We start from the raw sequence: 120,964 nt of genomic DNA, 5'->3' as shown, positions 1-120,964 counted from the left end.
CTTTGGATGTCAGTGTGGCAATTACTCAGAAAATTAGGAAACAACCTTCCTCAAGACCCAGTAATATACATCCAAAGGATGCTCAATTGTGCCACAAGAACATGTTTTCAACTATGTTCATAGCAGCTTTGTTTGTCATAGCCAGAACCTGGAAACAACCTAAATGCCCCTAGATCGAAGAATGGATAAATAAAATGTGGTAAATTTACACAGTGGAGTACTACACAGCAGAAAAAAATAATGACATCTTGAAATTTGCAGGCAAATATATGGAGCTGAAAAACATCATTTTGAGTGAGGTAACTCAGACACAGAAAGACAATTATCACATGTACTCACTCATAAGTGGTTTTTGAACACAAAGCAAAGAAAACCAGCCTACAAATCACAATCCCAGAGAACCTCGACAACAATGAGGACCCTAAGAGAGACATACATAGATATAATTTACATGGGAAGTTGAAAAAGCCAAGATCTCCTGAGTAAAATGGAGCATGGGGACCTTTGGAGAGGGTTGAAGCAGAGGGGAGAGACATGGAGGGGAGCAGAGAAAACTATAGAGCACAATAAAAATCAATAAAAAAGAACATGGTCTATAAAAGGATATCTCGGTAAGGACATAAAAAGGAATATAATGGGAGAAAGGATTTGCAAAATGTATCCGACAGTTTATAGGTGAAAGATATAAAGATCTCTTGAAATTCAACATTTATTTAAAAACTAGAAAATTGGTGAGACAAATGAACCGATACTTAAGAGGATACATAGATGGCAAATAACCTTGAAAATATGCACAGCATTATTGGCCATTAGGGAAATGGAAAGAAACTAAACTTCAATCTTTTTGTTTTTTGTTATTTTATTATTTTTTTTTTTTTTTTGTTTTTCGAGACAGGGTTTCTCAGCATACCCATGACAGCTTTGGACTGATAACCAACAAATAGTGGCGAGATTGTGGAAAAATGGGTTCATACAGACAGCAGTGCTGGGACTGTAAACGGCTCAGCTCTGAGAAAGGTACGGCAGTTTTCCATTGGTTTGTTTAGTTTTTAACTTTGAGCACATGCGTCATGACACAGCAGCTGCATCGTGGGCATCTATCTTCCTTCAAAAGTGAGGACTGTTCACACAAAACCTGCACATACGTTTTCATAGCATTTTTTAAATATCAAAAGTTTGGAAGCAAGCTTAAAGTCCTACTGGTGCATGTTTAAACTTGTAGATTATTGAATTCTAAACAATAACGAGGAACAACATATTTACACATATTAATGGATCGCAAAGGAATTATGTAAAGTGAAAGAGTATGTCGAAAGGACATGCACTATAGGGTTCAATTATATGAATCCGTAGGACAAATCTGCACTGAGGGACCACACTTCAGTGGTTGCAGGTGGTGGAAGGTGTGATTGTTAAAACGAAGGAGTGAAATTGTTCTTATTGTTGTACAAGTTAAAATTCTCAGAATGGAACAAAAAGTGTTTTTGTGTATGTAAACAAGGAATTAAACCTATGCAGTAATGAGCTGTTCAGCTACACACTTAAAAATCACTCCAGAGCCGGCGGTGGTGGCGCACGCCTTTAATCCCAGCACTCGGGAGGCAGAGGCAGGCGGATCTCTGTGAGTTCGAGACCAGCCTGGTCTACAAGAGCTAGTTCCAGGACAGGCTCCAAAACCACAGAGAAACGGTGTCTCGAAAAATAAAAAAAAGAAAAATTCAGTTTGCTTTCTGAAACTTTTCACCCAAACAGTACCTTCGCGCCAGTCTCTCCGTGCGTGAATCCCTGCCTCTTACAGTGGGTTTTTAGCTCTGTCTGCCCATACTGAATCTGTGCACTTGTCTCTTATCTCGAGTCTCCAATTTGTGCTGGGTCCCCATTTTTGTCTTTGGTCTCCTTATCTCAGTTTCTCTGTGTCTCATCTCTGGATTAGAATTCTAGACTCGTCTCCACTGTCTTTGGGTCACGTAGTGTTTCTGTTTCTTAAACCGATATTTTCCGGTCTTTGTCTCCCGCTCAAGAGAACGGGGAGGGGGAGCGAGGAGGAGGGAAGAGAGAGATAGAGAGAGGAGAGCATAGATAAGTATAGAGAAGACTAGACCATATATATCTTCTCATCTAGAGATCTCTCTCTCTCTCTCTCTCTCTCTCTCTCTCTCTCTCTCTCTCTCTCTCTCTCTCTCTCTCTCTCTCTCTCTCTCTCGTTTTTTAGGTTTCGGTTTGTTTACTCCGTTGTCATGGCAATGGCATCAGAAGTGACGCAGGCGCACGTGGCAGCGAAGCAGAGCCAGCCTCCCCTCGGATTGACTGGCAAGGCTGTCAGAGCAGCTTCTCCCCGCCCAGGTCTGGCGAACGGCCCCGCAGCACGCTGCGGGGGTCTCGGTTTCCGGCGCTGCAGGTCGCGCACGCGTACTGCAGTGGGTCGCCATCGCTGCTTGGTGTTCGAGACTGCGGGAGCCCGCGGGGCAACGCTGCGCAGCAGGTGGGTCGGTCCGCCCGACGCTCTCCTACGAGGGGCCGTAGGCATTCGGCTGGTGTGGAGGGTCGGGAGCAGAGATGGTTCTGCCTTGCGTGGGCTGGGCCAGGAGCAGAGACCTGTGGCCCCAAGGTGTTGTGCCCTGGAGAGGTTTGAAGCGCCTAGGCCCTTGCGTGGGGATGCGACCTGGGGCTGTTGTGCCTGAATTTGTGGCCAGGAGGGTAGGATTGCTGGTTCACATGTGTGGAGCTGTGAAGGCCTAAAGCTTTGGGGCGGGGGTGTGGCACCGGAGCGCAGTAGGCTCCACAGCGCACAGCGAGTGGGGCCGGCATTTTGTGAGTGTGGCGTGGGATGAGGCAGGATCGGGGGTGTGGTTCTGATGTGGCATTGGGAGTACCACTTGTGGGTTTGTGGCTCGGAAATGCGGTATGCTTGTGTTGTGTCGGGAATTGCTATCTTGGGGACACGTGGGATGGGCTAGGATCTTGGGGTGTGTTTTTTACGTGTGCGGCCGACAGAGGGCGCAGTGCCACTGCTCCTAGATATAGATTAGGGGATTGCAGCAGAGGAAGAGGAGGGCATTAGGAGAGAGTGGGTGGAGGTAGGTTCCGACGGGGTTGGGAAGTCCACAAAGGGGGAAGATGAGTATGTATAAAGGTTAGGTGAGGGCTTGGGGACCCCTATTTTGTGCATCGGGCGCGAGGAGCACGGGAAAGTCGGGGAGGGTTCTGTGAGAGAGTCCACTAGATTGAGGCATGACAAGGGGCTTAGAGTGCGGGCATCTTCTCTGTTATGGGGGCAGAGGACATTTTTGGGCCTTTGTCCAGGGACACCATTCATGGCAGAGGGCTGTCTCTTAGGTGCTCTCCTGACCTGGAGGCTTTGGGAGGGAATAGAAAACATTAGTTTTTCTAGTGCTACCTAAGAAGGGGCAGGACAAGGGTGCTTGAGGGTTGGCTTTTACACAGAACAATTCCAGGGTCACAGAAGTCCTTCCTACCCTGTGTCCAGAGTCTACTTGTTAGTGTTTTGTCCCCGTTTCCTTGCCTCTTCCTTCTTACTCCACCACTGCTTCCATGCCCAGTCCTCTACCCTCAGACCTGTATGTCAGCCAGCTTTTTGGAGGCCACAGTGGATGTTACCAGATCATCCTTCCACATTCTAGTAATGTTCTATGGAAGTTCTCTTTCCTGTTCTGGAGCCAGAACGGGGCCCCATATTTCAGTGAGGCCTTGTTTCTCCTGATGTTTGGGTCTGTGAGCTTTTTGTTTGTTGAGGACATTTGTTTGACTCTGTGTGACCTTATATGAAAATATAGAATATATTTTTTGGCAGGGGCCACAGAAAGCAACTATTTTAATAATGATTCTTTGTGTGTACCTTGGCATTCGTTTAAAGGTACGTTTGCACCTTTTGTATTTATATTACTATGTGTATGACTACAGGGGAGACCTTGTGACTAGTTCCTGCTGTCCCCATGAGATTAGTGTTCATGATTATTATAAGATCTTAGTTGTTAGAAAAGATGGTATTTTGTTGACAGGGTCTGAGAAGGATTTGTTTCCAGCTAAGGCAAAAGCCTGAAATGCAAAATCCAAGGCTGGGATTCCCCTAGCTCAGCCATCCACCCATCCACTAGATTTCTTTTCTCAGCTTCAACATTTCATGCCCAGAATACAACCCTTGACACCTGCTTGACCCATACTTCTGTCTCCTGAAGCCTGTGGGCTGGACTCCAGGAAAACCCCAAGGAAGCCAGGTCATTCTGCATCATGGTATGCCACAATCTCTGCCTTATTTGTACCAGGAATGTGACCTCATTCAGGCTATTTGGTCCCACTGGGTCTTCTGCCTAGTTAGTTCTTGTAGCAGTGTAACCAAGTCTAGGGTCAGGCAAGGCATGCTTAGGATTAAGTCTATTGAGATTCCCCAAGATGGCCTCATCCTCCTTGTCCTGACTAGTAGTGCTACATTATGAAAGGGGCTGGCTGTCCATGTTAGGCTGTTGCTTCTTGTTGTCATAAGAGTCTTCTTTTCAGGCAAAGGAAATGGGGACAGATGATTCTTGCTTATTTCCAGGTGAACAAGGTCCTCCACTGATTAGGCTATAGGCTTACTGTGTTTTTACTTGATCCTTTCTGTTGCAGGTCCCCATACCTCTTCCGTGGTCACAGCGCGACAGGTGGAGGAGGAGACAGGTCTCACACAGTTGACTGAGGGCTGCTGGGCCACCCTAAAAGAAGCAGAGGTAATGGTTATGTGGTGAAGCAGATGTGGGGAGGACCAATCAGAGGCTCCAGGCAGGGAGGACTTCATGAGGAATCTGGAACAAGAAGGATAGATCAGCTATGTTAATTTTCAGGTAGAGTCCTGAGCCCATTTCTCACCCAGTCTGTGAATGGTTTTCTTACCTACTCTTTGGGTTTGCTCTTTGTCTCTACCCTTAGAAGCTTAGAAGCTTCTGACAATCTGAAGATGATGAGTTCCCAGCAGGGCCTGGTAGGGTGAACCTTTGTGTGCGCACATCTTAGTAAGTTCACAGTAACTCTGTGGACACTTTCTGTGTAGGATAAATGTTCCTGATGTGGTAGAAAGAAAGCAAATTTATATGACCACATAACTCTTCATTTGCCACATAGAGTTCTGTGTTCAGAGCCTGGTGAAACAAAATGTGGATACGTTGTCTCACTGGAGTTGACATTACACCCCATATCAAAAGATGCTCCAGGAGAATCAAAGGAAGAAGGTGGGTAAAGAAGAGTCTAGAGTGGAAGATGGCAGATCAACTTGGAGGCCAGCTGAAAGGAAGCTGTGTAGAAACATGTCAGGGTGTGTGTAGGGCTCTGGCTGCCTTGCTATACAGGACAGAGGTGAGCAGTCACCACTGAGAAGACCTCAAGGGCTTAGACTATTATCCAAGGCCTTACATTTGTGACCCTTGTTGTAAGAGAGTGAGGGAGAGAATGTTTGTAAGTTTGAGGTGGGGAAGGAAACCCAAAGATAAGCAGGTTTTGGAAACTGGAATTTTTTAAAAAGTAGTTGAATTTGATAAGAATCATTAGACAGTAAGTGGTTAAAACACAGGTTTAAAAAAATGGCAGGATGAAATGACAAGAAAATGCAGATGGGGATGAATGATGGCAAGATGGAGCCAGGCAGAGCTCGTACCTGACTCCTGTAAAGAAAGCAGGCAGTTTACTCACCCTCAGAGATAAAGAAGTCATAAGAAAATGCTAAGTTGTATTGGGTGGGAGTTGTGGTCTGAGTATCCTCAGTGTAGATGCTGGGGCAAAAAGGAATGGGTGTTGCTATTGTAGATGGTAGGGGTGAGGATGTCCCTGTAGCTGAGGTATTCTTTTTCTCCACTTATTCTTCAAATAGGTCCTAACTTGATCCCGGATAGATGGGTATAATATTCCATATTGGCTATTAGGCATATATAACATGCCCTTCAACAAAGACATTCATTTTATAAAAGGTAGAGTGAGCAAAAACAGAAGTCAAGATACCTTTAGAGTATATATACTGGTTTAGTTTAACAGTCTGTACAATGAAATGTCTCTTTGTACTTAGTTCATTCACAGTCAAAAAATTCAAAGAAAACACAATAGTATATATAATCCAGACTCTGTATTTTCCATCTTTACATGGCTATTTTTCTTACTCTATTACTTTTCTACAAGTTTATTCTGTCTGTTTAAATACTTTGTTTTATCTTTTTAAAAAACAATTTACTTCTTTCATAACTCTCTATTCTTTTCTTCTTTCTCCCAAGCCTACATTTATTCAACACGTTGACCCATTTAGAGGTCTTTTCCATGTGGATTTGTCTTTATTGCATATCTGTAATTATTTTCTGACCAGACACGCTGTTTTTTGTATTTTATTGATATTTATTGAGCTCTACGTTTTTCTCTGATCCCTTCCCTGCCTCTCCCCTCCCCCCTTCACTCTCCCCCAAGGTCCCCATGTTCCCAGTTTACTCAGGAGATCTTGGCTTTTTCTACTTTCTACTTCCCATGTAGATTATATCTATGTAAGTCTCTCTGAGTGTCTTCATTGTTGTCTAATCTCTGGGATTGTGGTTTGTAGGTTGGCTTTTTTTGCTTTATGTTTAAAAACCACTTATGAGTGAGTACATGTGATAATTGTCTTTCTGTGTCTGGGTTACCTCACTCAAAATGATGTTTTTCAGCTCCATCCATTTTCCTGCAAAATTTAAGCTGTCATTATTTTTTTCTGTTGTGTAGTACTCCATTGTGTAAATGTACATTTTACTTATCCATTCTTCGATCTAGGGGCATTTAGGTTGTTTCCAGGTTCTGGCTATGACAAACAAAAGCTGCTATGAACATAGTTGAGAACATGTTCTTGTGGCACAATTGAGCATCCTTTGGATATATACCCAAAAGTGGTATTACTGGGTCTTGAGGAAGGTTGTTTCCTAATTTTCTGAGTAATCGCCACACTGACATCCAAAGGGGTTGTACCAGCTTGCATTCCCACCAGCAATGCAGAAGTGTTCCCTTTACCCCACAACCTCTCCAGCATAAGTTGTCATCAGTGTTTTTGATCTTGGCCATTCTTACAGGTGTAAGATGGAATCTCAGAGTTATTTTGATTTGCATTTCTCTGATGACTAAGGATGTTGAACATTTCCTTAAGTGTCTTTCAGCCATTTTAGATTCCTCTGTTGAGAGTTCTCTGTTTAGGTCTGTACTCCATTTTTTTTTTTCTATTGGATTATGTGATCTTTTGGTGTCCAATTTCTTGAGTTCTTTGTATATTTTGGAGATCAGACCTCTGTCTGATGTGGGGTTAGTAAAGATCTTCTCCCATTTTGTAGGCTGTTGTTTTGTCTTGTTGACTGTGACCTTTGCTTTACAGAAGCTTTTCAGTTTTAGGAGGCCCCATTTATTAATTGTTTCTCTTAGTGTCTGTGTTGCTGGGGTTCTATTTAGGAAGTGGTTCCCTGTGCCAATGTGTTCAAGTGTACTTCCCACTTTCTCTTCTATAAGGTTTAGTGTGGTTGGCTTTATGTTGAGGTCTTTGATCCATTTGGACTTGAGTTTTGTGCATGGTGATAGATATGGGTCTATTTTCATTTTTCTATATGTTGATATCCAGTTATGCCAGTACCACTTGTTAAATATGCTTTCTTTTTCCCATTTGATATTTTTTGCTTCTTTATCAAAGAACAGGTGTTCAAAGATGTGTGGATTGATATCCAGGTCTTCTATTCGTTTCCATTGGTCCTCCTGTCTGTTCTTAGGCCAATACCAGGCTGTTTTTAGTACTGTAGCTCTGTAGTAGAGTTTGAAATCAGGGATTGTGATGCCTCCAGAAGTTCTTTTATTGCACAGGATTGTTTTAGCTATCCTGGATTTTTTGCTTTTCCAAATGAAGTTGAGTACGGTTCTTTTGAGATCTTTGACGAATTTTGCTGGGATTTTGATGGGCCTTGCATTGAATCTGCCAGAAGCAGTTATTAAAATGCTGAGCATCCTTACTAAGACTAAGGCTGCTTTGCCTTTTGGCTCCACCCAGTCCAACATAGTGGGGAGGAGGTCTGTTTAGCACAAGCCATGCTCATAGCCCCAGTTTTTAGGCACACAGGAGGTCTTAATGGCACACAGTATGCCATTAAGCAGTTTGTAACATGCTGTTCAGAAACCCCATTTACATGCTTGGCTTCCTGAAAGAGCTAGAGTTCATGTTGGCAGCACGGCCCAGGAAGCTGCCTTCTCGAAACTGGGTAGGCTGCTGCTGAATCATAAAGACCTCTGTTAAAGGAATTATGTCTCTGCTTGCTTCTAAGCAGAGCCCACCCAAGAAAATGCTGTTTTAGCCATGCTTAACTTTTGTGTCTAGAATTACTTCCCAAGCTCTCTCAGGTTTTATATGGATGCAGTTGACCATGTTGGCGCCATTTTGTTGACAGAGGTTTCTGTCACGCCCGGCCCACAACTGTTCTGTCCCAACAAAACACTCAGAGGTCTACATTAACCTTAAACTGGTTGGCCTATTTGCTTAGGCTTCTTATTAACTCTCAGAACTTATATTAGCCCATAATTCATGTCTGTGTTAGCCATGTGGCTTGGTACCTTTTGTCAGCGAGGCATTCTCATCTTGCTTCCTCTGTGTCTGGATGACAAGTGCAATCTGACTCTTTCCTCTTCCCAGAATTCTCCTGTTCTCATCACCCCTCCTATACTTTCTGCCTTGCTACTGGCCAATCAGTGTTTTATTAAAAATACAAGTGACAGGGTACAAGACCATTGTCCCACAGCACATATTGGTGATTAGGCATATATAACATGCCCTTCAACAAAGAAATTCATTTTATAAAAGGTATAGTGAGCAAAAACAGAAGCCAAAACTGCTGGGCCCATAGTGACCTGCTTATAAAGAACCCCGTTCTTCTAGGGCTCAGATTTCAATGTGGGAAACAAGCAGTATATAGATATAAAGTAGTAGGAAATAGTATGCTCAGGATGTGTGTGAGAGGACATGCAGGGAGTATGGACCTTGAGGAACCACTTCAGAGTTCAGTCCTGTAAGAAGTGAAAATGGTACTTCTACGGTAAACTGGATTAGGTAGGGAGATAGTGGTCATGTTGTTGACCGTGTTAGCTAGGGTCATGAACAGATTTTATTTTGAATTCCTCAGAATTGTTTTTAGAAGAGAAAATGCTTTCATTGTGTGGTTTTGCCAAGGATATTGCTAGTACTGGGTTTGGGTTTTACTCTTTTTTTTAGGTTTATTTATGAATGGCAATGTTTTGCCTTCTTGTATGTGGCACATGCATGCCTGGTGCCCTCAGAGGTCATAAGATGGCATCAGATGCCCTGGAACTATGATTACAGATGGTTGTGAGCTACCATGTAGGTGGTGGGAATCCAGTCTGGGAACTTTGTGAGAGCACAAATGCTCTTAACTACTGAGCCATTTTCCCAGCCCTGAGTTTTGGTTGTTTCAGTGGGAACAACAATGCTGCACCTAGATCCTTCTTGTTTTGGAGATCTAAAGTCCCAATAATACATACTTAGATGTTAAACTAACATAGTATTTTGGGGATAAATCCAGTCTGTTGTGATGTGGCCTACATATACACAGTATACATAGTAAGAATGAATTTACTGATATTGTATGGCATATTCATCTAGGTTTATAAATGATTTTCCTGAAAAATTTCATATTCATCTTATTCAAGATTTTTAAAAAAATCCTTGGGCTGGAGAGATGGCTTAGGGGTTAAGAGCACTGGCTGTTCTTCCAGAGGTCCTGAGTTCAATTCCCAGCAACCACATGGTGGCTCACAACCATCTGTAATGAGATCTGGTGCCCTCTTCTGGCCTGCAGGTGTACATGCAGATAGAATACTGTGTGCATAATAAATAAATCTTTTAAAAAATCCTATTATTTCCATCTTAAACAAAGTTGGCCTTCCTGATTCTTTATTTTTATCTATATAAGTAAAAAGCTGGAATTCTACTTACAGTAGTGAGCAGACTGCTTAGAATAATTCTGCATGAGACTTAGGTATTGTGGGTACATGGTTTTACTCAGACACTGTCCCTCATTCTCCTTTGCCTGAGTGTGCCATGGCTGAGGTCTCACTATGTGGACATCTGTTTTGTTGATGTCCTCTGCTTTTCCTCAGGTCCTGGTATTGCTGACCTCTCTTGGGTACCTTGTTATCCTAACCATCTCTGCTGAGTTCTTGGCCAGACACAGTTGCATTTTTGTGGAGGCCTGGGAAGATGTTGCCTTTGGAGAGGGCACTGGCCTCCCCAAAAAGCTCCCCAACCCACCCAGAACCACCTACTGTGCGGCCAGAAGATAGATCCCAACAGGAAGTGCCCAGTCAGCAGGAGGAACCCAACCAGGGGGAAGTAGTCATTAAGCAACAAGAACCTAGCCAGCAGGAGGAACCCAGGAGGCAGGATGAACCCATCCAGGAAGAAGAACCCATCCAGTTGCTGGAACCTAGTCAGAGGGATGAGCCCAACCAGGGAGAAGAATCCAGTCAGCAGGATAATCCTCTCAACCAGAGGGAAGAACTCAGTGAGCAACAAGAACCCAGTCAGCGGGATGATCCTAGTCAGGAGGAAGAACCCAGCCAGTGGGAAGAACCTGGCCAGAAGGATGTACCTATGCAGCAAGAAGAACCTATGCAGCAGGATGAGCCTCACCAGTGGGAAGAACCCATGCAGCAAGATGAACCCATGCAACAGGAGGAGCCCATGCAGCAGGAGGAGCCCATGCAGCAGGAGGAGCCCATGCAGCAGGACAAAACCATCCAACAAGAGCCAGTTGAGCAGGATAAGTCCACCCCACAGGAAGAACTCATCCAGCAGGAGGAACTCATCCAACAGGAAGAACTCATCGAGCAAAAGCCAATTCAGCAGGATAAACCTATCCAGCAGGAGGAATTTATTCAGCAGGAAGAACTCATCCAACAGGAAGAACTCATCCAGCAGGAGGAATTCATTCAGCAGGATAAGTCTGTCCAACAGGAAGAACTCATCCAGCAGGAGGAGCCTATCCAACAGGAAGCATTCATTCAGTACGAAGAGCCCATTCAAGATGCTTCCATCCAACAGGAACTGATCCAGCAGGAGGAGTCCATTCAGCAAGAACTGATCGAGCAGGAGGAGTCCATTCAGCAGGATAAGTCCATCCAAAAGGAAGAATTCTTTCAGCAAGAGGAGCCCATTCAACAGGATGCTTCCATCCAACAGGAACTCATCCAGCAGGAGGAGTCCACCCAGCAGGATAAGCCCATCCAAAAGGAAAAATTCATTCAGATAGAGAAGCCTATCCAGCAGGTAGGGTTCAGCAAACAGGAGGAACCCAGCCAACAGAAAGAGCCTGGCCAGAAGGATCAATCCAACCAACAGGAAGAACTCAGCCAACAGAAAGAACCCAGCCAACAGAAAGAACCTAGCCAACAGGAAGAACTTAGCCAACAGGAAGAACTCAGCCAACAGGAAGAACCCAGCCAACAGAAAGAACTCAGCCAACAGGAAGAACCTAGCCAACAGGAAGAACCCAGGCAACAGGAAGAACCCAGCCAACAGGAAGAACCCAGCCAACAGAAAGAACCCAGCCAACAGGAAGAACCTAGCCAACAGAAAGAACCCAGGCAACAGAAAGAACCCAGGCAACAGAAAGAACTCAGCCAACAGAAAGAACCCAGGCAACAGAAAGAACTCAGCCAACAGGAAGAATCCATCCAAAAGAAAGAACCTAGCCAACAGGAAGAACCTCACCAGCTGGAAGAACCCAGGCAACAGGAAGAACCCAGGCAACAGGAAGAACCCAGCCAACAGGAAGAACCCAGCCAACAGAAAGAACCCAGGCAACAGGAAGAACCCAGCCAACAGAAAGAACCCAGGCAACAGGAAGAACCCAGCCAACAGGAAGAACCTAACCAGCTGGAAGAACCCATGCAACAGGAAGAGCCTAACCAGCTGGAAGAACCCATGCAACAGGAAGAGCCTAGCCAAAAGGATCAACCTAACCAATGGGAGGAATCCAGTCAACAGGAAAAGCCTACCCAGCAAAAGGAAACAGAAACCAGCACTGAAAGATCTGCTGCTGACCTTGAGTCTTCCCGCCTGCGCTTTCGGGAGTTTGTCTACCAGGAGGAAGCTGGACCTCACCAGACTCTGGCCCAGCTTCATGAGCTATGCCGCCAGTGGCTGCGGCCTGAGGCCTGCTCCAAAGAGCAGATCCTGGAGCTGCTGGTTCTGGAGCAGTTTCTGGGCATCTTGCCAGACAGGGTTCGTCCCTGGGTGGTAGCCCAGTATCCTGAGAACTGCGAGAAGGCTGCCTCCCTGGTGGAGGGTCTCTCTGACATCCTGGAGGAGCCAGGTGAGGCTGCCACCCCAGAAGAAAGCATGCCTTAGAGGAGACGGGCAGGAAGTCCTGGAAGGACTGGAATCTACAACATAGAGTTCAGACCCCAGCCGTGGCATTCCTGAGAGTGTAGTCACCCCATGTGTTAAGGGACACAGAAACAACCATCCCTGAGCTGGTAAGGGAGCTCCTCAGTCTCCAGGGATCCAAGCCCCCACATCTCTGCCCAGTGGCATCTCCATCAGGCTTACCTCATGGACTAGGACAGCTGCCTTGGGTTCCTGCCCTCACATTTGCTTTCCAGATGTTAGGAAGGAGGCGAAATGGAGGGCAATCAAAGGCAGGTACCAGGCTCTTAAAAACTAGGTAAATATTCTGGGTGCATTGGTAGCTGGAGGTTTCCTCCATGTCTAAGGGTGGGGCCTGAGAGATGGGTGGTGATGGTGTCTGGGAGCCTAGGAGCTTGGGTCATACCTTGGGTCCATACCTGGCCCATTGTGGATTTGCTGTGTGGTTGTTAGCATGTGTCTCAACCTATTGGAGTCACTATTGCCTTGATTGTACACAGGAATGATGTTGTGTTCCCCGGGTGGGTCATCATCTTCATTCAGCGAGGGAGATTATGAGAGGTGTCCTGAGCCCCTGCTGCAACCACGTGGGTTGTTAGGTCCCAGCAGAGACCTAAGACCTAGGGACATCCTTGTACGCCGTGATACGTGTAAGTAGCAGCAGTTCTCTTGCCTCACCTGGTCTTTATTAAGGAGATAGATGGGAAAGGGAGGATGTGGTGGAAGTGCCATGAAAACCAGGGAGAGGTCAGGTAGCAAGGCATGGATGTCTACTGTAGTTGGGACTTGTTTCTATAGGTCATTGTGTATGTTAGATGTGTTATTTTTTATTTTTTGCTCAATTTGTCATATAAATTTTGTCAGCCTTACATGGTTATTAACCAAGAAATAATTTCATTGTAGATATATTTCATTGCCAGCATAGGAGTGTGCCCATTAGCAGCACAAGGCTCTGGGTTAAAACCTCAGTACTGCCAAAAAAGTTTTCTTTGTCCTTACCCCATCCTGAAGGATTGATGTCCTTTCATGTCTTTCTCCACATACACATGTGTACAGAAGGTCTGTAGGACCATTGTGTACTTGCGCACTCACATTTTTTGTTTTTATTGAGCTATATATTTTTCTCCACTTCTCTCTCTTCCTGCCCCCTCTACTTCTGCCCTCTCCCATGATCTCCACGCTCCCAGTTTACTCAGGAGATCTTGTCTTTTTCTACTTCCTATGTTGATTGGTTGTGCCCTCACATTTGTTACTCAAATAGGGCAGCTGTGGTCAAAGTTTTGGCTCCTCACCTCTCGGCATTCCATATACTCAGCCTCTCCATTTTGCTTTTCAGAAATGGGCCGCAGCATCATGGCCTTACTGTGGGCACGCTAGTGTGCGTGGTATGGTTTTCTAACAATCTCTGGATGGAGGGCATGTACACTTTAACCATGCGATTATCCATAACCTTTGTGATAGATTTAAAGCCAGCATACTTAGGTGCCCATTTGCCCTGGATGTCTAACATTTTCTACCATTCTAGCTGGCACAAAAAAGTTCTTCCTTCATGACCTGAATTGCTTTAGTGGTGGCCTCAAACTCAAGAGATCTTCCTGCCTCTGCCTCCCGAGTGCTAGAATTAAAGGCGTGCACTGCCACCCGACTGTCTTCATGTTTCTTTATTTTTGTGTCTATGTTGCTCTGTCAGTTGCAGACAAATGTAGTGTTCACTGAGCTTTGGGACCTGTGATATGTACATTTGTCCCGGGGCCTGTGGGGGGGGGGGGCAGTGGGATATGCTTATTTTGGAGACACAGCTACTGAGAACTTGTCTCCTTAGCTCCCCTTCTTCCAGCCTGGCCTACTCTGGAATCTGTGCATCTGGACGAAAAACATTTAGAGGGAGAAAAGAATGAAGAGGCCAACTCTGTCACAGCTGAGCCAAAGGTGAGGAAAGGAGCCACTGCTGGCTCTGGGAGGCTGATCTTGTTCAGCCACACACATGGTCTTTCCCTTCTGACTATTGCTTCTTCTCTCAATATTAATGCTCTGTCACAGCAAAGGATTATGGACCCAAACATCTATAATGCTATTGCTAAGAAAGCTGACCTTGTGGAAACTCAAGGGCAGAACCTAAGAAAGGGCATTGCTTCAGTATAACTTGGTTTGGGTCAGAGCTGCTGTTTTAGAAACCGTTACCATTTCCACAGGAGCCTCTACAGTCAGAATGGGACAACCTGAACCCCACAGAAGATAATCTGACCAGTTACAGCAAGCTGCTCCTGTTGGGTGAGACCCACCTCTCACTGGCTCATGTTCTGTCCTGTATCCTCTTCTAGAAGTGTTGGCATGGAAGATTCTGACTGTCCCAGGAACTGTAGTTGAATCACCAAGGGTGATTTAAATGTTTGGAGCTGAACATGTTTTAAGGGTCTTTGAACTAGGATTTGTTTGGCAAGTTCTCCACTTGTCCTGGTCTATACTTTTAAATTCTCTCTGGGATCTGGGGCTTTGTTTGTAGCCTTGGCCTGTGAGAACTGAAGTGTCTGAATTCGGAAAGGCCTCCTGGCTCCAGCCCTCTAGCACTCCCACTTTGTTGATGCAGAGCAGGGCCTGGGGAATGATCTTTCACTGAAGTTCTTTGCAGGGAAGCTCGTATCTAGACTCTGGAGGTCTTTATTTTAGTTCTAATTCTGTATTTTAGTTTTTTTTGTACTGGGGATTGACCCAAGATCTCACAAATGCTTGGCATGTACTCTGCTACCAAGTCCATTTTATGCTGTCTTCAGCTGTGCTCCCCTCTGGACATTCTACATTTCCTACCTGCTCACAGGCAGCCTCCAGCCTCCCATAAGATCTTCCTCTTTGCCTCTGCTGCCTTCGTTAGAAACCTCAGCTTTCCAGGAGCTCTGACTAGAGGGCAGCTTTGATGGTGGTGGAGGGGGACGGGACGGGACGGGGCAGGGGAATGGACAGGACTTGTCCTAATGCAGAGAAAAAGCTAGTTGCAATCTGGGTCCCAGAGACCCAATAGAACATGAAGCCTCTTAGCTTTCTCATGGTTCCTTTACTTTTTTCTCTCTAAACCTCAGGGTGTCAGGTTTTCCAGGCTGGTCCATCCTCCACGCCAGAGACAGAACCAGAGGAACCTTGTGTGGCAGAAGAACTACCAGGAGGCAGCCTCCCAGGTGAGGTTGAGTTAGGTGATGGTAGATGGGGGCTGGTGGGGGTATAAAGGGTACAAGTCTCTTTTACGGCTGATGGGGCTCATCTCAGATACACTAGCTTTGACTTTCTTCATTTTCCTGTCCATTGTGTGGGGACAGAATGCCACTGTATTATTTCTTGCTGCATAGCTCCCCTAAAACATGTTACCCAAAAGAATACACATTTGTGATCTGTCAGCTGACTGAGCTTAACTTTGTGGCCCCTCTACTTTGTTTTGGTGGTTCTGAAGGCGCACACAAAGCCACCATCATTTAGAGGCTCAAGTCTAGGAATGGTTTCTCACACACTGCCTGGATGACAAAGACTCTCAGTGGAGCTGAGTTGATGCTGTGGACCTGTTTGTTTTTTTTTTTTTTTTTTTTTTTTTTCCTGTTACCTCTCCAAAGGCCTGGCTTTGGTTTTCTCATAGATACTGCTGGGTTTCATTGGGAGAACCCCAGAGGGTAAGCACGTACCACACCTCTGCATGTTTCGTGTGCATACTACTGTTCCATTGGCCACGGGACTCCAGGGCCAAGCCAGAGACTGTGGTTCATTGAAGGCCATGGATATAACTGGATGGCTTACCAAGACTCATTTGGTCCTTACTAGTGACAGACATTTCCCCTGGACCCTTTCATAGTTCTTTGCACCCTCCATTGCCAAGTCACTTCAGCCAGAAAGGCTGCTTCAGATCTTAATCCACCACAGCAGGAAGCAGGCTCCTTCTTACCTTTAAACTTCTGACTAGAATAGACTAGAGTTACATGACCACCTTAACCTCCAGACACACTGGGTGTGATGGTCAGCAGTGAGCTCTGCAGACATTTAGACTGTTAAAGAAGGGCATGCGGATTCAGAGGGGTCCTGTGAGGCTTGTGATACTGCACTCAGCTGTTGTATGATGTCTGAGTTGTAAAGGGGTTAGGCTGTGCCTGCCATTGTTCTTATCTGATGACCTTTGAACTTCACACTTCGTTGTCTTGATTTCTGCTCAAGTCAGTTTCTGTCTCAGAGGCTGGGAAGTAGGACTGCTCACATTTTGACTTTATTTCAGACAGTACGGGGCAGCAGGAAAGCAAAGGAAATATGTGTGAGGAAGTCTCCATGGGGGAGACACTGATGGAGAGGCTTTCAGGGGATGTTCCTGTTAGTCCTTCGATAGACACTGCCCAGGAGGAACAGCAACCTCAGAAAGCTCTGGATGCTGAGGATGAGGATTCAAGTCCTGCCAGTCCCCAGAGGCAATCAGTCATCCGGCAGTCAGCCCAGGTCAAGGCTATGCCACATAAAGGCACTGGGACAAAGAGGCCTCATCCAGATGACGAGGACGAAGATGACCCTGAGTGTCCTTCCAGCACCAGCAGCTACAAGCCACCATTTGATGCAGGGAAGGGGCTCCATGTGGGTGGCTGTGATTCTGGGCAGGACCCAGGAACTTCTGCAGCTGATGAGTTTCATGCATCCCAAGGGAAGCCCTATATATGTAGTGAATGTGGCGAGGCCTTTGCATGGATCTTGAACCTTATGGAGCATCACAGGAGCCACAACACGGAGACATGCTGTGTGAGCCAGGACTGCTAGGACCCCTTCCAGTTCAGCTTGGCTGTGGTCAAGCACCGTAAGAGTCACATACAAAAAAAGAAAAGCCACGCCCGGAGCCCATCTCTGCCACAAGCAAAGCCAGTGGTGAGAGGATTGACAACTCCTAGTGTGTGGGTAGTTTTCCCTGTACAACCTGAGGTTTAAGATGAGCAACTCTGCTGTGATTATCCCACGACATGACAGTTGTAGCATGAGTGTTCTTAAGGCGCATGTGTGGTGGTGGCTTCCTGTGGTATCTATGGGCACATCTGTGTTACTTTCTGGATGCTAATGTGCTGAAAGCAACTGGAAATGGGTGTGGCCCACAGGAAGCCCTCATCTTAGAAACATACTTTGGGCTAATGTCCTGTCCTGTAAGCCATCAGATGTGAGGGAAAACTCCATTTCTGCAGTATTTTAATACCACACATACTCTGGTCATTTGACAATGTACAAAGTGTTACGTTGCCTTAAAGTATGTGGTGTTTTCTTGAGCCTTTCTTGCCTCAGTTGCTTCTCCTTGAGCTCCCTGTCTGTTCACACATCTATTTGGCCTTTTTGTAAATAATGTAATGTCAGGTTTACTTCTGAATCCTCAAGAGTAAAAATTGTTTCTGAGTTCAAGTTACATGTATTTTAATATATGGAGTTGCTTGCAAAGATCACACAAAAAAATGCTGATTTCGGACTGTGCGTTTCAGCCCATAGTGAAATTGTGAAATCCAGTTAGTGGATGGCCACTGGCATTACAAAGCAATGAAGTAGAATAAAGTAGGTCAGAATGCATCATGCAGTAAAGACAAATATTGTTTAGTGAAACTTCTCAGCTGTGTATCTAAAATGAGAGCTGGCTACCATGTTAATATTTATTAGGGGGTATGATCAAAAGAGGTTTAAAAATTCTAACAAAGGTTGAAGAAATGATCTGTATCTGAACCAAGAACCAAATGTGGCCTACATTTGTGATCTTGAGGTTTTGCTTTAACTTCAGATTACAGCATTGTTTCTGTTGCCTTACCATAAATTTAATTGCCATGCAGACACAGAAAGGTGTCTCTGTCAGTGTTTGAGGAGGCAATTTGTGTAACCCCCAGATCAGAGGCTTACCATAATAAAGTATTTATTTCATTCATATTATTCATATTCATATTACTGTTCCTTGGTTTTTATTGGGCAGCTGCTTCCTTGTGTGTTAGCCAGGTGAGTCTGAGATCCAGACACCATCCCTGCTACAGCTTTCTTTCTACTGGGACTCTAGGAACATACGGAAAAGTCTGTGCCCTTTACCTGGGAGAAGACTCTAATCACTTTCACTCACAAATCTTAGAGCAGTGGTTCTCGATCTATGAGTTATATTCCTGTAGGGGTCATGTATCAGATATCCTACATATCATATTTACATTACGATTCATAAAAGTAGCAAAATTAGTTAAAGTAGTAGCAAAATAATTTTATGGTTGGGATCACCACAACATGAACTGTATTAAAGGGTTGCAGTGTTAGGAAGTATTGAGAATTGCTGCCTTAGAGAAAACTGATCAGATGGTCTCATCACCCATAAGGATCCTGGCACTGCCTATTAGGTGATTCCCTCTGCTAAGCTGAGCTAAATTTTCATCTGGTAAAAAAGTCTAAATGTGTTTCCTTAATTCCATTCCAAGTACATACCGGTCAGCCTGCTTTCTCCTACTGTCACTGAGAGATTTTCCTGGGCTACATCCTAGTACTCCATCTCTTCAGTTTCTTTTGTGTAAGTGAACCAATGGGAGGTCTGTGTCTTCCTATTCTAAAGTTGAACTTCCAGGAAAGGCACAAAAATAAAAGAGCATATAAGAGGATCTCCGTGCACTCCTTACCCAGACCTGCTGTAGCTACTGCTCTACCAATGCACCCATGCTTTGCAAGTGTACATACTCCCTCCGTCTTGAGGGTGTGCTATGCCCACGTGCTCCTGTTGTGATACCTGATTTGCTCACCTGTTTGGACTGTTTAAGCAATATGTGAGGAGATACTCTGCAATAAGGTAAGTATTCTACTCTTAATCAAAATTCTAGCCCTGTATTTATCATTGGCAATTGGCTAAATCAAGTCCTTACCATGAAATCTACAAAGTGATTCTCCCTCCATGTTTATCAGTTGTTCTCAGCATTCTACAAGCTCACTCTCTTCTCTCTCTCTCTCTCTCTCTCTCTTTCTTTCCTTCCTTCCTTCCTTCCTCCTTCCTCCCTCTCTCTCTCTCTCTTTCTTTCTTTCTTCTTCCTTTGTTACTGGAATGGACCATGGATTTTTGAAGCAGTATATATTTTTCAACTAGATTTAGGTCCAAGAGCCCATTAAGACACTTAAACTGATCTTTCCTGTGTGTTCTATCTGTAGTCACCCAAGGAAGAAGCAGAGAAAGGATGAGTCATGTAACAAAGGAGACCAGAAAAGCTGAACAAAGGACAGCTATTGAATTGCTGTGTCTGGTAAGGTGGGTACGTGTGTCCAGTTAGCACCTGAATGTCGTTCAATGAACTGACTGCTGTAAGTGATTAGCACATTAGATTTCAAAGAGAGCCTATACCTAAATTTTGTATGTCAGAATGGTAACATGGTGCAAACAGTGGTAAATATTAACTGCACCTGCTTTTTGTAGTTATGTAAGTTTGGATTTTTTGCTTTTTTTTGTGTGTGGTGGTTTTTTTGAGATGGGGTCTCACAGCTCAGACTCTCCAAAGTAATTGAGAATGACCTTGAATTTCTGATCCTCCTGTCTTGATTTCCCAAGTACTGGGATTATAGGCTACCAACTAGCTTAGTTTTGAAAATTAAATTTTATATTTTTGAGGCAGTGTCTCTTGCTATAGCCAATGCTGGCCCTGAGTCTGTGATTCTCCTATCTCTGCTTTCACAGTGCTGGGATTATAGATTATCAAATGCCAGCCCTTGAGACAATGTGTGTGTGTATGGTAGTTACAATGTACGTGTGTGTGTGTGTATGGTAGTTACATTAGAGCAACTTTTAGGTTAGCATACAGAATAAAGGGCATTATCACAACATTTTCACTCACATGTATGGTTCAGTTTTGTTTTTTCCTGTTTCGGGGGTGAAATCCTGGGCCTTGTGGTACTTGCTAGGCAAGTACCCATGCACACCATTGAGCTCCATTTCCAACCCTTACAGTTTTTGAGACAGGGTCTCACTATATAACCCAAGATGGCCTTGAGCTTGGCAGTACTCTAGTCTCAGCTTCCCTAATGCTGGGATAATGGGTATGTGCCACCACATTCCACATTTAAAACTTCAGTTCTAAAAAAGCATCCCACAGGCATACCAAAGAACAGAGTTGGAAGACTAAAACATGTTGTACCCCAAGAGAAACTGCAGAATAGTTAGGAATTTATATTTTAGCACGGTGATTACAAAATAAAATCATCTGATATAAACATTGTTGATGGTTGAGGACGAAAACCAGCCAATATCCTTTCTAACAAATATGACAAGTCACCATTTACAGGCTGTGGCTTTTAGAAGACTATTTGTGGATTTGGGGTTCAATGAAATATTGTGGACTTTCAAGTTAAATATAAAAACAAAGTGTTGAAGCTAAATATTAAAATGAGTTTTCAACTGGGCAGTGGTGATACATCTTTAAATCCAGCACGCAAGAGGCAGAGGCAGGCAGATTCCTTTTTGTTCGAGGTCAGGACAAACTAAAGTTGCACAGAAAGAAAAATAAAAACAACAACAACACCCCAACATCCAAGAGCTTCCAAGTTGAATATAAAAGCAAAAGTTTACCACATATAGTGATGTACTCCCAGCAATTAAGAGATAGCAGCAGGGGCACCAAGAAGAGTTCAAGGCCAGCCTAGGCCACATATACAAGTTCAAGGCTTGTCTGAGCTATCTTGAGACTGTCTAAAAAACAAAATGCCAAAATAGTAGCAACAACAACAAAAGATTATTGGACATTGAGATAAACAATCAATGAAAAGCTCAGGAAAGAATTAGTTTGTACATTGTAAAATTTCCAAAAAAGAAATTTTAGAGAACATAGGGTTTCAATGTGAGGGACTATTGTTCACAAGATGGTAGCTTAACTGAATAAATCTTCCTCTTTTTTCATAAAACAGCATTATTTGCATTCTAATACCCATGTGTTGTATAGTAAAGTTTGAGAACAGAGTGAAGTCATCTAAAAATCTGTGAGGCTCTTAAATCCGATTGCACATTAGTTAATTGATTGTAAAATTAAGAGCATGCTGCTAGGGGTATACACTTATCAATTTATTTAAAAATCCAGCTGTGTGCTTAGATAGTCAAGTATTCACAGAAATTTCATGAAGATGTCATTTATTTTAAAAACATTTTTCCATTTGTATTTTCTAGGGTTATCAGAGTCAACTTGAACTATTATTCTTAAGTACCATTTCCAAAGTATGATGTACAGTATATATGTATGTATATATGTATATATAGTGGATTAGGTATGAGTTCTTTGGTGTTTGGTAAAAGAGCTATAGGTGAAGGCTTTGCCACAATCCCTGCGCTTGTATAGTTTCTCTCCTGTGGATCCTTTGGTGCTGAGTAAGACTAGGTGCTCTGACTGAAGGGCTTGGAACAATCATGACACTCATAGGGTTTTTCCCCAGTGTGTGTTTTCATACTGGCTGAGTGATGAGCTGTGGCTGAAGGATTTCCCACATTCATTGTGCTCAATTGTGTGAATCCTCTGGTGTTCTATGAGAAGGGAACTCCGGCTGAAGGCACTACATTCACTACATTCATAGAGCTTCTCTCCTGTGTGGCTCCTTCGATGCTGGATGAGGGGAGCAAGCTGCCTTTTCATAGGGCTTTTCCCCACTATGAATTTGCTGATGTTCTGTTAGAGTTGAGCTGTGGCTTGAAGGCCTTTCCACAGTCACTGCGTTCATAGGACTTTTCTCCTGTGTGGGTTCTCTGATGCTGAATCAATGGTGTGACGTGGGTGAAGGCTTTCCCCACTCATTGCAGCCATAGGGCTTCTCGTCAGTGTGGATTGTAGGTGCCGGGTGAGGTGATAATTTGCTGAAAGGCCTTCCCACACTCACTGCACTCAGAAGGTTTCTCAGCTATGTGAATCTGCTCACGCTGGTTGAAGGAGGATCTGAAGCTAAAGGATTTCCCACATTTACTACACTCATATGGATTCTCACCTTTGTGAGTTCTCTGGGGCTGGATCAGTAGGGCAATCTGGTTGAATGTCCTTCCACATAGAACATGTACATGGTTTTCCACCGGTGTGGCTTGTTATGTGTTTGGTTAGTGCCGAACCGTTTTGCAGCATCTTCCCATTCATGACATGAGTAAGGTCTTCTATCTCCTGTGTGTATTTGGTGATGCTTAATGAGTGCTGAACTGTCACTAAGGCCTTTAGACATTTCTGGCATTTGTAGAGTTTCTTTTTTGTATTAGTTTTTGATTGATCATTTGAGTCCAGCTTCCCCCTTTCTGTGTTCCCACATGTGGCGGGTCTTTCTTTTTATAATTATTGGTTGAGCTGAGAGATCAGTGCCTAGAATCAAGTTTTCCTCAGCCCCATTCTCCTTTCTTCTAAGTGGGTATTTTCACAGGAATGAAAATCACCTGCCCCATTTACCTCATACCTATATTTTAGGGACCTACACTGTTCTTATTCTTGAAGTGCCATATCCTCCCCCCGCCCCGAGTTTTCCTATCAGAAAAAATACTGTTGGATAATTTTTCAGGGATACTTTGTTTTGGATCTGAAAATCTGTTTTCTTGTCTGATTTCTTAATCTGAAAGAAACATGAAACAGAAATGTGCCTTAAAACCCTTTCTAAAAGAAAAGAGTTTTTTTTTTTTGTTTTTTTGTTTTTTTTTGCCATTTAGCTTGTGTGAGTTTTGTATGTGAGTTTAAAAATAATTTTTATGGGGACTGGAGGGATGCTGTGGTAGCTAAAAATACTTGTTCTTGTGAGGACCTAGGTTTAACTTCCAGAACCCCATGTCAGCCCACAACCATCTATAACTACAGTTCCAGGGAATCCAATGCCCTCTTCTGAACTCTGTAGGCACCAAGAATGCATATGGGACATAGACATGCATGCATGCAAGCAAAATATTCATATACATAAAATAAAATTTAAAATTTATATAGATTTTATCCAGAATGGAGGCACAAGCTTGTCTTCCTAGTATGCAAGAAGTTGAAGCAGTAGGATCAAAAGTATTGAAAGTCTTTGGGTGGTGGCACATCCCTTTAATCCCAGTGTTCAGGTGACAGAGGCAGGCAAATCTCTGAATTTGAGGTTAGCCTGGTCTACAGAGTGAGTTTCAGGATGACTAGGGCTACTCTGTCTCATAAACAAACAAACAAACACACACAAAATAATGAAAGTCTGAGGCCAGCTTGGACTATATAGGAAAACATCTCAAAATAACAGAAAATTTAACTGTTCTGCAAACCAAGGAAGAAATAGGATCCCTACAGGGCAGAGATTCTGTTCATCTGGGCAACAATTGTACCCCATCATAGTAAGTGCTTGGCAGACATACTATATGAACAGGGTAGTATTTCTTATCCTTGAAAACTGATAAAGGACCACTGTTCAAATGATGAAACTACTAATTTTCTTAGCACTTACCGCAATCTATTTATTAGCAGTCATTAAAAATCAGTAATTTTACATTATCCTTACTTTATGTATTGTGTGACCTCCTTCCTGACCAAGCATCAATTCTGCAAAGTTTCACTCACATCGAAATGGGTCTAGGAGGTCTAGGACATAGCTCAGTGGTAAAGGACTTGTTTAGGATGTGTGTGGCCTAGCATCCATGTTATGTGTTCACAACATAACATGTAGCTTCAGAGAATCTGACCCCCGTTCCCCACTCAGCCAGCATCTGCACACCATGACATACATTCCAACAGATACACATACCAAATAAAACTGAAACACAACCTAGGTGTTCTTCAAGAACAGCAAGTGCTCTTAACTTCCGAGCCATCTCTTGAATCCCTCCTTTGTTCTTTCTGCCATATGATGATGCACCAAGGTGCCATCAATGATGAATGAACCCTCACAAGACACAGGATCTGCTGGTACTTTGCTCTTGGAATTCCCAGCATCCAGAACTGAGAGCAATACATTTCTATTGTTTATAATTGACTCCTCTATTTTGTTACAACAGCCCAAATAAACTTAAGATAGTGGTGGCAAACAGTACGAGGACTCCCGAGAATACAAAAGGATGACCCAAGTCTACCCTGAGGTTTTACAATCACAGGGCCAATGTATCTCACTCACCTTGTGTTTCTCTGCTTCTGGTATTTTCAGGTCAGGTCTGTGACTTAATAAAATTTATTCTATTTGATATTCCCTACAATTAAATAATCAAGTTCCTGAAGCCCAAGATACAGTCCAGGTATTTGCTTTGAAATGTGTAAGCACCACACCCATTTTTAATTCAGGAGAACTAGAGTTTACAATGTGAGCATACCATCAGGGTTAGGGAGGCAGTCTTATTAAAAGACCAATAGCCCAAAGGCTGTAGCATCATAGTGTGGTACAGGATCCACTGGAAAGATTCCACTTGCCCCAGCTCCTTCTGTGTGAAATAAACAACCAAGTCCTGAAAGGTCCTTGTTCCTGATTGAGTGTCCTTGGCTGAGCCAGTCTAGACTCATTTCTGGTAGGGCAACTGGTTAATAGGAACATTAAACAGGCCAGAAGGGTTCTCTCCAGTTGAAGTGAAAGTCAAATTTTCCTATAGAGTCTAGGTGGCCTCCTGGAATATGTAAATAGGGAACAGTATCTTAGGCTATAAGGTAATTTCAAACATCTTAGATGAAGAAAAATCTTGTAAAAGTTTATTTTTATTTCTATATGTGGATGAATGTGTGTGCGTGTGTATGGGGAGACACCAGATTTTCCTGGAGCTAGAGTTAAACAGGTGGTTATGTGTCCCTGATGGGCATACTTAGAATTCAACTTTGGTCCTCTATATGTGCTGTTAACCACTGGGCCACAAAATAAAATGGTGTTTGGGAATTAACAGTAAAGTGGCAAAGAATTATGGGCAAATCAGGGTACATCAGAAACTGCTCTCCTGGAGATACCCTTACAGCAGTTGTGTCTGGGCAGTGAGGAAGGGGATATCTGCAAAAACTGTCAAGCTGGACACCTGTGGGGCCAAAATTATTCATGGATATTCTTATCTCAAATGCTTGGAACCAGATGTGTTTCAGATTTTAAGGATTTTTGAAGTTTGAAATTTTTACATAGTTTTTTGGGGGCTTAAAATGTGTAAAAATTTTAGACTCTCAGATTAAGGATGCTTCAACCTGTATGCTTAATTTAACGAAACAAAATGCTTGGCATAGGAGGGAGAGACAGCTTGAGAAAACATAATCCAGGTGCTGGAGTGGTGGCTCAGTGGTAAAGGGTTTACTACTTTTTTTTTAAAAGAAAAAAAAACTTTAAAAAAATATTATATACAATATTCTGTCTGTGTGTCTGCCTGCAGGCCAGAAGAGGGCACCAGACCCCATTACAGATGGTTGTGAGCCACCATGTGGTTGCTGGGAATTGAACTCAGGACTTTTGGAAGAGCAGGCAGTGCTCTTAACCTCTGAGCCATCTCTCCAGCCCTGGTTTACTACTTTTGTAAAGAACCCAGGTTCAGTTTCAGCACCTATGTGGCAGCTCACAGCCATCTGTAAGGCAAGTTCTATTGGGTTGTATGCCCTCTTCTGACTTCTCTGGGCACCCGGCATAAACATGGTGCATACACATACATGGGGGGGAAAAGCTATAATCTCAGCAACAAATGCTGGTGTAGATGTGGGGAAAAGGGATCACTTATTCATTGCCACAGGGAGTACAAACTGGCACAGCCACTATGGAAATCTGTGGCGGTTCCTCCAAGAGCTAGAAATACATCTATGATAAGATCCTCTATATCACTCTCAGATTTATACCCAAAGGACGCTGTATCCTACTGTAAAGATACTTGTTCATTCATGTTCATTGCTGTGCTATTCACAATAGCCAGGAATTTGAAACAGCCTAAACGTCCATCAAACAATGAATGGATAATGAAAATGTGCTATATTCACACAATGGAATACTATTAAGCTACTAAGAAAAATGAAATTATTAAACTCGCATATAAATGGATGGTGCTGGAAGCAATCATTCTTAGGCAACCCGGACCTAAAAAGACAAACTTCATGTTTTATCTGTGGGTGTTAGCTTTGAATCGTCGGAAATGTGTTTCATTTTAAACACACATAGAAGCCAATACATTTGTAAGGGGCCACAAAGTGTGTGTGTGTGTGTGTGTGTGTGTGTTGCGCGCAATTTCATGAGAGGGGTGACAGAATAAAGTGGTATAAATGCTTAAAGGGGAATAATAGTACAGGAAGTCTTAAACTGGGATGGGGGATAGGGCATGGTAGATGAAGAAATACCGGGAGGGTTAACTAACACTAAAGACATTTTGAAAAAAATCGTGGAAACCTACTACTGTAGAAGCTTGTTGGTGTTATTCATTGCTGGATATTAGGGATTTCTCGTCAAACCCTGCGAAAACTGGGTTACGGACACAAGCTAGCACACTATCCGGCTGGTTTTACATAGGGTTGGGAGTTCGAACTCAGTTTTTCATGCTTGCACTTTCCCTACTCAGCATCTTCCCAACTCATTCGTGGTATTAATGTAAGCATCAGAATGACGACTGACACCCAGGGTGGCACTCGATTTGTTTTCAGAGTCCTATGCAGCTGGGAAGTTGGGACAGAAGCCCTTCTTCCCTCTCTGGTAGGACAGGCTATTTTCAAACACTGCAATATTGGCTACAAGCTCGGGGTTTCCAAGTCTGGGGCAAAGCTTAGACCCCGGAGCCGAGCTCCTCCTCAAAGACCCCCGGGATCCCTAGAGGCCCCAGATCCCACCCCTCTCCCTCCCAGCCCGCTCCCTCCCCACCCAGCGCCCCCATCTTACCGCTGAACCGCAAAACAAAGGCCGCCGCTACCAGTCGAGAATGCGCCTGCGCGCCGACTACACCTCCCAGAGGCCCGTGCGTGCATTTTCAGTCTCGCCCTTTGGTTGTCCGGTCAGTGCACGGAATCCTCATGCTGTGTCAGCGAGGGAATCTGAGCATAATTTCCAGAATTTGACCAGGATCAAATCCGGTTCGTCACTAGTCGCGAACCGCAGGAGGAAAGTTGAGAGCAACACCAGAGTTTAATACTGTAGCTCCCAGAAGGTTGCGCGTGGCTTTACGTCTCTGCTCGTCCCGCCTCCGCAAACTCTTGGGCACCTGAGAAGTCTGTTTTCGGCCTGATTGTGCCTCCCGAGACTACAATTCCCAGAGGGCCGCGCGCCCCCTTTCGCTTATGCAGTTAGGGTATCGGTGCTGGCGCTTGGGTACTTTCCCTGTTTATCTCCAAGCCGAACAGTTTTTGACTGACTGAATGGCTAATACAGGTCCTGAGGAAGTTGAGAGAAGTAGTGAGAAGGGTCCTGGTATCCTGGTAACGGTTTTCCAGATACGAAAAACCTTGATGTAGTTGGTGAAGAGAATGCCAGGACGTCCTAGAGAGGAGGCTTGGAGTATTGACTTTGCTTTCATACTGGAAACGCAACCGTTAGCTGCTGTTAACACAAAGCCGTGAATAAAACACGCGATCAAGTTTTTAATTTAGAACACCAAAGACATCCCCGGAAGATCAGCCATAGGTAGTTACCAGGTCATATTTATTACCCCAGTATAAAAATCAACATTTGCATGTACTTTCTTATGTAATTTTTGAAACTGTGCTGTTGAATAGGTGTCCAATATTCAAAGATGATATACGTTCGTTCACTGAATTGCCGTTTTCTGAAAACTCACCGCTGACACCAGGCACTGGGCCCACAGTGTAGCAGCAAACAGTAAAATAGGTGTGGCATTCACTGTCACCAAACCGAGTTCACATCTTAATGAGTGCAAAGTCTGTTGGCTTTTGCCAAAACAAAGACAGTCAAGGAAAAATGTGGACAAAGATTTATTACGTGTAGCGGGTAAGCAGAGCGGGAGTGATGACGCTTAGGGGTCCGGGAGGCAGAGGCAGAGGCAGAGAGATCTCTGAGTTCGAGGTCAGCCTGGTCTACAAAGAGAGTTCCTGGACAACTAGGGCTATGTAGAGAGACTGTCTCACCGCCAGTGCCATCACCACCTCCCTCCCCCCAAAGAAAAGGTCAAAGAAGTGTTACCAGGTATCTTGGGGAGGGGGGGGGCATTCCAGCAGAGCCATCATGATACCTTGGAAATCAGGGTCCCCTCTTGAGGTTCTTAGGTTGATTAGTAAGAGAATTTAAGAATGCTCACTAATGGAAGCCTGAGGACAAAGAACAGACTCAAACAGAAGCTTGCCGACAAGTTATTAGAGTTTAAAATGAAAACCTCAGGACAGGCAAGCTATAAATCTCCCAGCTTCCTGGAAAGGAGAATGGAGAACAGAAACCATGCTGTTTGAAATAAGGCTGAAGGAGGTCAGATGCTTGGCAGGGGGCAGGGGCTTTAGAAAGAGAGCAAGGAATTTCAGTGTTACATTGGGAATTTTGGTCTTTGGTAAAAATTTATTTTCGTTTTATGTGTATGAGTGGTTTATCCACATGTGCGTATACATTGTGTGTTCAGTAGTGTGGAGGGCATTGAATCCCTTAGGATCTGGAGTTACAATTGTGAGCCATCAGGTGGGTGCTGGAAACAGAAGCCCGTGCTTTTTTTCCCCCCATGAACAGGGGTTCTTTGTGTAATCTTTGCTGTCCTGGAATCCTGGAGCTCATGCTGTAGACCAGGCTGGCCTCAAATGTACAGAGATCCACCTGCTTCTTCTTTCCAATGCTGGGATCAAAGGTGTGGGACACTAACCCTGTGCTCTTAACTGCTGAGCCACCCCTGCAGCCCCAGTTAGGAAGTTTACAAGCATACTTAGGTTTTGGCCAGCATGTAAAAGAAAAAGTTGAACTTTCTAAAGGTGTGTAGACTAAGTTGAACCTTATGGTGGCTCAACTCCTAGGGACTGCATTGGAGGTGGGGATTCTAGAAAGAAAACAGTAAATTATCGTAAAGTGAACTCACCTGCCTTGGGGCAGTCTAAGCCAGGTCCCTGACTTGCTCCATTGGATTAGCTCTTAAAGGAGCATACTATGTAAAGTTTTTGTTCTTTACAAAAGGAAATATTTCCAAAACAATACCTCCCCAAAACAAAGGAACCATGGGAATTTTATTCTGGGCATCTATTTCTATTTGTCAGCAGGGATGGGACAAAGACACAACTCTTCACTGCCACTCTCAGTAGCCTGAGCAGTTTACCTGAATTTTTAGGGATCCCCACATAGGCCAAACTAGGATTCATGGCTTCAATAAAAGATTTCAGGAGTAGCAGATTAATGAAACAGAGTTAGAGAATCTTTAAAAATAATTTGCATTGGTGTTTTACCAAGGGTGTCAGGTGTCCTGGAACTGGAGCCCTAGACAGTTGTAATCTGCCATATGGGTGCTGGGAACCCGGGTCCTGTGCGTGTGAGTGTTTTGCCTCATATATGCATGTATACCCCTGTGTGTGTGTGTGTGTGTGTGTGTGTGTGTGTGTGTGTCTGTGTCTGTTGCCTGTAGAGACCAGAAGATGGTGTCAGTTCCCTGGAACTGGAATTACAGATGGATTAGAAGTGTTTTTTAGTTTTTGGGAACTGAACCTGGGTTCTCTGCAAGATCAACAATTGCTCTTTATCAGTGAACCATGTCTCCAGCCCTGAAAGGTAGTTTAATATAGGCTAAAGTATGAGAGCTAAGAGGAAAAAAACAGTCAGAATAAAGACACATTCAAGTAAGGGTACGTGCTTCCCAAGGAAGAGTAGGGAAAAGACACACCAAGGAGAGCAAGCAATCGTCTTAGTATTAGCCATGTATGTCATTTTGGTGGTTCTCATGTTACATCTCAGAAGGCTGCTAAGAAATCCCCCATCCCTATTCTTTCTGTTTTTTAGATGAGAAATAAGAGAGATGGCTCCAGAAATGCTGTTCATAATCTGATAAGGTAAAACTAGAAGCTACTAAGGTCTTTCCTACAAGAGTTTGTTCTTTCCCCATAAATGGAATTTCTAGTGAAATTCTGAGAAAACTGCAGGAGGACCTTAAGCAGTTGCTAATTGTTCTAGAACTCTTGCTTCTCTGCTGGCAAGAGGCTCCAAGCAGAATCTGGAGTGAGGTTCCCTTCTCATGTCCCCAAGATTTTCTTTGATTTTTGGACCTGCTTCAATATAGAAAAACACTTTAAGTTCATACCTCCTCAGGAATAGTGTCACAAAACAAAGGGTGTGAATTGAGGAAGGCAATGAGGACTTTTCTCCTGGGGTTGACATTGTCTCTATATAGCCATTGGCTAGATGGTTAACAAATGCCTGTTGCAGGCACAAAGGCTGGGCTTCAAACTATTGGCAGCTGACAACTAAAGAATTCTGTTCCCCCAGACAATGGCTGTATTGCTGCCACTAAAGGCAGCTTTATCTAAATCTTTATCACTCTAATAAAACTCAAAGGCTAGGGTGAAAACCTACAAGCTCAGAGAGAGTAGCAACTGGCTAACTTTCTCTCTTAGCTGGCATCTTGGAAGCTACTCACCTTCCACATCCATTAGTTCTAGCCTCTTATTGGCCGATTCTCACATCTTGATTAATCCATTTCTAATAATCTGTGTAGCACCACGAGGTGGTGGTTTACCGGGAAAGATCCTAACCTACGTCTTTCTCGGGTCTGAGAATTATGGCATCTGCCTGACTCTGCTTTCTTCCTCCCAGAATTCTGTTCTGTCTATTCCACCTACATGAGGGTTAGCCTATCAAAAGGCCAAGGCAGTTTCTTTATTAACCAATGAAAGTAACACATAGACAAATGACCCTCCTACACCACTAGGGTTTTGTGGTGGTTATGTGATGCTTGAATGCCACTGACCACCCTAGCCGGGTATGGGGTTTTTTGGGGCGTGGTTTCTCGAAGACTAGGTGGTTAAGGATTCAGTGGTGTCATACAGAAACAAACACAGGGTCAGTTTGAGTCTGAGTGTATTTTGCAGCTCTCAAACAAGGATTTTTTTTTTTTTTTTTGGTTTTTCGAGACAGGGTTTCCCTGTAGTTTCTAGAGCCTGTCCTGGAGCTAGCTCTTGTAGACCAGGCTGGCCTCGAACTCAGAGATCCGCCTGCCTCTGCCTCCCGAGTGCTGGGATTAAAGGCGTGCGCCACCACCGCCCGGCCTCAAACAAGGATTTTTATATAAGAAGTACAGGTATTACAATTCTTAAAAGATGTGTTCAGTGAAGCAGTTACAAAGAACAATTATAATCACCTGGCACAAGAAGGCACAAAATCAATCAGGTATTACATTTCCTAGACAGTGAGTTCAAAGAATCAATATCAAATGAAACAAATAACATCATAATCACTAAACAGAACAAAATACAAAAAAATCACTAGGTCCAGATCAAGTTAATAATTTTTCATATGTAATCCTTATCTAACATGTAGCTTTTGTCTTATTAAAAATCTTCAAAGTTCAATTTAAAACTATACTTAAACAATGCTTTCTCTACCACAATGCCAAAGCCAGCCTCATCTACACATGCACAGCCATACAAATTCATATATTGTTGGGAGGATATTTTATTGAAGTATTATTTTGTAATTGTGTAAATGATTATGAAGCAAAGTGTTGAATCTCTTAGAGAAGTCATGGCCAGTAACCCCATTTCAAGGGAGTGGCTTCTTCTTGGCCCAGGCTAACAGGAACATCTCGTAAATATTAAAAGGAAATTGAAGACAAACTGCCATGAGAACTACGGCTCAATAATTTCTCTCCAGCTAGAGAGCTCCACAGCTGGTTCCAGGAGTCCTCCTCTCTTTGGAGTCTAACGCCTCAGTCTGTAAAACTTGTCACACAGAATCTTCTGGGGTTGGTGTGGTACTTGAAGTTTTCTAAAATCTATAGACCTTCTAAGGGACAGCTGACATTCAATCTCTGGTTCAAGGATGTCTGATGGGGTCCCACCCCCAGGGTACAGGTTCTTCTAAATTGTAGAGAAATCAGTGGTTCAGAGTCTCCACTGGACTGATTCTAGTTTGGGATTTGGGTTCTTTCCTTCTTCCCTACAAGATAGTTAGCAGTGTCTGGGGGTGCTTTCAGTTGGAATAAGGGGTGTTCCTTATCATCTATCTAGTGGAATGGTGTTTACCTCATGGAATATAGAAAGAGAGAGCAGAAGGTTCCATGGACAAGATACATTTTTGAAAAGCACTTTACTAGTAGTGGTCTGCTGCCTTCATTGAGACCCTAGCTCCTAACTGACCATTGAATTATGACATCACCATGGATTTTGTATGGTTTCATTAAGTCTTGATAATACGAGTAACTGAGGAACAAGCCTTCAACACTGAGATAACAATATTATAACCTTCTACTCTTGGTCTCCAGATGCTCATGCTTATCTTTAGAAAGCAAGGTGTATTTAACTCATCCCCAAGAGTCTTTTTTTGTCTTTTTCTTCTTTTTTCCTCATTTTTTTATTAAAAATTTCCATCTCCTCTCCCCCTCTTCTCCCTTCCCTCTCCTCCCCTCCACCCATACCCCCACTCCCTCCCTCTCCAGGCCAAAGAGCCATCAGGGTTCCCTACACTATGTTAAGTCCAAGGTCCTCCCAACTCCCCCCATGTCCAGGAAGGTGAGCAACCAAACTGACAAGGCTCACACAGAGCCCATCCATGCCGTAGAGTCCAAGCCCATCGCCATTGTCCTTGGCTTCTCAGTCAGCCTCCACCGTCAGCCACATTCAGAGAGTCTGGTTTGGTCGCATGTTCCCTCAGTCCCATTCCAACTGGACTTAGTGATCTCCTGTTAGTTCTGTCCCACCGTCTCAGTGGGTGAACGCACCCCTCACGGTCCTGACTTTCTTTCTCATGTTCTCCCTCCTTCTGCTCCTCATCAGGACCTTGGGAGCTCAGTCCGGTGCTCCAATGTGGGGCTCTGTCATTTTCTTCATCTATCGTCAGGTGGAGGTTCTATGGTGATATGCAAGATATTCATCAGTATGGCTATAGGATCTGGCCTTTTCCGGCTCCCTCACCACAGCTTCCCAAGGACCTAGCTGGGGGCATCTCCCTGGATATGTGGGAACCCCTCTAGAGTCAAGTCTCTTGACAACCCTAAGATGGCTCCCTTAATTAAGATATATGCTTCCCTGCTCCCATATCCACCCTTCCTATATCCCAAGCATCCCATTCCCCCAAGCTCTCCCCATCCTCCCCTTCACGCTTTTCTCTCCCCATCTCCCCTTGCCCCCATCCCACCCTACCCCCAAGTTCCCAATTTTTGCTTGGCAATCTTGTCTACTTCCAATATCCAGGAGGATAACTATATGTTTTTCTTTGGGTTCACCTTCTTATTATCTTCTCAAGGATCACGAATTATAGGCTCGATGTCCTTTATTTATGGCTAGAAACCGATTATGAGTGAGTACATCCCATGTTCATCTTTTTGGGTCTGGGTTACCTCACTCAGAATAGTGTTTTCTATTTCCATCCATTTGCATGCAAAATTCAAGATGTCATTGTTTTTTTATCGCTGAGTGGTATTCTAATATGTATATATTCCACAGTTTCTTCATCCATTCTTCCACTGAAGAGCATCTAGGTTGTTTCCAGGTTCTGCTGCTATGAACATAGTTGAACAAATGCTTTTGTAGTATGATTGGGCATCTCTTGGGTAAATTCCCAAGAGTGGTATTGCTGGGTCCTGGGGTAGGTTGATCCCGAATTTCCTGAGAAACCGCCACACTGCTTTCCAAAGTGGTTGCAAAAGTGTGCATTCCCGCCGGGCGGCGGTGGCGCATGCCTTTAATCCCAGCACTCAGGAGGCAGAGGCAGGCGGATCTCTGTGAGTTCGAGACCAGCCTGGTCTACAAGAGCTAGTTCCAGGACAGGCTCCAAAGCTACAGAGAAACCCTGTCTCGAAAAACCAAAAAAAAAAAAAAAAAAAAAAGTGTGCATTCCCACCAGCAATGGATGAGTGTACCCCTTACTCCACATCCTCTCCAGCAAAGGCTATCATTGGTGTTTTTGATTTTAGCCAATCTGACAGGTGTAAGATGGTATCTCAAAGTTGTTTTGATTTGCATTTCCCTGATAGCTAAGGAGGTTGAGCATGACCTTAAGTGTCTTTTGGCCATTTGAACTTCTTCTGTTGAGAATTCTCTGTTCAGTTCAGAGCTCCATTTTTTTAAGTGGGTTAATTAGCATTTTGAAGTCTAGTCTCTTGAGTTCCTTATATATTTTAGAGATCAGACCTTTGTCAGTTGCAGGGTTGGTGAAGATCTTTTCCCAGTCAGTAGGCTGCCTTTGTGTCTTAGTGACAGTGTCCTTTGCTTTACAGAAGCTGCTCAGCTTCAGGAGGTCCCATTTATTCAATGTTGCCCTTAGTGTCTGTGCTGCTGGGGTTATATCTAGGAAACGGTCTCCTGTGCCCATATGTTGTAGAGTACTTCCCACTTTCTCGTCTATCAGGCTCAGTGTGTTCAGACTAATATTGAGGTCTTTAATCCATTTGGACTTGAGTTTTGTGCATGGTGATATATATGGATCTACTTTCATTCTTCTACAGGTTGACATCCAGTTATGCTAGCACCATTTGTCTTAATGTCTCAGTAATTTTGGTGTTTCTCAAAAGTCCAACTCTAAAGTATCCTCTGAGATTCAAGGCAAACCTTTATCTGTGAGTCACCTACAAAGCAAAGAACAAGCTTTCTACTTACCAAATCAGTAACACAGTAAAGATTCCCATTCCAAAGGGAGGAAATGGAGACATAGGAAGGAGAGATGGGGCCTTGATGATGGCACACACCTTTAATCCCAGCACTTGGCAGGCAGATGCCTGTGAGTTTTAGGCCTGCCTGGTCTGTGTTATTTAGTTCCAGGCCATCCAAGGCTATTTAGTGAGACCCTCCCAGGGAGGAAGGATAGAGGGAGGGGAAGAAAAAGAAGGAGGGAAGGAGGGAAGGAGAGAGAGACACCAACGGATGACTGAAACTCAGAAGGGCAAACATTAAGTCCTGTAGCTCTGTGTCCTGCATCTGAATATATGATGGCATGATGTTATAGTAGCCTTGATCAGGACTCTGTGGAGACACACTAGGGAAGATATTTCTCTGGCATGGGTGAAGATTTAATATTTCAATTTATCCCAAACACAGAATCCAGATATGTAGTTGTGTTAGTCAGTCACCTGGACATAGGACCATGTTTGTTCGCCTTAAGCCACACCAAAAAGATAAGAGGAATAATTATTCCTTTAATAAGCTAAAGGTATAATTTTGCTTCTACCCTTCCCCTCCTGAATTTCTAACCCATAGGGCAGCTAGTACAGAACCTCCAGGACTCAGAAATGCATAACTTTCCATTTTCTTCTCTCTGTCTCTCTTCTAAGGTGCTTTCCCTAACATTTTGGGCTTCACTTGCTCTCTAAAGCTCCCCTGTTCCATCATGTGAGTGATTGCCATTGTGGCTGAGCCCCATGCCTAACATGTCAAATAGCATGGCTTTTCTTTCTTCCTTTTCTTTATCTTCCTCCTCTGGGCAGCTGGTGAGGGTCGTAGCTGACCTGATGTTGGGACTTAATCGAGTCCTGGCCTTCCTACTCACTTCCCCTGTTGGTGACCTTTCTTGCCCTTGTTGTTCTGGGTTTCTGAGAAACTTGCAAGTTTCGTGCTTTCAGAGTTGTTTACCAACTCTGCTTCCTGAGTACCCATTGCCTTGGCCCTAACCCGAGGATCTGGGCGATGAGGTCTCCATCCTGTTGCCCCACCTGTCTGGGTTAGGTATATAACCCCTTTGGTGATGTATGATAAAGGCTTCAGATTCTGCAACATCCAAAGTGTGTGTTCCATTAATCTGACGTCCTTTGCTTCGACTTGGCTCTAGCTGTGCTGGTGCGGCAACCTGCTGTTGGGTCCAGGGGGGTCGTGTAAAGATGGGGACAGACCACCAATGTCTAATAAACCAGAATCAAACTTTATTCCAGAAACCAGATTCCAGGGAAGCCAGAAACAAACTTAAAAATAAAAAAAAATAATAAAAGAAACCCAGCACGGGCACAGAAGTTTATCAGCTAGCTGAGACCACAGCCAGAGATGGTGTTTGTTAGGCTGTAGCAAAAGGCTAGTTTCTGAACCCCCCTTTTATAGTTAGGGCACCAAACATTAGGTCTGAACAAAGGAATTTTTACAATCTTGCCCTGGCCCATAGGTTAGTCAACGTAGACCCTAAGGAGGGGAGTGAGTTCTACTGTCAATGGGTAACTAGGCAGCTATCATGAAATATGTTTCAGAGTAGATTACAGTGAAAGTCACTAATTGCAAGAAAACAGGTGTCTTTAGCAATTAGTCAGAAAAGGAACTGCTAGTAACACCAGAAGGTTAATAAATTAGAATTAATTGGTTCTTAGGCTGGGTACTTAGAAGACAGCAGAAAGCTTTTCACACTATCTCAAGGTAAAACTCAGATACAGACTGCCATACTTTACAACCTCCATTATAAGAGCTCATTAGTCAGATGATGTTTGTACTTGTTCACTGTCTCTTCTCCTGTTACCTCCAGACAGTGTATACTAGAGCCCCATACCTCCCCTTTGGATGGTACCAGTTTCCCATAGCAAGAGACAGTGCCTAACCCAGAGGTCATGTATCCCTGTCTCCTTAAGGTTAACTCAGTTCATATCTCTCGTTTATCAAGAATGACCAGGACACTACTCTCAGTTTGCAGAGAGAAGCTCTGGCCTTGTAAATAGGACAGCCAGTTGTAAAATGAAATGACCTAAGCTGATGGAGGCTTCTTAAGCATCTGAGAAAATAGTTTGCCATGTATGATTGATCCTTGATCTGCTGAGAAAGCTGCTGACAGTTTGTTCTCATTCCCTTAGACTTATAACTTCATATTTCTTTATTTCTACATTCTTATTTCTGGAATCTACATTTTTATTTTCTTATTCTTAGACTCTTCATTGCTTTGAAGTTTTTCTTTTAAACCCTAATAAAATTGTTCTCAAGTTTCTTTTTTTGAGTCTGTTCTTCAGTTCTTTTATTAAGAAGACTAAGGAAGAACCCTTAAGAGGAACCCTGACAACTGGTGGGATTCTTCAAATTTTCTAAGAGCCATGTGAGCTCCAAAAGGGCTTTGACAGTTCTGTCTCTATGGCTTTTCTGGTTGTAGCCCACTATCAGGGACTGTTGTCCTAAAGGATAGCAGAGGTCATTCCCCTAAGGATGTTTACAGAAAACCCACCTCACATCCCAACTATCTTGAGAACCATCTGTTAATGGAACCCGCCCCTTACTCCAATGTTAATGGATCACATCTGTTAATGGAACCCGCCCCTTATTCCAGTGTTAATGGATCACATGTTTCTGCTTACACCAGGTGCTGACTGATGACCTTTCATTACCCCTGTAAAGTTCCTGCCTGCCCCTACCTCCACCCCATTCAAGGGCTATATAAGCTGTAACCTTCACCCCAATAAACGGAGACCTTGACAATAGAATCTTGCTTGGTCTCCTTCCTCTTTTCAGCCCATGTCTTTCAGGTAGCGCCCCTTCAGAGGACCCTGAATAGCTGACCCTGCCGGCGGGGTTACAGCCCACATGGCTTTTTTCTGGGATGTGCCTCTTGCCTGTGACATTCTGTAGACTTTCATATTTCTGGCATATCGAACTTCCTGGTATCTCTAGTGCTTTTGGCATCATTCCCATAGATGCACACATTGTTGTTTCAGAGGCTACCTACAGATAATCCTATCATCATACACATTGTCTGACCTTTCAGGCTTTCTTTTAAAATTTGAGTGGAGGCTGGAGAGATGACTCAGTGGTTAAGAGCACTTGCTGATCTTCCAGGGTACCTGATTTCAATTCTCAGCACCCACATGGTGGCTCATAACCATCTATAACTCCAGTCTCAGGGGATCTGACACCCACTTTTGGCTTACAGGCAAAAAAAAAAAAAAAAACCCAAAACCCCTCAAAACGAACAAAAAACCAAAAAACCCCAAAACCAAACCAAACCAACTCTCCCCATACACAATAGATAGATAGACAGACAGATAGATAGATAGATAGATAGATAGATAGATAGATAGATAAATGTATTTTGGAAAGTCGGGGACCAACCTTGACAAAACTACCTCTTGTCAGGGTAGGAGCGTGGAGATCAGAAAAAAGTAGTAAAGAATATGAAGATGTGGATACAATAATAAAACTGAAAACAGGATAGTATTGGAGGGAGTTCCAGTGAATACTGAAATTGCCTGCATTTAATTTTCCATATGCTTTTATACCCAATATGAATGGTGTGTGGTGGGGTGGGAGGTGGGGTAGGGGGTTGAGGGTTGGGGTGGGGGGTTGGGGGGTAGGGAGTAGGGGGGGGATGAGAAGGCTACAAAAGACTTCTTTAACATGATACAAAGTTAATTGCTTCAATACTTTGAGCCATCAGATCATTAATCTATTCATTAGCATTCTGTTGTTTAGGCAGTGAAGCCACCCTAGACCAAGTATCCTGAAGGCAGCCACTCCCCAGGTTAAACTTCTGGTTTCAAAAGAAGTAGCAGAAGTTTGCTTGCACATCCTGACCACCTGTCAGGGTGGAGTGGATCTACCTGCATGGGCCATCTTAATGTCAAACGAACCAAGTAACCACATCCTGGGTCAGGTGGAAATAGGCTCACATTATTTTTGGGCCTCCACAATGGAAACCTTCTGTGACCCCATACCCCATACCTTCTGTATGTCTGCAAAATCAGCATTGTGTGAAAGATAGAAGGTTTGCTGCTAGTGTAAGCAGTAGCTCGACAAGCACTGCAGCAGGTTCTTTGCTGGACACGGAAAGACACTTTCCTAGCCAGTCTGTGAGCAGGGAGCCCTAGATTTCTCTGTTTTCATTTGAAAGCAGCCTTACAAATGAGTTTATACTTGTACAGTCTTTGGTTCTATAATGGATCAAGTTCTGTCATGGTCTAGTCACTCTTGATGGTACCACTAGCTGAGAGCCAACCCTCAGCACATGGGCTTTTAGGGGGGCATTGCATATCCATAGCAGAGTGTGTATCCTGTTATGCGGTCTACAATGCACCAGACAGCCCCTAACCACAAAGAATCACATGATGCAAAATGTTAATTGTTCCAAAATCAGGATTTTCATTTAAATAACGGATTTTTGTACCAAAGAAAGCACCTTGGGTTCTGTTTGTGCCTTCTGAGTCAGATGTCTATGTTCTCATATATTAGTGAAGAAGCAGAGGCTTAGCAAGCCTAAGAGTTACTCCCTCATTGCGATTTCCACTTGAAGTAGTGTTTCTCCAAAGTGATAAGTTCTAGAATGTTCCCTTTAAGTGTAAGCTAAGTATGTATATATATGGACTTTATTGAGATGAAATCAGCCTGCCATTTAATTAACTTCTTTCCTTTCATTTTTTAATTAAAAATTTACTTTTTGTTTTATTTTGTTTATGTGTGTGTGTGAGAGAGAGAAGACAACTTTTAGGAGTCAGTTCTCTCTCTACCATGTGAGTTCTGGGAATTGAACACAGGTTGTCAGGCTTGGTGGCAAGCACTTTTACCCATCGACCCATCTTGTTGGCCTTAGTTAAGTGCAATGTACAATTCAGTGTTTTGGTATACAGTTGGCCCTTGAGCAGCATGTATTTGAACAGTGTCTATTAGATAACATATCGATAAGAGCTTTTTAAAAATCATCTACACACATACATAAATCTATTACTAAAGTAAAATTAAGTGGCCACGGTGTCACATGAATAAAATCTTAGTGTTAGGGAGGCTGGTCAGGAGGATCATGAGTTCAAGGCTAGCATGTGTTACTTTGTGAGACTCTGTCTCAAAAAAGTTTATGGGCTAACTTCACCACATCATTTTTTGGGATCTTTTTCATTTCCATGCATATATGTCTGTGTTGTGTGTGTGTAGGGGTGCGCATGTATGTGGGTGTGCCTATAGGTGTGCATACAGGGAGAGCTAATGTTGGGAATCTTTCTGGGTTGTTCCCTGGATTGCTTGCCATTTCTATTCATTGAGATGGGCTCTCTCAATCAAACCCAGAGTTCACTGGTACGACAAGTCTTACCTAGCCAGCTTGCTCTGGGAATCTCCTCCCAGCATTTACTTGGGATCTGAATTCAGGCCCTCATGCTTGCATGGCAATCCCTGTAGAGGCATCTGTTCTTCTTCGCATCCTTATTGAGACTCCTTTGAAGTTAAAAAACAGTTTTCTTACTGGTTCTAAACAGGTATCTCTGTCGTGTAGCTATCTCTTCTGAATTAAAGCATTCTCTTCCGTGTACAGAGAGAGGATCATAAAACTCAGGAAACTAATTTAAAAACTGTGGGAAGGCCTATACCTGTGTCTCAAGAAGTTCAGAAAGTTCTAAGATCTGTAAGACTCCTCCACAAGCTGACCTAAACAGTAAGCAGTTGGTGGGGCAACAGGAAGGCTTTAGCGGCAGTGCCTTCAGGCTGAGGAAAGTGCTCAGGGAAGGCAACGTTCATGAACTACCACCCATGCTTTGTCAGTGATGCAGCTGGTCAAGAGCTGCCCATGCCTCTGTGAGGAAAGGCAGTAAACGCACTGTTTCCAAACTGTACTTGAATGCCTTTGTTGTCATAGTGCTCTGTGTGGATAAGTAGATGTATGTTCCCACCTCCCCAGGAAGAGTCACATGACATGAACTCACCGAGGTTTTAATTTAAATAACATTGATCTTGCTGACAGGCAATGTTGGACACTGTCCTTTAGGTATTGAGGGCTGCTGAACTTTTTCCATGCTGGGAAACTGCTCACAACTCAGCTTCCCTCTGCTGCATGGACCCATTGCCTTGACCACAGAAACATATCACCCCATCAAGGGCTACCCCCTGATGATGAAGAGGCTCCATCCTGCCTGACCCTCTGCTTGGTTGCTTGGGGCAAGAGGACTAGCCCTGGGCCTGGTGAAGCTTTTGGGACACCTATCTCCAGATGCTGCCAGTGAGGCTCAAGGGAGTTATGGGCTATTTGCTTCTTGTACCCACCTGGGTCCTCTCTACAAAACAGTGCACTGAGCACCATGGGAGCAACTTCTCCTGAGCTTGAAAGTCCCTCAAGGGACAGTTAGACTCATTGTTGCCCTTCTGTAGTCTACAGATGATGCCCAGAACTGTGCCCTTGGATGCAGAGAGGCTAGGAAGCCTCAGGAGATGGTAATGAAACTTTTAATGGTATGGGATTTAGTGCCACCACCTCCACCACCTCTCATCAGTATTCTCCCCACAGCCTGCGGGCCTAGAGTTCCCAGTGTGATCTTAGCCTTAGGTCCTTGAGCCAGAGCATCCTCCCAGATAAAAGCCCCCTTCACTGCAAGTCACTGCCCCATATGGGGCTGTCCTGTCACTGGCTGTCTGGTACCCAGCAGGCATGTGGCTATGTACTCTTTTTCCTGTTCTCTTTGGCTGTGTTTCTGTATCTACTCTTTCTGGATCAAGAGCCTGGCTGTTGCCGTGGCAGGGGCGTCACTTTGACCGTCCTGGAGATATAATAGTCGGGGGCAGCTTCTCATTCTTCACTTTTCTAATGGTACCTTGTCTGACTTCACTGCCCCACCGTCTGGACTGCTGGCTTCAGAGTAAATGTTGGATGTGGAATGGGAGTCTCTGAAACTCAGAAGCAGCTTTATAAGGTTGTGTGAAACCTTGGATAGGGGTTGATTCTCAGAGTCCCAGCTAGATGGCTACCACCTTTCTCTGTGTATCCATGCAGTAGCTCTGTCTGTCTGTCTTTCTTGTTTTTACTGTACTGAAGTATGGATGCTCATGTACTGGGTGTAATGTCTGCCTTCTACAGGCCAGGTGGGGCTTCTTGATTCTTCTGTATATCCAAGGTTCTTAAAATAGTGTCTAGGTAGGTGTGTTTGTTGAATGAATTAATATGTAAATAATAGATTTTTCATAATTTATCAGCCCCGTTATTCCTCTCTTCTGTATTCTTTTCTTGCGGCAGGGTTTTTCTGTGTAGCCCTGACTGTCCTGTAATTCTCTCTGTAGACATGACTGATCTCAAACTCAGAGATCCACTGCCTCTACCACTGGAGTACTGGGAGTAAAAGTATGTACCACTACCGCCAGCTACTGTATTCCTTTGGCTTGTAATTCTTTCTAAGCATCTCATGTAGCCTCCAGTTCACTAGGTAGTCAAGGATCACCTTGAATTTCTGATCCTTCTGCCTCAACCTCCCGGGTGCTGGGATGATAGGAAAGTGCCCCACACTCAGTTTATGAGGTGCTGCAGACCACACTTACAAACTGAGCCATAAACACAACCCCCTTTGCCCATTTTCGTCCTAGCCTTTCTATTGTACTGTTGCACACAGTAGTTCCAACAGCCTTTTTGGATATTATTTTTAAAAAAATGTTAGTATTTAGCTTTATTTTTTTTAAATTGGATGAGCATAAGGCATATGGCTGTACTCCTAGCATGCAGGAAACTGAGGCAGTAGCATTGATAGTTTCAGGCAAGATTAGGCTACAGAAAGAGATTTGAATCAAAACAATTAAGTTTTTTCTCTAAGGTAACTACAATCATCTTATCCTCGACCACAAATGCAAGAGGTTTTCATTACTGCATTTTCACATTTACTGCCACTTTAAATGGCTAGTTTTTAGAGATAGTATCTCACTTTGTGCTCCGACTAGCCTGGAACTTCTTGTGTAGATCAGATTAGCCCCAAACATGGGACTACATGCATGAGCCACCACACTGGCCACACTGGCTTGTTCTTAAGATTTCTTTTCTTTTCTTTTTTTTTTTCTGAGAGAGGATCTTACTGTGTAGATGAGGCTAGCCTAGAACTCACTATTTCCTGCCTCCACAACCTAAGTGCTAGGATCATAAGTGTGTACTTTCATACCTGGATCCTGTAGGTGGAGACTACTTATTGGTTCCCAGCCACCAAGACAAGGAATAATCACACAGAAACTATATTAATTACAATACTGTTGGCCAATCATTTAAGTATGCTGCTAGCTAGCTCTTATATCTTAAATTAACCTATTCCTATTATTTTATATTTTACCACGAGGCTCGTGTTTTACTGGTAAGGTTCCCAGGCATCTGTTTCCTTGGGTGGCTACATGGCATCTCCCTGACTCTGCCTTCTTTCTTCCTCTATCTGCTTGGAATTCCCACCTTGCCCTATTCTGCACTACCATATACTCCAAACAGATTCTTTATTAGCCAATGGTAATAAAACATATTTACAGCATACAGGGAAATCCCACATCAGGATCCCATGTTATTTTTTTTAAGTCAATGAGTAACAGTTGTATGTGTGTATTGGGTACAAAGCTGTATTTTAATAAATGTATTAAAGAATGGTTAATTAAACTTGCCAATAAATCGATCACTTTGCATACTTAATTTTTGATGATGTGAAGTTTAAAATCTACCATGGGAGGCAGAGAGAGGAGAATCTAAGTGAAGGTCTTAGGGTCTGGGGAAATGCCTGAGTTGGTGAAGTGTCTGCTGTGCAAGCATGAAGACCTGAGTTTGATTCCTAGAACCCATGTGAAAGCCTGGCATGTTGAGCATCTGTAACCCTGGTTAGGAACAGAGAGACAGGCAGAGCCCTAAAGGTTGCTGGCCACTGAGCCTATCTGAATAGATGAAGTCCAGGTTCAGTTAGATAATCTGTCTTAAAAAATAAGGTGAAGAGGGGTTAGTGAGTTGCCTTATGGAAAAAGTGCTTGGCATGCAAGCCTGATGGATGACCTGGCCCTGCCTGGAACCCACATGAAGGTGGAAGGAGAGAATTGACTCAGAAAGTTGTTTCCTGACCTCCATGTATTGTAGCATGTGTGGGTATACAGACATATCACGTACACACATGAACACACAACTTGTACAGGCCCAGTGTAGATACCTGGAACTGCCATGAGATTATGTCTGCAGTGTCTGAACTGTTTCTTGAACCAGCATTTCATATTTTTTCTCCCCGACTTCTGGCCATTCTTTCAATAATTCTGAAGTAAATGTTAGTTACTATTAATTCTAACCAAGTGCAATAGATTTTTTTCTTTGTTTACATGAGACATGGTCTCTCTATGTAGTGCCTGGTACCTGGATCTAGCTCTGTAATCCATGCTGGTCTCCAACTCACAATGATCCATCTGCCTCTGCTGCTTGAGTGCTGGGATTAAACAAGTGTGCCACCACATCCGGCTTATTCAATAGATCTTCAGTTATCCATTCTGTCTTCTGAAACTGTCCCCTCTGATTACTGGCTCCACATTCCCTCTGGCTCCCCTTTGAGTATTCTGAACTGCGCCCCTGTGCACATCGATGTAAAATACTTGTGGAGATGTTGTTCTATTTGTATCTCTTGGGTCACTGTGTTTATTCTTGTTCAGTTTATCCCATCATGAGGGATAAATGTGGGCTTCTCTTTCCCTCAGTGTTTCCACGTGGGGCTCCTGGGTGGCCCAGAGTTTCGTCTTTGCCATCGAGGAGATCAATAGGAGTGCTTACTTGTTGCCCAATTTGACCCTGGGCTTCTCCATTCGAAACTCTGGGGACTCAGTGAATGGAGCCCTCCACGAGAGACGATGAGCTTTCTCATGAGGCAGGAGGAGCCCATCCCCAACTACACATGCCAGTATGGCTCTCCTCAGGCTGCTCTGGTTGGGGACACACGGTCATCCCTGTCTGTCTCCATGGCCAGACTTCTGGGGCTGTACAAATTTCCCTAGGTGAGTTGCTCCTTCTTCCTTCATGAATGTAGTGCAGTCCCTTAATGATGATAGAGAAAATGATGTTGATGGCCACAGGAGTGAGCAGCTCTGCTGCGGAGCCAGGCTCCCCGCATGCATTCTCCATGTCCAACATGGTTCCCTCCATATACAGATAAAGATAGTTTAGAGAGAACTAGCATCCCTCTGCATTGAGGAGATAACTGAGAATTTTTTTTATTAAAAATATATTTTAATGATTTTTGTGGTTTGAAAGAAAATGCTCCCAAATGGAGTGGCATTATTAGAAAATGTGGCCTTGTTGGAGGAAATTTGTCACTGTAGAGATGGGCTTTGATGTCTTCTATGGTGGAGTTACTCCCAGTGTGGACAGTGAACTTCCTGTTGCACTCGGATCAAGATGTAGACTTCTCAGCTCCTGTTCCAGAAACATGTATGTATGCCTACATTCTGTCATGTCTTGGTATGATGATAATGGGCTAAACCTATGTAACTGTAAGCTACCCAATTAAATATTTTCCTATCTGAGAGTTGCTGTGGTCATGCTGTCTTCACAGCAATAGAAATTCTAAGACAAAGATTTACTTATTTTTTTATGAGCATGAGTATTTTGCCTTTGTGTATAAAAATATATGTGCCTGATGCCCATGGAAGTCAGAAGAGGGCATTGGATTCCCTAGAACTGGAGTTACAGATTGTTTTTAGCTGCCATAAGTGTGCTGGGAATTGAACCCAGGTCCTCTGAAAGAGTAGCAGCACTGTTAACCACTGCCATCTTTCCAGCCCCTTAATACTATCATTATTTGTGTGTGTGTGCTCGCGCATGCGTGTGTGTGTGTGTGTGTGTGTGTGTGTGTGTGTGTGTGTGTGTGCGCACTCAACACCAGTGCCATGGTGCCCATGTGGAAGTCCAAAGGCGACCTTTGGGTATCAGTTCTTTTCTTCTACTATGTAGGTTCTGGGGATTAAACATAGGTTTCCAGGCTTGGTGGCAAACACCTTTACCTGTTGAGGCATCTTTCTCTCTCTCCCTTTATCTCTCTCTCTCTCTCTCTCTCTCTCTCTCTCCCCCAAAAAACAAAAACAAACAAATGACCAAAACAAAAAAACTCCCCCCAAAATAACTTATCAATAAGCTGCCATCTGCTGCCATGTGTACACCACCCCATGGATTGTATTTTCTCAAACCGTGAGCCTAAATCAACTCTTCCTCATTAAAGTCGCTTCTTGTCACGTATTTCTCTCACACCAGTGAGCAATCACTATGACAGCTGCTGCCTCTTTGGGGCTCTCATGCATACTGTTTCTGTGAATATTTGAGTATAGGGTTTTTTATGTTCCTATACTTTCGATTATTTTAGCAATGTAGATAAAATTGCTGGGTCAAATGGCAACTCTGCTGAACCATTTATTCAGTCACTAAAATGCTTAATAGACTTTCCTTGCTGTGACAGACATGCCTGAGAGAAACTGCTTAAAAGAGGAAAGATTTCTTTTGGTTGAATTTCTGCAGTTTCATACCGGTGTCATCTGATGCTTCTTTCTGTGCCTGTGGTAACACAGAGCTTCATGGCAGAAATGTGCGGTGGGACAGACACTCCAGTGGTCAGGAAGAGAGAGACAGAGTCACCAGGGCACAGCTCCAGAGATCTGATTCCTCTAACCTACTTCCCATGGGGTCTATAAAATGCCACCACTATGACTCCATTTGATCTCAGAGTTCATCTTCTGGTAACCAAGTGGACGTGCGGACTTTCTGGTAGCATTGTATATTCAAACCATAATAGTCCCTACAGGCACTGGGGTGTGGCTCTGTTTCTAGAGCACTTGCCTAGCAAACCTAAGGCCCTCAGTCTAAACATTAGTGCTGTTGTAATACAGCGGTCAGGAGGTGGAGACAGGAGGATTCAATGTGCCATATTATTCTTAGCTATATAGTGAGATTGGGATGAGCTTTTGCTAGTTGAGATCCTTTCTAAAGTCTCTGTCTGTTGATGGAGGAGAGTTATCTGTCTATGTTACTTTCATTGGTTAATTAATAAAGAAAACTGCCTTGGCCCTTTAAGAGACAGAAAACTAGGTAGGCGGAGTAGACAGAACAGAATTGTGGGAAAAGGGGTAGCAGGAGTGGGGAGATGCTTCAGGCAGTCGCCATAGTGAGTCGCCATGATTCTCCTCTCTGAGATGGACGCAGGTTAAGATCTCTCCTGGTAAGCCACACCTCGTGGTGCTACACGGATTACTAAATATGGGTTAAAGGAAGATGTGAGAATTAACCAATAAGAGGCTACAGATAATGGGCCAGGCAGTGTTTAAAAGAATACAGTTTCCGTGTAATTATTTTGGGTGTAAAGCTAGCCGGCGGCCAGGTGGCGGGACGCAGCCCCGCTGCTTCCTTCTACAGATTGGTGCTCCAATGTGGTGACTAAATCCACTTAAAAACCTGAGAGGGCTTTAAATAAAGGAGAGAGAGAGTTTAACACAGCTTTTTGCTGTTTGCCTGGACATGCCGTAGAGAGATTTCCTGTTTCGGCAATAGCAGCAGAGAAAAAGCTGAGTCATTTTACAACGTGGCTTCCTGGTGCTGTGCCGCCAGTGCAAACTCTGGCTATAAAGCATTTCAGTGGCTTTTATGGGCCTGGATATTTGTGTTCCCGCTTGGGATAGGAAGGAGAGTGTGCTGAGACCGAGCCAATGGCTCAGAGCTCCCCGCCTGCACCTGAGCAGATGGAGGAATCAGGCTTAGGCAGGCGGAAGAACATGGCGGATTCCTGCCACAATACAGAGAGATATTTTCAGACTGCGCAGTGCTCTGCGTGTCAGATTTGGCTGTAACTTGGATGAAAAGAGTTTCTGTGCTGCACGCTCAGTCTCAGAATTAAATTGCTGAGTGTGGCTTCAATGTTGACTGCTGTGTGCCTGGAACTGTGTGCGGCTCAGGGGCACCAAATGACTGAGGCAGGAGCGGCTTTGGCTCTGCTCCGCCATGCTGAACTGTACTGATCTCAGGCAGGATCTATTGTAATTACCATGATAACAGCGCAGTTAAGGTTTAGACTTGGCTGGAAACAGGGGGTACCGTATTACCTCTACACGGCGCAACTTAAGTTTTTAAGTGCTTAACCTTTTAAGAAGTGCTCCTGGATAGCAAAAAAATTACAGATTCACAATAGGAAAGATTCAGACATAGAAGGCCTTTAAATGGCTCACAATGTTGGATGAATATACGTAGGCTTGAGAGAGATAAAAAATAAATATATGGAGAATAAAGTTAATGTCTTAAAAAAGGGTAAAGTCTTTAAAGAGACAGAATAAAGTAAGTGATAGAGTAAAAATAAGCCACGTAAAAATGGAAAATTCACAGAGAGTCTAGATGATGTATTTTATTGTGTTTTCTTTGAAATTTTTGACTGTAAAGGAGCTAAATACAGAGAGACATTTCATTATATGGGCTGCCAGTCTAGACCAGAATGGACATCTTAACGGTATGACTTCAGGATTTGGATCTAAGAACATGATGCTTTGGAAAAGAGGGTCTTCTTTTGTTTTCACAGAGGATGACACCCTGTGGATTGCTTCTATCCCAATATGGTATGATAGACCACGTCCTCCTGAAAGGTTGCTGTGAACATCTTCAAAAAATTACTTCACTCAACTGCCAACTGAGAGGAACCTAGCACACAGGTTATACCATGAAAGACCTAAATAACAGCGCCCCCATTCAGCCGGAAGCAGTTTGGAGAGAAATAACTGCGCCCATTTTCCCAAATATTGTTTATAAATGTTCTTTTACATTTAAGGGGGAGATGATATAGATATGAATAATTTGCATTGGTATGGATTTTAAGGTCAATTTGTTATATGTATATGTATTTCTGATCTTGATTAAGGTATTGTGATTGTGTAGTTCATTTAAAAATGTAATGTATAATTAGGAAATATAGGTTGTTAATGGATAATCATTGATAATAGTTAAGCTTGTAGTCATGTTATTAGATTTTCTAGATATGTAGAGATATATTTCAGTTAGATAGACATTCTTCATATCTTTCAAAGACTGCAGAATATGGCATTTAATGTTTTAATAACTTAGGGTTTTCATGATAATGAGACACGTCTGCTCCTGGCAGCACCAATCTACTTCAAGAGGAAGATGGGCATCGAAGAGGCTACTTATGGAGTTTGTTAGCCATTTGGGCAAGAAACTGCTCTTGCCTGGACTGTTGCATAAACTGGACACAAGGAACCCACAGAAAGAGGACTGCTGAACTTGCCTAAAGGTGAGATGGTCTTTTGGGGTTCCTGATTCGTGAAAGAGTCTGCGAGATGTTCTGCAGGACACAGCAGAAAGTGACTGAACTGTCTTTGGAATTTCCTGCTTCATGGAAATGTCTGCTGGACACTATGGACCTGAAGGCCGAAGATGGATGCCAAAGTACAGAGGAACTTTGGGTGACTGTCCAGGCAGCGAGTTGTGTCTGTCATTTCTAGAGTTTGAAAGTTGCATATGACTTGTTTACTTAGGTAATATTATAACCTTCTGGAGTCTTTGATGGAGTTGAAGAATGGTTCAAAAGTTATAGTTTTCCTTAGTTATGATAAAAGATAAAATAGGTTTAAATATTATAACTGTAATTCTTGCTTGATAACTTTTGTTATATGTAATTTTGCTATGTTAAAGTTGAAGCCTTTTTTGTTTAAACAGAAAAAGGGGAAATGATGGAGGAGAGTTATCTGTCTATGTTACTTTCATTGGTTAATTAATAAAGAAAACTGCCTTGGCCCTTTAAGAGACAGAAAATTAGGTAGGCGGAGTAGACAGAACAGAATTGTGGGAAAGGGGGTAGCAGGAGTGGGGAGATGCTTCAGGCAGTCGCCATAGTGAGTCGCCATGATTCTCCTCTCTGAGATGGACGCAGGTTAAGATCTCTCCTGGTAAGCCACACCTCATGGTGCTACACGGATTACTAAATATGGGTTAAAGGAAGATGTGAGAATTAACCAATAAGAGGCTACAGATAATGGGCCAGGCAGTGTTTAAAAGAATACAGTTTATGTGTAATTATTTTGGGTGTAAAGCTAGCCGGTGGCCGGGTGGCGGGACGCAGCCCCGCCGCTTCCTTCTACAGTCTATCTATCTATCTATCTATCTATCTATCTATCTATCTATCTATCTATCATCTGTCTGTCTGTCTGTCTGTCTGTCTGTGTGTCTGTCTGTCTTCATACAATGTGTATGTTAACGTAAAGTGTGAATGACTATTTTCTTTCAATTTGAACTCTCTAAATTTGAGCAAATTCCAGTGTCTTTGTATGTCTGCCATTTGTTAATTTTTTTTTCTGCCATATGGGTTTCCCCCTGTCCTATGAAGCTGGGACCATGTAATTCACATATCCAAGGTCTTATCTGTAATCACTTTAAGGTAGATTCTCGCTAAGGTGCTTCTGAACTGCAGGAATCTGTAACGTTTGTAATTTTGTTTCGTGAGATACAGAGTCTTAACCTGAAGACCTACCTGGCTTGGAACTCACTATATAGAACAGAATGGCCTTACAATTACAGACACATTCTCATGCCTCGACCTCCATTGCAGGTGTGCTTCACCAAGCCTGGCTGTAAGGCAGGTTTATCTCTTTATTTGAAATTCTGGCATAGCTAATCTATGTATGTCCATGAGCATATGCCTCTGTGTGTGTGTGTGTGTGTGTGTGTGTGTGTGTGTGTATGAACCTTTGCATAGGTGTGGAGGCCATAAGAGACCATCTGTTGGCTTCATTTTTTCACTGTCCACCTTTTTTCCCCTGCTTTTTTTTAACCTGGATCATTCTTTTTTATTTTAAAATTTTTTTCATAAAGTATATTTTGACAATATTTTTCTTTTTTCCAAATCCCCCCTAGATCCCTCCTACTTCCCTACCCACCCAATTTCATGGTGCTTGCTTCCTCTCTGTCTCTTTCTGCTTTTCTCCCTCCCTCCCTCCCTACCTCCAGCCCTCTCTTCCTCCCTCCCTCTTTCATTCTGTCCCTCTCTCTTTCACCATCCCTCCTTTACTTCTCTCTCTCTACCTTTCTTCTCAAAAACAATGAAAATGCAAAAATAAGGCCAAAAATAGCAAAACAGAATGAACCAAAAGTCCCACCTGAAAAACCAAACATGGAGTCTATTTTGCATTGGCAACTACTTCTAGGCATGGGGCCTATGCCGAAGTTTAGTTGATATAGATGCCATTTTAGAAAGCCAACTTCCCTTTTCCCAGGATCTATTAATTGCAAATGGCATCTTGGTTAACAGTGGAATTTTGATGTCCACCTCCACTTCCTAGAGCTTGTTTGAACCTGTTTAGATCCTGTGTCTGCTGTCACAGTCTGAGTTCATATGTGCATCAGGTCTGTTGTGTGTGAAGATGCTGCTTCCTTGGAGTCATTCATCACTTTTGTCTTTATACTCTTCCCATCTCTTCTTCCACATGGAACCCTGAGCCTTGAGGGGCTTGGTGAAGACATCCCATTTTAAAACTGAGTCCTCCAAAGTTCCCCCTACATATTGTTCAGTTGTGGGTCTCTGTGTTAATTACCATCCACTGAAAGAAGACACTTCTCTAACAAGGTTTGAGCTAGGTACTGATCTGTGGGTGTAGCAATGCATCATTAGAAGTCATTTTATTGCTGTGTTTCTTTAGCAGAATACTATTAGTAGATTTTTTCCCCCAGGTCCTATGATCTGTCTAGTCTTAAGTTCTTGGCCACTTGAGTAGTGTCAGGTATGGATTCTATCTCATAGAATGGGCCTTAACTCCAATCAAAAAGTAGTTGGTTACTTCCCTAATATTCTTGCCACGATTGCACCAGTATATCTTACTGGCACATGTTGTTGTTGGTAACTGGGTTTGTAGCTGGGTCATAGTGAATACTTTTCACCTCCAGTAATGTGTAGAGTACCTTCCAGGACTATGAATGCTTGGTAGTAGGGGGTAAAGCTTCTAGTTGGGCTCCTTCATTTCTCCAATGTTTGATGACAGAAGTAAGTGGTGTCTTCAGCAATAAAACCTTACCATCAGGTTGTGGAGAATAACCAATAGCCTTAGGCATAGCCTGTCATGCTTAGGGGATTCTATGGGACCCCTTTGGCCAACTACTCCAGAAGATGTAGCCCATTCCTAGCATAGTAGAGTTTTAAAAAATTAATTAATTTTATATTTTAATCTTATATTCTGACCACAGCCTCCCCTCCCTCCTTTTCCTTAACTCCCTCCTCCCTTTTCTGCTCTATCCCACTCAATCCTTCCCTCTTTTATAATCATTCAGAAAAGGGCAGACCTACAATAGGCTTCAGCAAAGCATTGCATATGAAGTTGTCATAACACCAAGCACCTTCCCCTCTATTAAGGCTGTGCAAGGCAATCCGGCATGAGGAATAGATCCCCAAGAGCTAGTCAAAGCCCTGGGGGATGGCCCCTGCTGCCATTGCCAGGAGTCCCACATATAAACAAAACTACACAACTGTCACATGTATGCAGGGGGCCAAGCTGGTCCCATGCAGACCCCTGGTTGTTGGTTCAGACTCTGTGAGTTCGCATGAGCCAGGCTAGTGGTTTTTGTGGGTTTTCCTGTGATGTTCTTGATGCCCCTCTTTCCCTCTCCTCAGCAGGACTCCCTGGCCCGATGTTTGACTGTGGGTCCCTGAATCTGTCTCCATCAGTCACTGGATAAACGCTCTTTGATGACAACCAGAGTGGTCACCAATCTGATCACTAGGGATGGCCAGTTCAGGCTATGCATCCACTATTGTCAGGGGTCTTAGATGGGACAATCCTTGGAGACTCGTGGAAGTTTCCCTTGCATCAGGCTTCTCTACTCAACTCCATAACACCCTCATTTCCATGTCACCTCTCTCAGCACTGTCCCCCTCCACCCTGATCTCTCAGGTTCCCACGCCCACCTCTTTCCAGTCCAACTAGGAGATCTTCTCAATTTACCCTTCCCAGGGAGATCCATGGGTCTCACCTTGGACCCTCCTTGTTATCTAGCCTCTGCGAGACTGTGGATGGTAGTATGGTTATCCTTTGCTATACAGTTAATATCCACTTATGATAGAGTATATATCATGTTTGTCTTTCTGGGCCTCCTATACCTCCTTTTAAAAAAAGTTTTATTTCTCTCTCATATATTACATCCTGACTGTAGTTCCCCCTTCCTCCACTCCTCCTAGTTCTTCCCCCTACCTTCTGTCTCCCCCAGATCAACTCATCCTTTGGTTCCCTTCAAAAGAAAGAAAAAGAAAGGAAAGAAGAAAGGAAGGAAAAAAGGAAGGAAGAAAGAAAATAAAAAGAAGAAAAAAAGAAAGAGCAGGTCTCTTCCCAGGGATATTCACTGAACACGGCTTAACATGATACAATAAGACTGGGCACAAAATCATGACTGGATGAAGCAATCCAGTAGTTAGAAAAAGGTTCCCAAGTGCAGGCAAAAGTCAGAGACACCCCTCTCTCCCATTGTTGGAAATCCCACAAGAACATCAAGCTATACAACTGTAAGGTATATAAAGAGGACCTTGCTCAGACCAATACTGGGTTCATGTTTGTTGCTTCAGTCTCTATGAGCCCCTATAAGCTCTCTTTAGCTGATTCAGTGACCTAGTGTCCTCAGCCCCTCTGGCTCCCACAATCCTTTCTTCTCTTCTGCTGAGTTCCCCCTGTTCTGCCTAGTGTTTGGCTGTGGGTCTCTTCATCAGCTCCCATTGGTTGCTGGATGGCACCCTTCTGATGACAATTAGTCAAGGCACCAGCAGAATATCATTAGGAATCATTTCATTGACTTTTTTTGTCAGTTGTGTTTGGTTCTAACCTGGGTTTCTGGGCTATCCTGTCTGTTGTTCCTGGCCATCCAGGTGATGTGGCTCCCTCTTGTGGTGTGGACCACAAGTTGGACCAGTCATGGGTTGACCACTCCAACAGGTTCTGTGCTACCATTGCCCCAGCACATCTTGTAGGCAGTACAGATTGTAGGGCATAGGTTTTATAGCTAGCTTGATGTCTCAGTTCCACTGCCAAGAGCCTTGCCTGGTTATAGAAGATAGCCAGTTTAGGTTCTGTATCCATTATTACTAGGAGACTTCATGAGGAAAAACAAAAAAACTCAAGATAGCTAAAACAATCTTATACAATAAGAGAATATCCAGGGGAGTCAACACCCCTCATTTCAACCTGTATGATAGAGCTGTAGTAATAAAACTCTCATGGTATTGGCATAAAACCAGACAGGCTAATTAATAGAATCTAATCAAAGACACAAATGTAAATCCACACACCTGTGGACACCTGATTTTTGAGAAAGAAGCCAGAAATATACAATGGAAAAAAGAAACCATCTTCAGCAAATGGTGCTGGTCCAACTGGATGTTGGTATGTAGAAGAATGAAAATTCATTTATATCTATCACTCTGCACAAAACTCAAGTACAAGTGGATCAAAGAGCTCAACGTAAAATCAGATACACTGAACCTAATAGAAGAGAAAGAGGGGGAATAGTCTTGAATGCATTGGCATAGGAGGCAGCTTCCTGAACAGAACACCAATAGCATAGGCACTAAGATCAACAATCTGTAAATGGGACCTTGTGAAACTGAGAAGCTTCTGTAAGGCAAACGACACCATTGATAGAAAAAATGGCAGCCTACGGAATGGAAAAATATTTTCACCAACCCCACATCTGCAAGAGGCCCAATCCAAAATATATAAAGAACTCAAGAAGCTAGATAATCCAATTAAAAATGGGATACAGATCAAAAGAAGATTTTGAGGAACATTAAATGGCTGAGAAACACTTAAAAAAATGTTCAATATCAATATCCTTAGCCATTGGGAAATGCAAATTAAAACTACTTTGAGATTCCATCTTATACCTGTCAGAATGGCTAACATCAATAACACGAGTGATGGTTATTGCTGATGAAAATGTGGAACAAGGGAACACTCCTCCACTGCTGGTGGAAGTACAAACTTGTACAGCCACTTTGGAAATCAGTACGGCAGTTCTTCAGAAAACTGTGAAACCTCAATTTCCAGCTATACCACTCATGGGCATATACCCAAAGGATGCTCCTCATTTGTACCACAAGGACACTTGTTCAATTGTGTTCATAGAAATTTATTCATAATAACCAGACACTGGAAACAATATAGATGTTCTAAACCAAGAATAGATATAGAAAATGTGGTACCTTACACAATGAAGTATTACTCAGCTTTTAAAAACAATGACATCATGAAATTTGCAGGCAAATGGATTAAACAAAAAAAGTCCTCCTGAGTGAGGTAATCTAGACCCAGAAAGATAAACATGGTATGTACTCATGTATAAGTGGACATTAACTGTTAAGTAAAGGATAATCATGCCATATTCCACAGACACAGAGAAGCCAAGCACCAAGGAGGGCTCAAGGGAGAACATATTATCTCTCTGGAAAGGGGAAACAAAATAGATTTTACAGGTGGATTGGGAGAAGGTGGGGATGGGTACAGGAGGGATCAGTCCTTTCATGAAAATTCATCATATTTTGTATATATATATATATATATATATATATATATATATATATATATGTGTGTGTGTGTGTGTGTGTGTGTGTGTGTGTGTGTGTGTGTGTGTGTGTGTCTATGCCATAGGTGTAGGAGGAAGCCTGAAGAAGGCATCACATTTCCTTGAGCTGGAGTTACAGGCAGAAGTAAGCTACCTGATGTGGGTGCTGGGAATAGAATTTAGGTCCTCTGCAAGAAGAACAAGAACTCTTAACTGCCGAGCCATGTCTCCAGCCCCCTCCTTCCCACCTTTAAACCAGATCATCAGCCTATGCCTAAGCCCAAATCTCATCTATCCTTCTATTGCTTGGCTCTTCCATGACAGGTCATTTATGGATCCTCACTACTCAGCCTCAGTGACAAGATCCAGTTCCCATCTTTCCTTCGAACCCTGACTAGTGACCTCACATCTTGCCGTGCAGTGACCCAGATGATCATTCACTTTCAGTGGTCCTGGGTGATCATTCTGGCCCATGATGATGACTTTGGGCAGCAGGCCAGCTCTCTGGCCAATCAGGAGCTGAGCCCAGCTGATGTGTGCATTGAGTTTACTCTCCATGTCCCTTCCCATGAGTCCATGGGGAAGATTGGAGAGATTGTCCAGAAGATGCAGAAATGCACAGCCAGGGTTGTTCTGGTTTTCCTAAGCAATGCAAATTTCCAGCTTATTCTGTATAGGTTACTGGGTGTTCCTGTCTCAGGCCAGGTCTGGGTTAGCAAGGGCACTCTGCACATGGCACTTGCCCTGTCTATTCCAGGCATTTCCCAGGTATTGCACAGCACATTTGGCCTTCTGTATCACAGCAGCAGGGCTACTGGCTTCCCTGAGTTCCTTGCTCACCTACGCCCCAGCCGGACCCCAGAAGACATGTTTATAAAGAAGTTTTGGGAGATCACCTTTAATTGCACATGGCCCCACCAGAGCAGCACAGTGACAGAGGGTGTCCAGCTGTGCTCAGGGAATGAGAGTCTGATAAACAAGCAGTACCCTTTCCCAGAAGTGAGTAAAATTGATGCTGCTTACACAGCTGTCTACAGCGTTGCCCATGCCCTGCAAGACATGATAACCAGTGGACAGCAGGATGGGAAAAGTACAGACTCCCAGGACTTCCAGCCCTGGCAGGTGAGAGTCATGTGTGCAGTGGGTGACTCTGGGATGGTTGGGGAAGAGGAAATTGTCTCTGACTAAGCTATAGAGGTTCAGCTGAATGTATGCTTTAGCAAGGATGTCTCATACTTGCAACTGAGAGGCATCTTAGAAGGAACAGTTGCCAAGGAATCCATGCTATGTGTGTGATCACAGATACGTCCAGTCCCTGGAGGTTGCTTGCCGTAGCAAATACAGGATACCTAGTAAAATTAATATTTCAGATAACAGTAAATAGATTTTTAGTGTTGCAAATTTAAGCATTGGTAAACAGTGGATGACTTTTAGTATAGGCATGTTGCAATTCAGGGTTTAAAACATCAAATGCCATTTATTTATCTTTATTTTTTGGTGTACTATACATGCATGTGGGAACATGTGCGTGGACATGCAGGCACATGTGGTGGAGTGTGCACTCGTGTACGTCCATACATGTAGAAAGGTCTGAGGATGATGAGAAATAACTTTTCAATCACTCTTTTATCTTATTCTTTGGGGTAGGATCTGTCACTCAAATGTAGAACTTATTGATGTGACTAGTCTTGCTAGCTAGATTGTTCTGGGCATCTCCTGTTTCTACTTTCTGAGAATGTAATTAGAATTGGTTGCCACATCCACCTGACATTTATGTGGATTTTGTGAATTCTCAAGCTTTTATGACAAGTGCTTTAATTACTGAGCCGTCTTTAATCACTTACTTATTTTTCTTTTTAACATATTATTTGATAATTTCATACATGTATATAATGCATTTTTGTCATTTTGTCCCCAGTCTTTTCTTTGTCTGTGTGCCTGTCTGTCTGTCTGTCTATCTATCTATCTATCTATCTATCTATCTATCTATCTATCTATCTATCTATCTATCTTCTCAAATCCATTCAAAAAATTATAGGCCAAGATCTGTAAGGGGGCCCTCTGAAAACAGGTTGTTCCATGGTGAGGCAACTGGTGAGAGTGGTGGACAAGGAGTGGGTGTATTTTCATCACCTCACTCAAGCGACCTGAGTCTGTACTGTGTGCCTGTGAAGGTACATATGGTTGTAATCAGATAGCCAGTAATAGATGTTGGCTTTTTGTTTGAGGGTGACAGATTAAAAAAATATAGGAGGCCAGACTTTGTGGGCCATGCCTATCAAATGGACAGGTTGTAGCTATGGAATCGTGAAGTTAAGGCCAACCTGGATACAAACAAGATCTTGTCGCAAAATTAAAATGTGGGTGTCAAAATGTCTGTGTGTACTTAATGAAGATGTAAAGTAGATGAATGAGTAAGGAGTGAGTGAAGGGAAGCGAAAGGCTGGAACATTCTCCTTGTTTGGAAATATCTGAGTTTCAGACAAGAGAATGAGAAGTTTCATTATGGGAAGAAGGGATAGCATTGCGGATGGCAGGGACAGCATATCAGGACCCTAGAATGGAGACAAACAGAAGAGCCACATGGGTGGACTGATGAATTGTGGGAGACTGGTTAGAGTCACTGGGCAGTCTAGGTGGGCTGGGGCCAGGCTCCTGAGTGTGAAGGGAAGACTGAGGACAATAGTGCACAACCAAATGAGACCCTGGAGCAGGAACTACGTTGTCATGGTTTTGGGTTTAATTTTAAGGCTGCTGAGATGGCTCAGTGGGTTAAGGACTTGTCCCCAAGCATTAGTTGGATTCCTGAGTCCTATATGGCAGCAGAAGTAGAGAATATTCCTGAGGGTTGTTCTTTAATTCCACAATATGAGTGATCTGTACACACACACACACACACACACACACACACACACACAGTGTACTAGGTTAAAATGATCTGGATTAATTATTATGAATTACTACTTTTTAAAATCTAGAACATTTTTGTTAGGCTGAAAATATCATAGATACTTGATATCCTTTATGCCTAATGGGTCCATGATGTGGGAGAGTCTTCTGTTTGTGTTGATTTCATTCGTTAATAGAGAAACTGCCTTGGCCCATTTAATAGGCCAGCCCTTAGGTGGGTGGAGTAGACTGAACAGGAAGAAGGAAGTGAGGTAGATGGCTCAGGCAGATGCCTCAGGCAATCGCCATGCCTCGCTTCTCTGGGGCAGATGTCATGCCTCTCCTCTCTGAGAGAGATGTGATGAAGCTCCGGCCCAAGATGGGCATATATGCTAGAATCTTCCCGGTAAGGCACCACTTCGTGGTGCTACACAGATTATTAGATATGGGTTAATCAAGATGTGAGTAAGAGGCTGGAACTAATGGGCCAGGCAGTGTTTAAATGAATACAGTTTGTGTGTTGTTATTCGGGGCAAAAGCTAGCCAGGTGGCTGGGAGCCAGGCGGGACGAAAAGCAGGTCTGCCCGCAGCACATCACTGCAGGTCCAGTCCTCGACTGAAATGGCACTTGGTCACTTCAGAGGCCATTGACATGTGGTAATTTGGATAAAACCCCTGATTGGTCCTGGTCAGTCTACAGTGTCTCCCTTCTTTCCACAGCTGCTTTGTGCCCTCAGGAAGGTGCGTTTTAAGACTCCTGATGGAAGCAAGATTATGTTTGATGACAATGGAGATTTGATTACAAAATTTTAGGTTTTCCAGGGACAGAAGACTCTCGCGGGTGTTTTTCATTTGGTTCATGTAGGCATGATAGACCCTCAAGTCTCTTCAGGGAACAAAATGATGGTCCATTTGATGGAGGATCTTCAAGTGAGTTGCCTGAATGCAGAGATGAGTCTTGTCTGAGTGTATTAAAGTCACAGGGAAAATTCTACTTGTGCATAAGGTGGATGTAGCCTAGATTGGGTCAGTCAAATATAACTGGCTATGTTGTTTACCTCATTAGAGATCTTTCTCTGAATGATACTGATTCACTAGCAAAAAGGAAAATATAAAATATGGGGTTGGGAGATGGCTCAGTGGTCAAAGTGTTTTATGCAAGTTCAAGAACCACACTTTGGATGTCCAGAACACTTGTACATGCTGAGTGGACATTGAGTCTCACCTGTAATTTCATCCTTGGAAGATGGAAACAAGGAGATGCTCATAGAAACCTGACAGGTAAGACTAGCCATATCAGTGAACTCTGAGTTTTCCCTTGAGCCTCTGCCTCAATGAACACAGTAGAAAAGCAGTTGAGGATGATTCCCAACATTAATCTTGGACCTCCACATGTGCTTGTCCATACATGAACATGAGTCCACATAGATGTACAAATGTATGTATACATATTTACATTACTGACACATATGAAAATGGAGGAAAAAAGAACACACCAGACTCATAAATAGAATGAGAATCTGTAGTTGGTGCTTCCTTGGGAGTATTTTCAGTGTCTGTGTTGAGAACCTGCTCTGAGAAGAGGAAGATAGTGACACACTAAGTTAAATACCTCCCCATGGACCACGTGGAATGTGAACTCAACATTCACTTTACTTACTGTGTTAGTTTATTTCACTCACCATGACAAATATCTGAGAAACAGTTTGAAGTGAAGAGTTTTTATTGTCTCATGACTTGAGAGGTCCAAGTTCAGATGAATCCATTGCTTTGAGTGTGTGTGGTTGAGACAGTATTCCATACATGGCAGCAGGCATGTATGGTGGAAGAGGTTGCTCATTTCATGGGTTCCAGAATTTGGGGAGGTGGGAGAACTAGATAGATTAGATAGGTAAACAATTTACATCTTACCAGTGTATACTTGTAGTGATCCACTTTGGTCATCCTGGTCCCACTTCCCATTTCCACAATCTATAATAATTCTTCAAGTTATGAGTTCATTGAAATAAATAATACACTGATTAGGCCAGAGGAATCAAGATCCAATCATTTTTCAAAAACTTACTATTTTGGAACTTGTGGTCTAACACATGAGACTTTGGGAAGCATTTGAGATTCAAACCCTGACATTTATTAACAAAATTAGAAACAGTGCTGTGCTAGTTCTGTCTATGTGTGGAGTCTGATACATAGAAATGGCTCAGCTTCCTGTCCTGTGCCAGTGAAGAAAGAGTCCCCTGAAACTTTGTCTAACTTTGTTCTGGTGGCCTCTCCAGTCAATGGTGGCCTTAAGGTTTTCCACATGAGAATAAGATTCCCATTCTTGGATTTCTCAAGCATGAAAGAAAGACACATACTATGTGTTTCCAGGACTCCTTTAAAGAACTTTTCAATGGCCTTGATCTGGGGAGGGTTCTGCTGTCTTCTGTTGCGGCAGAAATGTCAGCACCCACACTTCCTTCTTCATAATCCTTGCCCGAGGTAGAGCTCTGCTAAGATAAACTGAGCATCCTTGTCAGGTCCGAGGAAAATGAGAGGGCCACCGAGTGTGCTGTGAATGTGTGTGTGTGTGTGTGTTTGTGTGTGGGCTCTGTGTGTGTGTGTCTGTCTGTGCATGTGTTGAGGGTGTCAGTACCTAAAATTTTCTCTTAATGAAGATGGATGATACTTTATTATTAGAGTTTAAGTGAAAAATACCAGGGCAGTCAAACTGTAAATCTCAACAGCTTCATAGAGGGTTACATGAAAAAGTAAGAGAGACAGTCATATCTTCTGAGTTAGGCATGAAGGCTAGCAAGCAGAAAGCCAAGACCATCAAGGAAAGCATGTTTAGGCTATGGACAGTATCTAAAAGAAAGAAAAAAGAGATAATAAGATGGAAAAAGGAAAAATAGACTTTTAATGAGTAATCGAGATAAGCAGGCTGACTTGATAAAACTGCATGGCAGACTTCTGCAATGTCTGCCAATACTTAGAATTCTATTTCAAGTTTTGTTTTGAATGTATGGATGTTTCCCAACATGTATATTAGTATAGAATGTGTGTGCCTGGTTCCTATGGAGGCTGTAAGAGGCCATTGGGTCCTCTGGAACTGTAATTACAGTGTGAGCTGCTATATGAGTGCTGGGAATTGAACCCAGGTCCTCTGGAAGAGCAGCCTGTGCTCTTAACCACTGAGCCTTCTCTCCTGCCTGCATACATTCAATTGTTGATGTAGGAGCCCCAAGGATCTTTGGAAAGACAATACATCAAAATGTTTAGCTATGTTTTTGAAACTCTTAGCAAGGTAAGCCAGATGTAGCCTATTACATTCAAAGGTACTTCTCCAGTTTGTCATCTGCTGGGATAGACATGTTTTTTGAAAGGCTTCTCATCTAGTGGGCTGAGAGGGAATTCTCCTGTTCTGGTTCTTAGGGTGAGGTCAAGCATCTGTATCCCTAAAGAGTCACTGGTGACACTATGCTCACTGTTACTAGGTGCCCACCTCTGTCTGCAGTGAAAGCTGCCTTCCAGGGTTCAACCAAGTGCTCAGGTCGGGAGCCCCCCAATGCTGTTTTGATTGCAGTCCCTGCCCCGAGGGACAGTTTGCAGACAAAAAAGGTAAGGGCATGTGGATCTGGAATCTGAGATACCAAAGGGAATATTGAGCCTCCTGTATTTCTCCATTGTCTTAGTTACTGTCCAACTGCTGTGAAGAGACACCATGACCAAGGCAGCTTCTAAAAAGAAAGCCTTTAAATGGGGGCTTACTTATAGTTTCAGAGGCTGAGTTCATGACCATCATGGCAGGAAACATGGCATCATTCAGGCAGGCATAGTGCTGCAGTAGCCGCTGAGAGCTTAACATTCTCATTCAAACACAGCAGGCAGGCAGAGAGGCAGAGAGTGGGCCTGGTGTGGGAGTTTAAACTTTAAAGACTACTCCCAGTGACACCCCTCATTCAGCAAGTCTGCACTTCCCAATCCATCCCCACCAGCCCGGAACTAGGAACCAAACATTCAGATCTATAAAACTATGTCGGTCATTCTCAGCCAAACCACCACACTCATCCGCTGAGATATTGCAGTCTTTGCTTTCTTGTGGAATACCAGTCCAAACGCTAGTCTTTTCATTGTTCTTAGGTAAATGCTTGATTGCAACAGATGAGTGCATGAACCATAATTGGACTGCATAATGAATTCTTCTCTAGCAAACACTGCACATACTTTGGCCACTGATCAAGAAAGATGGCATATGTTACTTTAACAAACTTCAATGGTTCTGTAATCAGAACCTGGTTTTTGCTGACACTGATGAATTTCTCTTGCTTTTTAAACTTCTTGTAAAAGGAATTGCATGGAGATGTTCTTTTGTGATTTCCTTCCTCCTCTGTGTTTGTGATGTTTATCCTAGATGTCGAATGGCAGCCAATCACCACATCCCATACTATTTGAGCTGCAGAAGTTATTCCTTTACCATTCTGAAAGCTGGAATTGGAAAACCAAGTTATCCTCAAGCTGGTGTTGTGTGAGGCCTCGCTCTTGCCCTGGAAGAGTCATTCCCTCACTGGGTGCTCTGGTGTATGTGCCTGAGGTAGGTTGATTCCCAATTTTCTGAGATACCTCTGTACTGCTTTTCAGAGTGGTTGTGCAAGTTTGCATTCCCACCAACAATGGAGTGTTCCCCTTACTCCTCATCCTCTCTAGCATAATCTATCATTGGTGCTTTGGATATTAGTCATTCTGACTGGTATAAGATGGTATCTCAGAGTCATTTTGATTTGCATCCCTGATGGCTAAGGATGTTGAAAATGTCTTTTGGCCACTTGAGATTATTCTGTTGAGAATAGTCTGTTTAGTTCTGTGTCCCATTTTTAAACTAGATTATTTGGAATTTTGATGTCTAATTTCTTGAGTTCTTTATACATTTTGGAGATCAGTTCTTTGTCTGATGTGGGGTTGGTGATGATCTTTTCCCATTCAGTAGGCTGCCTTTTTGTGTTATTGACTCTGTGCTTTGTTTTACAGAAGCTTCTCAGTTTTAAGAGGTCCCGTTTATGTATAGTTGCTCTCAGTGCCTGTGTTACTTGGGTTATGTTTAGGAAGTGGACTCCTGTGCTCATGCATTGATGTCTACTTCCCACTTTCTCTTCTATCTGTTTCAGTGTGGTCAGATTTTTATTGAGATCTTTAATCCATTTGGACTTGAGTTTTGTGCTTGGGCATAGATATTGCTCTATTTTCATTCTTCTACATGTTGACATTCAGTTATGCCAGCACCATTTGCTGAAGATGCTTTCTTTTTCCATTATATAATTTTAGCTTCTTTGTGAAAAATCAGGTCTTTATATGTTTGTGGATTAATATCTGGATCTTTGATTTTAGTCCATTGGTAACCTTCTGCTTTTATGCCAATGCCGAGTTGTTTTCATTACTGTAGCTCTATAATAGAGCTTGATGTCAGGGATGGTGAATGTGTCTGGAAGTTCCTTTATTATACAGGATTGTTTTGGCTATCCTGGTTTTTTTTTCCATATGAAGTTGAGTAATTTTCTTTCAAGGTTTTTGAAGAATTTTCTTGGGATTTTGATGGGGATTGCATTGAATCTATAGATGGCTATTTTTTATTATGTTGATCCTACCTATCCAAGACCATGGGAGGTCTTTCCATTTTCTGGTAACTTTTTCATTTTGTTTCTTCAAAGATTTAAAGTTCTTGTCAAATAGGTCTTTCACTTCTTTGGTTAGTGTTACCCCAAGATATTTTATGTCATTTGTGGCTATTGTAAAGGGTGATATGTTCCTCTGATTTCTTTCTCAGCTTCTTCATTATTTGTATATAGGAGAGCTACTGATTTTTTTTGAGTTGAACTTGTATCCTGCCACGTTACTGAAGGTATTTATCAGCTGTATAAGTTTCCTGGTAGAATTTTTGCAGTCACTTATGTATACTATCATATTGTCTGCAAATAGTGAAAGTTTGACTTCTTCTTTTCCAATTTGTATCCCAGTTATCTCCTTTTATTGTCTTATTGGTCTAGCCAGAAGTTAAATAGATATGCAGAGAGTGGACAGCCTTGTCTTGTTCCTGATTTTAGGGGATTCTCTTTGACTTTCTTTCCATTTAATTTGATGTTAGCTGTCGGCTTGCTTTATATTGCTCTTATTATGTTTATATATGTTCTTTGTATCCCTGATCTTTTCAAGACCTTTACCATGAAGGGGTGTTGCATTTTGTCAAATGCCTTTTCAGCATTAGTGAGATGAGCATGTGTTTTTTTCCCAGTTTGTTTATATGGTGGATTACATTGATAGATTTTCGTATGTTGAACTATCCCTGCATTTCTGCCATAAAGCCAACTTGATCATAGAGGATGATTTTTTTGATGTGTTCTTGGATTCAGTTTCTAGAATTTTATTGAGTATTTTTGCATCAGTGTTTATGAGGGAAACTGGTCTTTAATTCTCTTTATTGTTTGAGTCTTTCGTTTTGGTATCAGGGTAACTGTAGCCTCTTATAAAGAGTTTGTCAATGTTCCTTCTGTTTCTATTATGTGGAACCCTTATTATCTCTTTCCTGAAGTTCTGGTAGAATTCTGCACTGAAACCATGCAGTCCTGAACTTTCTGTTTGGGAGCCTTTTGATGATTGCTTCTATTTCCTTTCAGGTTATAGGTCTATTTGAATTGTTCACCTGGTCTTGATTTAATTTTGGTATGTGGTGCCTATCAAGAAAATTGTCCATTTCTTTTATATTTTCCCATTTTGTGGAGTACATGCTTTTATAGTATGACCTAATGCTTCTCTGGATTTCCCCAGTGTCTGTTGTTTTGTCTCCCTTTTCCTTTCTGATTTTGTTTATTTGGATGTTCTCTCTCTGCCTTTTGATTAGTTTGGATAAGAATTTGTCTAGCGTTTGAATGGCCAAAAGACACTTAAGGGCATGCTCAACCTCCTTAGCAGTCAGGGAAATGCAAATCAAAACAACTTTGAGATACCATCTTACACCTGTCAGATTGGCTAAAATCAAAAACACCAATGATAGCCTTTGCTGGAGAGGTTGTGGGGTAAGGGGTCCACTCATCCATTGCTGGTGGGAATGCACACTTGTGCAACCACTTTGGAAAGCAGTGTGGAGGTTTCTCAGGAAATTCGGGATCAACCTACCCCAGGACCCAGCAATTCCACTCTTGAGAATTTACCCAAGAGATACCCAATCATACTACAAAAACATTTGTTCAACTATGTTCATAGCAGCAGAACCTGGAAACAACCTAGATGCCCTTCAATGGAAGAATGGATGAAGAAACTGTGGAATATATACATATTAGAGTACTACTCAGCGGTAAAAAAACAATGACATCTTGAATTTTGCATGCAAATGGATGGAAATAGAAAACACCATCCTGAATGAGGTAACCCAGGCCCAAAAAGATGAACATGGGATGTACTCACTCATAATTGGTTTCTAGCCATAAATAAAGGACATTGAGCCTATAATTCGTGATCCTAGAGAAGCTAAATAAGGTGAATCCAAAGAAACAACATATAGTTATCCTCCTGGATAATGGAAGTAGACAAGATTGCCAGGCAAAAATTGGGAACTTGGGGGTGGGGTGGGATCAGGGGGTGGGGTGATGGGGAGAGAAAAGTGTGAAGTGGAGGATGGGGAGAGCTTGGGGAATAGGATGGCTGGGATATAGGAAGGGTAGATGTGGGAACAGGGAATTATATATCTTAATTAAGGGAACCATTCTAGGGTTGGCAGAGACTTGACTCTAGAGGGGTTCCCAGGTGTCCAGGAAGATGCCCCCAGCTAGTTCCTTGGGCATCTGAGGAGAGGGTGCCAGAAATGTCCAGATCCTATTGCCATATTCACGATTGTCTTGCATATCACCATAGAACCTTCATCTGGCGATGGATGGAGAAAATGACAGAGCCCCACATTGGAGCACTGGACTTCGCCCCCAAGGTCCTGATGAGGAGCAAAAGGAGGGAGATCATGAGCAAGGAAGTCAGGACCATGAGGGGTGCGTTCACCCATTGAGACGGTGGGAAACATCTAACGGGAGATCACCACGTCCAGTTGGAATGGGACTGATGGAACAGGCGACCAAACCGGACTCTCTGAGTGTGGCTGACAGTGGAGGAGGACTGAGAAACCAAGGACAATGGCAATGGGCTTGGACTCTACAGCATGGCCGGCCTCACTGTGAGCCTTGTCAGTTTGGTTGCTCACCTTCCTGGACTTAGGGGGAGTTGGGAGTACCTTGGACTTAACATAGTGAAGGGAACCCTGATGGCTCTTTGGCCTGGAGAGGGAGGGAATGGGGGTATGGGTGGAAGGGAGGGGAGGGAAGGGGGAGGAGGAGGGGAGGAGATGGAAATTTTTAATAAAAAATGAGAAAAAAAATTTGTGTAGCTTGTTGATTTTTTTTAAAGAATCAGCTTTGTTTCATTGATTATTCGTATAGTTTTCTTTGTTTTTATTTTCTTGATTTCAGCCCTCAATTTGATTATTTTCTGTCTTCTACTTGGGTGAGTCTGTTTCCTTTTGTTCTAGAGCTTGCAGGTGTGCTGTTGAGTCACTGTATGAGATATTTCTGCTTTCTTTATGTAAGCACTTAGTGCTATGGACTTTCCTCTGAGCACTGCTTTCATAGTGTCCATAGGTTTGGGTATTTGTTGCCTTCATTTTATTGAATTCTAGGAAGTCTTTAATTTCTTTTTTTTTTTTTTTTGGTTTTTCGAGACAGGGTTTCTCTGCAGCTTTTTAAAAGCCTGCCCTAGAACTAGCTCTTGTAGACCAGGCTGGCCTCGAACTCAGAGATCTGCCTGCCTCTGCCTTCTGAGTGCTGGGATTAAAGGCATGCGCCACCACCGCCCGGCCTAATTTCTTTCTTAATTTCTTTCTTGACCCAGGTTTGTTCAATTGAGAACTCTTCAATTTCCATGAATTTGTAGGCTTTCTATAATTAGTGTTGTTGTTAAATTCTAACTTTTAACCCTATGATCCAATAAGATACAGCGTTTTTGTTTACCAATTTTTTGTATGTGTTCTGGATTGGTTTGTTACTGAGTGTGAGGTCAGTCTTAGAGAAGGTTCCTTGAGGTACTGAGAAGAAGGTATATTCTTTTGTATTTGGGTGAAATGTTTTGTAGATGTTTCTTAAGTCCATTTGAGTCATAACATCTGTTAGTTCTCTTATTTTTCTATGAAGTTTCTGTCTGGTTTACCTTTTCATTGAGGAGAATGGGGTGTTTGTAGAAGGACTGGCGGGCTGCCTTCCGCCCTGCTCCCGCACGGCTAGCTTTACACCCGAAATAACAACAATAAGTTGTATTCATTTAAACACTGCTTGGCCCATTAGCTCTAGCCTCTTACTGGCTAACTCTCACATCGTGATTAACCCATTTCTATTCATTTGTGTAGCACCACGAGGTGGTGGCTTACCAGGAAGATTATAACCTGTGTCCATCTTGGAGAGGAGAGCTATGGTGTCTGCTTCACTGCCTTCTTCCTCCCAGCATTCTGTTCTGTCTTCCCCACCTACCTATGTTCTGACCTATTAGGCCAAGCAGTTTTCTTTATTAATTAACCAATGAAGGAACAGATAGATAGCAGACCCACCTACATCAGGTGTTGAAGTCTCTTCCTACTAGTGTGTGGGGTTTGATGTGCGATTTATGCTTTAGTAATGTTTCTTTTACATATGAGGGTGCCCTTGTATTTGGGGTATAGATGTTCAGTATTGAGATTTCCTCTTGATGTATTGTTCCTGTTCTGAGCATAAAGTGTCCTTCTCCATCTCTTCTGATTGATTTTAGTCTGAAGTCTATTTTGTTAGATATTAGGATAGCTATACCCGCTTGTTTCTTAGGTCCATTTGATTGGAAAATCTTTTCCCAACACTTATTTCTGAGGTAATATCTGAGGTTCAGATGTGTTTCTTGTATACAGCAGAAGGATGGATCCTACTTTCATAACCATTCTCTTAGCCAGTCTTTTTATAGGTGAATTGAGTCCACTGATATTAAGAGATATTAATGATTAGTGATTGTTAATTCTTGTTATTTTTGGTTGTAGTGTTTGTATTTGGTGGTAGTGTTTCCATTTTGGGGGGCTTGCTTGTGTGAGGTTTTCTTGTTGCCTTTATTTTTGTGGGTGCACTTCTTTGGGTTGAAGTTTTCCTTCTAGTACTTTCTGTAGGGCTGGATTTGTGGATAAGTATTGTTTAAATCTGGTTTTGTCATGGAATATCTTTTTTTCTCCACCAATATCGGTAGGCAACCTTGCTGGACATGGTAGTCTGGGCTGGCATCTCTGATCTCTTAGTGTCTGCTGCACATCTGTCCAGGACCTTATGGCTTTCATGGTTTTCATTGAGAAATCAGGTGTAGTTTTGATAGGTTTGCCTTTATATGTTACTTGAGCTTTTTCCTTTAAAATTCTCAACATTCTTACTTTACTCTGTATGTTTTATGTTTTGAGTATTATATGGTGAGGTTTTTTTTTTTTTTGGTACAATATATTTGGTGTTCTGTTGACTTCTTGTGCCTTCATAGGTATATCTTTATCTAGGTTTGGAAAGTTTTCTTCTATGATTTTATTGAATATATTTTCTGTGTCTTTGAGCTGGATTTCTTCTTCTCCTATCCCTATTATTCTTAGTTTTGGTATTTTCAAGGTATCCCAGATTTCCTGGATGTTTTGTGTTAAGAAATTTGTGGGATTTGTCATTTTCTTCGATTGATGAATCTATTTTCTCTTTTATTTATTTATTTATTAAAAATTTCCACCTCCCCTCCTCCCATTTTCCTCCCACTCTCCCCCTTCCCCTTCCCTCCCTCTCCAGTCCTAAGAAAAGTCAGGGTACCCTGCCCTGTGGGAAGTCCAAGTCCCTCCTTCCTCCATCCAGGTCTAGGAAAGTGTGGATCCAAACAGACTAGGCTCCCAAAAACAGTCCATGCAGTAGAATCAAACCCCAGTGCCATTATCATTATCTTCTCAGTCAGCCCCATTGTCAGTCACATTCGGAGAGTCCGGTTTGATCACATGCTCGTTCAGTCCCAGTATAGTATCATCAGCACTTGAGATTGTCTCTACCTTCTCTTGTATTCTGTTGGTTATACTTGCCTCTGTAGTTCCCGTTCATTTACCCAGGATTTTCCATTTCCAGAATTCCCTCAATTTGTATTTTATTTATTGACTCTATTTCAGTTTTCAAGTCTTGAACTGTTTGAACTGTTTGGTTCACCTGTTTTATTGTTTTTACTTGGGTTTCTTTAAGAGATTTATTGATTTCTTCCAACTTTTTTGTTTGTTTTTTCTTCCATTTCTTTAAGGGAAAATTTCATTTCCTCTTTAATTGTCTCCATCATCCCCATAAAGTTACATTTCCAATCATTTTCTTTTCCTTCTTCTGGGTTAGGATGATCAAGTCTTCCTGTTGTATGAAATTGGGTTCTGGTGTTACGATGTTGCTTTCCATTGACAGTTACCCATCTCTTTCTCCAGTTGGTGCTGGCAGTGTTTTTGCCTCTTAGTCCTATTCTTGCAGTTGCAAGAAGTCTGTGTCTTTGGGAACTGTTCTGGATCCACTCTGTACTGTCACTCTCTGTGTCTCAGTGAGCTGCTGAAGTCTCCCTTGGCCCACTCTCTTGGTCTGCTCTCTCGATTTGCTCTCTTTGTCCACTCTGTGCAGTCACACCTCATTTTTCAGCGTTCCTCTCTTGGTTTTTGCTCTGTAGTTGAAGCCTGTGTTTAAGAGTTCCTCTGACGTCACTGGGGATAGAAGGGTTTGGGGTGGAGTGTGACTTGTAGCTTGCAGGTTTTGATCGATGGGATGGGGTCTCCTTCTAATTTTATGCTGATTTTTGGTATCACACACAGGCCATCAGGCTTGCGTATCAAGTAAATTTACCTGAAAACAACCTTGGCAACCTTGGAATATCTGTTTTTCAGTCATAGAAAAAAGGCTCAGTACCTTGGGAAGATGAGTAATGGCTCTACAAAGACATGGATATTTATTGTTTTCTGCTGTTTGGTTGTGTGTATTTCCATATTATGCTAGATAAACTTTTCTGAAAATTCCTTAAGGAACAGCAAAGATCACCCAGAACATGGATTGGTGGATCAACACAGCGGAGACACAAGGGGGGGTCTATGCCGGGGCTATAGAGTGTGAACAATGTGTTAAATATCTGACTTCAGCTACTGGGCTGTTTTCTTCTTGTACTCACCTAGGGTTCTCTACTAAACAGTGCCATGAGCACAGCTGCTCCTGGGCTTGCAAGTCCCTCAGGAGACAATCAGACCCATTGGCGCCCTTCCTGTAGTCTGCAAATGATGCTCAGAACTGTGACCTTGGATGCAAACAGACTAGGAAACCTCAAGAGAAGGGAATAAAACTTTTAATGACTCTGGGATTTAGTGGTCACCCAGCTCCACCATGTCATGATCAATATTCTCCTTATAGCCTGCAAACCTAGAATTCCCAGTGTGGTCTTAGCCTCAGGTCTTTGATCGAGAGCATCTTCCCAGATAAAAGCCCCCTTCCCTGCAAGCTACTGCTCCATATGGGGCTGTCCTGTCACTGGCTGTCTGGTGCCCAGCAGGCATGTGGCTGTGTACTCTCTTTCCTGTTGTCTTTGGCTGTGTATCTGTGTCTGCTCTTTCTGCACCAAGAGCCTGGCTGTTGCCAAGGCAGAGGCCTCACTTTAACCGTCCTGGGGATGTAATAGTGGGGGGCAGCTTCTCCATCTTTGATCTCTCTATTGGAACCCTGTCTGACTTCACTGTCCCACCATCTGGACTTCTGGCTTCAGAGTAAGTGTTGGATGTGAAATGGGAGTCTCTGAAACCCAGAAGCAGCTTTTATAAGGTTGTGTGAAGCCTTGGATAGGGGTTGATTCTCAGAGTCCCAGCTAGATAGCTACCACCTTTCTCTGTGTATCCATGCAGTAACTCTGTTGCTCTCCTTTTACATCACCTCTGTCTGTCTGTCTGTCTGTCTGTCTGTCTGTCTGTCTGTCTGTCTGTACTGGACTGGAGTATGTGTGCTCATGTACTGGGTGTAATGTCTGCCCTCCACAGGCCAGGTGGGGCTTCTTGTGATGGAGGAGGGTCATCTGTCTATGTTTTACTTTTATTGGTTAATAAAGAAACTGCCTTGGCCCTTTAATAGGACAGAAAATTAGGTAGGAAGAGTAGACAGAACAGAATTGTGGGAAAAAGAAAGCAGAGTCAGGCAGACGCCTCAGACAGACGCCATAGCTCTCCTCTCTGAGATGGATGCTGGCTAAGATCCTTCCGGGTAAGACACCACCTCGTGGTGCTACACAGATTACTAACTATAGATTAAAGCAAGATATGAGAATTAGCCAATAAGAGGCTAAAACTAATGGGCCAGGCAATGTTTAAAAGAATACAGTTTCCGTGTAATTATTTCGGGTAAAGCTAGCCTGGTGGTGGGGAAGCGGCCCGCAGCTCCTACTACATTCTTGATTCATCTGTATATCCAAGATTCTTAAAATAGTGTCTAGGTAGGTGTGTTTGCTGAATGGATTAATGTGTAGATAATAGATCTTCATCATTTATCAGCCCCGTGATACCTCTGTGATGTATTCCTTTTGCTTGTCACTTTTTCTAAGCATCATGGAGTCTCAAATTCACTAGGTAGTCAAAGATGACCTTGAATTTCTGACCTCCTGCCTCCACTTTCCCAGTGCTGAGATGATGGACTGCACCACCACATTCAGTCTATGAGGTCCTGGAGATCCAGCTTATGACGTGAGCCATATCCACAGTCCCACCTTTGATACTTTCTTTCCAGATTTTGCACTATGATGTACTTCCCAAAACAAGAATTTTGGTTATTTTTAAATTTTTAAACATTTGTATTTAGCTTTATTGCTTTTAATTGAGCATAGGGCACATGGCTGTACTCTTATCATTCAGGAAGCTGAGGCAGGAGTATTATTAGTTCCAGGCAAGATTGGGGAACACGAGTCTCGTATCAAAAACCAGTTGAGTGTTTTTTAAAGTAACATCCATCATTTTTATTCAATTACAAATGGAAGAGATTTTTATTACTGTGGTTTCATATTTGACATCATTTATATTATTTTTGAAGGTTTGTAATTATATTTATGTACAGAAAATTCAGCAGTACATTTAACCCAGTTTAGTGGCGAGTTCTTTGGCCTTTACCTTTTCCAGCTTGGCAATTTGAGCCACAGATTTGGACCCAGGACATTGCCTCCCCAGAGGCGGCAGATCTCATCATATCTGTCGTGGTAGTTGGTCCTAGTAGCTTCTACCAGCTTGGCCAGAGCACCTTTGTCTCCCGAGTTAACCTGTGTGAAGGCAACAGTGGTGCAGGTCTTCCTCTGGTCCAGCAACCCCAGCCTGGCCTTTCCCTTGATGATGCAGTAGGGGTCCCCCACCTTCCAACACAGGGCAGGCAGGAAGACCACCAACTCAATGGGGTCTACGTCGTGGGCAATCACCACCAGCTGAGCCTTCTTGTTCTCTACCAAAGTGGTGACTGGATTGACGCCTGCTCCAAGGACAGGTAGTCTCTTAGTTGGGACATCGTCTTTCCCAGCAACTTTCTTCTCAGCACAGGCCAGCAGCCTTTGTGTCTTCCCCTGCTTTGTTTCTAGACTGTACTTGTGGGCAGGCTTAAGCAACTGGGTAGCTGTTTGCCGGTCCTGGGCCTGGGTGAACTGGTTAATGGCAGGAGGAACTTTGAGCTGCTTATAGAGGATGACCCTCTGCCGCTGCAGCCTGATGTAGCGGGACCATTTGATGAAGCATGTGAGATGTCTCTTGGGCTGGATGTCCTGCCCAATGACGAAGTTGTTAGGCCTCTTCTCAAACAAAGGATTCACCACCTTCTTAGCCTCCTGCTTCTTCACGACTACGGGAGTCAGGGCCACCTTCTTCCCCTTGAACTTCTTTCCCTTGGGCATCTTGCCTGGCTGGAGCAGAGAGAGTGATATTATTATTATTATTTTTGGAGACAATATCCCACTTTATGTTCTGACTACTCTGGAACTCCTTGTGTAGTTCAGGCTAGCCCTCAAACACAGGACTGCAAGCACAAGACAACACATTGGTCACACTGGCTTGTCCTTGAGTTTTCTTCTCTTCTCTCTTTTTTTTTGAGAGAGGGTTCTACTGTGTAGATGATACTAGCCTAGAACTCAGTATCTTCCTGCCTCCAAATCCTTAGTGCTGGAATCACAAGTGTTCATTACCGTACCAAACCCATGTTATATTTTAAGCCAATGAGTAATAATTGTATGTATGTATTGGTTACAAAGCTATATTTTAATAAATGTATACATTATAGAATGATTTATCAAGCTTATTTCATTTACAAACCCATCACTTTGCATACTTATTTTTTGGTGATGTGAATGTTTAAAATCTACCATGGGAGGCAGAGACAGGAGAATCTGAAAGTGAAGGTCTTAACGTCTCTGGGGAAATGTCTGAGTAGGTGAAGTGTCTGCTGAGCAAGCATGAAGATCTGAGTTTGATTCCCAGAACCCATGTGAAATCTTAGGCTATTAAGCATCGTTAACTCTGGTTAGGAGCAGTGAGTGAGACAGGCAGATTCCTATAGGTCTGTGGCCAGTCTGAATGGTTGAGGTCCAGGTTCAGTGAGCAAACCTCTTTCAAAAATAAGGTGAAGAAAGGTCAGTGAGATGCATTATGGGGTAAAACACATGGCATGCAAGCCTGACGGATGACCTGGCCCTTCCTGGAACCCACATAAAGGTGGAAGGAGAGAATTGACTCACAAAGTTTTTTCCTGACCTCCATGTGTTCCAGCTTGGGTGAGTCTACAGATGCATCATATACATACATGAAGAGGATAATGTTTTTAAATATGGAGAAGTAATTTAGAAAGCTATCCTGACATCCTAGCAGCCTTTACCCTCCAAGCAGAAACATGCATGCACATGAATACAACACCACATATACAACCACACACACACACACACACACACACACACACACACACGTACACAGAGCATGCTTAAAGAGAGTAGTTGTTGGGGCTGGAGAGATGGCTCGGTGGTTAAGAGCATTGCCTGCTCTTCCAGAGGTCCTGAGTTCAATTCCCGGCAACCACATGGTGGCTCACAGACATCTGTAAAGAGGTCACCAGCTCTCTTCTGGCCTGCAGACATAGACACAGAATATTGCATGCATAATAAATAAATAAATATTTAAAAAAGAGAGTAGTTGTCAGCTTCTGGCTTATACATACACATACACATACATTGAAAGAATTTATCATCATTCTTGGCTATATAGTGAGTGTGAGGTCAGACTGGGGGAAAAGGAGACTCTGCCTCAAAACAAAAACAAATCTTCTCTCAGGATTGACATTTAGAAAAATTTAATTAACATAAACAACATCAACTGGATATGGTGACACTTTGCTTTAATTCCAACACTCAAGAGGCCGAGGCAGGTAGATACCTTTGGATTCCAGGCCAGCCAAAGGCACAGAGAAATTCTTTGTCTGAACAGCCCCATCTGTCTATGTTGATGTCTATATGTCTATCTGTCTATCTATCTGTCTGTCTGTCTGTCTGTCTATCATTTATCGATCTATCTAACTATATTCCCCTCTACCCCTTTCAACACCTCCCAAATGGTCTACCCTCTTAAATTTATGGCCTTTTATTTTTTAATTATTATTGTTGCATATATATGCAAACAAATATATATTTATAACTGAGACCTCGAGTCCATTTAGTGTTAATGTATGTATATGTTTAATATTTTATTGCATTTGATCTTTGTGATTTCATATGTTTACATAGTGCATTTGTTTAATTCTTAACCCCAGCATCTCTTACCTTCCTTTCTTCCCTCTCATTTCCTCCTTCCTCTTACAGGTCCTTTTCCCACATTCCTGCCTTTTTGTTTTGTTAGCCATTGATTATTTTTATGTTTTTTTTCAAATAAAACATTTAATTGTGGTTTAGAGGTTTAGTCTGTTATCACCTTGGCAGGGAACATGTTAGCATGCAGGCCAATGCGGTGGTGGAGAGGTGGCTGCTATATGTTGATATGCAGGCAACAGGAAGTAGACAGTCTCACTGGACATGGCTTGAGCATATGGAAACCCCAAAGCCTGCTTATACAGGGACATTCTTCCTCCAACAAGACCACAGCTATTCCAACAAGGTCATCCTATTAGTGCCCCTTAATTTGGGTACCATTTTATTTCAAACCATCACATTCCATTTCCTCACTCCAAAGACTTGTGGCCATATCATAATGCAAAAATGCATTCAGTCCATCTTCAAAAGTACCCATAGTCTATCGCAGTCACAAACTTACTTAAAATTCTAAAGTTCAAAGTCTCTTCTAAGATTCATGCGATGTCTTAACTGTAACTACCTATAAAATCAACATCAAAAAGCTAATCATATATTTCCAACGTACAATGGCACCATTCCAAAGCACAGGAGAGGGAACATAGTGAGGAAATACTGGACCAAAGCAAGACAGAAAACCAGGTGGGCAAACTCCAAACTCTGCATCTTCATGTCTGATGTCCAAAAACTCTTCAGATCGCCAACTCTTTTCAGTTTTGTTTACTGCAACACACTTGTTTCTCTTGGGTTGGTTCCATTCCCTGTAGTGTGGAGCTGCAGGCTACATTCCCTCCCAGCTCTCGGCTGCTTCGCTCACATATATATGCCCCAAAATAACAACACAAAAACTGTATTATTTTAAACACTGCTTGGCCCATTAGCTTCAGTCTCTTCCTGGCTAACTCTCACGTTTTGATTAACCCATATTTAGTAATGTGTGTAGCACTATGAGGGGAGGCTTACCGAGAAGATTCTAGCCTTCGTCCATCTTGGGTCGGAGCTTCATTGCATCTGTCCCAGAGAGGAGAGGCAGGGAAATTGCCTGAGGCATCTGCCTCACTCCCAGCATCCTGTTCTGTCTCCTCCACACATCTATGTTCTAACCTATCAGGCCAAGCTGTTTCATTATTAATAAACCAATGACACAGCAGATAGATAGAAACACTCCTACATCAATTCCCTGTTTGTAGCTTTGTTCAGCAGGAATCTCATGACTCTGGCATTTCCAACATCTTGGATTCTCCAAGAAATTCCAGGGTTCACTTGCCTGCCCTCAGTAGCTTTCCTTAGTAATGGGGAAAGTTCCATAGTGCCTTACTTTTCTCCTTAACTCCAAAGCCAGAACCATGTGACTGAAACTGCCAAGTTCTGCTGCTTGCTGGGGCTGGTACATGGCCCTCATATTCAATTACATCTTCCCCAGATTTCTGTCCTTCACTGCCTAAGCTTGACTATTCTGGAATTTGCTCTGTATATCAGGCTGACCTCAAACTCCTTTTTTTCTGTTTCTTCTTCTTTTTAAATAGTTTTTCTCTGTGTAGCACTGACAGTTCTGGAACTCACTCTGTAATCCAGGCTAGCCTCAAACTCATAAAGATTTGCTTGCCTGTGCCTCCCAGTTCTGGGATTAAAGGCATGTACCACCCCCACCCAGCTATGACCCTCCGATTTTACCCAGGACTGTCTGTGTGGCTGCAGGTCTTTAACTGTGTACTGGTTTGTGGGTTCACCTGTTGGGGACATGACTGACAACAGTGAGTGTCTTTTCCCCAGAATACATCCATTGCCAATAGTTCAGCTGGGAAGAGTAGGGCCGCACAAGGAATTTTCCAGTGCGTGATTGACTGTTGGCACATTCACATGTCTGCCATGTCCAAATTACGTATCAAAGACAGCATTTCACATCTCCTCTCCCTGTATTCTGGCTCTTACTTTGAGCAATTCTGAAATAGATGTTAGTTACTGTCAATTCTAACCAAATGTACTGTGCAATAATTTTTTTGTTTGTATGAGACAGGGTCTCTATCTATGTAGCTAGCTCCTGGTACCTGGATGTGTCTCTGTATCCATACTGATCTCCACCTCACAAAGATCCATTTGCTCTACCTCAGAATGCTGGGATTAAACAAGTGTGCCACCACACCCAGCTTATTCAATAGATCTTAAGTTATCCATTCTGTCTTCTGAAACTGTTTCCTCTGATTATTGGCTCCACATTCCCCCTGGCTCCCCTTTGAGTATTCTGACCTGTGTTTCTGTGCTCATCTGTGTACATGTATTTGTGGAGATGTATGTGTTTGCTTTTACCCTTGAGTCCCTGTGTTTATTCTTGTTCTATATATCCCATAATGTGTGATTAATTTGGACTTCTCTTTTCCTCAGGGTTTCCAAGTGGGGCTACCGGGTGGCCCAGAGTTTCGTCTTTGCCATCGAGGAGATCAATAGGAGTGCTCACTTGTTGCCCAATTTGACCCTGGGCTTCTCCATTCAAAACTCTGGGGACTCAGTGCATGGAGCCCTCCATGAGACAATGAGCTTTCTCACGAGGCAGGAGGAGCCCATCCCCAACTACACATGCCAGCATGGCTCTCTTCAGGCTGCTCTGGTTGGGGACACACGGTCATCCCTGTCTGTCTCCATGGCCAGACTTCTGGGGCTGTACAAATTTCCCCAGGTGAGTTGCTCAAGCCTTCTTCCTTCATGAATGTAGTGCAGTCCCTTAATGATGATAGAGAAACTGATGTTGATGGCCACAGGAGTGAGCAGCTCTTCTGTGGAGCCAGGCTCCCTGCACACATTCTCCATGTCCAACATGGTTCCCTCTACATATATAGATAAAGATAGTTTAGAGAGAACCAGCATCCCTCATTGACCAAGAAACTGTGAACATTTCTTTTATATTTAAGAAATATTTTTAAAGATTTACTTATTTTTATTTTATGTGTATGAGTATTTTGCCTTCATGTATATATGCACACATATACATTCATACATATATGCAAATATTTATATGTGTACATATACATCTATATATGTATTTATATGCATACATGTATTATATGTTTGCCTGATGCCCATGAAAATCAGAGGAGTGATGGAGGATTCTCATTGGCCAATAAACAAACTGTCTTGGCTTTTTGATAGGGCAGGATTTAGATAGGTGGAGTAGACAGAACAGGAAGAAGGAAGTGAGGTAGATGGCTCAGACAATTGCCCCGCCTCTCCTCTCTGGGGCAGACTGCCGTGCCTCTCCTCAGGGAGCGAGATGCCATGAAGCCAGCTACCAGGCCAGATGCGATGCAGCTCCAGCCCTAGATGGACGTACGTTAGAATCTTTCTGGTAAGGCACCACTTCGTGGTGCTACACAGATTATTAGATATGGGTTAATCAAGATGTGAGTAAGAGGCTGAAACTAATGTGCCAGGCAGTGTTTAAAAGAATATAGTTGTGTGTTGTTATTTTGGGGCATAAACTAGCCAGGCAGCCAAGAGCTGGTCGGCAGGAACACAGCCCGCCACTGCTCCTCACTACAGAGGAGGACATTGAATTCTCTAGACTTGAGTTACAGATTTCTTTAACTGCCATATGGGTGCTGGGAATTGAATCTCAGTTCTCTGAAATAGTAGTAAGCACTGTTAACCACTGAACCATCTCGACAGCATTTATTATTATTATTATTATTATTATTATTATTATTATTGTTATGTGTGTGTGTGTGTTTGTGTGTATACTCAACACCAGTGCCATTGTACTCATCTGCATGTTAGAAGACACCTTTTGGGAGTCGGCTCTTTTCCTCTACATTGGTTCTGGGAAGTAACCTCAGTAAACGAAAGTCTTGCAAAGGTGGTGTGATAAGAGCTGATCGTTGTTCTTGCCCATTGGTTCTACTGGTGACCCACTGGTTTCTACTAGGGACAGAAAGATGCCTTGTGGGGTAAAGATGCTAACCAAGTGTGATGACTTGAGTTTGAACCTCTGGAACCCATGTGGTGAAAGAGAACTAGTCTCCACAATTTGTCTCTTGACCTCCACACATGTACTGCCAGACAACACACACACACACACACACACACACACACACACACACAAAATAAAAAGAACAGCATCACAGCTGTATGCAAACCATAGTGTCAGACAAATCCTTGCTGAGATGAAGGAACCAAGTATGAGGATGTAGGTGAAGGACAGATATTGAGAGGAGAGCAGATATGGCTTCATTCATTGAAGTTTTGAGCTTCTTTCTAGAGGCCACAGGACTGTGTCTGGGATGAGCAGCCAGTGAGAGGCAACAACTACTTGTAGGACCAGCACAATTGTCAATACAGGATGCTCAAGTCTTTTTCTGAAAATTATTTATGTTTTAAAATTTAATATACATTTATGTGTATGTTTACTTATGTGAGTCTATGTCACAGGTGTAGGAGGAAGCCAGAAGAGGGTATCAGATTTCCTTGACTTGGAGTGACAGGCAGATGTGAGCCACCTGGTGTGTGTGTGCTAGGACTTGAACTTGGTTCTTCTACAAGAAGAACAAGGCCTCTTAACCACTGAGCCAAGTCTCCAGCCTCCTCCTTCCCACCTTTAAACCAGATCATCAGCCTATGCATAAGCCCAAATCTCATCCACCCTTCTATTGTCTGGTTTTTCCTTGACAGATCAGTTACTCATCCTCATTACCCAGCCTCAGTGACAAGATCCAGTTCCCATCTTTCCTTCGGACCCTGACTAGTGACCTCACATCTTGCCGTGCAGTGACCCAGATGATCATTCACTTTCAGTGGTCCTGGGTGATCATTCTGGCCCATGATGATGACTTTGGGCAGCAGGCCAGCTCTCTGGCCAATCAGGAGCTGAGCCCAGCTGGTGTGTGCATTGAGTTTACTCTCCATGTCCCTTCCCATGAGTCCATGGGGAAGATTGGAGAGATTGTCCAGAAGATGCAGAAATGCACAGCCAGGGTTGTTCTGGTTTTCCTAAGCAATGCAAATTTCCAGCTTATTCTGTATAGGTTACTGGGTGTTCCTGTCTCAGGCCAGGTCTGGGTTAGCAAGGGCACTCTGCACATGGCACTTGCCCTGTCTATTCCAGGCATTTCCCAGGTATTGCACAGCACATTTGGCCTTCTGTATCACAGCAGCAGGGCTACTGGCTTCCCTGAGTTCCTTGCTCACCTACGCCCCAGCCGGACCCCAGAAGACATGTTTATAAAGAAGTTTTGGGAGATCACCTTTAATTGCACATGGCCTCACCAGAGCAGCACAGTGACAGAGGGTGTCCAGCTGTGCTCAGGGAATGAGAGTCTGATAAACAAGCAGTACCCTTTCCCAGAAGTGAGTAAAATTGATGCTGCTTACACAGCTGTCTACAGCGTTGCCCATGCCCTGCAAGACATGATAACCAGTGGACAGCAGGATGGGAAAAGTACAGACTCCCAGGACTTCCAGCCCTGGCAGGTGAGAGTCATGTGTGCAGTGGGTGACTCTGGGATGGTTGGGGAAGAGGACATTGGCTCTGACTAAGCTATAGAGGTTCAGCTAAATGTATGCTTTAGCAAGGATGTCTCATACTTGCAACTGAGAGGCATCTTAGAAGGAACAGTTGCCAAGGAATCCATGCTATGTGTGTGATCACAGATACGTCCAGTCCCTGGAGGTTGCTTGCCGTAGCAAATACAGGATACCTAGTAAAATTAATATTTCACATAACAATAAACATGTAAGTTGAGTTTTGTTTTTCTTTCCACCAGTTCCTGAATAAACACTCAGAGGCTTATATTAATTATAAACTTTGATCTATTAGCTTAACCTTATTATTAACTAGCACTTACTTTTAAATTAACCCCTTTCTATTATTTTATATTTTACCATGAGTTTGTGGTTTGTTACTTCACATTTTGCTGCTCTGGCAGCTGCTGGCATCTGGATTCTTCCTTCTTTCTTCCTGTATTAAGTTTGGGTTTCCCAACTGACTCTATTCTGCCTGGCCATAGGCCAAAGTAGCTTTATTCATCAACCAATAAAATCAACACATTCAGAGCATAAAGAAGGGCATCACATGTCACAGAGTTTTTAATACCCCAAATTTAAGTTTGATAAACAGTGGATGACTTTTAGTATAGGTGTGCTGCAAATCAGAATTTCAAACAGATATCGAATGCCATTTATTTTTCACTTCTTGGTATATGGTACATGTATATGGGCACATGTTTGTAGGCATGCAGGCACATGTGGGCAGGATGTGCACTCATGTGTACATACATGTGGGAATATCTGTGGATGACAAGGAATCACCTTTCAGTCATTCTTCCATCTTAATTTTTGGAACATGGTTTCTCACTCAATTCCAGAACTTGTTGATGTGGCTAGTCTCGGTAGTCAGCTCTTTCCTTGCATCTCCTGTCTCCACCTTCTGAGAATGTAGTTAGAGAATGGTTGCCACATCCACCTGAAGTTTATGTGAGTTCTGTGTTTTGGAGTCTGATCCTCAGGCTTTTATGACAAGTGCTTTAATCACTGAGCCATATCCAAAGCCCTTACTTATTTTTCTATTTAAAAATATTATCGATAATTTCATACATATGTATAATATATGTTGGTCATTTTTCCCCGAGTCTTTGTCTATTTGTCTGTCCACCTGCCTGTCTGTTTTTCTTTCCATATGTCTGTCCATCCATCCACCTATTCATCATCCAACTCATCTATCTATCTATCTATCTATCTATCTATCTATCTATCTATCTATCTATCTATCATCTATCTTTCTCTATCTATCATCTATCTCTCTCTCTCTCTCTCTTTCTCTCTATCATCTATCTATCTATCTATCTATCTATCTATCTATCTATCTATCTATCTATCTATCTATCTATCTATCTATCATCTCTCTCTCTATCTCTCTATCTCTCTATCATCTATTATCTATCATCTATCTATCTATCTATCTATCTATCTATCTATCTATCTATCTATCTATCTATCTCTCTATCATCTATCTGTCTGTCTATCTATCTATCTATCTATCTATCATCTATCTATCATCATCTCTCTCTCTCTCTATCTATCATCTATTATCTATCTATCATCTATCAATCTATCTATCTATCTATCTATCTATCTATCTATCTATCTATCTGTCTATCTATCTATCATCTATTTATCTATTCTCTTTTTCATTGTTTTTAAATTCCCACCTGCTCCCCTCCTTCCATTTCCATCCCCTTCCCTCTCCTGCTCCAGACCTAAGAGAAGGCAGGGTACCCTGCCCTGTGGGTTGTCCAAGGCTCTCCCCGCTCCATCCAGTCTAGGGAGGTGAGGATCCAAACAGACTAGAATTCCAAAAAGCCAGTCCATGTTGGAAAATCAAATCCCAGTGACATTATTATTGGCTTCTCAGTCAGCCCCTATTGTCAGCCCCATTCAGAGAGTCTGGTTTGATCACATGCTCATTTAGTCCTAGTCCAGCAGTCCTTGGTGAGCTCCCATTAGATCAGTCACACCGTCTCAGCTGGTGGACGCATCCCTCGTGGACCTGACTTCCTTGCTCATGTTCTCCCTCCTTCTGATCTTCATCGCAGCCTTGGGAGCTTAGTCCAGTGCTCCATTTGGGTCTCTGTCTCTATCTCCATCCATCACCATGTGAAGGTTCTATGGTAATATTCAAGATATTCATCAGTGTGGCTATGGGAGAAGGACAGTTCAGGAACCCTCTCCTCTGCTGCCCAAGGACCTAGCTGGGGACATCCCTTTGGATACTTGGGAACCCCTCTAGAGCCAAGTGTCTTGCCAACCCTAAAATGGCTCCCTTAATGAAGATATCTTCTTCCCTGCTCCCATATCCATACTTTATCTCAACCATCTCAATCCCTCAAGCTTTCCCCAATCCTCCCCTTCTCCATTCTCTCTCCTACTGTACCCTTCCCACCACCCCACCCCACCCCCATGCTCCCAACTTTTGCCCAGCTATCATGTCTACTTCCAGTTTCCAGGAGGATAAATATATGTTTTTCTTTGGGTTCACCTTATTATTTAGCTTCTCTAGGATCATGAACTATAGGCTCAATGCCCTTTGTTTATGGCTAGAATCCACTAATGAGTAAGTATATACCATATTCATTTCTTTGGGTCTGGGTTATCTCACTTACATTAGTGTTTTCTGTTTCCATCCATTTGCATGCAAAATTCAAGATGTCATTGTTATTTACTGCTGAGTAGAACTCTAATATGTATATGTGCCACACCTTCTTTATCCATTCTTCCATTGAGGGCCACCTAGGTTGTTTCCAGGTTCTGGTTATTACAAATAGTGCTGCTATGAACATAGTTGAACAAATGCTTTTGTAGTATGATTGAGCATCTCTTGGGTATATTCCCAAGAGTGGAATTTCTGGATCCTGAGGTAGGTTGACTCCCAGTTTCCTGAGAAACTGCCACACTGATTTCCAAAGTGGTAGCACAAGTTTGCATTCCCACCAGCAATGGATGAGTATTCCCCTTACTACACATCCTCTCCAGCATAGGTTATCATTGATGTTTTTGATTTTAGCCATTCTGACAGGTATAAGATACAATATCAAAGTTGTTTTGATTTGCATTTTCCTGATTGCTAAGGAGGTTTAACATGACCTTTGCTTTACAGAAGTTTCTCAGTTTCAGGAGGTCACATTTATTCATTGTTTTTCTTATTGTCTGTGCTCCTGGGGTTCTACATAGGAAGTGGTCTTCTGTGCTCATGTGCTGTAGACTACTTCCCACTTTCTCTTCTATCAGGTTCAGTTTGGTCAGATTTACATTGAGGTCTTTAATACATTTGGACTTGAGTTATATGCATGGTGATAGATATGGATCTATTTTCATTCTTCTACAGGTTGACATTCAGTTATGCCAGCACCATTTGTTAAAGACGCTTTCTTTCTTCTATTTTATAATTTTAGCTCCTTTGTTGAAAATCAGGTGTTCATAGGTTTGTGGGTTAATATCCGGGTCTTCGATTTGATTCTTTTGGTCAGTGTCTCTGTTTTTATGCCAATACCAAGCTGTTTTTATTACTGTAGCTCTATAATAGAATTTGAAGTCAGGAATGGTAGTGCCTCCGGAAGTACTTTTATTGTATAAGATTGTTTTGGCTATCCTGGGTTTCTTGTTTTTCCATATAAAGTTGATTATTGTTCTCTCAAGGTCTGTGAAGAATTATGTTGGGTTTTTGATGGGTATTTCATTGAATCTATAAATTGATTATGGTAGAATTGCCATTTTTAGTATGTTGATTCTACCAATCTAAGAGCATGGAAGATCCTTCCATTTTCTGGTATCCTCTTCAATTTCTTTCTTCAAAGACTTAAAGTTCTTGTCAACTAGATCTTTCACTTCTTTGGTTAGAGTTACCCCAAGGTATTTTATGCTATTTGTGGCTCTCGTGAAAGGTGATACTTCTCTGATTTCCCTCTCTGCTTTTTCATTCTTTGTGTATAGGAGGGCTACTGATTTTTTTAGTTGATCTTGTATCCTGCCACATTACTAAAGGAGTTTATCAGCTGTAGGAGTTCTTTGGTAGAGTTTTTGGGGTCACTTATATACACTATCATCTCATCTGCAAATGAGGAAAGTTTGACTTTTTCTTTTCCAATTTGAATCCCCTTGATCTCCTTATGTTGTCTTATTGCTTATGGAACTTCAAGCACTATATTGAAGAGGTATGGAGAGAGTGGACAGACTTGTCTTGTTCCTGATTTTAGTGGAATGGCTTTGAGTTTCTATCCATTTAATTTGATGTTAGCTGTCGGCTTGCTTTATATTGCTTTTATTATATTTAGATATGAATCATGTATCCCTAATCTTTCCAAGACCTTTATCATAAAGTGGTGTTAAATCTTGTCAAATGCTTTTTCAGCATCTAATGAAATGATCATATGGTTTTTTCCCCTGCAGTTTATTTATATGATGGATTACATTGATAGATTTTCATATGTTGAACCAGCCCTGCATCTCTGGGATGAAGTCTACTTGATCATAATGATAATTTTTTGGATATGTTCTTGGATTCGGTTTGCTAGTATTTTATTGAGAATTTTTGCATCGATGTTCTTGAGTGAGATTGGTCTGTAATTCTCTTTCTTGGTTGAGTCTTTGTGTGCTTTTGATATCAGGGTAACTGTAGCTTCATAAAAGGCATTTGGCAATGACTCTTATGTTTCTATTTTGTGAAACATATTAAGGAGTATTGGTATTAGCTCTTCTTTGAAGTTCTGGTAGAATTCTGCATTGAAACCATCTTGCTTTAGGCTTTTTTTTTTGGTAGGGATGTTTTTGATGACAGCTTCTAATTCCTTGAGACTTATAGGTCTATTTAAATTGATCACCTGGTCTTCATTTAATTTTGGTATATGGTACTTATCTGAAAAAAAGTTCATTTCTTTTACATTTTCCAATTTTGTGGCATACAGGCTTTTGTAGTAAGATCTAATGATTCTCTGAATTTCCTCTGTGTCTGTGGTTATGTCCCCCTTTTCATTTCTGATCTTGTTAATTTTCATGTTCTCTCTCTGCCGTTTGATTAGTTTGGATAGGGGCTTGTCAATCTTGTTGATTTTCTCGAAGAACCAGCTCTTTGTTTCATTGATTCTTTGGATTGTTTTCTGTGTTTCTATTTTGTTGATTTCAGCCCTGAGTTTTATTATTTCCAGTTTTCTGCTCCTCCTGGGTGAGTCTGCTTCTTTTTTTTTCTAGACCTTTCAGATGTGCTGTTAAGTCTCTAATGTGAACTTTCTCTGTTTTCTTTAAGTGGGCACTTAGTACTATGAACTTTCCTCTTAACACTGCTTTAATTGTGTCCCATGGATTTGAGTATGTTGTGTTCTTACTTTCCTTGAATTCAAGGAAGACTTTAATTTCTTTCCTTATTTCTTCCTTGACCCAGGTGTGGTTCAGTACTTTACTTTTCAGTTTCCATGAGTTTGTAGGCTTTCTAGGGGTAGCATTGTTGTTAAATTCTAACTTAATCCATGGTGATCCAAAAGTACACAGGTGGTTACTAAATTTTTTTTGTATCTGTGGATGTTTGCTTTGTTACTGAGTATGTAATCAATTTTTAAGCAGGTTCTATGAGATATTGAGAAGAAGGTATATTCTTTTCTGTTTGGGTGGAATGTTCTATAGATGTCTGTTAAGTCCATTTGGTTTATTACATCTGTTAGTTCTCTTATTTCTCTGTTAAGTTTCTGTTTGGTGACCTGTCCATTGGTGAGAGAGGAGTGTTGAAATCTCCTATTATTTGCGTGTGGGATTTGACGTGTGCTTTGAGTTCTAGTAATGTTTCTTTTACATATGTGGGTGCTATTATATTAGGGATGTAGATATTCAGGATTTAGACTTCTTCCTGATCAATTGTTCCTGTTATGAGTATAAAATGTCCTCCTCCATCTCTTCTGATTGATTTTAGTTTGAAATGAAATTTGTTAGATATTAGTATAACCACATCTGTTTCTTATGTCCATTTGATTGGAAACCCTTTTACCCACTTTTTACTCTGAGGTTGTATCTGTCTTTGAGGTTGAGGTGTGATTCTAGTAAACAGCAGAATGTTTGATCCCGTTTTCGCATCCATTGTTTTAACCTGTGTCTTTTTATAGGTGAATTGAGTCTATTGATATGAAGTGATATTAATGACCAGTGGTTGTTAACTCCAGTTGTTTTTTTTGGTGTTAGTGTTTGTGTGTTTCCCTTCTTTGGGTTGTGCTGGTGGAGGTTTGTCAGATGTCTGTGTTATAATGGGTGTTGTTGGCTTCCTTGGTTTGTGGTTTTCCTTTTAATATTTTCTGTAAGGCTGGGTTTGTGGCTACATATTGTTTAAATCTGTTTTTGTCCTGCAATATCTTGTTTTCTCCATCGATGGTGAATGTAAGCTTTGCTGGGTGTAGTAGTCTGGGCTTGCATCCATGGTCATCTATCCAAGGCCTTCTGGCTTTCATGGTTTCCATTGAGAAGTCAGGTGGAATTTTGTTAGGTTTCCCTATATATGTTACTTGACCTTTTTCCCTTGCAGCTCCTAATATTCTTTCTTTATTCTGTATGTTTTGTGTTTAGCTATTATATGGTGAGGGAATTTTTTTGATCCAGTCTATTGGTGTTCTATATGCTTCTTGTACCTTCATAGGAATATCTTTCTTTAGTTTGGGAAAGTTTTCTTCTATAATTTTGTTGCATATATTTTCTGGGCCTTTGATCTGTAATTCTTCTCTTTCTTCTACCCCTATTATTCTTTTCTTCTCATTTTTTTTATTAAAAATTTCCATCTCCTCCCCTCCTCCTCCCCCTTCCCTTCTCTCCCTCCACCCATACCCCCAATCCCTCCCTCTCTAGGCCAAAGAGCCATCAGGGTTTCTTATACTATGTTAAGTTCAAGGTCCTCCCAACACCCCCAGGTCCAGGATGGTGAGCAACCAAACTGACAAGGCTCACACAGAGCCCGTCCTTTCATAGAGTCCAAGCCCATTGCCATTGTCCTTGGCTTCTCAGTCAGCCTCCACCGTCAGCCACATTCAGAGAGTCTGGTTTGGTCGCATGTTCCATCAGTCCCATTCCAACTGGACTTGGTGATCTCCCGTTAGTTCTGTCCCACCGTCTCAGTGGGTGAACGCACCCCTCACAGTCCTGACTTTCTTTCTCATGATCTCTCTCCTTCTGCTCCTCATCAGGACCTTGGGATCTCAGTCCAGTGCTCCAATGTGGAGCTCTGTCTCTATCTCCATCCATCGCCAGGTGAAGGTTCTATGGTGATATGCAAGATATTCATCAGTATGGCTATAGGTTCTGGCCTTTTCCGGCTCCCTCTCCTCAGCTGCCCAAGGAACTTGCTGGGGGCTTCTCCCTGGATACCTGGGAACTCCTCTAGAGTCAAGTCTCTTGACAACCCTCAGATGGCTCCCTTAATTAAGATACATGCTTCCCTGCTCCCATATCCACCCTTCCTATATCCCAAGCATCCGATTCACCCAAACTCTTCCCATCATCCCCTTCACGCTTTTCTCTCCCCATCTCCCCTTGCCCCCATCCCACCCCACCCCCAAGTTCCCAATTTTTTTTCCTCATGGTTTATTTTTTTTATATTTAAAAATTTCCATCTCCTTCCCTCCTCCTCCCCCCTCCCTCCCCTCCTCCTCCCCCTTCCCTCCCCTCCTTCTCCCCCTTCCCTCCCCTCCCCTCCACCCATACCTCCCCTCCCTCCCTCTCAAGGCCAAGGAGCCATCAGGGTTCCCCACTCTATGCTAAGACCAAGGTCCTCCCAACTCCCCCCAGGTCCAGGAAGGTGATCGACCAAGCTGAGAAGGCTCCCACAGAGCCCGTCCATGAAGAACAATCAGAGCCCAGAGCCATTGTCCTTTGCTTCTCAGTCAGCCCCCACTGTTGGCCACACTCAGAGAGACGGGTTTGGTCGCATGATCCATCAGTCCCATTCCAACTGGAGTTGGTGATCTCCCATTACTTCTGTCCCACCGTCTCCATGAGTGAACGCACCCCTCTCGTTCCTGACTTTCTCCCTCATGTTCTCGCTCCTTCTGCTCCTCATCAGGACCTTGGGAGCTCAGTCCAGTGCTCCAATGTGGGGCTCAGTCACCTTCCCCATCTGTCACCAGCTGGAGGTTCCCTCACGGTCCTGACTTTCTTTCTCATGTTCTCTCTCCTTCTGCTCCTCATCAGGACCTTGGGAACTCAGTCCGGTGCTCCAATGTGGGGCTCTGTCATTTTCTTCATCTATCGTCAGGTGGAGGTTCTATGGTGATATGCAAGAAATTCATCAGTATGGATATGGGAACTGGCCTTTTCAGGCTCCCTCTCCTCAGCTGCCCAAGGAACAAAATGGGGGCGTCTCCCTGGAAACCTGGGAACCCCTCTAGGGTCAAGTCTCTTGACAACCCTTAGGTAGCTCCTTAAATTAAGATATATGCTTCCCTGCTCCCATATCCACCCTTCCTATATCCCAAGCACCCCATTCCTCCGAGCTCCCCCCGTTCTCCCCTTCACACTTTTCTCTGCCCATCTTCCCTTGGCCCAGTCTCGCCCAACCCTCAAGTTCCCAATTTTGCCTGGCGATCGTGTCTACTTCCAATATCCAGGAGGATTACTATATCTTTTTTTGGGAGTTCACCTTCTTATTATCTTCTCAAGGATCCCAAATTTATAGGCTCGATGTCCTTTAATTATGGCTAGAAACCGATTATGAGTGAGTACATCCCATGTTCATCTTTTTGTGTCTGGGTTACCTCACTCAGAATAGTGTTTTCTATTTCCATCCATTTGCCTGCAAAATTCAAGATGTCATTGTTTTTTATCGCTGAGTATCATTCTAATATGTATATATTCCACAGTTTCTTCATCCATTCTTCCACTGAAGGGCATCTAGGTTGTTTCCAGGTTCTGCTGCTATGAACATAGTTGAATAAATACTTTTGTAGTATGATTGGGCATCTCTTGGGTAGATTCCCAATAGTGGAATTGCTGGGTCCTGGGGTAGGTTGATCCCGAATTTCCTGAGAAACCTCCACACTGCTTTCCAAAGTGGTTGCACAAGTGTGCATTCCCACCAGCAATGGATGAGTGTAACCCTTACCCCACAACCTCTCCAGCAAAGGCTATCATTGGTGTTTTTGATTTTAGCCAATCTGACAGGTGTAAGATGGTATCTCAAAGTTGTTTTGATTTGCATTTCCGTGATAGCTAAGGAGGTTGAGCATGACCTTAAGTGTCTTTTGGCCATTTGAACTTCTTCTGTTGAGAATTCTCTGTTCAGTTCAGAGCCCCATTTTTTAAAAGGGTTAATTAGCATTTTAAAGTCTAGTCTCTTGAGTTCCTTATATATTTTAGAGATCAGACCTTTGTCAATTGCAGGGTTGGTGAAGATCTTTTCCCAGTCAGTAGGCTGCCTTTGTGTCTTAGTGATAGTGTCCTTTTCTTTACAGAAGCTGCTCAGCTTCAGGAGGTCCCATTTATTCAATGTTTCCCTTAATGTCTGTGCTGCTGGGGTTATGCATAGGAAACGGTCTCCTGTGCCCATTTGTTGTAGAGTACTTCCCACTTTCTCCTCTGTAAGGCTCAGTGTGTTCAGATTAATATTGAGGTCTTAATCCATTTGGATTTGAGTTTTGTGCATGGTGATATATATGGATCTACTTTCATTCTTCTACAGGTTGACATCCAGTTATGCCAGCACCGTTTGTTGAAGATGCCCTCTTTCTTCCATTGTATACTTTTGGCTCCTTTATCAAAAATCAGGTGTTCATAGATTTGTGGTTTCAGATCCAGGTCTTCTATTTGATTCCATTCGTCAACTTCTCTGTTTTTATGCCAATACCAAGCTGTTTTCAATACTGTAGCTCTGTAATAGAGTTTGAATTCAGGGATGGTAATGCCTCCAGAAGTTCCTTCATTGTATAAGATTGTTTTGGCTATCCTGGGTTTCTTGTTTTTACATATAAAGTTGATTATTGTCCTCTCAATATCTGTGAAAAATTTTGGTGGGAACTTGATGGGGATTGCATTGAATCTATAGATTGCTTTTGGTAGAATTGCCATTTTTACTATGTTGATCCTCCCAATCCACGAGCAAGGGAGATCCTTCCATTTTCTGGTATCCTCTTCAATTTCTTTCTTCAAAGACTTAAAGTTCTTGTCAAATAAATCCTTCACTTCTTGTTTAGAGTTACCCCAAGATATTTTATGCTATTTGTGGCTCTTGTGAAAGGTGATACTTCTCTAATTTCCCTCTATGCTTCCTTATCCTTTGTGTATAGGAGGGCAACTGATTTTTTGGAGTGGATCTTGTATCCTGCCACATTACTGAAGGAGTTTATCAGCTGTAGCAGTTCTTTGGTGGAGTTTTTGGGGTCGCTTATGTACACTATCTTATCATCTGCAAATAACGAAAGTTTAACTTCTTCCTTTCCAATTCGAATCTCCTTGATCCCCTTATGTTGTCTTATTGCTATTGCTAGAACTTCAAGCCGTATATTGAAGAGATAAGTAGAGAGTGGACAGCCTTGTCGTGTTCCTGAATTTAGTGGGATGGCCTTGAGTTTCTCTCCATTTAATTTGATGTTAGCTGTCGAGTTGCTGTAAATAGCCCTTATTATATTTAGGAATGACCCTTGTATCCCTAATCTCTCCAAGATCTTCATCATAAAGGGCTGTTGAATTTTGTCTCCAGTGAGTGCTTTCTTTGTTTTCTTTAAGTGGGCACTTAGTGCTATGAACTTTCCTCTTAGCACTGTTTTCATAGTGTCCCATAGGTTTGAGTATGTTGTGTCTTTGTTTTCATTAAGTTCAAGAAAGACTTTAATTTCTTTCTTTATGTCTTCCTTGACCCAGGTGTGATTCAGTAGTTGACTGTCCAATTTCCATGAGTTTGTAGGCTTTCTGGGGGTAGCATTGTTGTTGAATTCTAATTTTAATCCATGCTGATCTGATAAGATGCAGATGGTTACTAATATGTTTTTGTAACTGTGGAAGTTTGCTTTGTTACCGAGTATGTGGTCAATTTTCGAAAAGGTTCTGTGAGCCGCAGAGAAGAAGGTATATTCTTTCCTATTTGGGTGGAATGTTCTATAGATGTCTGTTAAGTCCATTTGGTTCATTACCTCCATTAAGTCTTTTAGTTCTCTGTTAGGTTTCTGTCTGATTGACCTGTCCATTGGTGAGAGAGGAGTGTTGCAGTCTCCTACTATTAATGTGTGTGGTTTGATGGCTGTCTTGAGTTTTAGTAATGTTTCTTTTACATAAGTGGGTGCTTTTATATTACGGGCATAGATATTCAGGATTGAGACTTCATTCTGATGGATTTTTCCTGTTATGAGTATAAAGTGTCCCTTTCTATCTCTTCTGATTGATTTTAGTTTGAAGTCAGTTTAGTTTGTTAGAAATTAGTATGGCCACACCCGCTTGTTTCTATTTGCTTGATAAATCTTTTCCCAACCCTTTACTCTGAGTAGGTGTCTGTCTTTGTGGTTGATGCGTGTTTCTTGTAGACAGCAGAATGTTGGATCCTGTTTTCATATCCAATCTCTTAGCCTGTGCCTTTTTATAGGTGAATTGTGTCCACTGATATTAAGTGATATTAGTGACCAGTGGTTGTTAATTCTGGACTTTTTTTTTGTAGTAGAGTTTGTGTGTTTCCCTTTTTTGAGTTGTGCTGGTGAAGGGTCGCTAGATGTCTGAGTTTTTGTGGGCATTGTTGGACTCCTTGATTTGTGATTTTCCTTTTATTACTTTCTGCAAGGCTGGATTTGTGGCTACGTATTGTTTAAATCTGTTTTTGTCCTGGAATATCTTGTTTTCTCCAACGATGGTGAATGCAAGCTTTGCTGGGTATAGTAGTCTGTACTTGCATCATGTTCCCTAGTATCTGTAGCACATTTCTCCAAGACCTTCTGGCTTTCATGGTTTTTAGTGAGAAGTCAGGTTTAATTCGGATAGGTTTCCCTTTATATGTTACTTGACCTTTTTCCTTTGCAGCTCTTAATATCTGTTCTTTATTCTGTTTGTTTTGTGTTTTGATTATTATATGGCGTGGGGATGCTTTCTTTTGACCCAGTCTATTTGGTGTTCTGTAGGCTTCTTGTACCTTCATAGGAATATCCTTCTTTAGGTTTGGGAAATTTTCTTCTATATTTTGTTGAACATATTTTCTGGGCCTTTGAGTTGTAATTCTTCTCCTTCTTCTACCCCAATTATTCTTAGGTTTGGTCTTTTCATGGTGTCCCAGATTTCCTGGATGTTTTGTGTTAAGAATTTGTTGGATTTGTTTTGTTCTTTAAGCTGTGAGTTTATTTCCTGTATAGTATCTTTAGAGTCTGAGATTCTTTCTTCCATCTCTTTTATTCTGTTGGTAATACTTGTCTCTGTAATTTCTGTTCATTTACTCAGAATTTCCATTTCTAGTATTCTCTCGGATTGTGTTTTCTTCATTACCTCCATTTCATTTATCAGGTCTTGTACTGTTTCCCTTACCTGTTTGATTGTTTTTTTCTTGTTTTTCTTGGGTATCTTTGAGAGATTTATTTATTTCATCTACCTTTTTGTTTGTCATCTCCATTTCTTTATGGCAGTTTTTTACCTCCTGTTAAAGGTCCTCTATTATTTTCATAAAGTACTGTTTAAGGTCAGTTTCTTCTATTTCTTCTGGTGGAGGGTGTTCAATTCTTGTTGTTTCGGGATGTCTGGATTCTGGTGATGTCATGTTGCCTTTCATGTTGTTGGAGGGGTTCTTGCATTGGTGCCTGCCCATCTCTTCCTTCAAATGGAGCCAGGAGGGACTTGGTGTCTTAGACCAATCTTTTCTGTGACTGAATCTGGTTGGATCTCCTCGGTGCCAGAGCAGGAGCTATTCCTTGCAGCACAATCTGAAGGAGCCCGCACTCCCTTGCAGGAATCCTCAGACCTGCCTGGAGGCCAGACTCTCACCCCTTTGGGTGGATGGCCTTAGTATAGGAGCAGGACACTTGAATACACTAGGGAAGGCTTGGGAGGGGCACGACGTTTTTATTCTTAAAGACTTAGTAGCTGGGCAGCTGCGCGTAGTTGCACGGAGACCTGCGGAACACGTGTGACCAGGGCGGTGGGTGAACAGGCGGTGCAGTGGCGGGTTAATGGCACAGACACAGAAAATAGACATAAAGCTTTATTAAAGGAGAGAGGGAGAGAGGGAGAGAGAGAGATAGAGAGAGAGAGAAAAAGAGAGGGAGGGGCGCGTGTGCACAGGCAAAAGGGGGGCAGTGAGAAGAGAGTGAGGGAAGAGATTCAGGATGACTCCAAGAGACCAGAGGTCGCTGGGAGTGGGCGTGGAAAGGGGCGGGGACATTATAAAAGAATAACATTCCCAGGTATTTCTTACAATAAAAAGCAAAAATTAGACATCACAGTTTGAAGGAATTGGGGCAGCGAATTCTCAAGACTGCTTCCGGCTGATTGTGGGCGTCGTCTTGGGGGGGGAACATGAGAGAAGGCTGGGTGCCGGTCACATCCTGGCATAGCTGGTCTCTTTGCTTCTGACCGGTGTCTGTGGCATGGAAATGTCTGGTGTCTCTAAGGTATTGGCAGAACAAAGAACAAAGTTAAATTAAGGAAAAAAAATTTTTGGAACAGGGAATTGAGCGGGTATCTGACCTGTTTAAGATGGATTTCTTAATTCGACTCCCTGGAACTCACAAGAACTCCTTGGGTTTGTGAAAACAGAAGTTTTAAGAGATAAATTTGTTTTGAAATTTGTTTGTTGAGGTGACCTGGTAAAACCTCAACCTGGTAAAACCTCTCAGCTGTCAAACTGTCAGAGATCTTTGAGAAGGATAAGATTTTACTTGAGTTACCGATTAAAAAATGACAGAGAACTTACTTGGCATCCAGAGCTACTCTTTTTGGGTCCTCCATGGTCGCTGAAGGTTGTGCTTGACCTTTTTTATTTAGTGCAGTCCTGCCAGGCTCCAGAAGACTCTGTGCGCTAAGAAATCTGTAGGAAGATAGGCCTACCTTGACCTGAGAAGCTAGGCTTGTCGATTCTAGAGATTCTGTCCACGTCTGGAGGTCTTTGGATGAAAGGCAGTTTTGCCTAATGGTCAGCGCTCGGCAGTCGAAGCAAACTGCAGGACGTTCTGCGCGCGTTTGTCTTCTTAGTCAGTGCTTGGCAGTCGAAGCAAACTGCAGGACGTTGTTCTGCGCGCGTCTGTCTTCTTTGGAGGGAGCAGAGAGCTGCTGCTAGGAGCCAACCTATCTCTTTTTGTTATGTTTTTAATAATTAAATATTTAAATATCACATTCCCCAGATCTCTGAGCAGTTGAGGGCTGGATAAGCTGCAGTATACTGGCTCTTAACAGGTAAGATCCAGACTCGTAAAAAGGCAGAAAGAAACTGCTGGCAATGGAATGTTAATGTCAGAATTGAAAATGGTAGAGAACAGCTTAAGGCATTTTTGTAAGAGACTTAAAAGTACATACCAGTTTAAAATATGAGACTTAGGATTTTGTAATCTGAAATGAGATGTAATGAACAATTATACATAGAGTGAACAGGAATTGAGCAACGTGGATGACTCTGATGGGCCCTATCAGAGACATACCATTTGCACAAAACACATGTAGCAGAGTTAACAGGAGAATTTTAGTGAAGACCTGGTGAAGAGGCAGGGTGAAATTGGGAGAGCTTGGTCACCTGACCTGGCTCTCAGCCAAGATGGCGGCAGCCACGTGTTTCGGGGAAAAAAGTTACAATTTTTGAGCCGTAAGGACTTTAAGTCCTTATGAGAGGGACCTAAAGGCATGATCTGCTCTGTTGCTGGGCCGCCATGATATAACAGAAGCCACAGAGGGGAGGGGCAAAAGGCTGAAACCGGAAAAAAAAAAAACTGCACCACTCCACGGCTGGAATTAAAAAAGCCAGCTGGAAGTTTAAAAGCCGGAGAGCCGGTTGCTATCCAGAGCCAAAATTGTGAAAACCCGCGGAAAGCACCCAGGGCCTATATCAGAACGTCTTCTGAAAGAAATATAGGTGCGAACACCCGGGTCCCGTGACCTGAGTGCTATGACCTAGCTGGATTCTGGCGACCCAGAACTCAGAGAGGCCAGAGGGAGCCACTCCGAGCGGCGGTTAACTGTTGAGAGAAGAAAAAAGTAAAGAGGTAGAAAAACAGATAAACCGAGGACCTGGTCCTCAGTCGAATGCACGGGCGGATTGGTCCCCGGGACCAGTCCAATCCACAGGACCCTGGCAAAGGGAGCAACCGTGGGGGGGGGGAACACTCACCGAGTAAGCCGGGAATCCGGTGGCGAGAGTGGAAAAGCAACCTGGTTCGGGGGTCACGTGGCACCAATTTTATTCTTAAAGACTTAGTAGCTGGGTAGCTGCGCGTAGCTGCACGGAGACCTGCGGAACACGTGTGAGCAGGGCGGCAGGTGAACAGGCGGTGCAGCGGCGGGTTAACGGCACAGACACAGAAAATAGACATAAAGCTTTATTAAAGGAGAGAGGGAGAGAGGGAGAGAGAGAGAGAAAAAGAGAGAGAGAGAGAAAAAGAGAGGGAGGGGCGCTTGTGCACACGCACATTACCTGTTTTGTTGCTTTTTCTTGGTTTTCTTGGGTATCTTTGAGAGATTTATTCATTTCTTCTACCTTTTTGTTTGTCTTCTCCATTTCTTTAAAGGAGTTTTTCACATCTTGTTTAAGGGCCTCTATTATTTTCATAATGATACATTTAAAGTTGATTTCTTCTACTTCTTCTGGAATAGAGTGTCCAAGTCTTCTTGTTGCATGTTCACTGGATTCTGGTGTTGTCATGTTGCTTTTCAGGTTGTTGGAGGAATTCTTGCATTGACGCCTGCCCATCTCTTCATTCAAATGTAGTCAGGAGAGTCTTGATGTCTTGGTCCAATCTTTGCTGTGACTGACTGTGTACTTGGGGATTTTTTTTTGGTCTGGTCTCCCTTAGGACTCCTCGGCACTGGAGCTGGCTATGCTGGTGGATCTAAGGACCCTGCAGATGGAAAGGAGTGCCCTCTGGCTGTATCTCCTCAGTGCAGGAGCAGGAACTGTTCCTGGGCCAACGACCTCACATACAATAGGGCAGGCTTGGGGGAGGCAGGGTCATGTGGAACAAAGATTCCCCTGCAGTAGCAGCTGGAGGGGCCCTGTGCTCCCTTCCTGGACCATCCACCCCGGGTGGGCATACACTCACCCCTCTGGATGGATCTCCTCTCTCTATATCTTTTTTTTTAGCCACTCAGGGTAGCATAGATCAAGATCTGTACAAGAACCCCTGGAATACATGTTGCTTACTGATGAGGTAAACAGTGAGAACAGTGGTCAAGGAGGAGGTTTGTTTTCATCATCGTCTCTCAGATGACCTGAGATTCTAGTGTGTGCTTGATGAAGATACATATGGTTGTAAACAGGAAGAACAGTGATAATTTTTGTCATTTGACTCTGGGTGACAGATTAAAATTTGCAGAATGTCAGGCTTGGAGGCCCATGTTTATCATGCTAGTACACAGCATGTTGAGGCCAACCTGGACTACTTAGGAAGATTTCATCACAAAACTAAATGATGTAAGTGTCAAGCCATCTGTGTGTACTTCATGATGAGGATATAAAGTAGACTGAGTGAGGAGCAAGTGAAGGGAAGTGAAAGGCTGGGGAAATTTTCTCTGTCAGCAAGTACCTGAGTTCCAGACAAGAGGATGAGAAGTCTCACTATGGGTAAAAATGATAGCACTGCAGATGGCAGGTCCAGCATGTCAGGGCCCTGAATGGAGACAAACAGGAGAGCCACAGGGGTGGGACTGATGAACTGTGGGAGACTCGTTGGAGTCATTGGGCAGTCTAGGTGAGCTGAGCCGAGACAGTGGAGGTCTTCGCAGAGTTTGGAGTCTTCTGAGTGTGATGGGAAGACTGAGGACAATAGTGCACAGCCAAATGAGAGCCTAGAGCAGAAACCACATTGTCACATTTTTGGGTTTAATTTTATGGCTGCTGAGATGGCTTAGTGGGCAAAGGACTTGTCCTCAAGCATTAGTTGGATTCCCAAATCCCACATGGCAGCAGCAGGAGAGAACATTCTTGAGAGGTGTCCTCTGGTTATCCAGTGCGAGTTGTTGTCTGAGTTTCTGTCTGGCCTGGTTCTCACAATTGTTAAGTCCCAAAGAAATCACACAGAGGTCTACATTAACTGTAAACTGATTGGCCCATTAGCTCAGGCTTCTTATTAACACTTATAAATTATATTAGCCCATTATTCTTATCTGTATTAGCCATATGGCTCAGTACCTTTTTCAGTGGCCTAGTCACATCTTGTTTCTTCTGTTTCTGGACAGGACTCCAGAGGAGTTTCCCTCTTCCCAGAATTCTCCTGTTCTCACTGACCTGCCTCTACTACCTGTCTGGTTGTTGCGACTATACTTCTTGCTTGACTACTGGCCAATCAGTTCTTATTTAAAAGATCATTGACAGAATATAGACAATTGTTCCTCACCACTTCCCTCTCTCTTTTTTATTTTTATTTTTTTTTAAAAAACAAGGACATCCATATTCCATTTTTTTTGAAATGTGGGCGTAGTTTTCCAGGCTACTTCCTGCTGGTGGGTGGTGCTGATAATCTTATGGGGACCTAAAGAAAATTTAGTATTATGATCGAGTCCTGACTGGAGTATCCTGTGAGTCTTGATCATCTCAGGCAACAGTCTTGAGTCTGTTCTGGATGTTAAACTCAGACATCTGGGCCATCTGTTTCTACCTGAGATTTCTCAGGTGGTCTTTCTTGATCAAACCTGATTTTTCTTAGCTCAGAATGAATCCACAGCCTCTCATTTCCTGTGGAAACGAAAGCAAAATCTCTTCTCCAAAGGAACATACCTTTTGCCTTCAATTTTGAAGTCAAGGTATTTTCAAAATACCTGTCTTTGATTAATTCAGCAGCATTTATAAGCAAATATCTTTTAGCAGCTGTTGCTCTTTCCTCAACATTCAAACAATTCAAAGAGAGCATAATAACATACAGTATCCAGACTCTGTGTATTTTTCATCTTTATGTGGCTTTATTTTAACCTCTATTTCTTTTATCTTTACCTCTAATATTTGGCTTTTTGAGACAGGTTCTCTGTGTATCTTTGGTTGTCCTGGAACTCCCACTGTAGACCAGGCTGTTCTTGAACTCACAGAGATCCACCTTCTTCTTCCTCCCAAGTGCTTGGATTAAAGGTGTATGCTACCATACCTTGATCTCACAGAGATCTGTCTGCCTCTACCAAGCTTTGGGATTAAAGGCATATGCAGCCACAACTTGAACTCACAGAGGTTTCTCTGCCTCTGTCTCCCAAGTGTTGGGATTAAAGGTGTGTACCACCACACCTAACTACTCTCTTTCTTTCTTTGTTTCTTTGTTTCTTTGTTTCTTTGTTTCTTTGTTTCTTTCTTTCTTTCTCTCTCTCTCTCTCCCTTCCTCCCTCCCTCCCTCCCTCTCTCTCTCTCTCTCTTTCTTTCCCTTCCTTCCTTCCTTCCTTCCTTCCTTCCTTCCTTCCTTCCTTCCTTCCTTCCTTCCTTATTTTAGTACTTTTACCTTTTCTTCCAAGCCTGCATAAATTTTTAACACACTGTAAACCATTTAGATGTTTTCTTCCTCTTTGAATGTCTGTATCTCTCTCTCTTTTTCTGACCACATGAATATTTAATTTGCTAAGCATTATGGGTAGGATTAAAGCCATGGCTTTGATGGCTGGATCCAGGCCATTTTTTAGCTTTATGAGATTCCAGCCTCATGGTGGATGTACTGGCTGTAACCATGTTTATTACTACAACGCATTTCATGGTTTCTGCCACCAACAGGAAGCATGCAGTCAGCTTTTCATCAACACCATTTAAGTGTTTTTTGGTAGGACCTCTTTAGAGAGCTGCAAGGTTTTGCAGCTAAAGCTTAACCAGGAAGCCTCTCTTAAATGAGATTGCTTACCTCTAGCAAGCAGAGCCCACCTGAGAAAATCCTGCTATCAGTAAGACATGCTTAACTCTGTAATTTTCTGTCTAATTACTTCCTGTGCTCTTTCAGGCTTTATGTGGATGCAGTTGTTCACACGTTGGGCACCATTCATTGTCTGAGTTTCTGTCCTGCCCGGTACTCACAATTGTTAAGTTCCAAAGAAATCACACAGATATCTAACTTAACTATAAACTGACTGGCCCATTTGCTCAGACTTCTTATTAACTCTTCTAACTAACATTAGCCCATTATTCTTATCTGTGTTAGCCATATGGCTTGAGTGATCTACACAGACACAGACACACACACACACACACACACACGCACACACACACACACACAGAGAGAGAGAGAGAGAGAAACATATTTGTGATTTCCTGAATATATCACACATACTTGATCTCCCTTATGCCCAATGGTGCCAATCCTTGGTTGAAGTTACTCTGTCTTACTGCAGAAGTGAATGGAATGTGGTGTTTTGGACAAGACTCCAGACTGCCCCTGACTGGTCTGCAATGTCTCCCTTCTTTCCTCAGCTGCTTCAAGCTCTTAGGAATGTGCACTTCAAGACTCCCGATGGAAGTGAAATTATATTTGATGCCAATGGAGATTTGGTGACCAAATTTGACATATTCCAAGGGCAGAAGACTCCTGAGGGTGTATTTTGCTTTGTCCCTGTCGGAATGATAGACCCTCAAGTCTATTTGGGGAACAAAATGATGGTCCATTTGAAGGAGGAAATCCAAGTGAGTTGCCTGAGTGCAGAGATGACTCTTGTCCTATTGTGTTAAAGTCACAGGAAAATTACAAGTCCAGTGGCCTTCATTGCTACTTGTGCATGAAGTTGATGCAGCTCTGGATTGGGTCAGTCAGTTATAACTGGCTATGTTGTTTATATCATTAGAGATCTTTCTCTGAATGATATTGATTCACCAGCAAAAAGGAAAATGTAAAAGATGTGGTTGGGAGATTGCTCAGTGAATAGTGTTTTGTTTGCAAGTACAGGAACCAAATTTTGGATCTCCAGAACACTTTTACATGCTTAGTGGGCAGTGGAACTCACCTGTAATTTCATCCCTGGAAGATGGAAGCAAGGAGATGTCCATAGAAACCTGACTCCTAAGACAAGCCATATCAATGAACTCTGGGTTTTTCCTTGAGCCTCTGCCTCAATGAACACAGTGGAAAAACAATTTAAGATGATTCCCAACATTAGCCTTGGACCTCCACATGTGCTTGTTTATACATGAACATGAGACCACATAGATGTAAAAATGCATGAACACATATTTCCACCACCCACACTCATGGAAATGGGGGAAGGTTTAACATACAAGATGTACAAATACAATGAGAATATGTACTTGTTGCTCCCTTGGAAATATATTCAGTGTCTGTGCTTAGGATCTGTTCTGAGAAGATGAAGATAGTGATACACTCAGTTAAATACCTTCCCATAGACCATCTGGAAAGTGGACTCAACAGACATTCAGTTTACTTACTGTGCTAGTTTATTTCAGCCACAGTGACAAATACCTGAGAACAGTTTGAAGTGAGGAAAAGTTTTAATCGTCCCATGGTTTGAGCGAATCAGGGTCAGATGTATCCATTGCTTTGGATGTGTGTGATTGAGGCAGTATGTCATGCATGGCAGCAGACGTGTGGTAGAAGAGGTTGCTGATGAGTGCATGTGGCTCAGGAAGTGAGGTGGTAGGGATCTTGATAGATTAGACAGGTAAACAAGTTACATATTACCAGTGCATAGCCTCCATGTCCCATTACCCCAAACCTAGTCCCATGTTCTATTTCTAATATGTATAATAATTTATCAGATTGTGAATCCATTGAGGAATTAATCCATTGATCATGTCAGAGGCATTCTCTTACTTAGGATTTCTATTAGTGTGAAGAGACACTATGGCCAGGCACCTCATAAAGGAAAAGGATTTAATGAGGAGGCTTACATTTTCAGAGGTTTAAAGTCCATAATCATCCTTATGGATCATGGTGGCATATAGGGAGAAATCATGCTGGAGAAGGAGCCGAGAATTCTACATCTTAACTTGTAGATAACAGGAAGTGAACTAGGTCACTTGGTGTGGCTTGAGCATATATGATACCCCAAGGCTCACTCCCACAATGATATACTTCCTTTAATAAGGCCACACCTTCTCCAACCATGTCACGTCTTTTAATAGTACCTTTTCCTATGAGTTTATGGGGTCCACTTACATTCTAACCACCACATTCCATATCCTGGCCCCCTAAGCTTGTGACAGTATTATAATTTAAAATGCATTTATCCCATTGTCTAAATTTCTCACTGTCTATCACAGTTGAAACATGTTTAAAAGTCCAAAATTCAGTCTCTTCTGAGATTCATGCAATCTCTTAACTGTAATCTCATATAAAATTAAAGTAAGAAAACAGGTCACATACTTCTCATATATAATGACACAAGATGAAACTTTTTGAGCCCGGCCTATAGTTAATCGAATCACACTCAGCCCCTTGGTCTTCCATGCTCCTAGTAGTATGGCAATAGTAGCATTAAGCATTATTTAAAGTTTTCTACTGCTTTTCTAATCCACTGTCCCATGGTCCATGTTTATTGAAACAGAAGCTTTATCAGGCCTATCACTTCAATACCCAAGTTGCAGGAACCAACTTCTGTCTTAGTTAAGGTTTCTATTGCTGTGAAGACATACCAGGACCACAACATCTCCTATAAAGGAAAAACACTTCATTGTGGTGGCTTCCATTTTCAGAAGTTTAATTCATTATCATCTTGGTTCAACATGGTGGTATGCAGGCAGACATGGTGCTGGAGAAGGAACTGAAAGTCCTAAATCTTGACCCGTAGGCTACAGGAAGTGAACTGGGTCACTAGGTGTGGCTTGAGCATATATGATACCCCAAATCCACCTCCACAATGACACACTTCTTTCAACAAAGTCAAATCCTCTGTAGTGCCTCTCTGTATGAGCTTATTGTGGCCAATTACATTCAAACTACTGTAGCATCAAGATTCAATCATTCTTTAAATACCCACGGTCAGGTAACAAGTGGCCCAACAGAAGAGACTTTGGGAAATATTTGAGATTCAAACCCTGATATTTATTAACAAAATTAGAAACAATGTTGTGTTAATTCTGTCTATGTGTGGAGTCTGGTACATAGAAAAGGCTCAGCTCCCTGTCCTGTGCCAGTGAAGAAAGAGTCCCCTCCTCTACAACTTTGTCTAACTTTGTTCTGGTGGCCTCTCCAGTCAATGGTGGCCTTAAGGTTTTCCACATGAGAATAAGATTCTCATTCTTGGATTTCTCAAGCATGAAAGAAAGACACATACTATGTGTTTCCAGGACTCCTTTAAAGAACTTTTCAATGGCCTTGATCTGGGGAGTGTTTTCTGCTGTCTTCTGTTGCAGCAGAAATGTCAGCACCCACACTTCCTTCTGCATAATCCTTGCCTGCTCTCTCTCTCTCTCTCTCTCTCTCTCTCTCTCTCTCTCTCTCTCTCTCTCTCTCTCTCTCTCTCTCTCTCTCTCTCTCCTCCCTCTCTCTCTCTCTCTCTCTCTCTCTCTCTCTCTCTGTATGTTTGTTTGTGTTCGGGGAGTCAGTACCTGCAGTTATGCTTACTGAAGTTGGATGATACTCTGTTGTGAGAGTTTAAGTGAACAGCACCAGGGCAGTCAAACTGTAAATCTCGACAGCTTCACAGAGGGAGATGGAGAAAAGGAAGAGAGATGACTTATTTTTTGAGTTAGAAATGGAGTCCATGAAGTAGCCACAGGACTTTTTGGAGTTTCAGAAAAAGAAGAAATCTGAAGGCATCAATAAAACCTTCCCCAGGCTATATGGACTTTTGTAATGACTTCCAATACCCAAATTATTGTTTAAATTTTATTTTGCATGTTTGCATGTTTCCCTGTATCTCTATTTGTGTACTGGTGTCTGTGCAGGCCAGAGGAGGGCAGTGGATCGTTTGGAACTGGAGTTACAGTGTGAGCTGCTATACTGGTGCTGGGAATTGAACCCTGATCTTCTGGAAGAGCAGTCTGTAGTTTTAACCAAGGAGCCTTCTCTCCTGCCCCCATATCTTCAATTGTTGATGCAGGAGCCCCAGAGAGACTGGAAAGGCAACACATCAAACTGTTTAGCTATGTATTTAATCCCTTAGCCAAGTAAATCAGATGTAGCTCTTTGTTTATTACACTCGAAGGTACCTTTCCAGTCTGGCATCTGCTGGGATAGACATGTTTTCTGAAAGGCTTCTTGTCTAGTGGGCTGAGAGGGAACTCTCCTGTTCTGGTTCTTAGGGTGAAGTCAAGCATCTGGAGTCACTGGTGACACTATGCTCACTGTTACTAGGTGCCCACCTCTGTCTGCAGTGAAAGCTGCCTTCCAGGGTTCAGCCAAGTGCCCAGGCTGGGAGCCCCCCAATGCTGTTTTGATTGCAGTCCATGCCCCGAGGGACAGTTTGCAGACAAAAAAGGTAAGGCCATGTGGATCTGGAATCTGAGGGACCAAAGGGAAGTGTGAGCCTCCTATATTTTTCCGTTGTCTTAGTTACCATCCCAGTGCTGTGAAGAGACACCATGTCCAAGGCAACTTCTAAACGAAAAGGCTTTAACTGGGGGCTAACTTAGTTCATGACCATCATGGCAGGAAGCATAGTGCCAGGCAGTAGCTGAGGGTTTACATTCTGATCTACAGGCAGCAGGCAGGCAGAGAGGTGGAGAGTGGGCCAGGTATGTGAGTCTGAACTTTGAAAGACTACCCACAGTGACACCCCTCATCCCACAATGCTATACCTCCCTATCCATCTCCAACATCTACCAGGTAGGAAGAAATCATTTAAATATATGAGACTTTGGGGCCATTCTAAGTCAAACCCCCACACCCATCCTCCAAAGTACTGCACTATCCTTGCTGTCCCATGGAACACCAGCCAGAGCTCTGCTAATAGATATTCTTAGGTAAATGCTTTATCCTGAAAGACAAGCATGCTCCCCATAATTAGAATGCAGAATGAATTCTCCTCTTTCAAACAATGCATATCCTTGTCCCCTGATCAAGAAACAGGCTTAAAGTACTTCCACAAACTTCTAGAGGTTGTGTAGTCAGAACCCTAGCTTTTGCTAACACTGATGATTTCACTTGCTTTTAAAACCTCCTATAATTGGAATAGCATGGTGAATGTCCTTTTGTGACTTTCTTCTTGCTTCGTATTAGTGGGATTAATCCCAGAGGTTGAATGGCAATGAACCACAACATTCCCTACTATGTCAGCTACAGAAGTTACTCCTTTACCATTCTGAAAGTTGGAAAGCAAAGCCAAGTTTTCACCAGAGTTGGTGTTGTGTGAGGCCTCACTCTTGTCTTGGAAGAGAATATCCTCACTGGGTGCTCTCATTTCATTGTTGTTATGTGTGTGTGTTTGTATGTGTTTGAGTGTGTATGTGCCTGTGTGTTGTGTCCTCTTTTGGCTTTTCTTTGGTTTTGAGCCACTGTCTCTCCTTGCAGCCCTGGCTGACTTGGAACTCACTAAATTTATCAGTTTTCCCCTGACCTAGTAGAAGTCTACCTGCCTCTGCCCCTCAAATTAAATGATGAGATTAAAGTCATGTGCAGCAACCCCCAGCTCCAGCTCCACCTTCTTAGTAGAATAGCTGCACTGTTGGAGTTAGGGTCTACCTAATTTAACATGGAGACCTCATTTAACCTTTATTACTCATCTCCAGTTTACCCAATGAGAAATATATCTCATTTTTAGGTGCTTAGGTGCAGGATTTCATCAAATCAAGTTTTACACAGATCAGTCTAAAACATTTGTTAATTTGGCCAATTACTGGTACTATTGCAAAAAAAATGAACTGTTAAGAACTCAGATAAGAGACCTTTAATCTCAGTACCCAGGGGCCAGAGACATGAGGGTCTTTTTGCATTGTGGCCTACCAGTATAGTCAACTAAGTGATCTCTAGGTTGAGTAAGTGATCCTGTCTTAAAATATAAGGTGAAAAGGGGCCTGCAGAGGTAGCTCAATAGTTAGAAACACCACATGGTGGCTCACAACCAAGTATAACTCAAGTTATAGGGAAACTGTTGCTATCTTCTGACTTCTGCATACTCTAGACATGCACATGATTTCAATAAATATGTACAGACAAAACTCTCAACAAGTAAAATAAAAGAGGTCATTATAAAAGAAGAAGCTGTGGAGACTGGTTATATGGCCCATCATTTAAAGTATTCACCGTCTACCCTGACAGCATAATTTCAGTCCCTGGGATCTAAATTGTAGAAGGAGAGCAACAAATTCATGAAAGTTGTATTTACCACTACTTGAAAACCAGGGCATGCCTGAGCCCATACACATACATATGCACACAAAATATACAAATAAGTTTAATTAGAAAAATAAGTTAGAAGGAATGATTAAGGAATTATATCACATGTTAAATGTCTTGTCTTGACAAGCATGTGTATCCACTTATAAACATGTGTGCACACACAAACCTGCACACACAACATAGGTTAGGTATAGTGGTGCAGACCTATAATCACAGAACTTAAGAGGCTGAAGAAGGAGGCTTAGGAGTTCATATCCACCCTCTGTCACTCAGCCTGAGTTCCATGAGACACTGAAGACAGAAACAAAAACCCTCACAAAAAAAGATACAGAACATGCAGCTTTTTCCTTTGTTCCTCTGCCTCTAATATCACCCATCCCAGCCCTGGTCACAAAGGATGATTCATAAATCCATGACTTGATGGAAAGGCTATAAGGGCAGGGAGTGGCTTGGGGTGCCTTCCTTCCAAGCTGGTGCAGTTGGCACAATGTTGCAGAAATGGTGTCTGTGTCTCCGTAGACATGAAGAGATGTCTCCTGTGCCCCAAGGAGCAGTACTCGAGCCACGCCAGAGACCACTGCCTGCCCAGGACAGAGATCTTCCTGGCCTTTGAGGAACCTCTGGGATTCATGCTGGCTTTGGTGGCACTCTTCCTGGCTGGTCTGGCTGTCCTGGTTCTGGGAGTGTTCCTGAAGCACAGGGACACCCCCGTGGTGAGGGCCAACAACAGAACCCTCAGCTACTTCCTGCTGATCTCCCTTTCCCTCTGTGCCCTGTGTGCCTTGCTGTTCCTTGGCCGCCCCAGTGTCCCCACATGCCTCCTGCGTCAGACGACCTTTGCTGTGGTGTTCACGGTGGCCGTCTCCTCTGTTCTGGCCAAGACTCTCACAGTGGTCCTGGCCTTCAGGGTCACCAGGCCAGGGGGCAGGATCCAGGTATGCCTGAGCCCTGGGGCTTCCACCTCAGTGGTCCTCATTGCTTCCTTCATGCAGGTTGTTCTTTGTGGGGTCTGGCTGGCCACCTCCCCACCATTCCCAGACAGGGATATGGTCTCGGAGCCCCAGCACATTGTCATCCAGTGCCAGGAGGGCTCTGGCATCATCTTCTTCTGTGCGCTGGGCTACTTGGGGTTCCTGGCGGGGGGTACCTTCTCTGTGGCTTTTCTGGCCAGGGGCCTGCCAGATGTCTTCAACGAGACTAAGTTCCTGGCCTTCAGCATGCTGCTTTTCTGCAGTGTCTGGACAGCGTTCCTGCCCCTGTACCACAGTGCCCGGGGCAAGTCCACTGTGGCTGTAGAGATCTTCTCCATCCTGGCCTCCACAGCTGGCCTTCTGGGTGGCATCTTCATTCCCAAGTGCTACGTCATCTTGCTGAGACCAGAGAAGAACACGTCTGCCTGGCTAAGGCAAGGCCACCAGGCACAGCAGGATAGGCAGAGTGAGATGCTCCAGAGAAGGTCTCTCCCCAGATGTGCACCACAAGGATTCATGACCTAGTTCTTGAGGGGGGCCCACTAAGACCAACCGTGTGATTTGGCTTACTGTTTCTGCATGGATCAAAGGTATTTAACAGAACCATCAAGGTAAGAGTGAGGCACTCAGAACAAAACACTCATGACTATCTATTTGATACTAGACACATAGATGTTATTTACTATTCTCTTTTCATATATACTGCTAACATTTATCACAATTAAGAAATTTCATAAAGTGGAGAAGGCAAGATGGTTCAATGGGTCAAAATGCTTGCCACTAAGCATGACAACCTGAAATTGATACTCAGGACCCACATGTTGGAAGGAGAGAACTGATTTCACTAATTTGTTCTATGACTTTCTCTTGTCACCCGAAGCACACACAGTCTTCCATATGCAAGAGTGTGAAATGCGTGATGAGGTGATGAGGATGTGAAGGGTTTCTGAGGGTGTGAGGAACTGACAGGCAGATCACTAGTTTCTCTTTGTTCTGAGAGTTTCAGTAGTGTGCATTGATCCCTTCATTGGCAGTTCCTGCGCAGACTTAGCATGTGATTTAGCAATCTCACTCTTAGATATATGTATGTATGTTAATAAACACAAGTCTGCCAAGACTGTAAATGAATCTTCAGGGAAATATTAATGTTGTAAGAGTTCAAACAATCTAAATCTTTATTAGTATGTGAATATTTGGTATGACTTTCTCATCTTTTGGACATTATTTGGCAATAAGAAATAAATGTAAAATGAAATAAAACAGTGTTTATTATATGGTTAAGTTCCCAGAATGTTATACTGAGTTAAGGAAGCTAGATAAAGTAAATAGTATATTTTATTTTTTATATTTTTTTTAATTTTTATTTTTCCATCCAATTATTTATACTTCCTTCCCTCCTCCCATCCCTTCCCGCTCCCCCACACTCCGTCTTCCCTCTCCCACCCTGTATGAGAGAGGGTCAGAAACCCTGCCCTGTGGGAAGTCCAAGGCCCTTCCCCCTACATCCAGGCCTAGGGAGCTGTGCATCCATAAAAACTAGGGTCCCAAAAGCCAGAACGTGCCATAAAAACAAGTCCCAGTGCCTTTATCAGTAGCTTCTCAGTCAGTTCCCATTGTCAGCCACAATCAGAGATTCCAGTTTGATCACATTCTCATTCAGACCCAGTCCCGCTGGATTTGATGAGCTCCCATTAGATCAGGCACACTGTCTCAGTGGGTGGACCAACCCCTCGCAGTCCAGACTTCCTTGCTCATCTTCTTCTTCCTTCTGCCTTTCAACTGGACCTTGGGAGCTCAGACCGTTGCTCTGATGAGGGTCTCAGTCTCTATCTCCATCCATCGCTGGACGAAGATTCTATAGTGATATTTGAGATAATCATCAGCATGATAGTGGGGCAAGGACTCTCTCCTCTGCTGCCTAAGGACCTATCTGGGGACATCCCCATGGACACCTGGGATCCCCTCTAGAGCCAAGTCTCTTGCCAACCCTAAAATGGATCCCTCAAAGTAGGTATCTTCTTCCCTGCTCCTATATCTGCCCTTCCTCCATCTCTACCCTCCTACTCCCTTAATCTCTTGCCAGTCCTTCCATTGTCCCTTCCCTCTCCCCCTCTCCATTTTCCCCAACCTCACCTACACCTCTGCCTCCACCCCCATGCTCACAACTTTTTCCCTGCAATCTTGTTTGCTTCCCGTTTCCACGAGGATCTATATATGTTTTTCTTTGGGTTTACCTTTTTATTTGGCTTCTCTGGGCTTGTGAACTATAGGCTGAATAACCTATAGCCTTGGTTTATGGCTAGAGTCCAAAAACGAGTAAGTATATACCATATTCATCTTTTTGGGTCTGGGTTATCTCACTCAGGATGGTGTTTTCTATTTCCATCCATTTGCATGCAAAATTCAAGATGTCATTGGTTTTTTTTTTTTCCACTGAGTAGTAATCTAATGTGTATATATCCCACACTTTCTTTATCCATTCTTCAATTGAGAGGCATCTAGGTTGTTTCCATCTTCTGGCTATTACAATTAATGCTGCTACGAACATAGTTGAACAAATGCTTTTGTAGTATGATTGAGCATCTCTTGGGTATATTCCCAGGAATGGTATTGCTGGATCTGAATTTCCTGAAACCACCACACTGCTTTCCAAAGTGGTTGCACAAGTTTGCATTCTCACCCAGCAATGGATGAATGTTCCCTTTACTCCACATCCTCTCCAGCAAAGGCTATCATTGGTGTTTTTGATTTTAGCCAATCTGACAGGTGTAAGATGGTATCTCAAAGTTGTTTTGATTTGCATTTTCCTGATTGCTAAGGAAGTTAAACATGCCCTTAAGTGTGTTTTGGCCATTTGAACTTCTTCTGTTGAGAATTCTCTGTTCAGTTCAGAGCCCCATTTTTTAAATGGGTTAATTAACATTTTGAAGTCTAGTCTCTTGAGTTCCTTATATATTTTAGAGATCAGACCTTTGTCAGTTGCAGGGTTGGTGAAGATCTTTTCCCAGTCAGTAGGCTGCCTTTGTGTCTTAGCGATAGTGTTCTTTTCTTTATAGAAGCTGCTCAGCTTCAGGAGGTCCCATTTATTCAATGTTGCCCTTAATGTCTGTGCTGTTGGGGTTATACATAGGAAACGGTCTCCTGTGCCCATATGTTGTAGAGTACTTCCCACTTTCTCCTCTATAAGGCTCAGTGTGTTCAGATTAATATTGAGGTCTTTAATCCATTTGGACTTGAGTTTTGTGCATGGTGATATATATGGATCTACTTTCATTCTTCTACAGGTTGACATCCAGTTATGCCAGCACCATTTGTTGAAGATGCCTTCTTTCTTCCATTGTGTACTTTTGGCTCCTTTATCAAAAATCAGGTGTTCATAGATGTGTGGGTTAAGATCCAGGTCTTCTATTCAATTCCATTGGTCAACTTCTCTGTTTTTATGACAATACCAAGCTGTTTTCAATACTGTAGCTCTGTAATAGAGTTTGAATTCAGGGATGGTAATGCCTCCAGAAGTTCCTTTATTGTATAAGATTGTTTTGGCTATCCTGGGTTTCTTGTTTTTACATATAAAGTTGATTATTGTCCTCTCAATATCTGTGAAAAATTTTGATGGGAACTTGATGGGGATTGCATTGAATCTATAGATTGCTTTTGGTAGAATTGCCATTTTTACTATGTTTATCCTCTCAATCCAAGAGCAAGGGAGATCCTTCCATTTTCTGGTATCCTCTTCAATTTCTTTCTTCAAAGACTTAAAGTTTTGTCAAATAGATCTTTCACTTCCTTGGTAAGAGTTACCCCAAGGTATTTTATGGTATTTGTGGCTATGGTGAAAGGCGATGCTTCTCTGATTTCCCTCTCTGCTTCCTTATCCTTTGTGTATAGGAGGGCAACTGATTTTTTGGAGTTGATCTTTTATCCTGCCACATTACTAAAGGAGTTTATCAGCTGTAGGAGTTCTTTGGTAGAGTTTTTGGGGTCACTTATGTACACTATCATATCATCTGCAAATAACGAAAGTTTAACTTCTTCCTTTTCAATTCGAATCCCTTTGATCCCCTTATGTTGTCTTATGATGTCTTATTGCTATTGCTAGAACTTCAAGCCCTATATTGAAGAGATAAAAAGAGAGTAGATAGCCTTCTCATGTTCCTGAATTTCGTGGGATGGCCTTGAGTTTCTCTCCGTTTAATTTGATGTTAGCTGTCGAGTTGCTGTAATTAGCCCTTATTATATTTAGGAATGACCCTTGTATCCCTAATCTCTCCAAGACCTTTATCATAAAGGGGTGTTGAATTTTGTCAAATGCTTTTTCTGCATCTAATGAGATGATCATATGTTTTTTCCTTCAGTTTACTTATATGATGGATTACATTGATAGATTTTCATATGTTGAACCAGCCCTCCATCTCTGGGATGAAGCCTACTTGATTGTAGTGGATAATTTTTCTAATGTGTTCTTGGATTTGGTTTGCCAGTATTTTATTGTAAATTTTTGCATTAATAATCTGGGCTTGCATCCATGGTTTCTTAGTTTCTGCTGTACATCTATCCAGGACCTTCTGGCTTTCATGGTTTCCATAGAGAAGTCAGGTGTAAGTCTGATAGGTTTACCTTTATAAGTTACTTGACCTTTTTCCTTTGCAGCTCTTAATATTATTTCTTTATTCTGTATGTTTTGTGTTTTGATTATTATATGGTGAGGGGATTTTTTTTTGATCCAGTCTATTCAGTGTACTGTATGTTTCTTGAACTTTTTAGGAATATCTTTCTTTAGGTTGGGAAAGTTTTCTTCTATAAGTTTATTAAATATATTTTACTGGACCATAGAGCTGTACTTCTTTTCCTTCTTCTACCCCTATATTCTTAGGTTTGGCCTTTTTATTATGTGCCAGATTTCCTGAATGTTTTGTGATGAGAATTTGTTGGGTTTGCTGTTGTCTTTGATCAGTGAGTTTGTTTTCTCTATGGTATCTTCAGAATCTGAGATTTTTTCTTCTATCTCTTGTATTCTGTTGGTTATGCTTGTTTCTGTAGTCTCTATTTGTTTACCTAGATTTTCCATATCCATCTGTCCCTCGGTTTGTGTTTTCTTCCTTGCCTCCATTTCAGTTTTCAAGTCTTGAACTGTTTCCATTATCTGTTTGATTGTTTTTCCTTGGTTTCCTAGGATATCATTTATGGATTTACTCAGTTTTTCAAACTTTTTGTTATTCTTCTTATCTGTAGTGAGGAGCTGCGGGCTGCATTCCCTCCGCCCTGCTCCTTGCTGCCTGCTAGCTTATGCCCTGAAATAACAACACACAAACTGTATTCATTTAAACACTGTCTGGCCCATTAGTTTCAGCATCTTACTCACACCTTGACTAACCCATATCTAATAATCTGTGTAACACCACGAGTGGTGTCTTACTGTGAAAGATTCAGCATCCCTGACCTGGTGACTGGCTCCATCGTGACTGGAGCTTCATCGCATCTGGCTCAGAGAGGAGAGGCATGTCGATTGCCTGAGGCATCTGCCTGAGCCCTCTACCTCAATTTATTTTTCCTGTTCTGTCTACTCCACCCACCTATGTTCTAACCTTTGAGGCCAAGCAGTTTCTTTATTAATTAACCAATGAAATCATCAGATAGATAGAAGACACACCTACATCATTTCCCCCTTTTCTCTTTAAACAATAAAAAAGGTTTTAACTTTAACATAGCAAAATTACATAAAACAAAACAGTTATCAAGTAAGAATTACAGTTATAATATTTATATCTATTTTATCTTTTATCATAACAAAGGAAAACAACTATAACTATGTATTCTTCAACTCCATCAAAGACTCCAGAAGGATATAATATTACCTAAGTAAACAAGAAAGAAGCAACTTCCAAACTCTAGAAATGACAGAGACATCTCGCTGCCTGGACTGTCACCCAAAGTTCTTTTCTACTGTTGGGGCATCCATCTTTGGCCTACAGGCCCATAATATCCAGCAGACTTTTCTATGAAGCAGGAAATTTCAAAGGCAGTTCAGTCAGTATCTGCTGTGTCCTGTAGAATGTCTCACAGACTCTTTCATGAATCAGGAACCCTGAAAGATCATCTCACCTTTAGGCAAGTTCAGCAGTCCTCTATCTGAGGTGTTCTGTGTCCAGTTTATGCAATAGTCCAGACAAGAACAGTTTCTTGCCCAAATGGCTATCAAACTTCATAAGGAGCTTCTTCGATGCCCATCTTTCTCTTGAAGTAGATTGGTGCTGCCAGGAGCAGATGTTTCTCAAGTCTTGAAAAGCCCTAAGTTATTAAAACATTTAAATGCCATATTCTGTAGTTTTTGAAAGATATTAGGAATGCCTATCTAACTGAAATATATCTCTATTTAGAAAATCTAACTAACATGACTACAAGCTTGACTATTAGCAATGACTATCCATTAACAACCTATATTTCCTAATTAAACATTACATTTTTAAATGAACTACACAATCACAATACCTTGATCAATATCAGAAATACATATACATATAACAAAATTGACCTTAAATTTAAATCACTAAAGCAAAATCCATATCAATGCAAATTGTTCATATCTATATCATATCCCCCTTTAAATGTAAAAGAACATTTATTAACAATATTTGGGAATATGGGCACAGTTTTTTCTCTCCAAACTGTTTCCTGCTGAATGTGGGTACTGTTATTTAGGTCTTTCATGGTATATAACCTGTGTGCTAGGTACATTTCAGTCGGCAGTTGAGTGAAGTAATTTTTTTTGTCTTTTTTTCCTATATGGTTTATTTATTTATTTTTTATATAGTTTATTTTTTATATTTAAAAATTTCTGTCTCCTCCCCTTCTCCTCCCTCTTCCCTCCCCTCCCCTCCACCCATACCCCCCTCCCTCCCTCTCCAGGCCAAGAAGCCATCGGGGTTCCCTACTCTATGTTAAGACCAAGGTCCTCCTAACTCCCCTCAGGTCCAGGAAGGTGATCAACCAAGCTGAGAAGGCTCCCACAGAGCCCATCCATGCAGAAGAATCAAAGCCCAGTGCCTTTGTCCTTGGCTTCTCAGTCAGCCTCCACTGTCAGCCACATTCAGAAAGTCCGGTTTGGTCTCATGTTCCATCAGTCCATTCCAACTGGAGTTGGTGATCTCCCATTAGTTCTGTCCCACCGTCTCAGTGGGTGAACGCACCCCTCACGGTCCTGACTTTCTTTCTCATCTTCTCCCTCCTTCTGCTCCTCATCAGGACCTTGGGAGCTCAGTCCGGTGCTCCAATGTGGGGCTCAGTCATTTTCTTCATCTATCGCCAGGTGGAGGTTCTATGGTGATATGCAAGAAATTCATCAGTATGGCTATAGGAACTGGCCTTTTCAGGCTCCCTCTCCTCAGCTGCCCAAGGAACTAGCTGGGGGCGTTTCCCTGGAAACCTGGGAACCCCTCTAGAGTCAAGTCTCTTGACAACCCTCAGATGGCTCCCTAAATTAAGATATATGCTTCCCTGCTCCCATATCCACCCTTCCTGTATCCCAAGCATCCCATTCCTCTGAGCTCCCCCCATTCTCCCCTTCACACTTTTCTCTCCCCATCTTCCCTTGGCCCCGTCTCGCTCCACCCTCAAGTTCCCAATTTCTGCCCAGCGATCGTGTCTAGTGAAGTAATTTTTTGAGGGTGTTCACAGCAACCTTTCAGGAGGTCATGGTCTATCCTACCATATTGGGATAGAAGCAATCCACAGTACCATATCCTTAGATCCAAATTCTGAAGTCAAAGTATTTTAAAAATATCTATGTTGGATTAGTTCAGCAGCATTTATAAACAAATATCTTTTAGCAGTTGTTGCTTCTTCCTCAGCATTCAAACAATTCAAAGAGAGCATATCATACAGTATCAAGATTCTCTGTGTATTTTCCATCTTTATGCAGCTTTCTTAACCTCTATTTCTTTTATTTTTACTTTTACTTTTTGAGAGAGGTTCTCTGTATATCTTTGTCCTGGAATAACTCTGCAAACCAGGCTGTCCTTGAACTCTCAGAGATCCGTCTGTCTCTGCCTCCAAGGCATTGAGATGAAAGGTGTGTCCTGCCATTCCTTGAAGTCACAGAGGTCACTCTACCTCTGCCTCCCAAGTGTAGGGATTAAAGGGGAGTACTACCACACCCAACTACTCTCTTTCTCTCTTTCTTTCTTTCTTTCTTTCTTTCTTTCTTTCTTTCTTTCTTTCTTTCTTTCTTTCTTCCTTTCTTCCTTTCTTCCTTTCTGAACTTTAACTTTTAGCCTGCATATATTTTTAACACACTGTAAATCATTTAGATGTTTTCTTTGTTTTTGAATGTCTCTTTACTGTATCTCTCTTTCTTTTTCTGACCACACGAGCCTTTAAATTACTGAGCAATATGGGTAGGATTAAAGCTGTAGCTTTGGCGGCTGGATCCAGCCCATTCCTTAGCTTTCCAGCCTCATGGCTGACGTACCGACTCTAGCCATTATTATTGCCACAACTCTATGGTGTTTCAAGGTCCCTGCCAGCAAGCAAGCTGCAGCATTCTGTTCACAGACTGCACTCAAATCCTCCATAGTCAAACTGCCTGCCTGAGTCAGAGTTTGCCCTGGCATGAAAGCCCAGAAACCTGGCATTTAAAAATGGCACAGCTTTTTCCCTGCTAAGGCTGAAAACCGAAAAACATGCATTCAGCTTTTCATCAACACCATTTAAGTGTTTCATGGCAGGACCTCTTAAAAGAGCTGCAGGGTTTTGCAGCTAAGTCTGAGTCAGGAAGCCTCTCTTAGATGAGAGTGTTTTCTTGCCTCAATCAAGCAGAGCAGACCTGAGAAATTGCTGCCACCAAGAAGCCATGCTTTACTCTATTCTTTCCCAAGCTTTATGTGGATTCAGTTATCCATGTGGGTACCATTCTGTAGTGTGGAAGCAGTGGGATGTGTTCTTGCCACCCAGCTCCCGACCACCTGGCTAGCTTATGCCCTAAAATAACAGCACACAAACTGTATTCATTTAAACACTGCCTGGCCCATTAGTTTCAGCATCTTACTCACATCTTGACCAACCCATATCTAATAATCTGTGTAACACCACGAGTGGTGTTGATGGAGGATTCTCATTGGCTAATAAACAAACTGCCTTGGCTCTTTGATAGGAAAAGATTTAGATAGGTGGAGTAGACAGAACAGGAAAAAGGAAGTGAGGTAGATGGCTCAGACAATTGCCCCTCCTCTCCTCTCTGGGCAGACCACCGTGCCTCTCCTCAGTGAACCAGATGCCATGAAGCCAGCCACCATGTCAGGCATGCTGAATCTTTCCTGGTAAGATACCACTCGTGGTGTTACACAGATTATTCGATATGGGTTAGTCAAGATGTGAGTAAGAGGCTGAAAATAATGGGCCAGGCAGTGTTTAAAAGAATACAATTTGTGTGTTGTTATTTCGGATGTAAAGCTAACCATGCGGGAGCTGGGCGGGATGAAAAGCAGCCCTGCCCGCAGCTCCACACTACAGAATGGCACCCACGTGGATAACTGAATCCACAGAAAGCTTAAGAAAGCTTGGGAAAGAATAGAGTAAAGCATGGCTTCTTGGTAGCAGCAATTTCTCGGGTCTGAACATGTGCTTTTCGGTTTTCAGCCATAGCAGGAAAAAAGTGCTGTTTTAAAATGCCAGCTTTTTGGGCCATCCTGCCAGGGCAAACTCTGACTCTTTCAAGCAGGCAGTCCTGACTATGGAGCTTTTGATTGTTGTTTAACACCATTGCAGCTTGCTTGCTGTCAGGGACCTTGAAACACTGTAGAGTTGTGATAATGATCATGGCTCTGGCTGGTATCTCAGCCACAAGGCCGGAATCGCAGAAAGCTAAGGAATTGGCTGTATCTAGCTGTCAAAGTCACAGCTTTTGTCCTACCAATATTGTTTGGTAAATTAAAGACTCATGTGGTCACTAAAAGAGAGATATACAGTAAAAGAAAGATTCAAAGTCGAAGAAAATGTCTAGTTTATAGTGTGTTAAAAATATATGCAGGCTAAAAGTTAAAGTTCTTAAAGTAAAAAAGGAAGAAAGAAAGTAGTTGGGTGTGGTAGTACACACCTTTAATCCTAACACTTGGGAGGCAGTGGTAGATTGACCTCTGTGACTTCAAGGTGTGGTAGCACACACCTTTAATCCCTATGCCTGGGAGGCAGGGACAGTCGGATCTCTGTGAGTTCAAGGTGTTGTAGTACACACCTTTAATCCCCCCCCACGCCCTGCACTGGGGAGGCTGAGGCAAATAGACCTCTGAGTTCAAGGACAGCCTGGTCTACAGAGTTATTCCAGGACAAAGATACAGAGACCCTGTCTCAAAAAATAAAAGTGAAAATAAATGAAATAGAGGTTAAAATAAAGCCGCATAAAGATGGAAAATACACAGAGAATCTTGATACTATATGCTATTGTGCTCTCTTTGAACTGTTTGAATGCTGAGGAAGGAGCAACAGCTGCTAAAAGATATTTGTTTATAAATGCTGCTGAACTAACCCAAGATAGATATTTTTAAAATACCTTGACTTCAGGATTTGGATCTAAGGATATGATGCTTTGGAAAAGACATTATTCTTTTATTTTTACGGAAAATGAGACCCGTTGGATTGCTTCTATCCCAATATGGTATGATAGACCAAGCCCTCCTGAAAGGTTGCTGTGAACACCTTCAGAAAATTACTTTACCCAACTGATGACTGAGATGAACCTGGCACACAGGTTACACCATGAAAGATCTGATTAACAGCGCCCCCATTCAGCAGGAAGCAGTTTGGAGAGAAATAACTGCGCCCATGTTCCCAAATATTGTTTATAAATGTTCTTTTACACTTAAAGGGGGATATGATATAGATATGAATAATTTGCATTAATGTGGATATTGCTTTAGTGATTTAAATTTAAGGTCAATTTTGTTATATGTATATGTATTTCTGATCTTGATTAAGGTATTGTGATTGTGTGGTTCATTTTAAAAATGTAATGTATAATTAAGAAATATAGGTTGTTAATGGATAATCATCGATAATAGTAAAGCTTATAGTCATGTTAGTTAGATTTTCTAGATATATGGAGATATATTTCAGTTAGATAGGCATTCCTAATATCTTACAAAGACTACAGAATATTCCACTTAAATGTTTTAATAACTTAAGGTTTTTCATGACAATGAGACACGTCTGCTCCTGGCAGCACCAATCTACTTCAAGAAGATGATAGGCATCGAAGAGGATCCTTATGGAGTTTGATAGCAATTTGCGCACGAAACTACTCTTGCCTGGACTGTTGCATAAACTGGACACAAAGAACCCACAGAGAGAGGACTGCTGAACTTGCCTAAATGTGAGATGATTCTTTGGGGTTCCTGACTCATGAAAGAGTCTGCGAGACATTCTACAGGACAGAACAGATACTGACTGAACTGGCTTGGAAATTTCCTGTTTCATGGAAATGTCTGCTGGATACTATTGGGCCTCAAGGCCGAAGATGGATGCCCCAACGATATAGAGGAACTTTGGGTGACTATTCAGGCAGCAAGATGTCTCTGTGATTTCTAGAGTTTTGTAAGTTGCTTACTTCTCATTTAATTAGGTAATATTATATCCTCCTGGAGTCTTTGATGGAGTTGAAGAATAAATAGATAGTTATAGTTTTCCTTTGTTATGATAAAAGATAAAGTAGATATAAATATTGTAACTGTAATTTTTGCTTGATAACTGTTTTGTTATATGTAACTTTACTATGTTAAAGTTAAAGCCTTTCTTTTTTGTTTAAACAGAAAAAGGGGAAATGATGGAGGATTCTCATTGGCTAATAAACAAACTGCCTTGGCTCTTTGATAGGAAAAGATTTAGATAGGTGGAGTAGACAGAACAGGAAAAAGGAAGTGAGGTAGATGGCTCAGACAATTGTCCCGCCTCTCCTCTCTGGGCAGACCACCGTGCCTCTCCTCAGTGAGCCAGATGCCATGAAGCCAGCCACCAGGTCAGGCATGCTGAATCTTTCCTGGTAAGACACCACTCGTGGTGCTACACAGATTATTCGATATGGGTTAGTCAAGATGTGAATAAGAGGCTGAAAATAATGGGCCAGGCAGTGTTTAAACGAATACAATTTGCGTGTTGTTATTTTGGGGCATAAGCTAGCCGGTGGCCGGGAGCCGGGCGAGATGAAGAGCAAGCCTGCCCGCAGCCCCTCACTACATGGTGTCTTACTGGGAAAGATTCAGCATGCCTGACCTGGTAGCTGGCTCAATCGCGACTGGAGCTTCATCGCATCTGGCTCAGAGAGGAGAGGCATGGCGATTGCCTGAGGCATCTGCCTGAGCCATCTACCTCACTTCTTTTTTCCTGTTCTGTCTACTCCACCCACCTATGTTCTAACCTATGAGGCCAAGCAGTTTCTTTATTAATTAACCAATGAAATCATCAGATAGATAGAAGACACACCTACATCACTTTTCCATTTCTTTAAGGGAGTTTTTCACCTCCTGTTTAAGGGACTCTACCACTTTCATAAAGTCATTTTTTTCTACTTCTTCTTGATTAAGGTGTTCAAGTCCTCCTGTTGAAAGTTCGCTGGGTTCTGGTGCTTTCATGTTGTTTTTCAAATTGTTGGAGGAATTTTTGCATTGGTGCCTGCCCATCTCTTCCTCGGTCTACTCCCCTATGGATCTTCTTTTACAGGATCAGGTCTCCTTGCTGGCCAGGGAGCTTGCAGACAAAAGGCCTACCTTGCTGCAGGCAGGCTATTGAAACAAAGGAACTCCTGCCTGCCTGGTTATGCTCACTACCTGGTCGCAGCGCCCAAACAGGCTGAGCTGGGGGATTTTATCTATTGTAGCTCTTTAATAGAGTTTGAAGTCAAGGATGGTAATGCCTCTAGAAGTTCCTTTATTGTATAGGATTGTTTTGACTATCCTGGGTTTTTTGTTTTTCCCTATAAAGTTGATTATTGTTTTCTCAAGTTCTGTTAAGAATTTTGTTGGAATTTTGATGGGAATTGCATTCAATCTACAGATTGCCTTTGGTAGAATTGCCATTTTTACTATCTTCTTCCTATCAATCCAAGAGCATGATAGATCCTTCTATTTTCTGGTATCATTAATATTCCAATACATGAAGAAGCAATCCCATAAAGACGTATTAAACTAATGGTTTCTTGAAGGGAAACTATTTTTGAGAAGAGATTGAGTGTGAGGAATGTAGCCTAAAAGTGCAGCATTTCTTTCTGGGGAGTTGAAGGTCTAAAATTTATTAGGTGGGGCTGTAGAGGTGGCTCAGTGGTTCAGAGCACTCATTCCTCCTTCAGAGGATCCAGCCTGGTTGCCAGAACCCATGTCAGGTAGCTTACAGCTACCTGTGATTCTAGCTCTAGGGGACCCAATACCTTTGGTCTCTGTGTGTACCTGCTCTCAAGTCCCCTTTCTGCACACCATATTTAATTAAAAATAATTTGAAAAACTTGTAAGACTCCATTAATATGCTACAGGGTAGTACAGTTTCATCTCTCTTCATTATTTGGAACATGTTCTTTCCACATCAACCAATCTGGCTTCAAACTTGTAGCAATGCTCCTGCTTGCTGAGATTTTAAGTGTGCTACCACACCTGAAGAATTGCAAAATGTAAATGGGTGGTTTGTACACTATGTGAATTACGTCTCGATAAAGCTTTTATTAAAAAGAATTATTCATTGATTACAAAGTGTGACGTTTCTTT

At 42.6% G+C, this 120,964-nt stretch overlaps 3 protein-coding genes and 1 pseudogene across 3 annotated transcripts; 3 read left to right on the top strand and 1 right to left on the bottom strand.

The window, feature by feature from the left end:
• Positions 1-2,303: 2,303 nt before the first annotated feature.
• Zscan18 (zinc finger and SCAN domain containing 18) lies at positions 2,304-17,806 on the top strand. The gene is made up of 9 exons (XM_038338615.1): positions 2,304-2,482; positions 4,624-4,724; positions 5,116-5,222; positions 10,141-12,356; positions 12,910-13,059; positions 14,232-14,338; positions 14,602-14,680; positions 15,484-15,579; positions 16,656-17,806. The coding sequence occupies exons 4-9, from the start codon at positions 10,241-10,243 to the stop codon at positions 17,180-17,182; spliced, it is 3,075 nt and encodes a 1,024-aa protein (XP_038194543.1). The 5' UTR covers positions 2,304-2,482; positions 4,624-4,724; positions 5,116-5,222; positions 10,141-10,240; the 3' UTR covers positions 17,183-17,806.
• A 23,910-nt stretch (positions 17,807-41,716) lies between these two features.
• Positions 41,717-63,534, top strand: LOC119821813 (extracellular calcium-sensing receptor). Its single transcript, XM_042055592.1, is given in 8 exon segments — positions 41,717-41,852; positions 41,855-41,924; positions 44,749-44,890; positions 44,893-45,042; positions 55,946-56,743; positions 59,231-59,440; positions 61,987-62,110; positions 63,518-63,534. Coding segments are annotated over 8 exon segments (1,647 nt in total).
• Positions 63,535-71,109: 7,575 nt separating this feature from the next.
• LOC119821812 (vomeronasal type-2 receptor 26-like) lies at positions 71,110-107,750 on the top strand. Its single transcript, XM_038340927.1, has 6 exons — positions 71,110-71,318; positions 77,780-78,071; positions 80,057-80,854; positions 100,437-100,646; positions 104,272-104,395; positions 106,774-107,750. The coding sequence occupies exons 1-6, from the start codon at positions 71,110-71,112 to the stop codon at positions 107,748-107,750; spliced, it is 2,610 nt and encodes an 869-aa protein (XP_038196855.1).
• On the bottom strand, positions 72,666-73,465 carry LOC119820381 (annotated as a pseudogene).
• Positions 107,751-120,964: the final 13,214 nt, after the last annotated feature.

Source organism: Arvicola amphibius, chromosome 8 (assembly GCF_903992535.2).
Source record: "Arvicola amphibius chromosome 8, mArvAmp1.2, whole genome shotgun sequence".
In the NCBI taxonomy this organism is placed as follows: domain Eukaryota; kingdom Metazoa; phylum Chordata; class Mammalia; order Rodentia; family Cricetidae; genus Arvicola; species Arvicola amphibius.
This window is presented reverse-complemented; position numbering and strand designations above follow the sequence as displayed.

What these genes read in the sequence shown, in the direction of transcription:
- Zscan18 (XM_038338615.1), top strand. Translation starts at nt 10,241, where the DNA reads ATGTTGCCTTTGGAGAGGGCACTGGCCTCCCCAAAAAGCTCCCCAACC. An exon ending in CTGTCACAGCTGAGCCAAAG is followed by an intron (nt 14,339 to 14,601) that starts GTGAGGAAAGGA and finishes CCATTTCCACAG; the next exon opens with GAGCCTCTACAGTCAGAATG. An exon ending in ACCAGGAGGCAGCCTCCCAG is followed by an intron (nt 15,580 to 16,655) that starts GTGAGGTTGAGT and finishes ACTTTATTTCAG; the next exon opens with ACAGTACGGGGCAGCAGGAA.
- LOC119821812 (XM_038340927.1), top strand. Translation starts at nt 71,110, where the DNA reads ATGTGGCTGTGTACTCTCTTTCCTGTTGTCTTTGGCTGTGTATCTGTG. An exon ending in GGCTGTACAAATTTCCCCAG is followed by an intron (nt 78,072 to 80,056) that starts GTGAGTTGCTCA and finishes TTTCCTTGACAG; the next exon opens with ATCAGTTACTCATCCTCATT. An exon ending in AGGACTTCCAGCCCTGGCAG is followed by an intron (nt 80,855 to 100,436) that starts GTGAGAGTCATG and finishes TTCTTTCCTCAG; the next exon opens with CTGCTTCAAGCTCTTAGGAA.